The sequence below is a fragment of the Glycine soja genome, chromosome 7 (assembly GCF_004193775.1).
Source record: "Glycine soja cultivar W05 chromosome 7, ASM419377v2, whole genome shotgun sequence".
Classification (NCBI taxonomy): Eukaryota; Viridiplantae; Streptophyta; class Magnoliopsida; order Fabales; family Fabaceae; genus Glycine; species Glycine soja.
In genome coordinates, this window is record NC_041008.1 from 21,828,090 (window position 1) to 21,949,985 (window position 121,896).

At 35.7% G+C, this 121,896-nt stretch overlaps 5 protein-coding genes and 1 long non-coding RNA gene across 7 annotated transcripts; 3 read left to right on the plus strand and 3 right to left on the minus strand.

The window, feature by feature from the left end:
- Window positions 1-3,843: 3,843 nt before the first annotated feature.
- On the plus strand, window positions 3,844-13,437 carry LOC114419223. 2 transcript variants are annotated; one of them, XR_003668207.1, is made up of 4 exons: window positions 3,844-4,218; window positions 6,154-6,270; window positions 11,278-11,340; window positions 11,422-13,437. It is a non-coding gene; the product is annotated as an uncharacterized LOC114419223 (long non-coding RNA). The 2 variants fall into 2 exon arrangements; XR_003668206.1 differs by lacking the exons at window positions 11,278-11,340; window positions 11,422-13,437 and adding an exon at window positions 6,364-6,568.
- Window positions 13,438-20,660: 7,223 nt separating this feature from the next.
- Window positions 20,661-27,544, plus strand: LOC114419194 (extra-large guanine nucleotide-binding protein 1-like). The gene is made up of 8 exons (XM_028384842.1): window positions 20,661-22,116; window positions 22,521-22,658; window positions 22,757-22,861; window positions 22,952-23,122; window positions 23,787-23,964; window positions 24,499-24,743; window positions 25,291-25,454; window positions 26,197-27,544. Exons 1-8 carry the CDS (start codon window positions 21,046-21,048, stop codon window positions 26,792-26,794), a joined length of 2,670 nt encoding a protein of 889 aa, XP_028240643.1. The 5' UTR covers window positions 20,661-21,045; the 3' UTR covers window positions 26,795-27,544.
- Window positions 27,545-55,970: 28,426 nt separating this feature from the next.
- On the minus strand, window positions 55,971-57,009 carry LOC114419198. Its single transcript, XM_028384846.1, has 2 exons — window positions 56,708-57,009; window positions 55,971-56,548 (listed from the first exon to the last, which is right to left on the minus strand). The coding sequence occupies exon 2, from the start codon at window positions 56,540-56,542 to the stop codon at window positions 56,168-56,170; it is 375 nt and encodes a 124-aa protein (XP_028240647.1). The 5' UTR covers window positions 56,543-56,548; window positions 56,708-57,009; the 3' UTR covers window positions 55,971-56,167.
- A 7,347-nt stretch (window positions 57,010-64,356) lies between these two features.
- On the plus strand, window positions 64,357-89,355 carry LOC114420523. Its single transcript, XM_028386395.1, has 3 exons — window positions 64,357-64,924; window positions 85,863-86,482; window positions 89,239-89,355. Exons 1-3 carry the CDS (start codon window positions 64,357-64,359, stop codon window positions 89,353-89,355), a joined length of 1,305 nt encoding a protein of 434 aa, XP_028242196.1.
- Window positions 89,356-91,172: 1,817 nt separating this feature from the next.
- On the minus strand, window positions 91,173-96,665 carry LOC114419200 (B3 domain-containing transcription factor VRN1-like). The gene is made up of 4 exons (XM_028384847.1): window positions 96,399-96,665; window positions 92,193-92,877; window positions 91,900-92,099; window positions 91,173-91,812 (listed from the first exon to the last, which is right to left on the minus strand). The coding sequence occupies exons 1-4, from the start codon at window positions 96,456-96,458 to the stop codon at window positions 91,444-91,446; spliced, it is 1,314 nt and encodes a 437-aa protein (XP_028240648.1). The 5' UTR covers window positions 96,459-96,665; the 3' UTR covers window positions 91,173-91,443.
- Window positions 96,666-104,381: 7,716 nt separating this feature from the next.
- LOC114420524 lies at window positions 104,382-108,126 on the minus strand. Its single transcript, XM_028386396.1, has 3 exons — window positions 107,101-108,126; window positions 104,702-104,875; window positions 104,382-104,567 (listed from the first exon to the last, which is right to left on the minus strand). Exons 1-3 carry the CDS (start codon window positions 108,124-108,126, stop codon window positions 104,382-104,384), a joined length of 1,386 nt encoding a protein of 461 aa, XP_028242197.1.
- Window positions 108,127-121,896: the final 13,770 nt, after the last annotated feature.

Here is a 121,896-nt window from a genome sequence, read left to right on the forward strand (position 1 = left end):
TAATTAATTAATTAATCATCCCTTAAACCAAACAACACTTATCGAAACAACGATGTTTAATTTGTTAATAACTTCTTACCTCGCTTGCGCTCACGTGTGTGGCCGAAGGCGTGAACGACATTGTCGGAGGTATTGCCGATAGTTTCCAAAATTCAATTTTTTCAACACCTATGTGTGCCATGTCATCTCACAACACTGTAACAGACTTTGCAGACAAAAGGGGCAATCATGGACAAAGAAACAACCTTCTTGAGCTGATCTTGCTGCATCTTTTTCTTTCTTTCTTTGCTCCTTCCTTTATCGAAGACCGAGTTGCAACTTCAAAATTCAGGACAAAAACATAAAAAATTGAACTGGTTAAACCAATTCGAAAATGGAGATGAAACCCTATAGCAGAAGCAAAAAGACTCCATATGAGCTTAGAGGAGACGTAGAGACTATTTGGTGAGACAGAGAAAGAGGCTGAAACTATTTTTTTATTTATTTCGTGAGATAGAGAGAGACAGGTGTCAATAAAGGAAAGCTGGTACAAATTTTTTAAAATTCCCATTTTGCTAATATAGGAAGATAGGTGTCGAACAAAGGAATGAGAGTAAAAGTGTATTTACGATGCACTATTCTTTTATATAGATATTGTAAGTTCTATTCTATGATTTGTATCAACATTCGATTCAAAATGCCAGTGAAATTACACGGACGGAGAAATCCAACAAAACCACACCGTACCCGACCAGCAAACCTTCTTTCTCTTAAAGGCTGTCTTGGGAATATCTTTCTATGTCAGTCCCGCTGCGACAAGATTCTCATGCAGAAGTAGAAGGAAAGGAAGTGAAAGCATACTAAGAATCCAGTTAGAAAAGAGAAAGGCCTTCGAGTAAAGTCAAGAATGTTTTAGAGTGCTTCAAAAGGAGGTGCACGGGCTAAGGGAAAAGCTCCCAGAAATGACAGGAATTTACTTTACCATGAATGAAAGTTGGTTGCAATCTGTCAAAAAGGAATTTTATTTTGTGTTGAGTATTTAATAAAATAATAATTTTTTTATTTTGGTATTTTATTTTATTTTTTAATAAGTTCGTGAATTTTATTTCAACTAATAAAAAGTGAAAAAAAATTATTAAATAATAAATACAAATTTCACTAATTTATCAAGAATTAAAAAAACATCAAGAATAAATATAAAATTTTTGTTTTATTAGAAACACAATGTAAAATAAAAATTTACTAAGAAACAAATATAAAAATTAAATATTTACTAGAAATTAAAAATATATTTAAATTTTTTTTTAATCTATAGGACCTCATAGATTTATCCCAATAGCTATAATAATTACCAAAGGATATTGAGTCATTTTTTATTTGAAAATATAACGATAAAGAATCGGATAAATATTTATTTTTTTCATTTAATTTGTTAGACAACGACAATTATGTTTATAAATGATGAAAAATTAAAATTTTATCTCCAAATTTATAAAAAATTGTGACAAATAAGCTTTCTTCATTATCATTATTTTTGTAACTTTCACGTGATTAGAAATTCTAGATAAGGACCCATGAACGTATTTGAACATTCTAATATTGAAGGGATGGTCCCTATCGTGATTAGAAATTCTATATAAGGACCCATGAACCTATTTGAATATTCTAAAATTGTAGGGATGCTCCCAGCGTGGTGCGGCATGTCGTGCGCTGATAAAAATGATTTCAATGAACATATTAGGTTAAATTATAAAAACAGAAACGGTAAAGAAAATCTAACAACCCAACCAAAAGTAACTAAGCCAATCTAAATGACTTGAAGATGTGTAATATATATGGCCTTGAAGATTGAAAATTTGAAATCATGATGCCTTGAGTAGTGCGAAACAGAGCTGAGAGGAGAACCTAAATTGCCTTGAAAGTAAATTGAATTTGAAATGCAACCATAGATAAAATGACAGAAATGTAGAATGCTTCTGAAATATAAACTGAAATCAAATGCAAAACAATATAAAAATTGCATAAAAGTAAAGAATAATAAGCAAATAAGTTAAGAGTTCATAGAAGTAACGGTGATTGACAAAAGTTAAGAGTTTGGAGAAGAAATGTAAAAGGAAAAATTTTCATGAAACATAAATTGATCAAAGAAACAAAAGTGCAAAGATTGTAAATTGTACTAAAGCATGGGTTCGAACATACACTTTTTATTGGTAATTGATAGTCATTTTCTTGTGCGATGTGTTGGTGTAAAGGTGTTTGTGTGATCTTTGTAATGAAGAAATTGATAGATACAATCACACATTTATTATAATACAGACTCAATCCTTACTTCAAACACTCGGACCACTTGAAAAGTTTAGGGTCATGTTACAATCCCAAAATTGTGATTGTAGCAGATATCAGGCTAAACACTTACCATGTTCTCTCAGGTTGATCCCATGAACTATGTGTCGCCGCTGTTCACTTTACAAAATATTTTGCACGTCTACAACAACTCCTTTGGTTTACCATCACACAAATTAATGTGGCATGAGTATGAAGGAGATCAGTGAAGTCTTGATCCAAGGAGAATGAGGAGTGCAAATGGTTGTTCGGTTTCAACTAGCATTCCAACTGAGATACGAAACAAAATGAAACAATTGTCCCAACATGCCTTCATCTCTAGTTTTCCCTTAGAATGCATTTGGATAGAGAATTTTAACTCAGGAAAATAATTTATGAGAGAATTTAAATTTCCGTAATCTAAAATTCATTGTTTGAATATTCTTTTACGAAGAATTTAAATTTTAGAAATTTTAAAACAAAATTTTAAACAACTAAAAATGTGAAATTTGAGTGTGGGTGTAGGATGGACAAGTAAAACTGCACCCTCTAGTTAGGGGAGCAGCTGTCTCTATCCACCACGCGGCGGAGGTGCTCACCGGCACGAGGTTTATGGGTCATGCCTTGCGCCGTTGACGGAATGTTGTGGTTGGATGTGGTGGTGTATGCTGTCGTGTCTCGATTCCCATGCAACTTTCCACGCCGCATCAATATTCTTCTCTTTAGAAGCACACCAATCATATTTTCTCTTCTCTTTACATTCATTTCCTTTCACGCGGACAATTTTAATTTTTTTATCCAAACACAAAATTTTAAAAATAAAAGAATTTCAATTGAAGTATTTGAAATTCTTAGAATTTAAAATTTCTCACAATTTTAAATTCCTCTCATCCAAACATACAAATGTTATTGTTTAAGTATTTTATTTATAATGTAATGTTCTTCTATAAATAAATTATTAAACAAAAAATATTATCATTTAAAAATTAATGACATAAACAAAAAAAATTATATTTAATAAAATAATAAGATTAAAACTTTTACTTTTTTTATTAAAGCAAAAATATTATTAAAAAAATTCAATTTTTTTTTAAAAATTAAAATGTTAGCTTAATAATATTCTTGTATAAATTAAATATTATCAAATAAAGTATATTATCAATTAAATCTTGTATAAATTAAATAATATAAGAAAAATAATTATACTTAATAACGTCAATTTCTTAATCAAATTTAAATTATTTTAATAATTTAAATTAAAACATAAATTTAAAAATAAAAAAATTTAAATTTTAAAAGAAGTCAATGTTCAGAATGTTGGAAGTGATAAATTCTGGCTTCTCAAACAACCTCAAAAGTCATGTATTTTGAGAAATAAAATGTAAAGTAATGTATGTTGGGAATATTATGATGAGAGAAGATGTAAATGGATAAAAAAATTCTATAATGGTAACAATGAAAATGAATTTTATCTTTAATTACATTAAAGATATTCTCCTTATCTAATTTCAAAAAGAGAATTGTTTACTCTTTTCACGGTTCTCCATAAAATAAAACCTTCTTCCTTTTAACCTTTCACTGTTGCACTTAGAACTCAAGCTCTACAACTTTCAATCCCACTTCTCTATTTATCTCCTTTTTCTTAAAATTCCTTCCTTTTCCTTTCACCATGGTTGCTACTTCAAACTCTACCGAAGGAAGCAACCTTTCTAATGTTGTCACTGCTACTAAACTCTTGGAGTTTAATGGAAAGAGATTAGCTTATTTTCCAAGCCTACAACCAGAGACAAAGAAGCTCTGGGAGACTCAGTTAATCATCCCTTTCTCACTGGCTGAAAAGTCTTGGAGTTTAATGGAAAGAGATTTGCTCCTTCTCCAAGCCTAGAAGCAGAGACAAAGAAGCTCTAGGAGATTCAGGTAATCATCCCTTTCTTATTGGTTGAAAAGAAATTAGCTTTTGCAGGTCCAATTCGTACCAACCCACCAATAGAGTCCTTCTATTTCTTTCATAGTACTGAAGAAGAAATCCCTCCATTCATGATGATATAATCATAAGGATTTCATGAAAGAGCCTAAGAAAATTTTTCGTTCAAATTTGTCTTCTGATCAAACGAATTATATTGCATGGTTTGAAAGGCTCGAGACCGAGTATGATAATCACTGGAAAATGACAAGGATTTTCGATCTACTTCAACTCAGCAAGCTCAACATACAAATATTGACATTTCAATGGTGATGGATGCTGCTCTCTTTTGGAATCAAAACACTTTCCCTTTCGAACTACTATGTGGTCCTGTGGCTCCAACACTTCTTGATGTCGCATCAATTACTGTTTTAATGCCTATTGGTGAAAAGTACTTTGTAGGCTCTTTTGAAAAAAAAATTGACCCTAAGACTCTCAACTGGGAGAAAATATCTTTTAGAGGTTTTACAGAGAATCATAGAGGAGGTCTAGATGACTAGATCGAAGATCCAATCATTGAAGGAGAGAACTTAGTCTTCATGTTATATTGGGTTTTCATTAATTTCAATTGTACTAAGTCTATTCAGTTCCCTACCAGTTTTTATAATCTTGCCCAATTGCTTCGTACTGGAGTGCCTCGACTCTATCTTGCCAAACTCCTTTTGACAAATGTTTATCAAGCCTTTGCTAACGCTGCTAATGGTCTTCGTTGAAAGGAACCCATAACTGGCCTTTCTGGACCATTTTGGTTTATACAGTTATAGCACAATTTGATCTTCAAACAAAACTTGAGGCGAGATACCAGACTTTCACCTGCCCTGAAACTCGAAGGTGCAAGACTGATTTATTATACTCTATCAGGAAAACCTTTAGAACAAATTTTCAGAAAATACATTAAAGTGCTTCTGAAGACTATTGATTTTGTAGAAGATTGTGCACCCTTCATTCAAACATAAATCACAGGACCTGAATGTTTGAAGAACACTTTTCCTGCTGAGACTCTTGACCAACAAGCTGAATTGATCAAAATGTGGTCAGGTTTCTTGACTTGGGATATTCTAGTTGATTGTCTTAACATCAAGGATGTTTCCTTTTTCCCTCACCAACCACAACTATTTTCTTGTCAATTTGGTTTAATTCAATTAAAACCATATCCAATCATGAAGAAACTTCCAGACCCTGAAGACTTCGTAGTATCTGAGGAAACTTTGCCAAAAGAACTCAAAACTTTTTCCCAAGAGGAAAATGCAATTTCAACCAATACCCTTTGAAGAGAGCTTCTACCTGCACCAAAGAGTTCCATGAATGGTGGAACAATTTCTATTTGAAAAGGACCATTTCGCTTGAAAATACTACAAGAAGTTGATTTCATTTCCATCTCGAACACTACAAACAATTTACTAAATTCGAGAGCTTCAATAAGGAGTTTCATAGCCCAAATGATAGTTTTACAGATAAAGTAGCAACCTTGTCCCTTAGAAAGAAGATTAGACAAAATAGGCTTAATCAAAAAGTGATAAACCCCCAAGCCTCAAATGATTTTGATAATTTTGTCCAAATAATCTTCCTACTTTTCCTTCAGCCAAATATGGTCTTATAAAATCCCTTAGACAATCAAAATGGGTAAGTGAAAATTTGTCTTTTATTGCTCTAAACGAACTTGATCCCCTAGGCATGAAAGGATTTTTCCCACAAAACTCTTCTATGACCCTTACCTTTAGCTTGATGATGAAGATCTACCCCCTTAGCTTGTTAGTATTCATAAAGTAAAATTGCTTACTGAAACTCCCTGGGGTAAGGTTTATCAAATTTATCCATTCAACTCCCTTTGCCTTTTACTTTTTGATTATATTCTGATTTCATTAATTTCTTTCATTTTTTCATCTCAGCACTGCCTAAGAAAATTCCAGAGAACCATGATGCTTCGAATGATGCAAGTAGTGATGAAGAACCAAAACAAGGCAAAGAAGTCTTCTTCCAAACCAAAGAGCAATATTGCCATTAAGGTATGTTTAACATACTACTCACTTTCATGCTTCTAATTCTTCATTTTGAGGCCTTCATTTTAAATGCCTTTATATGTTTTTTGCCCTCCAAAGCAACTCCTTCGGATATAAGATCGAAAAAATGTGCATCGGTGATTAAGAGGAATATTGGAGCAAAGAAAACAACTTCTACCTCTGAATCGAAATGTAGTGCATCAGAATCTATTACCCAAATGGGTGAAGTATAGAAATCGAATGAAGTTGATTCTCCTTCAGAAAGAACAATAAGTTTCGTCTTAAGTCATTTATCATTACTTTACACATGGCTCAATAACTTATTCTAATTATGCATTATTAGGTAGTTGATGTTAAAAACTAAAATAAAAAATGAAAGAAAATAAATACGAAGAAGATGCACAATCTTAAATTAAATAACAAAATAACAGTAGTAAAATAAAATTAATTGACAGCACATGAATAATGCACTATAACATACAATAAGCACAAGGAAAAAATAAATTAGGGGAAGAAAAATATAGTCTGGGTTAAAGCGCGTAAACGCTATCCTTAGAGAGAAAACGCCCCACTGCACTAGTAGGAAAATTTGATTACGCTCCTCTCACAAGATACGACAACCCGTTGGTTCCGATCGTGTGCATCGAAAGGATCTCGAACCTTCTGAACACCAATGCTCTTGTTCTCATGAAAATAAATTTTTTATAAAAAAAGAAAGAGACAATTTGTTTTTTTGGAAGAAAGAAACTCTGTCGTTGCTTTCTTTTTTTAGAAAAGAGGAAAGATATATATATATATATATATATATATATATATATATATATATATATATATATATATATATATATATATATAGGCATTTTGCAACAACAAAATATGACCGTTGGAAACCAACCTACAATTGTCACAACAAACAGTAACAAACTAGTTGACTCATTAAAACAAAATCTTAAGAAAATCTAAAATAAATATTTTATTTTATAAAATAGAATTAATATATATTTATAAATTTTAAATTAAAACACAAATATTTACCAACATTCCCCCACATAATTTAAAATTTTAAAATATATTTTTTAAAAGATAATTTGTATAAAAACATAAGAGAAAGAGGATGTGATATTGTATTTCGGTATAAGGAACCTTCCGGGTTTGAGCCTTATACCTAGTGTTTATGAACTTCCATCCGAGAAAAATGTAGTGACTTGATTGTCTTGAACTACATATTCTTTAATCGGACTTTAGTACACAACCCCTACAATATTGGCGTTCAATTAGGTTCTAATCAGTGGTAGCGCGTTACACGGCCTTGCGCTTGTATCTTGTTTCGTGAGTGTCACTTAGAGATTAGTCCATATCTCACAGTGGCGGCCCCACCACCACACTCACTAGGTGAATCCTCAAAGAGTGAGTTGTGACTCTCACCCCTACAATAATTGTCATCGGACTCATTAAGAGGTATTTTTTTCCACCAAAAATACACATATATAAATACCTCAACCTTAATATTGCCACAATTTATAATACACCTCGTCATAGGAATGAGAAACGGAACAACTCCGTCAAATTTCATTTTGGTGTACTTTAGTCAACAAACAATTTCGTTGTTACCCGTTGAACTCCATTCATGGGATCACCAATCACACGGAGACGAGTGTCCATTGTTGTAACTAAATAATAGGCTTTAATCTCATTCCCCTCAACGACTCATATACTTGTTGACATGTCAACCCTTTTGTAAGCGGATCCGCAATATTATTTTCTGACCTGACAAAGTCAAGAGAAATGACACCATGAGAAATCAAATCTCTTATAGACTTATGTCTCACTCTTAAGTGTCTTCTTTTTTCATTAAAATTTTGCTTGTCACTTTAGATATAGCAATTTGACTATCACAATGCATTGAAATTGGAGGTATACGCTTATTTAACAATGACAAATCACATAATACATTTTTAAGAAATTCAGCCTCACTAGTAGCAGTATTTAAAGCAATAATTTTTGCTTTCATGTGAAATAATAATTTGTATAGTAGATTTTCATGATACTGCACAACTAGCTAAAACAAAGACATAACCACTTGTCATTTTTATTTCATCAAAATCAGAACTTCAATTTTATATCACTAAATCCCTCAATTACTTTCCAATCTACCAACTGCATGTGCAATATCAGACAGGCCTAGAGAAGTTTGTCAAATGCAACAAAGAACTGATACTTTGAGAATATTTATGTGAAGAAAATCCTTTACTCAAAATTTTCTTTAACTTGATGGATGAGTCATAAGGAGTAAAAGCATGTTTCGCATCAAAATAATTAAACTTCTTCAATAGCTTTTCAACATAATAAGATTGGGTAAAAGTCATGTCATCATTTTTCTTTATAAGCTTAATTCCCAAAATCACATCTACTTGACCAAAGTCTTTTATGCCAAAGTTTCTAAACAATAAGGACTTCACATAATTTATGAAATGCATATTACTATCAAATATCAATATGTCATCCAGATACAAACATAAAATGACACATCCATTATCATCAAATTGTTTCACATACACATATATATCACTATCATTAATTTGAAAATCATACAAAAGAATAACTTAATCAAACTTTTGTGTCATTGCGTTGGAGATTGTTTCAAAGCATATAAAGATTTAACAATTTATTTTTTAAGGAAAAAGATTTTCAAAGAAAGTGACATCTCTAAATTGCATAATAATAACATTAGAAATTTTAGTCACTTCTAAATTAACAACTAAAAATCTATAAGTAGTATTATGTAAAAAATATCCAACAAAATACAATTAACATTTTTTTTCCAATTTTCCTTTTCTTATTAATAAGGATGTTAACCTTTACTAAACTCCCTCACACTTTAAGATATTTCAGATTTGATTTTCTTTTTCTCCATATCTCATAAAGAATTTTTTAAAAAAAATATATAAGATACCATATCAAAAAAGTGACATACAAAATATAAAGTTTCACTCAAGTGTTCATTTTATTGCTTTGTGTGTTGTATTTTCACATGTTTATTATTATTATAGCAAGAAGCTACATATATAGAGGCAACCAGTCATTAACGTGTAACAACAAAATATTTACAACAATAACGTTAAAAAACAACATAAAAATCAAACAAACTTCCTAACATTAAATATTTGTAACGTTCACAAAGGAAATTGACCAAGTAAAACATTGCTTCCTAACATATAGGAATGAAAATTAGTGGGATGCTTTTAGTTTTTCACATAAACTAATTCTAAAAGCATTTTATCTTAAACAAAAATACAATTGATAAAGAAAATATTTTTCAACAATCTCATACTAATTTAAAATTTCAGGAAATAAATAATATAATAAAAACATTTTTAATGGAACATAATACATTGTGTTTTCATCCATTAATTTTTCATGCTTACTAGAAAGGAACTCAGTCATATCCATTATAGATATTTTGATACAACATCATGCTACTGCAGAAAAGACTATGCAAGAAGAAAATATAAAACATTTTCTCTCTAAAATAATTTTCTCTCTAAGACTGTTAAAAAAATAAAATAAAAAATGAAAGAAAATAAATACGAAGAAGATGCACAGTTTTGAATTAAATAACAAAATAACAGTAGAAAAAAAAAATTTAATTGACAACACATGAATAATGCACTATAACATACAATAAGCACAAGGAAAAAATAAATTAGGGGAAGAAAAATATAGTCTGGGTTGAAGCGCGTAAACGCTATCCTTAGAGAGAAAATGCCCCACTGTACTGGTAGGAAAATTTGATTACGCTCCTCTCCCAAGATACAACAACCCGCTGGTTCCGATCGTGTGCAGCGAAAGGATCCCCGAACCTTTTGAACACCAATGCTCTTGCTCTCATAAAAATAAGTTTTTTATAAAAAAAGTAAGAGACAGTTTGTTTTTTTGGAAGAAAGAAACTCTGTCGTTGCTTTCTTTTTTTAGAAAAGAGGAAAAAGATATATATAGGCATTTTGCAACAACAAAATATGACCGTTGGACATATGACCATTGGAAATCAACCTACAGTTGTCACAACAAACAGTAACAAACTAGTTGACTCATTAAAACAAAATCTTAAGAAAATCTAAAATAAATATTTTATTTTATAAAATAGAATTAATATATATTTATAAATTTTAAATTAAAACACAAATATTTACCAACAGTTGATCCACTTTTGAAACCTAATGGAGGGAAGAAATGAAAAGTTGAGGGCACTGAGACTTCTAAAGAAATTTTTTTCTAGATTCTATTAGCATTCCCAAGGCTCAGATTTTGAAAAAGAAATAGGTAAATTTTCTCCATTACTCCTCATAGATTTACTGAAATACTTAGGGGGTGTTTGGTTTAGTTGTTTTCTATTTTCATTTCCACTGAAAACAGAAAACGGTGATGAAAATGTGTTTGGTTTGATTTCTGAAAACATTTTCAATGAAAATGAAAACAGTAAACAACTAGAAAATGAAAACAAAAAATTTTCGTTTTCAGTATTTTCAGTTGAGAACAGAAACCTCATTTTGGTTAAAATGAAATTGGGATGACAATGAATGTAGTTTTAAGCAAATCTAAAAATACAAAAAGACAATAAGTCAACATATCATAAATTTTCAGTATTTTCATTTCATGAAAACAGAAAACAAGAAATCAAACCAATCATGTTTTCAGAATTCAAATCTTTTGAAAATGAAAACAGTTTTCAGAAAATGAAAATAGGAAATGAAAACAGAAAATGAAAATGCAAACCAAACACACCCTTAGTTTCCCAAATTAGTATTTTCGATGTGTCAGTATATTCCCACTAGGAAGTATGCTACTCGTTCCCAATTTCTGTGTCAGTATATTCCCACTAGGAAGTATGCTACTCGTTCCCAATTTCCTAAGCAGTCATCGAATCTTCAACCATCACATGTACATCGAATGACTCGTTGTCTTAGTAAGTTTTATTTTTCAATTGTCATTTTTTAATTATGTTCTGTATTTTAGGATGGAAGTGTGGTGAACATATCTTCCTCTCAAGATCAAGAAGCTAATAGTGATCAAGATTAGGTATGAGTTAACTTCATGGAATAATCACTCCTTCTTCATCCATACTTTTTCTCTCATACTTAAATTTCCATGTTAATCTAGGAGCTCAATGTTGCTTCCAAGAATCTCATGGATCCCATACCTGAAGATATTATGGTAAATGTGGTCGAAATGGAAATAAAGACAGTAGGGAATGTGGATCCACCTTCAAAACCACCAACCGAATTAGATGAAGGTAGCAAGAACGAATTACTCATATTCATATGCTTTTTAAGAGCTCAATGTTATGTCATTCGAAAAGTCTTTGGTTCTAAAAAGTTTTATTTCATCCCAAGATTCTGAGGAAAGAAGAAGAGAAATAAGCAACTGCTAAAGAAGACAAAGAAGAAGCAAATAATGAACCAGAGTCTTCGAAGAGCCCAACACCTTCCTAAGAAGCACAAGAAAAGGAACAAGCTACCCGTGAAAGTGAATCTTCTCCTAACAAGACCATGCATGAAGAGGGTTATGTTAACATGCAAGCTCAATCTAATCCTTCATCCATTCTTCAAAAATGCACTCCTACTCATGTCACTTCAACAATTCAATCAAACCCAATGGAAAAAGAACCTTCGAGCATTGCTCATACCAATAACAAAGCAACAGTTAGAGTTCAAGAGGTCACCAAAAACCCATTTTTGCTCCTCAAACTTATTTCGAGTGATTCGACCATCTCCAAAGGATCTGACACCAGTGTGCCAAAGCCTACCTCCAACCAAATCTTTGAGCAAGCAATCACATATTTTTGAAGGCTAGCATATTCTCAATCTCTTAGGTTAATCTTGATATTCTATCTTTTTGAGGTTAATCTTGATATTCTTTTCTACATTGAGGTGATTAAACTAGTTGAGGAAATTAAAAAAATGGATTTAAATATTTTTATGGTTTTGGTTTATAGAAGAAAAAAAATAAACTAATGCAAAGAGAGATTTGAGTGATGATAAGAGTGACAATGGGTTATGATTCACTAGTACCAATTTTCTCCTAATCCCAATACCAATGAAATTCCTTTCCCAGTTAGTTATTGATTCTCAAAATCAACCAAAGCCTATAATGAAGGTCAGAGGATATTCTTTCCCCTAAATCAATACTCCAATGATCATGACTCTATCAATTTAAGTCATATGATATAACTAATTCTAGGGATGATTAATTAAATATTAACTAATCTATCGAAGATTACTCAAATAGTTTGATCATATAATTTGGTGTAAAATATTCTCTACCTAGATTTATCAATTACATGTAGATGATCAATTACATTCTAGGGCATTCTAGATTGGCTATGACCCTCATGGTAGACCATGACCCTCATGAATTAACCAAGATCATGGTGAATTTATCATGGCCTTTGTCGGATTATCAACGTTATTTTGGAGGGTTGCTATCATCTTATTGTAGTTGTGGTAAATGTACCATGATTGCGATCAAGTGCAGAGTCTTCAAACCTTCATAAAATCATAAAATTTCCAACTTTTTTTCACTCAAGTGAGCAATTTTACTTATGCAACACAAAACCAATGTCTAAACATGAGTTATGCTAAGAAAATGAATGCAAAATGATAAAAAAAAAAACTCACAAAATATCATTCAAAAAGTGGTTTATCAACCTCTTCACACTTGAGCATTGCGTGTCCTCAAGCAATTATTCCAATTCCCAGTCAAAAAAAATTCTCCTTAGTCAAAACTCATTCAACAAAAATTCACATTTATTCAACAAGTAAAAAACTCACACATTAGGCCATCAAAAACTTTGGAATCCATTAGGCATATAATTAACATGCAAATTGTCATAAAGAGCTTGAATTCCTCTCTTCTCACCATGTCTTAGTATTTTATAGTGTTATATAGATAAACAGTTACACTTAAGATCACAATTGAAAGAAATGACAAGTTCACAACTTTGTAGATCAATCAACTCAACTCAAATAAATCCAAAAATTCCAAATAAGTGAGACATCTTAGGTTGTAATGGGTTAGACATTTAATGTAAGGTAGGCATTCAAAGAAACAGGCTAATAAAGGGTGCCACTCAATCATATGAAAAAACTCAGGAATTAGGTTAGCTTCTACCTGTTTTTGCACCTTTATTTTTCATTTAAATTTTGATCCATTTTTCCTTCTCTCTTTTTATTTGCTTTGGGTACAATAATATATATATATATATATATATATATATATATATATATATATATATATATATATATATATATATATATATATATATATATATATATATATATATATATATATATCTTTTCTTTCTTTCTTTTCTCATTTTTGTTTTTGTTTTCTCTTTTCTTCTCTTTTTATCAACCTCTTTTTGTCTTTTATTTCACTTGAGAGAAAGACTTATGATTTATTCACTGGCATAACCTACAATGTGTATTACTTCCCCCTTTTTTCCGCACATCAACAATTTACACAATATAGTGCAAGGACCAAAAAGGAAATAATCATTCAATCTCAAAGTAGTCAACTAGGGGAAAAACTAGTCAAAACAATTCATTGGTCTCAAGAAAGCCTATCAAAGTCTCATGTTTTCATAAAACACAAAATTCATTCAAGTATATGCATGTCAAAATAAAGAATAGAACAATGTTAATGAAATGATCAATTCACCCACATTAAAATAATCAAAGCTTAATACTCACATTTCTAAGCTCTAAGAATAGTCCACAATCAAGCATGTTAATGTTCCTTTCTGAAGTAAACTCCAATTACTCTCTCACTCTCACAGACACACAATTACTCACACACAAATAATTTGTTTTAATCAAGGGAATAACCAAAAGTACAAAATAAGAACAAAATAGAAGACTAAAATAAAATTGTCTAAACTAATGCACTTGAGTAACAACTAAACTAAAATGTCGAATCTGAAAAACTAATTGTACTTGACACCTATGCTAACTGCCTGGGCCGTGGTCAGATGACCATGGTTGTACTCGATGCCTGATGTTGAATGCCTAGGCCATGGTAAAATGACCATGACTATAGTATTGGCAGGAAGACTGTCTTAGAAACTAAATTATAAATGCAATAAAATGTAAATTAAATGGATACAAATCATAGGTTGCTTCTCAAAAAACACTAGTTTAACATCACGAGCCTAACGTGTAATGATATAGTTGCTCAGAGGTCAGAGGGGTGTGCAATGGTTTGCACCTGTTAGAATCCCTCATGATATGCCTTCATCTAGATAATGGGTTTAGCATCCTCTCCTTTGACAACTTCCATCATATTAAGTTTCCTTTGGGATGACCATTTGGGCAGGCACCCCTATTTAGTGTTGATCTTGTGAGTGCTGAGCGTGGGGTTTGAACCATTCATGTCATGAATGTTCCACCCAAAGGTTTCCTTCTTGTCCCTAAAAACCCGCAACAGTTTATCCTCTTTAGTTTCATGTAAACCTGCAGAAATCATAATCGGAAGAGAAGATGGTTGGTTAATAAAAACATATTTGAAGTTGGAAGGAAGAGGCTTCAACTCCAATTCGGTAGGTTCATCAATAGGAGGCTTTAGCTTTGGAACATTGCCACATTCCAACTTGTCACAACTGGGTGGTCAGGGACCACGTTGAGGTTGAAGAAACGTCAATATTTTCTCTACTTCAAGATTCAACTCCCAATCAAGGTCCTCATTAGTGAGAACTGTCTTTAGAGGGTTAGGCATCCCCACACTTGGGAATGCCCCTTTTATCAGTGCATCAACTATATCAACAGACTCAATAAATCAAAAGGAAGCAAATGAGGAAGGTTGTTTCAAAGAATAAGATAAATTAAATACCACTCTCTCATCCCTTAATCTAAGGGTGAGTCTACCAAGCCTAACTTCAATAAGTAAATCACAAGTACTAAGGAAAGGACATCCCAAAATGATAAGGACATCTTCATCATTCTCCATATCTAAACTAACAAAATTAGCTGAAATGATGAACTTGTCCACCTTAACCAACACATCCTCAATCACCCTTCTAAGATAGACAACTGAACGATCAGCAAGGTGAAGAGTGATGTTAGTAGGTTCTAAGTCTGTTATGCCCAACTTCTTAAATACAAAATAAGACATCAAATTTACACTAGCCCCCAAATCACATAGACACTTATCAAAGTTAGACCCTCCTATTGAACAAGGAATAGTAAATTTATCGGGGTCTTTCATCTTATGGAGAAGTTTTCTAAGGACCACAACGAAACACTCCTTATTGAAACTCACAGTGCAAAAATTTGTCACTTTTCTTTTGTTTGATAAAATTTATTTTTAATGATTTTCATAAGATGACATTTGTGCTAAAACCTCAATGAAAGGGAGGTTGATTTGAAATTTACTCATAACCTCAAGAAATTTTCTAGCTTGCACATCCTACTAGTCATTCTTAACTGTGTGAGAAAAGGATAGACTTACCTAAGGAGATGTTAGTATCTCCTTTTTTTCATCCCCTTCCTTCTTTAGCACTAGATTCCCATTAGTAGGAACCTCAACTTTCTTAGGTGCTTAGTCCTTCTCAATAAGGACGTCATCCGGAGTTGGGAAAAAACCTTCCTTCTCCTCGAAGTCCTCTTGAATCCTCTAGTTTCTAATCATCACAACATTGGCATCCCCCTTCTTAGGATTTGGTTCAGGTTATGAAGAGAGGTTGCCTGATTGCCTTTGTGAAAAGAGAGATTGTATGCTGGTTAGTTGAGACTCCACTTGCTTCATTCTCTGATCATTTTGGGCCATATATATTAAAGAATGGTTTCTTGAAGAGTGGGTTGTCTCCCATCTTGTCTAGGACTCTGATTTTGCATGGGTTGAGACCTATACATTTCTTGATTTTGCTTGAAGTCCTATTCTTGATTGAATTTGTGGGGGCATTGATTATAAGAACTGTTTTCTCCCCTAACAAAGTTGATCTCATCCATGGTTGTAGCTAGCTTGCCATCAATAATGCATTCTCTTAGCCCATGCACAATCCCACATCTATGACAAGTTGGGAATAGAGATGTAGTGATGGGGACTTGAGCTTGAGCTCTCATGAGTGTCTCAATATTCAGTGTTAGAGTTTGTATTTGTTTTCCCAATTCAGTTTGAGAATCATCTTTCTTCACCTAGTTGATGCGTCTCTTCATAATCTTTTTATCCCCTGAGTTGTTATAGAGGTTAGAGCACATATCATCAATGATCCTGATGGCATCAACAGGGGGTTTTAACATAAGGTTACCCACACAAGAAGCATCTAAACTTGTCCTATTTTGCGAGGACACTCCACCATAGAAAATATGAACTAGCCTTTGTTAAGAAAAGCCATGATGTGGACACCTTCTAATCACCTCTTGCAATTTTTCCCAAGCTTTAGGTATGCTCGCTTGTTCCCTTTGAACAAAGTTTCCAATGTCCCAAATGTATTGCTTCGTCTTCATGGAGAGGAATACCTCCTTAAAAACATACTTAGCACTAGTTGCATGTAGTGATACTATTCTCTAACAGTGAACACAACCAATCCTATGCCTTCTCGTTAAGAGAGAAGGGAAAGGCATAGAGTCTGATGTATTCTATTGATGTATAGTTCTGTCTCACTATGTTTTTGAACTTGATGAACTTCCTCAAGTATTGCATTAGATCTTCATGGGCAACACCACTAAACATGTTATTCTCCAACATCTGTAAGAACCCATGTTATTCTCCTTAAAGTGTGTGTGTGAACCAAGAATCCTTTTGTAGTAATGAATTTAATTTAGAGTATGTTTGGATGAGGGAATTTAAAATTCTGAGAAATTTTAAATTCTAAGAATTTCAAATACTTCAATTGAAATTCTTTTATTTTCAAAATTTTTGTGTTTGGATAAGAAAAAATTAAAAGTGTGATGGTGAAATAAAATGAATGCAAAAAGAAGAGAAGATATGATTGATGTGCTTCCAAAGAGAAAAATACTGATACGACATGGGAAGTCGCAAGGGAATCGAACACGGCGGTGTACACCACCACACCCGACCACAACATTCAGTCAACGGCGCAAGGCATGATCCAGACCTTCCGCACTAGTGAGCACCTCCATCGCATGATGGGTAGCGACGACTGCTCCCCTGACTGGCGGGTATAGTTCTACGTGTCCCCCTACGCCCACACCCGACGATGCTCCATGAGCTCAAACGATGTTTCTTGAAGAAGAGGATCATCGACGTGAGGGAAGAGTCGTGAGTTCGAGAATGAGATTTTGAGAACTTTCTGGTGGAAGAGAGGATGAATGTTATAAAGAAAATATGCGAACATTTTGGAAGGTTCTTCTATCAAGAAGAGAATTTCAATTTCTCACCTTTTAGAAGGAAATTGAAATTCCACATTTTTAGTTGTTTAAAATTCTGTTTTAAAATTTCAAAAATTTAAATTCTTCATAAAAAATATTCAAACAATGAATTTTAGATTACAGAAATTTAAATTCTCTAATAAATTATTTTCTTCAGTTAAAATTATCTATCCAAACACAATCTTAAGGCTATTGAAATAACTTACCATTCAATTTAAAAATAATTTATTTCTCACCTCTCACAAGCATTAAATTTTTAAACTCTCTCATCTCTCACCTTTCACTTGCATTAAACATAGAATGTTAGTATTCTTTAAAATAAAACATAAATTGTTACTACCTTTAGACCTTAATATAAACAAAATTAAATAACTTTAAATTAATTAAGAAAATTGGTTAATTTCATTAAAAAAATACTTTCTCATCCTTAATTATAGGACATAGTTTACTAATTTGTGCTTATTAAAAAAATTAATTAATTAATTTCTTAATATTGAATTTCTCTATAATATAATATTTTTCCAAATTTATTATTAACTTTATAGGAAACTTATTCATTTTCTTCAATCTTCATAAGATAGACAAAGAAGCAATTCAAGGTATTTTAGTCATAAAATAATTAATGCACAAGACAATTGAAATGAAGTCTTATAAAATGGACTATTTTTTTTTAAACCATGTCTTATAAATAGAGACAAATGGAGTAATCTCTTTTTTTTTTCCTAAAATGTTTTTCATTGGAATTTGATATTAAGAATAAAAAGTAGTCAATGGAACTAGAATCACTATTAATTGAAGGATAGTTTTGGAATAATATCATTAAATAGAGTCGATGTAGGGAAAATTTACTTATATTTGAGGCCAAAATATTTTTATTTTGTTGTTTATATTTAGATTCAAAGTTAGTATATATCAAATAAATATTACACAAATAAATACTTTCATTACATATATAGAACTATACATAAAATATAAATTCTAGTGATGATATTTATAGTTTATGATATGTTTAATTATATATCTAATTATATTTCCTTTTTATCAATTAGTTATATAAAAATAGGGACTGAGACGTGCAAGGAACTATTAGTTATGAAAATTTTGGTCTCTTAATTGATTCCTAACATTTTTCTTTTTACGTGATCATTTTTCCCATAAAAAAAAACTTTTTTCTTACTACGCAATTTTTTTCGAGGCTAAACACTGATAATGTGGATCGATACTGTGAAACAGCTAATTAAGTGGTTACATAAAAATTATAGCAAGTGTTAACTAATGAAAAGCACATTTATAAGGTAAACAATGTTAAGCGTTGCTCACCGCTTTTTTGGAGTTTTGGATGTGGTTCAATACTTCAATAATTTCGAGTAAGAATATAGGGAAGTCTTGAAGAATGTTTTTCAAGTTGAAGTGAAAGTGGAGTTTTCTTGGACGGCGATGGAATGCGCCAACATGCTCTCCTATTAAAGTAGTTTTCTTCTAAAAAAGGTGAATAATCTTTAGAAGAAAAAAAAATCATTAATTGATTTTCTTAAATAATTTCGTTATTTCTCTCCCTCCCTTTCACCTCTCACACAAATATGTATATATTTTATACTTTAAATTATTATGTATTTTTTTATTATTAAAGATTATGCTAATTCTTCATTGTTTTTCTAGGGACACTATCTGAGGTGAAATTCTAAAAAAAAATATTGCAGAAATCTATGGGTCTTGTCCAAAATTAGGAAAACATTAGTATTTTGGTCAAAATCGAAAAACGTGGTTCTTTAGCGCCCGAAAGGAAACTTGTTGCATTCCGACCAAACTCAATCCAAAAAGATGCCATCAATGCGTAACATGCCATGAAAATTTTAAGTCAACTTTGTCTTTGTTTCTATTTTATTAATGAATTTTCATTACATTGGTCATTCCCAACAACCCATATGAAATACCGAAAACGTCACCATCTGTTCATCTCATTGGCTAGTGCATACATTTTATGACACACTTCAGCACACAAATTTTCACCTTACTTTAGAATTTGACTAATAATTTATTTGGGAATGATATTTGATATATGTATGCAATATCTTTATTCTTAACTTTTATATTTTGACGAATGGCTATCATTTTTCATAATCCACTGCATACCAACTGCTCTGGGCCCGTCCTTTGTGTCTCTTCCTGCGTGTAAATCAACGCGGTTAGCAAGACTTGTTTTTCGTTAACCCTAAATAAGAAAACCATGCTTTTGGTAATAAATAACGAGAAAATTATTGATCACTGAAACAAAAAGTTCAAAGATACGTACTACTCCATTCCATTGTAAGATTAGAAACATCGTATAATAGGAAATCAGTTTGTATTTATATTGTTACAGGTCTAGTCACGAGGTGATTTCTAAAATATCCGGTTAGTAATTGTGTTTTGTTTTGTTTAATATGAACGTGTTTATACGTAGAAGAGTGTCATTAATTCATTAAGCGCAATTAAAAATTTATTGACAAGAATTAAAGCACAATAATATGAATTATTTTAATGAGTAGCATAATATATGAATTAAGTACTCAGAAAAAATGATAACGTAAATGTTAAAATTAAAGATGGATAATTTTTTTGGACATAAAGTTGGATAATAAAATAAGTGCATGCTTGAATTAAAGTTGGGAGTACTAAAAAGTACTTTTATTTTAGAAATAACAATTTTTTTCCTTCTCAATTCATGTATTGAAACGCTTAATTTTACATTTAAATTTGCGAAAATATTTTATGCAACTTTAAATCAAAGATAAGGCTAAATAGTTAGCTAGGAGAGTTATAATATAACATATATAAATAGAAATAAGATAGTAGCGTGAGTAAAATTTAAATCTTCAAAAACATGATAAAAAAAATAATACTTTGATCAAAGAGTTTTAACCTGAAGAAAAGGACATTAAGCAAAAGTAACACACACGGTGAAGTAGCACTAGCACGTGACTCCCTAAGGCACTTAGTAGTTTGAATAACACGGTACTTTGATTTTGAAGCAGTCTGAGTAGTGCATTTTCCTTAGTAATTTCCCTTCAGACGTTTGGAAAACGTCCACTACTTAAGTTTCTCTCACTCTTTCCACTTCGGTCAACCATTGTTTGTTTACTTCTCACACCTCCTTCCTTCCAAAGCCACCATTCTCCCTTCTTCCATTTTTTGTTTCTCTTTTCTCACTGCCCAATTCTCTCTTTCCCAATATATCTGCAGCCTTTGTATTCAAGTTCTGAGGCTTTGTTTCCATGTTTTTCCTTCATGGGGTGCTGATATTTCTCCGTTTTTTGCATCATGGGTTTTTCCCTCAAAATGGATTCTTTTGAGATGATGAGTTGGTGAGTACTGTGGTATTTATTTTGGGTTTTGGCTTCAATTTGGACTGCATGAAATGGCTTCTCTTGTGAGAAAGTTAAGGCCTTCTTCTGTGCCTACTGTTACTGTGGAAACTGAAGATAGCTTAAGCAGCTATGAGTACTCCCTTGCTGTGGTGTATAATGGCCCTCCTCTCAGTTACTCCATTCCTGAAATCCCTGCTTTCAAAATTGACCAAATCCCAATTGCAACCATTGCTTCTCTCTCTCATGATGACGTCTCAGTCCCAGTTATCCAACCTCTTGGCAAAAGTCTTCACAAAAGGAAGCAGAATCACTGGGTGACAGATTCTGTTGTCCTTTCAAGCTTGGACTCTTGTGCAGTAGATTCACCACCAGCACCAGACGGTGTTGATGGTGATATGCACAAGAGTAGTCCAGACACTTTGGAATTTCCTGATGATAGAGATGGCACTTTTCTTCACACAACTTCTGACACCACAGAATCAGGTCCAGGTTCGGTTACAACCTCTCTATTTGCCCCTTCTGATGAGATTTGTTCCTTCAGAGAGGAAGAGCAAACACCAAGTCCAACTCCAAAGCATGTGAAGCGTGTTTCTGCGGTGACCTTCTGTGATCCTGAGTCAAACTACATGGTGGAGACAGATAGTGATGAGTTTGGTGACTCTCAGGTTGAGAGTGTTCCAGTGATGGAACGTGCTGTGAGGCCTGGGAAGAAGGGTTCTTGCTATAGGTGCCTCAAGGGGAACCGTCTTACGCCAAAGGAGGTTTGCATTGTTTGTAGTGCAAAGTATTGTCGCAGCTGTGTGGTGAGGGCTATGGGGTCCATGCCAGAGGGAAGAAAATGTGTGACTTGCATTGGCTACAGAATTTATGAGAGAAATAGAAGCAAGCTGGGGAAGTGTTCTCGTATGATGAAATTGTTGCTGTCTGAGTTGACTGTGACTCAAGTCATGGATGATGAAAGGTCTTGTGAAGCAAATCAAATACCACCGGAGCTTGTTTGTGTCAACTTGCAACCTCTGAATAGGGAACAGCTTAAATTGCTCCTCAACTGTCGAAACCCACCAAAACAACTGAAGCCAGGATCCTATTGGTATGATAAAGCATCTGGATTTTGGGGAAAGGTGAAAACTTAATTTCAACAACTACTTACTTTAATTTAGTCTATTTAGGGTGTGTTTAGGTAAAAAGCTTAATTAAGTTCTTATTCAACAAGCTGTTTTAATTTATGTGGTAGGTTATGCCATACATTTGATCATATAACTTACTGAAATAAACTAAGATGAGGTTAGTTTGAAAGATTCATGAAGAAGCTTAGTGAAATAAACTAAAAAGAGCTTGTCAACCTTTTTGTGGATATATATCTCAGATTAGTTTAGTGTACCTTAAAAAATGGCACTTAGAACTCCAGGAATGTGCCTTCAACGTGGTTTCATTTTACTTACAAAATTTAATTCATGAATCTTTCAACCCCATTTAATGTTTTTCCAAGTGAAGTTCTAATCTATTGCATTGCTTGATTTTACAGGATGGCCAACCGCCTAGCCAGATAATCAGCCCCCAGCTTGATGTTGGGGGTCGCCTGCACAAAAATGCAAGCAATGGAAACACTAATGTGATTATAAATGATCGCGAGATTACGCAAAAAGAGCGATTGATACTGCAGGTTTTTTGTCTTGAACACTATTATATTTTATTGCCTATACATAAATATATATTTTAAGGATGTTAAACCAAAATGTTGCATTGCATTGATTGTTGCAGTTGGCTGGAGTGCCGTGTGAGGGAACACCTAACTTTTGGGTGAATGCTGATGGATCATACAGGGAAGAGGGGCAGAGGAATGATAGGGGCTGTATATGGGATAAGGTGATCATTGTTGAGATGCATGCTTCCTTTCCTTGTTTGGTTTTTATAGAAATAACAGCTCATCAATAGTTTTGGATTTCCCTTTTGCAGCGTGTAGCAAGGTTGGCTTGTGCAATTTTGTCTTTGCCAGTCCCTTCAAAGTCTGTAGCTCTTTCTTGTGAAGGTGAAACAGCTAACACAGACAGCGTTCATCGAAAAATACTTCACAAATTTCTCCTTGTTGGTTCTGTCAATTCTGGTGCATGTACTATATTTAAACAGGTAGGTTTCTCCTTGGGAGAACTCAGTTTTTCAGGCGCCTTATGTTGTATTCATATGCATGCATGCTTAATGAATTGGCAAAGTACATGTGTACATTTAATGACTGTGCTGTGATTTTAAATGCTGAAAGGATAGTCCAATTCATTTTCAGCTCTTCAATTTACTTTTCAGTCTCATAATTTGGGTGATGCTTTGTCATATCAATATGGAGTTGGATATAGAAGAACTACATATGGACTTGACACACCCTAAGTCTTATTAGCTTTTACTTTTGAGTTTACAGTGAAATGCACTAACAACAGCTTATAAGGTCCCTGCCTATTATTTTCTTTAAAGCTGTCCTGTTCTCTATAATACCTTCTAGAAAGTAGGGATGCTCAATTTATGAGGGCATTTATGTGTGTGATATGAATGTTAGGGTCATAAGAGCTCAAGTTGTTGATTCTTATCAGTCACATTGCTAGTTGTCATGAGGTTCAGATAAGTTTTGAGTGCTTAATCTATATCTTGAAAATTTCTGGCTAATGTAAATTGTAATTTGTCAAATTTTGGAGTTTACTTTCCTCTTCTGGTGTGTATGAGACTGCAGTTCTGAATACTTCTTTATACTTTTAATTAAAACCTTGATTTTGAGTGACACTAATGACTGAACCTTTTATCTTAGGCCAAGCTTCTGTATAATGATCCTTTCTCTGAAAATGAGCTCCAAAATATCAAGTCGGTGATCCAAAGTAACCTGTTTACCTACCTTGGTATACTGCTGGAGGGACGTGCACATTTCGAAGAAGAGAGTTTGTTGGAGAATAGGAAAAGAAGGTCTGTTGATGAATCTACATCATCAGGTAATTCTTATTTCCTTGTATAAAAGGTTGACCAGAAGGCTATTTCTTTTTGGACTTTGGATGAAGTAGGGGGCAGCAATTTTTTTAACATTTTCCCTTTTCAAAATTTTCTGGATAGTGTAAACTGTAAAGGAAGTTGTCTTCCATAGAACCTTCCTTTAACAATGTTGAATATAGCAGAAGGAGTATTGTCAACTTTGCGATGACATCCTTCTTTTCTCAACTAAGAAAGGTTAACTATGTTAGTCTCTTACAAATTGCAACAGATGCATAGCTTTCGTTTTTGGAAACTGTGCAGTTTATCTGGTTTTGTATCAGTAGAAGACTAATGCTTCAGACTATTTCATTATTTTCTTGTCTCTAATGTGATTTCAGTTTTAATAGAAATCTTTTTACCTTCAGTTTTGTGCTTATCCTTTCACATTGATCCTAAAAGATGGTAGACACTTATTAATTAGCTGATAGAAGAAGCTTGTCTGCCATTAGTTGGAGATATGTGTTATGGAGAGAAGTCACTGATTTTAGTTTGTACAGGGAATATCGGCAGTGATGATGTTGAAACAACACTCTATTCCATTGGCTCACGATTGAAAGCTTTCTCAGATTGGCTACTCAAATACATGGTGTCAGGTAACCTGGATACAATATTTCCAGCTGCTACACGTGAATATGGACCAATGGTGGAGGGTTTGTGGAAGGATAAAGCCATTCAAGCAACATATGATAGGCGAAATGAACTAAAAATGCTACCCAGAAGTGCAAACTATTTTCTGGATCGTGTGAGTTAATGCTTGGTTGTCTATCTGCTCATCCTCACATGCATATTCAAGATCATTCATACTATTTTTTTAATATTAATGAAGCCAATATGATTTTTAATTTGTTCAATTTTTTGTCTGATGTCATATCCTCTATTTCCATCTGTTTCAGCATGGCGTTTGGATCATTGATCATTTGACACATAATCTGAAGCAGAAATTAGACAATAAATTTACAGAATTTGAATGTAGCTTTTCCCTTGTATTAGTTGTCTTACAGTTTTGTTCTTTTCTTTCTCTCTTTCAAACCCTTTTGGATACCATGTGTTTCAACAAGGTTCATGACTATCTAAATCACTTCAGTGGGTTACTAGACATTTTGTGAATCTAGGCAGTGGTAAAAGTTTCTTGAACTGATTAAATTTATTTATAACGATCTGATGAACAATTTATTGTCTCCACTTAACAGTGGATGTCTAAATCCTTTTGACTGTGAAATTATTTGGCCATGCATCACATCAATAAACAATAGATTTTCATCAAAGTCTAATTTATCTCTCACATGCAGGCTGTTGAAATTTCCAAGACTGACTATGAGCCATCTGATACGGACATCTTGTACGCTGAGGGTATATCGTTATCCAACAGCCTCACTTCAATGGAATTTTGTTTTCCCAAGTCAAACAGTGAGGATTCTTTGTTTCCTGAGTATCAACATGAATCTTCTCTCAGGTTAGCTCCATCATTTTGTGCAGTTCGTCACACAAGAACTTGTTACTTCTGAATTAAGCTCACATCAGTGTGCATCCACTAGTAATGTTCAGTTTCTTGATGATGAGTTAAATCTTAGTTGTGTTCCAAACTGATGAGTTAGACACATAATAAAGGAACAATTTGGCAAGAGTAGTGTGCATGCATGTTTTGCCGTAGCTCACTTACACGTGCTCACATTTTAAATGCCAACATTTTATTCAACTACATACGTCTCTAGAAAAGAAATACTCTATAAGAATGTTTAGATTTGAGTAGGCTTGTTTCAACAAACAGTGTTGTGTGTTATTTCACTTTATCTATTTTCATGACTGTAAAAACATATGGATCCTGAAATATTTTAATTTGGAGTGAACCACCACATAGGTCACCGAGATTGTAAGCATCAATTACTTTAGTCCATAACTCAGTAAAACTCTTGTTTTTTTTCCCAAATTTTGCAAAATGTCATTCACTTCAATCTTTTCTGACTGCATTTTTAATTGTCATTAAGTACTAAAGTGAATGGCATTTCACAAAGTCAGGGACTAAGGTTACATTTTTATAAATTCAGGGACTAAAGTAATCGACACTTACAATCTTACGACCAATGTGGGGGGTTTACTAAATTTATATAAACATCTTTAGCTATGATGGATCTATTATGTGTACTTGCTCTCAGTTATCAACAGCTTTCTTACTCCACTTTATGTTCCATTAATAGATACCAACTGATCAGAGTACATCCTAAAAGCCTTGGAGAAAACTGCAAGTGGTTGGAGATGTTTGAAGAGACCGATGTTGTAATGTTCTCAGTTGCCTTATCTGACTATGATGAGTACACTACAGACAGTAAAGGAGTTTCTACCAACAAAATGTTGGTAGCTAAGAATCTCTTTGAAAACATAATTTCTCATCGAAGCTTCCATAACAAAAAATTTCTCCTAGTATTGACTAAATTTGATCTGCTTGAGGAGAAGATTGAACACATTCCTCTAGCACAATGTGAATGGTTTAGCGACTTCCAACCATTTATCAGTCCCAATCAGAAGAAAGGCTGTAGCAATGGCAATAATAACTCTTCATTAGCACAATGTGCTTTTCAATACATTGCTGTCAAGTTTAAGAGATTGTTCCTTTCCATCACTGGCCGAATTCTCTTTGTTTCACTGGTTAATGGATTGGAACCTGATACTATTGATGAAGCTCTCAGATATGGAAGGGAGGTTATGGAGTGGGAAAAATGGGATCCCTCTATTGTAACTGATCCAAAGTCCGAGAATACTTCAACAAGCATTGATGAGCAAAGTTACTTATGTTAATTTGTATGGTTTAATTACTTATTTGATTTTTATAGTTACAAACTTTTTCTTTTAGTCTTTATACTTAAAAACATCCTTTATTAGTCTCTATACATACAATGTTTGATATCTTTTAGTTCTCATGAACTAAAAGGAATTAAAAATGATATATGTAGGGGTCACTGTACTTAAAAACATCTTTAATCCCTACATATATCATTTTTAAGTATAGTAACTAAAAGGAAGAGTATTTGTAACTATAGTTACCAAGTGATTAATTAAACTCATCTGTATAGAGAAACTTAATTCTGTAAAGGGGCTTAAAAGAGTTCATGATTTTCCATACAGGGATGAAAAAGTGATACTTAAGGTGAGGGATTCATAAAATTTTGAATATAGATTCATTAGGCTGGACCCCAATATTTAATTTTGATCTTGTTCACAATGGGTCTTAGTCTTGCGAAATTGTCTATGTACAGATATACTTGTACACCACGAAACATAAAGGGGAAGAACAGAGAAAAGGGTTGGCCATTTTGTCATCTTGAATATGAAATTGAAGATTAATTTGTCCTCTACTTTTGTTACGAGAAGAAAATAATGTTCACTTGTTTGCCAAAAATATCCATTAGTACGAAAGATTTTGTTTATTCTTTCCTATAGGCCAATTTAGTCCTTGTCTGCATGAAGATATTATAGCTATTTGGTAATGTACGAGTATCACTTTTCATGTCTCCGACCAATCCTTGATATTTTTAGGTTTTCCAAATATCTTGATGAGAGCAGAATGCTTTACCCCTAATATCTTGTAACTTCAAAGATTTCGAGCTAAGGACATGCATACTAAATTTGATAGAAAGGTGTAAGAGATTTCTCTATCACTTTTTTTAGAGTTTTTTTTTTTTTAAAGATTGTTCTTTGTCTAAAGTGTTGTGTAATGGAGGAGATTAAATATCGAAAAAATTTTCATCAATATATTACGAGCACTCCACACAAGTAAGGTGTAAGAGATTTCTCTATCACTTTTTTTAAATTTTTTTTAAAGATTGTTCTTTGCCTAAAGTGTTGTGCATCGGAAGAGACTAAATATCGGGAAGTTCTTTATCAATATATTACAAGCACACCACACATGTAAGCTGGATATCACACACTAAGTCAAAATCTTAAGGTAATAAAACTCTTTATTGATCACTTAGGTTTATTTTCATGAGACACATGTCTTCTTTATAAAAAAAAAGTCTTGTTGAAACCTAACTTTATTTTGACTTTCTAATTAATGTTGTTTTCTTGTTTGAATTATTTAATATAACTCTACTTGTATACATGCATCTCAAGAATATTCTTTCAAGACTAATTAAACAATGAAAATTCATAAATTGTGATAACATTAATTATTAAAAGAGAATAAGTTTCAAAAATTTTAGTAGGCTAAAATATATTTTTAATTCTTAATATATTTCCAAATTTTATGTTTGCTCCTTAATAATATTTATTTTTGCATTTTTATTAAAACAATAATTTTGTTTTTGGTCCTTATCACTTTTTTCAGTCCTTGATAAATTAATGAATTAAAAACCTAATAATAAATATTTTTTTAGAAAATAAATACAAAATCACTAATTTATCAAGAACTAAAAAATGCTAAAGATTAAAAATATTTTTTTTGTTTTATGGAGAAATAAAAACAAAGAAACTTTTTATAAAGGAATAAACACAAATTTTAGATATTTATAATAAATCATAGACATATTTTAACCATTTTAATACATCCATCATAAATTGCGTTGGTTTACGTAATAAAGGAAATTTTTAAAGCTGACACTATATGCTAATTAAAAAATTTGGATATAATTTTAATCATTACAACCTGAGTGAAAGGTTTCTTTTCATGCCTTTTGTAATTGAGTCTTAGTAGGAAACATTGGTAGGCCAAAAGTTACATATCATCAAGGTTTGATTATGGTTAAGGGACAGATATTACTAATCAAAAAATTGATAATCCAAAAATATTAATTTAGTATGGTTGTAGCTAAAAAAAGTCATAAAAACAAATACAATCAATCGATGTTATCATGGTGTTAAATTGTGGTTCAATACCGTAATTATGGCCACAACCTAAAGGTTGTTTTGAATTACTGTAACTGTATCACGACCGCAATTGTGACAGTCACATTTTTCATAATTCCCCATAACGTAAAGATTTTTCAACTCACGCAACCGTAAATTAAAATAATGGATGCACCTAATATTAGGATCGTATTATATGCTTGCAAGCAAAAACTTGATGTTATAGTCGAAGTAACAGACTATTTTCTAAAGACCTTGGTAATAATTCATGATTATGGTACAATTTTATTTGATAAAAGATTCTTGGAATAGTATTTAATTTAAGAAGGTACATACACCCTTTGTAGTTGTTGGCACCAAATAAAATCAATAGGTTCCATCCAAATTTTAGCATTGGCACAAAAAACCAGCAACTAGACCAACCAAAATTCTTAATTTGCACATTTCCAATAGTTAACACTTAACACATCATTTCCATTACAAACCTCCTTCTCTTAATTATCAACTAAATCGTACACAATATATAATAAACAACACATTTTGAGCACCTAGCACACACATGCACATGCGTCAGCATGGCACAAATCTATCCATAAGCAAACACACTGTTGCCTCTGACATGGTTTCATGAGTGCTGTCTCTCTGAACAGCCATGATAGCCTTGTGAGCCTCCTTCTCCACGACTCTTTCTTCTTCTTCTGACCCCTCTTTGCCTTTGGAAAAGAGGCTCTTCCGGGCCATGACAACTTTCTCTCTGAGCTTTGTCAGCTCCCCCTTCCACCCCTCTACCATGGCAGACATTTTTTTTCCTCAGCACTCAATTCGTTATATTTGTATATAAAAAAAAAAAAACTATCACTCACTCTCACAAAAACTATGTAATCTAAGAACCCCTTTTGTTTCTTGATCTCTCTCCAATTTTTGTTTTAATTGGTACGTGGTTAGAGTGAAACTGTTCATGTTTATATAGAAACTAGAAAGGGGAATGAACCTCGAAAGTGGGTGTAGGTTTATAAAAGGGATGTTTTGGCGCTTTTTTTGATACAATGGCGCATAAGGAAGGATACCAATGGGATATACTGCCAGTTTGGGATATTTTTTTGGAAGATTTATATCTTGGCTGCTGAATTCCATGAGTAGTGGTGCATATTCATTCACTTTCATAATGGTCTCCTTTGGTTACTTTGACTCCGCGTGTATCAAGGCATTATCACATATTAAATTTATTTTCATGTATAATATTTCAGTTTATTTTTAAGAATAACGGGTACTTTTAGGTTTTAATTTTAAAATTTTAAATTCAATTCTTTTGAATTAATCATATTTTATTTATTTATTTATACTTGTAGAATTTAATTAAATTAGTAATATTTTTTTGTAGTTTTAAATGTTTTTATTTATATTTTAAATAAATTTAAAGATGTGCAATATTTGCAAATTGAAATTTAAGTGTGAAAAAAAACTTAAAATCATTTAATTGATTAAGAGCATTTTCAGGACCATTTTAAGAACATTTAATTCCAGTATTAAAAAAAGACCATTTGAGAACCTTTCAGGATAGTTCATTCCCTATTCCGTTGTGGACAGAGAGAAGAGAATTCAGTTATGCACAACCAAAATGCCAAATTGGTTTTTCCTATTCGATTGTAGGGAGAGAAGAAAAGACAATTCAGTCATGGGCAACCATTTGAGAGCATTTCAAGACAGTTAATTTTTTCTTCGTTATTGCTGTTGTTTAATGAGATTATATTTAAGTTGTCATATTTACTTTCTTATTCTACTTACCTTGAATTAATTAAACCTTTTAGAAATGAATTTCCAAACCAAAGTAAATTCTTATTAAAAATTACCTACGAATTTTGTAGGTATCCCAAGAAATGAGTTTCAAAATTAGAGTAAGCTCTTCAAAACAATTTATGCAAAACTATCTACGCACGAAAGCATACCTAGGCAATAAAGGAAAACAAATTGGACAGAGAAATATAAAAGGCTCAAAGCCAACATACAAAGCAAACAACAAAGTATAGTCGAAAAAAGTTCTCTTATTTAATTTATTCAACATTGATAATATTACATTGATTTTGGATCAAATCCTACAATAAAGATGACAAAACCACCTCCCTAGTGCATAGTATACAAAGATAACACTTAGAAAAATCCACAAAGGGAAAGGAGAATATAGAGACAACAAAGACCATTCCAAAAGCAATCGACGGCCCAAAAGAGCTTTCCAAATGGGAGAAGGCCAAAATAGAAAAGCCAACACCACCTTCTTGAAAAAAATACAATGCTCACAGCAACATCTAGATCATTCGAGCGGGCTAGAAGAAGAAAGTATACTAATGCCTTGGGACTCTTCCTCAACCTAGGCGGAGCGACTGCAAAAGAAGGCCAAAAAGGAACGGTTTGACCTTGTAGGAGAGCTCTTGGGATGATTTTTAGACACTAAAACTAGGCAAAAAAACTTGTTGGTGTCTAAACCTTTAATCACTCAAGCCATGTTGAGAAAGATTAAGGGTGCTCCAAGCAACCTCCAAACTTACATTAGCCACTCTAGCATTTTGGAGACAATGAGCATGTTCATCAAAATGACTAGACTGACTAATAAAAGGAAAAAGAGGTTGAGCATCAAAGTGAAAGAAAAATTGTGAGTTTTTGAATGGAAAGAAACCAAGAGAAAAAAGTACTAGCGAAAAGGAAGAAAAGTTCATATTTATAAGTAGAAGAGAAAACACTATTAAAAAAAAGGCTTTCTACATCGGTCAATTAACATCGGTTATTGCAAAAACCAATGTTAACGAAAGCGCGGTGGCATTTTTGTAAATAAATGGAGTTACTTAACATCGGTTTTATAAAAACCGATGTTAAGTACTTAATGTTAACATCGGTTATTTAAATAACCGATGTTAACATGATGTTAAGATGAATATGTTAACATCGGTTTTGTAAAAACTAATGTTAACTTCATAGTGTTAACATTGGTTTTGACAAAATCGATGTTAAGGAGTTGAACTAAACATCGATTTTTTGAGAAACCGATGTTACCTTGTTGATGTTAACATCGGTTTTTAGAAAACCGATGTTAACAGATTCATCCTAACATTGGTTATCCTTAAAAAACCGATGTTGATGTTGTTATGTTAATAAGTTAAAACGTGTTGAAATTTCACAACTTGCGCGCTCGAAAACCCTGCTGCACTCTCTCTTCTCTTTCTCCTCCCACCTGAAATCTGTCGGAAACCGCTCGGTCGACACCCACATTGCCCCACATTCATTTCAATACTGTCGGAAACTGCTTGCTGGAACCCACAAAACCTCCTATCGAAGAAAAGTCGAAGAAAACCCTACACTGCTCTTGGAACAGTCGTGGGTGCTCAAAGCTCAAAGCTTTCTATGCTGCCAGTTAACAAGGTATGAGCTCTACCTTAGTTTGTTGCTCTTCTTAGTAAGTTCTTAATCAGTGCGGTGGCATTGTCCGAAGGTTCTTATCAAATTATTGGGTCATATTGTCCACTTGGCTAACCATATAAAAGTATCAATAAGAATTGTAATGTGGAGTTTCATTTTGTTGTGGCAGTTGATTGTGCTTTACGTGGTTTTCAAGCTTGACAAGAGTTACACGCCGAGCAAAGTTTCCATCCGTGCCGGTGATGGTTTTCACAACTTGAAGGTAAATTTTTATTTTATTGGTTTGGGTTTGATTGGGATGATTATGCTTAATTATTTGGTGTTCACTTTGGGAACATTTTTAGGAGATTAAGACCGTGGAACTCGTGAAGCCAACTGGGTGGGTTTATCTATCCTTGTCTGGAGCTGATCCTAGGTAAGTACAGTGTTCTTTCTGTATCCAGCTTTTGTTGGTTTAAGTTTGTATCTAGTTTTTGTTGTTTGGAGGCCTGGATTTTTTTTTCAACCAAATTTTGTGTGCATGTTTTGGTAGATTTCTAGCATAGTGTGAAAATGAATTAGTATACTTTTCTTCATTTTTTTCTATAAAAATTTAGTGATGTTCATATTAATTGAATGATTTGCTTTCATTGGAAAAGATTGTCATATCTTTTTCTTCCAGTGTCTAAAATTAAGTGGTTACAGGTATTATAGAATACCCCTGCCATCCCTAATACTTTATTTGTAATTTGTAACAACACAATGCTTGAAAAAACTTTTTGGTCCATGCTAGAAATTAATGCCATGAGGACCTGGGCTCTTGTCATTGCCACATTCCCAAACAACATTCTGAATTTCAATCTCCTGAAAAGGGGCCACAAGCATGGAATTCTGCTATTGATCTATGGTTTTGAAACTAATACCATCAATCTTAGGTCTCTAAAAATCTGCTTCTTGGAATCTGTTGGAGAAGAAGGTTCTGATTTCTTCCTTCACCTTATTAGGTTCATCTGCCCATTCACCTTCAATGAGTAGTCCTTTGATGCAATTTGTATTTCTATTTGCATTCACCCTGATATGGAAAAATCTAGTGTTGCAGTCTCCCTTCTTTAACCATCTTGATCTAGATTTGTGCCTTAGCAATGCTTCATGGGCCTGGGCAGCCACCCACAAATCTTCCTGCAGCTTCTTTCTTCTTGAAATTTCCAAATCAGTCATCTGTCTATGCAATGTGTCCTCCTCTAATTTATTAAGCTCCACTTCCAAGTGCTGGACTTTTTTAAAGCTATCCCCATATTCTTCCTTGTTCCATATCTTTAATCTGCACTTCAACCTTTTGATTTTTTTCTTTTAGTACATATGCAGCTCTGTCGCAACCTACCCTTCGACGGGAGGGCGACGCTTGACTCGCGGGTGCGTGTTGCAAGAAAGGAATACGCGCAGAGTCGCCACCAACGTTTATTTGAGGAAAACGTCAGAAAAACCAGAAAAGACGTGATCTACGAATTTTAAGTGAAAGGTTCGGGAGTTGTATTTACACACGGGGAAGGTATTAGCACCCCACGCGTTCGTCACAAGAGACGGCAGCCTTTAATCAAATGTGCAAATATGACTTCAATTCTTTTCCCTTTTTACGTTCTTATGTCTTTTTTATGCCTTTTTATGTTTTTATCTTTTTGTGGTCGACAAGGGCGTTTCCCTTTGCTCCTACGTATTCCTCAATTGTGATGAGAAAATCAGACCTACGTAGTTCTTTTGTGAACAAAGCGTTTTGGTTAAGTTATTTTTTATCCTTTTTTGCAAGATGTGTTTTTTATTGAATGAAATGTCATTTAAGGCGTTGGACCATTAGACAATCTTTCGATTCTTTTGAAAAGTGAGAAAACATTAAGGCATTGGACCATTAATGATTTCTTTATTTTTGAAAGAGGTAACAAAGTTACATATTGATTTTAGGCTTTTTAGAAATCTACCCTTAACCAATAAAAGTAGAAAAGATCATTTCAAGGCGTTGGACCTTTGAAAATGGCTTTTTTAGGTGATGACAAAAGTTTGGTTTATGAATTGATTTTAGCCTTAGTTTCACTTTGGTTATTAGTCGATTCGATTTAAGAAAGAGAAATCCCAAAGAAAAACGTCCGATTGATTTTTTTTTTTTTATTTCGCTAAAAGATATTTTTGATTATTATATTATTATTTTACCTCTTTTTGGTTTCCAACGTGATTATGGCATGACCGAACGGTCGAATTTCATTTTAACAGAAATTAACGGATGTTACAATTCAAATGATCGGTGGAAATTTATTTTATTTTTAATTAGGGGAGAAAATGACTTAAGTAAATGACTAAAGCACGTCAAAAGGGGGTACGGAAAGTAAATGAAATGAAAATAAAAGCACGTGAAAACAAATGAGGACCACTAAGGGTACATAGAATGAATTGAAAAGTTCGATTTCGGGAACTTACCGGTTGAAGACCAAAGAACGACGAAGAACGAACGACGAACGACGAAGAACGGTTGAAAATCTTCGCGAAATCACCCACGAAAACGTTACGGAAGCGCCTCGACTTGGATTTTCTTCATGGAAATAATTTTTTTCACTAAGTTCAAGTGATCTCGAAATACCAGAAGGGCTGAACATTTTTCTCCTTCACTCCTCCCTCTATTTATAGGAAAATAGGGGAGGAGCTTGCCACCCAGCTCGCCGCTAGGTTGCTTCCTCCAGAAGCAACCGCCTTCTGGAGGAACATCCTGGAAGGCCCAAGTGGGCCTGGTTTCTATTTGCACCCCCATTTTTACTAAGTATACCCCCTTGCCTTTTTTTGGTGATTCTTTTTTCGTAACGTTACGAAACTTTACGAATTTCATAACGACACTTATTTTCTTTCCATAAGGTTACGGAACCTTACGGGCCATGTAATTACTCCTTTTTTAGCTTTCGGAATGTTACGGAAACTCATGAATTGCGTAACAATACTTATTTTTGATTTTCGGCATGTTACGAAATTTCACAGATTGCGTAACAATGCTTTCTTTTTATTTCCGGCATGTCTCGGAACTTCACGAATTTCCTAACGATGGGTGCCAAGTACCTCGAAGTGGTCAAACGAAAGTTGCATGCCACCAAAAAATGGTCCCCGGACGAAATTAGGGTATGACAAACTCTATTGATGTTCTTTAATTCCCCTCTCAGCTGCCATCATATCATCTCTATTTTCCATATCCAATATAAGCCCCTTAACCTTATTGGCATCTTCCCCATAAGTCAAGCCCATTTCCTTTAAAAGAGCACATTGCAGCTCTATTGGGTCCTGTTGTATTAAAGGCATGGAATCGGTTTTAGAAACTGAGTTTGAGTCCACAACTGGTTCCTTAAACTGTTGGGCCTTTCCATTACTTCTCAACACCTCATTTCTTCTCACATAAACCTTTGTGGCAGAATGAGTTGGGCCACTTATCCGCTGGCCCACTTCCTCACTTGCTACCTTTAAGTCTTATTAACCAAAGGGAACATTGACCCTGCTTTTCTTCTTTATATTCGAATTGCTGCTGTGAGGCAGAATTACCTCAAGAGGCAAATCCTTCTCCTTATCCCCCTCTATGGCTATTTCTTTTTTTTTTTTTGAACGGCCAAAATTATATTAAATATATAATAGAAGTTACATAGTACCAGAAGTACTACAAGAAGCCACAGGAGGTAAGATCTCCTGGAACAGAAAGGCAATTAAAACTATCCATCAACCCAACAGAAACAATACATCCCAGCCCAACAACACAAACACTACTTAAAAGCCAAAGCCATAGATGAGGACCATTGGTGAAAAGGAACATTAAAATCCTTTTCCCACCCCTTCATCCAGGACCAAGAGAGGAAAATTGTATTATCCACTAGGTTTGAGATGACAAAAGGATGATTGTTGAAGATAATGTCATTTCTGAGCTTCCATATTGATGTTGTAGCTGCTATCCACCAAATTTTCCTCCTTGTGTTGGTATCCTTTAATCCTGCCATGGGAGAGTGCTGAAGGAAATTATCCATAGGCCTACAATGGAACACTCTAGGTTCCTTAACCCACGAATTAAATTCCCACCATAGAGGCATAACTTTATGACACAAGAAGAACAAATGAGAGGCAGATTCAGCTTTGTTTTGACAAAAGGGGCAAAGATCATTTTCAATGGTAACATGCCTCCTAATTAAATTATCCTTAGTGGGCAATCTGTCCCACAGAAGTCTCCAAGCAAAAACTAGAGCTCTAGGAGGGATTTTGATGTTCCATAGGTGCTGGAAACCAAGACACAGATCTTCATCAAGATGTTCAGCTTTGACACAAAGATAGGCAGAATTGGTAGAGAAAATTCCTTTAGGGTCAGCTCCCCACACCCAAGAGTCTTTCAAACTTGCAGATGGACTAATTGCAGCAGTTTGATCAATAAACTTTGAGGTTCTTCCCATTTCATTATCAAACAGATTGCGCCTCCAAGAAAAGCTCCATTCCCACCCAGATTCACAAAAGGATCCCATGCTTGCCACTGTCTGAAATTTTTTAGATGAGAGGATAAAGCCCATATCCATGTTTGGATGTTAGAATTCGAGCCCATAGTTGGTTTTGATTAGAGGATAAAGCCCATATCCATGTTCCCAACAAAGCTGCATTAAATCTAGTAATATCCTTAATCCCAAGTCCCCCAACCTCCTTAGGGAGGCAAATGCCCTCCCACTTCACCCACGCAATTTTCTTGAGATCTTGAGAACCCCCCCCCCCCCCCCACAGAAAATTCCTTTGTAAAGAGATCACTTTCTGAACTACTTTTTGAGGAATTTTAAAAAAACACAGGAGATATATTGGTAGAGCAATTAGTACTGAATTTATCAAAGTAACCTTCCCTGCCATTGATAGGAATTTCTGGTTCCACTTAGATAGTTTTGCTTCAAATTTTTTAATCAGTGGTTCCCACACCAAGCAGCTAGAAGCCTTAGCCCCTATAGGAATCCCCAAATAATGAAAAGGAGTCTCCATCTGCCTACACTTGAGAAAATCAGCTGCATCATGTACCCAGTTAATATCATCTCCAAATATCCCTACATTACTTTTTGAAAACTTAATCTTCAACCCAGATGCCATTTCGAAGCCCCTAAGCATGGCCTTCAGCACAATCACATTATCCCATAAGGCTTCTCCCACAAAGACAGTATCATCTGCATATTGTAGAATGTTTACTGGCACCTTTTGCTTTCCTACTAGATAACTTATGTATAAAGCTTTGATTAAAGCTGTCCTCATCATACCAGTCAAGCCTTCTGCCACAATATTAAAAAGTAAAGGGGCTAAGGGGTCCCCTTGCCTCAAACCTCTAGTGGGAACAAATTCCTTTGTGGGGTTGTCATTTATTAAGATTGATATAGTGGCTGATTGAAAGGTGGTCCGTGGTTCTGCAGGGCAAAACAGTTGGTGTTAATGTAGAAGATGATGATTCATACATGGACACCTATGTTAGTCCTTTGACCGCTCAAATCATCGTAACGTTGTCGGAGAAGAAGAAGCTGACGACGTTCATGCTAATCGAAATGATCATGATGAAGGAGAATTGATTAACATCGTCTAATGTAATTTTCTGCAGAGACAGAGGTCACCAAAGCTAGTAAGTGACAGCTACATTTTTCTCTGATTGAGGCATCGGTTTTTTGTTTCAATTTGCCTCCTTAGGACTTCATCCAGCTGATGTTTGTCGCCAGTTTCATCATCCACCACCCTTTTCTTCTCTGTCTTCTCACGTTTATTGTTGTTAAACCCATATTTATGCTTTCTTCCCTTCATGTCTTGTTTTATCACAACTTTAGCTGAATCTCCCATCTTCAGCATAGTTGAATCTCCTATCTTATTCTCCAATGACACACTTTGATGGCCTGTATCTCTTTTCTTCGTATGTTCTAGTGCTTCAGCTTCAGAATGCATAGAGCAATTAGAATTTTCCAGTGATCACCAAAGGCTTCTGCATCAACATTGACACTCTCCACCCTCTTTGCTTTATGCTTTTGTGCTGCATTCTGTGCTTCCTCCTTATAAATCTCACATTTATTAGAGGTTGCACTAGAACGATCAGCACCAATCTGTGCTTCTTCCTCGTCTACCAGCTCAATATCTTTCCTTTCAACTTTTGTTTTGTAAATTACAGTGTAGTTTACAAAAGCAAAGGTGAAACAAAAGATATTGAGCTGGTAGAGGATGCTGATTCTTCTAGTGAGACCTCTAATAAATCTGAGAATTATAAGGAGGAAGCACGGAATGCAACACAAAAGCATAAACCAAAGAGGGTAGAGAGTGTCAATGCTGATGTAGAAGCCTTTGGTGATGACTGGAAAGTTTAGATTACTCTATGCATTCTGAAGCTGAAGCACTAGAACATATGAAGAAAAAAGATACAGGCCATCAAAGTATGTCATTGTAGAATAAGACAGGAGATTCAATTGTGTTGAAGATAGGAGATTCGACTAAAGTTGTGATAAAACAAGACATGAAGGGAATAAGGCATAAATATGGGTTTAACAACAATAAATGTGAGAAGGCAGAGAAGGTAAGGGTGGTGGATGATGAAACTGGCGACAAACATCAGCTGGATGAAGTCCTAAGGATGCCATGTACATGTGTATTTCTGAAGATATAGTATTTATATTCCATCAAGCATACATTGACTATTGATTACATGTAATAGACTTTTTATAACATGGTTGCTCCAAATCACAATTAAAAAGCACATCTAAATCACTTTCAGGGCACCCCTTTTGACCCTCCCAAAGTCATGGATGATGTTTTATTTCTTGCTTGGTCTTGGTTAAAAGCTAGTGAGAAAGGTTTCAATACTTTATTTAACCATTGGTCTACCAATCTTTCGGAGTCCTTTGGTTAATTTGTCTTGTCTCCTTCTGTGGTGGGGTTTTGTTGGCTTTTTTGTTTTTGGAAGGTGGCACCTTGGGTGTCTTGTATCTGATCTCCTCAGTACCTCTGGTACTGTTATGTTTTATTAATAATATTATACTTTTTCCTTCCAAAAAAAAAATTATGACTGATCATCTTTTGATTAATCCTATTTTGTATGTTGTTGTATGTTATTGTATAAAAGATCATGGGTTCTCCACCTGCCTCCCCTCCTTCTCCTCCTCCTCCTTCGGACGCATCGACTTCGCCGTCTGCCGTGAATCGGACACGCAAAGCCTCACGTCTATGATCGTTGTCCACTAGACCACCTGGTGCTGAGATACTAGTGGTGCATGTTGATCCTGCTACCGGGAAGGCTGACGGTCCCCACAGGAAGAAACTAAGAACATATTTGGGGATTGTGGCGCGTGATAAGGTGGACGTCACCTACGAGAACTGGAAGGAGGTCCCTACTGCTTAGAAGGACCTGATTTGGAAGGATATTCAGGTATTTTTCTTTTCTTATTTGATTTTGTTTAATTAATAGCCAAAAAATACATTATTGTAACAAATAAACTTTATTTCATGTTGTCAGGCGGAATTTGATATCCCAGAGGCTTCTGAAAGTAGGACGAAAAAGAAGTTACTACAGACCGCGAGGGAGAGATGGAGGCAGTTTAAATCTGACCTCACGAGGAAATGGGCCCTTGTAGCCGATCAGGACGGTGTCAAGGACACTGTCTGTGAGAAATACGGCTTCAGCAAGGAAAAGTGGGCCCGGTTTTGCCAGACTCATAGAGACCCTTCTTGGGAGGTATGTTCCTTGCCATTTAAGTTGTTTTTCAAAAAAGATGATGTTGTTATACTTCATTCTACCAATTTCAAACATTATTGTTTAATTTTTTTAAGATGTGTGCAAGAAGGCACAGGCCATCCAGAAGCATAATACTGCCCCCCACGTTTTGTCTCGTGGGGGTTATGATTATTTGGAGCAGAAGCTCCTGGCTGAGAAGACGAAGAAGAAGCTGGAGGAAGCTGCACAGTCAGGAAGCGTTGATGATTATTTGGAGCAGAAGCTCCTGGCTGACAGGTGCGGCTTGTACATAGAAGCAGATCCTGCCCGCCTGGTTGCCATGGGGAGAGTTTATGGGGGATCCACTGTTGTTCATAACACTCCTTTGTTGCCTGGCCAAGTAAAGGTGAGTGTGGAGGAGGTTACAGACGCATTTGCTCTAGTTCCTGCACTTCACACCTTCCTTGCTTGGCCGACACATCTGGTCAAGTCTTTATCACAACAGGTACTTATTGTCCTTACTATATGTTTCTTTTTTTAAAATTAATTCATTAAGCGTGCCTCAAATTAGGCTATTTAACTTTGTTTCATGAACAGGTAGCTGTGTCTCTGGCAAAACCACCTCCAAAGCCCGATCCAGTGGTCGATGATCCGCTTTATCTGATGACATTGACCATCCCAGAGCTTTTCTTGAGGCCTTATCAGGTTAGATGGGATGCCACCCTGTTCGGGGTCTTTAATCCAGATTTCCCCCTCTATATAAAGCACGAAGACCTCTCCGAAATCGCACACGGTGGTCAATGTCTCAGCATATCAGTGTTACAGTTGTGGATTTTGTAAGTCATTTTATATTACTTTTAATTACCTGAGTTATTGCTTTCAATTCATAAATATTTAACTTTGACTTAACATAAACAGGCATCTCATTGAAACATGTATGCGAGTGGGGAATTCTTATATCTATGGATTCCTCGAGCCACAGTCCATTCAGAGGTCTGAGCAATCGCAGTTTGAGTCTGAAAGTTACATAAAGAGTTGGATGCAGAGTTCATAACGCGATGTCTATCTTGGAGCCTACCTAAATGGGTAAGTCACAAAATAACTAAATTTAATTAATGTTTACTAATTTACTAACCCATTTTAGGTTCCACTGCAGCGGACACTGGCAGATGGTGGTCATCCTGCCCAAGGAACACTTAGTTGTCTGGTTTTCTTCTTTGCATAACAGGCCAGACAACTACCTTAAAGAGATTATTAATAGGTTAGTGTTCTTTTCAATAAATTTGCATTGTAATACCTTAACGTACAACACCGGTTTTTAATTGTTACACATCTGGAACAGTGCTTTAAAAGGTCTTAATGATGCTCCACAGCCTAAATCAAAGGCTTCTGCTAGGTGGATTGTCGTCAAGGTACGTCATTTACATAAAACTTCCACTTATATATATTTCTTTATGTGTCTGTACACTAGTTGTTTAATTAATATCCAAATTTCATTATGTATTTAGTGTAATAGACAAAAAGGAAGTACTGAGTGCGGCTACTATGTGATGCACTAGATGTCCACCATCATTTTAGGAACTTTTAGGAATAATTGGGAAGCGGTAAGTTTATTTCAAACAAAATCGATTTATTTATAATTTGTATTACATTATTAACTTATTATGATTTATTTCATCATGCAGTATTTTAACGATCCTAGACCATTGGAGCCAGAGAGATTAAAGGCATTGCGAATCCAGTGGGCACAATTTTATCTCCGAGTTAGAGATCAGGCCTAGGATTTAGGGACATTATCTTTAGCTTTAGTTTACTTTAGTTTAACATTTTTGACATTTTCTATTTAATATGAACATTGAATTCATTTGATGATTGTTCTTTATGATAAATCAATTATTTGATGTTTATTATCATTAAAACTGCTTAAAAGCATAATAAAATGTTTATTTGCTGTGAATTGAGCTTGAAATTGCATTTGACAAGTATAATTTTGGGTTTACTGTAAAAATAGAAAGTATATATAAAAAAAAACTTGAAAACAACATCGGTTATTAACAAAAACCGATGTTAATATGATAAACAACATCGGCTATTTACAAAAACCGATGTCGACATGAACCTTAACATCGGTTGTAGTAGAAAACTGATGTTAACGTTTGTATATTAATATCGGTTATTTGTGTATAACCGATGTCAGCGTTTGTATTTTAACATCGGTCATCTGTAGATAACCGATGTCAACTCTTGTATATTAACATCGGTTATTTATAAATAACCGATGTGAACATTTGAATATTAACATCGGTTATCTACACATAACCGATGTTATACACAAAGAACTACACCAAATAAGTGTATGCATCATCAACGTTGACATCGGTTTTCTAGAAAAACCGATGTTAATGGAATATATTAACATCGGTTATCGTAGGAAACCGATGTTAATATGTTATATTAACATCGGTTTTCTATAAAACCGATGTTAATATAACATATTGACATTGGTTTTACTGCAAAACCGATGTCAACGTTCATCATGCGTACACTTTTTTGTTGTTGTTCATTGTGTTTAACATTAGGTATTCAGAGAACCGATGTTGTCATATATATGTTAACGATGTTAACATTGATACATTCAACATCGGCACTTTCAACATCGGTTTTAGAACCGATGTAGAATGTTCTAAATAACCGATGTTGAAAGTGTATTTTCTAATAGTGAAAACAAAGCATAAAAACAATAAAGAAACCTCTCACAGGGAATCGTGTCAATTATAAAAACAAAAGAAAATGTAGGAAGTGTTGAGCAACACGTTAGCGCAATAAATGATGTGAAAGTTCAAAAGATAAAGTAGCATGTGTTTTCAAAAATAGATCTGACATGAAATACTTAATAAAGGAACATGACAAGTTAGCCTAGGAAAGGATCAAATACAAAGTCTGACAAAATTGCAAAACAAAAACCAACATATTCTCAAACAAGGATGCATTGTATTAACAGTTCAACATAACATAAATACCAACTTGAGAATCCGATGTCTAACCAAATGTCAAAGGTAAAAGGCGTATCAAAACCAAGGTGTGACAAAAATTTATTATGATGAAAGTTACTCATTATATAAACAAATTTGCAAAAGGTAAGTCAAAATTAAGATACGAACAACATCCCTGCAAAGCAAGTCGAATAATATGACTAAGAAAGTAATATATTGATAGAATTCCATTTAATTTCACAGTTGTCACATTTAAAGGAACAATTTTTACAATGATCACAAGATACGACGGAGATTCCAATCCCAATGAAAATAAAACAAAAAATCAAGCAACATCGGTCATCGTCAACAAAACTTTGGTACAACTTGAATAGATCTCTGAAAGCTTCCACTTTGACAGCAAAATTAATTACAACCGCTCTAAGCTATATCCTATGTTGGGCTGCAAGGAAAAGGCCAAAATAGAAACCAACAAATGTCAATCAACCCTGATAAGAAGATCACATCACCAAGAAAAGATGAGTGTAGATGATGGTGCCCCATGGCAACAGTGATTCCACATCCCAGGGAAGGCATCTCAAAACACTAAATCTACAACATTGACACAAGCCAACATCAAGACGGACTTTCCATGAAAGGCTCCCAATAGTACGCTATAGGAGGTGCACTAAACCAGTCCACCATAATTCCACACTGTCCAAGACTGATAGAAAAGTGAGAAAGTTTAACAGAATAAATAAATGCAAAAATGAGTATCCCCTGAAACTTCTCACATTCACTTTTAATCATGCAAAATATGTTGAAAAAAGAAGACAACAAAAATGGTTCTCAACATAATAAAAAAGTGGAAGAGAAGACTAAAAAGTTAATTCAACATTGTCATTAGTCACCAAAATACCCTCAACTTGAAAATGAAAATGTAGGAAGTTCAAGATATTTTGGATGACTAATACAGAAAAAAAAGACTAAAGAAGAAGCAAAAAGAGCTTGAGATATTTATAGGAAAATAAGATAGGAGAAGTAGCCAATAAGAAAAAGAAACATTAATCAATAAAGATAAATATGAAATCCATTTTGCCTCAACAAAAATCTGGGAAGAGTTCTCGGAAGAAGTGAAAGTTACATATATTCAATAAAGTATTAATGAAGTATAGAGTCAGTTACACCAAACCAACATTCAAGAGAATCTCGAAGAAATAAAGATGACAGAATAACATAGGTATTACAAAGAAAACCTAGAGATGCCAACAGAAGTCATATATAATTAACAAAAGATGAAACAAAGACATAAAGAACGAATAAAAATGAACACCAAAATTGGCAACAACATAAAGAAACTGTAGAAGCAAATATGTCATGAAGTTTTGATGATGCCAAAGAAACACGCTTCTTATGTTTCATCCAAAACAAGACTCCAAGAAATCCAAGATAAATGATAAATCTAGTCTCTAGAGTCTTAGAAAGAGTTTCTAAATTGATGATGCACAAGTTATGGCAAAAGGATTTTTTTTTAAAGTTTTTAAGAATTCATGAAAGTGGTATTTACTCTCTGGTAATCGATTACCAAAGGCTGTAATCGATTACCAGTGGGCAAAATGCTTTATAAAATGTTTTTAAAATATTTTAAAATATTTTTGAAAGCTTGTAATGGATTACACAAGGCTTATAATTGATTACCAGAATTTTTGAACGTTTAAAATAGCCTTTAGAAATTTGAATATAGATTTCGAAGTCTGTAATCGATTACAGAGTGTATGTAATCGATTACCAGAGTTAAAATTCAAATTTCAAATGTGAAGAGTCACAACTCTTCAGAAAACAACTGTGTAATCGATTACACCATTTTGGTAATCCATTACCAGTGAGGAATTTTCGAAAATAACTCCCAACAGTCACATCTTTTCTAATGTTTTTGAATGACCATCAAAGACCTATATATAGGTGACTTGGGACACTCCTCAGAGTTTTTACTGAACAAAAAAGTTTTATCCTCTCAAAAATCAAATTGTCTTATTCTCTAAAATATTCTTTGGTCAAAACACTTGCAAATTCAATAAGGAATCATTAAGTGATCTTCATTGTATTATCTTTCTCTTAAAAGAGAGAAATCTTCTTCTTCCTCTTCTTATTCAAAGAGATCTGGTTAAGGGACCGAGGGTCTGTTGTTGTAAGGTTATCTGAACACAAATGAAGGGTTGTCCTTGTGTGGTTAGACATTGTAAAAGGAATTTTTACAAGATAGTGGAAATCTCAAGCGGATTGCTTGGGGACTGGATGTAGGCACAGGACGTGGCCGAACCAGTATAAACTAAGTTTGCACTTTCTCTTCCCTTAAACTTCTTTTAGTTATTGTTATTTGTTTTTGCATTAAAGAAGTTTATTTTGAATTGTCTTGTTAGTAATTCATAATAAGGGTACATTGAAAATTTTAAAAAAGGAAAGTTAAAATTTTAATTGAGGAAATAGTCTTTGATATCTTAATTCAACCCCTCTCTCTTAAGATATATGAGGCCACTTGTCTAACAGAAACGAGCCAGAAAGGGAAGTAGACAAAGAAGATCACACAATTCAAGAAAGTCGGAAAGGGAAAAAGTAGGGTAAATGTGAATGTGATGATTAGTTTTACATATAACTAATGTAAATGTGATATTTTATACTATAATCGATATAAAATGTGATGTTTTTTACATCGATTATGCATATAGCCGATGTAAAAAAGTCATGCACGTAGGTTCAATTGAACCTTGTTTCGAGAAACAAAAAAATAATACATTTTAATTTTGTGAGGACAAAAAATATACTAAAAATTTTGCAAAACGGATTATGAACATTTTAATATTTATGAGGACAAAAAATATATTTTATCACACAATTATTCAAGATAAGCTTTAGATCAAATTCATTAACAATGATATGTAATTAATTCACTTATTTTATTGCTTAAATATGCTTTTGGTCCTTATAAGTTAGCGTTTTTTATTTTTTGTTCTTGTAAGTTTATTTTTCTAATTTTAATCCTTGTAAGCACAAACTTATGGAGACTATAAATGAAAAATAAGAATTTTACAGGACCAAAATTGAAAAAATATCAACTTACAGGAACTAAAATTAGAAAATGAACTTATAGGGATCAAGAATAAAAAAAATATTAACTTATATGGATAAAAAATATAATAGACCATTTTCTAATTTAAAAAAAATATTTTTAAATTTAATTTAATTTAATAAATTTTAATAACCATATGAAACAAATTCTTATTTGACCAAGAAAGGTTAGTTCAATTGATAAGAAATGAGCTCATATCTTATGAGGTGAGTTTAATTTTTGCTACTAATACAAGAATTTTGTTGGTAGGTAATTTATAAAATATCTTTAAGTATTTTTTGAGGGTCGAGACCTATGTGATTATGATGAAACTTGAGTTACTGAACTTTCTGTAAAAAAAAAATAAAAAAAATCTTATCTATTTTGCCGTGGTATATAGTTTTTGCTGTAACATACAATCACATTCCATACATCATATTTTCGTTACATTTATTTGATCAGCATAAGCATATACATATAGTTTATTTTCATCACCTCCTAGGTAGAAAACTTGATCACATAGTAATAAGTACAAGAGTAGTAAAGTTAAAGACACTTATTCTTTTTTTCCTTCAAGCACTGAAGCATTCAACAAGCATGGAAACCGAAGCCTCGGAATACATCAACCTAGGTGTGTGAACTTGCATATGTTGTTGGCCAGCAACCACAGCCAACCCAGTTGAACTCTTTTCCTTTTCTTGAATTCCCTGGCTAGGTTCAAGGTGAGAGGGGTTCCAGCCAGCACTAGAGAAAATGGTCTCACTCTTTTCCTTCAGCTTGGTCCACATGTTGCTTGGTTCAAACATGACTAAAGGCTTAAACAGATGTATAAAGAGTGATCAGCAAAATATGAAATGAAATCAAGACTTATAATAGTAAGGACACTTAGGATATTTTGGTTTAATTGAATCTATTGGTGGGGGTGGTAATTGGCAGTATAGATGGTTTGAAACGTTAAGTATCCAGGTACAAATAATGAATGAGATGAGGTTCTTTTAAATAATGAGACGGTGAATTGATGAAATCATTTGGATAAGTGAATGGAAGTGGCTCCCACCTTTCTTTCAATGTGTGTGCTTTTATGTGAAATAAAGATGGAAAACAGGAGGCCAGGTGGGCCTAGCTTTGGGATATGAAATCGATGTCTTAACTACGTTTAGAAAATTGAAAGATATACAAAACCGATGGATTGAAAGAGATGCTGGAATTTTCTACCAACACGTTGACACAAGTTAGGTTTGTGTCTCTTAACAAGTAGTTTAAAATTTAAATTTTGATCTTAAATATAAAATAAATTATATTAAAAGAATATTTATTTTATGTGTTTTTAGATATGACACCGACACATGAATAAGTATTGTTTTTTTAATCTTTGATTTCGACTCTTCAATTTCAACACCGGTTGAAATGTGTTATTTTATCTTCATATATGTTGGGTATCGAGTAACTCTCTTATCCCGTCCTCTATTGGATTTGTAAAATATATTTTTTTAAAAAAAATTATATTAAAAATTTGATTTTAGAAAAAATAAATCAATTGTTACATATTATTTTTAATTTCTTGTATATCAATAAATTCATTGTAACACATTTGTTTATAACAATCGTCAAGAAAAAAAATCTTAAATTATATAAAAATTTTAAAATAAAATTAACAAATAATAAATAAAATTTTACTAATTTCATGATTGAGACGGATACGGGACAAATATGGGTATGGATATGAGATGGGTAATGACATCTCCATCTCCGATTCTGATTAAAAAAGTCGGACAATCCTCGAATCCAATCCCTTATATGATCAACTCAGATATTCCTATTAAAATTGAGACATATTTAGACGGATAACCACCGGTGCAACTCTCTTTGCCATGCTATGTATTTTTATCAATTCCAACGTATTAACTAAATATTTCATATTAAGTCATGATTAGAAAAATAAATCTGAAATTTTCTTCGGGTATAGCTAATAATTCTAAAGGAAGTGAATTATTTTATCGCATGGACCCTAGGCGTTGGAAAAAATTAAGGTTTACATAAGACTTTTTTCGTTATAAATATTTTAAGATTGGATTTATAGTCTTTGTAAAATAAATGTTAGTATTCGGTACCTAAGTTTTCAATCATAAACAAAATTAGTTTTGACTAATAACTTTTTTTCTTCTGGAAATAAGGTGATATCGTGTCCTGAAAGATGGTTTCCCTCGAGATTGGTTATTTTTAGCCAAGAATAAGAACTCTGATATCATTATAGTCATAATAGAAAATAAAAGTTGAATGGAATGCACAAACGACAACAATATGAAAAAGTGAGCCATCGATCTATTTCTCCTATGCTACCAAATGGAAAATTACAAAGAATAAAAATATAGCCTGTAAATATTGTAAAATGCTGAGTGTTGCTCCAGCACCAACTGTCTTGTATACGGTCTCCCTTCATCACGTTTTATGGATTTGAAAGTTAAATTCCACAATTATCACATCATAATTTAAGAATACATTTAGCAATAGAAACTAAACACATAAACAGATTGAAACATCAAAAACTAAAATCAGTTAAAATTCTATTTAAATACTAAAAATGAAAACCTAAAAAACTTCAGAAATTAAAATCATAGTTTACCTTTTTGAAAATTACTTTTCAGAATATGTATATGCTTCTAGAAACTAAGTTTTGGTACTTTTATTTTATTACAATTTTTTTCTTTATAAGCACTTATACCCAATCTAGCATAGCATGTGTGCATGACTTGTAACGTTAAAAGAAAGATTTCAAATTAAATAACACTGGACTTTGAACACGGTTTTTTTTTTAAAATTATATATATATATATATATATATATATATATATATATATATATATATATATATCATTTTATGTTTATTTATTTATATAAATAAAAACGATAATTTTTAACTATTTTATACTATGTCAAACATGATTATATTATCAATGATAAAGTTGATTAATTATATTTTTAATTGAGTTAATTTTATCTTAAAAATTAAGTATATTAAAATTTATTGTAATTTTTTGTTTATTCAATTAATAATAAAGATGCAATATCTTTTGAAAAATAAATCTACGTAAAAAAAATTATACATTTTAAATATTTTTAGTAGTGAAACAAATAGATAAATATTAAAATTTAAAAATAATATTAAATATTATATTTGTAATGAAGACATGTTTTCTTTAAACTTATTAAATATATTGAATTTTACTATAATTTATTTTTTCTCAAAGTAATAATATTAATACAATACCAATATGAAACATAAAAGTTAAAGAATAATAAATAATATGTATATAATTAACAATATTTATTTAAATTTGAGTGTACATTTATGACAAAAATTTAAATATTTTTAAAATTCGTTAAAATAATATGAATTTTATTAAATAGATATAGTCATTAATTATTTTTAAAACTATAATTTTATTTATTTTGAATATATTAGTTTTAAAGTTTGAATTAATTAACCTCATTATGACATAATATAAATTGAATAATCTCAATTTAATAATAATAATAATAATTTTTATTATTTATTTTCCATTAGTTTTAGTTTTATTTTCATTGCTTACTAATTTTCAAAAGTTATTTATAAAAAAATTGTATGTTTCAAAATTTAAATATTATTGTTTACATATTTATTAACTTATTAAAGATGTCATCAATTATTTGTATTTATTATTAATCTTTAATATGTTATTAACTATTACATTCTATTGTTTCTTTGTAATAATAATTATATTATTACATACGTTTGCTATTTCAAATTAATGATATTTAATTGACCCGATAAAATATGATCTCCAATTTTTAAATGTCATTTCTCACATAATGTATTGGATAAATGATTCATATAAGAATTTTTTAATAAAAATATGATATTAATTCAAATGTTTATTCAATATCACAAAAATTATTCAAAGAAACAGTTAGACTTAAAATAAAAATATAAATATAAATAACATTGAAAATAAAAATTTAAACAGATGAATTTTTTTATCAATTATGAATATAGATCCACCTTATACATTACCAATTTAAAATAGTTAAATTCTCAATTTTGACAACGATCAATAACATATTAAAGTATCATTTTTCATACCTAAAAATAAAAATAAAAATAAAGAATGAAAGGAATGATATTATAATAATATAAGAAAGAAGAAGAAGATAGAAAACAAATGGAAAAGAAATTGGATGGATATTTACAATCTTTTGAAGTAGAGTTTATATAGAAAATAAAACCATCAATTTAATAATGAACGTGAAAATAATAATACAAATTTAACTATAATCAATGATTATAAATATTATTAATTTCAAAAATAATTTCATTATTAAAAGCTTTAAATAATAATAAATTTTTATAAAGAATCGAGTGAAAAAAGAAAGAATCAAATAATATATTATACTATAATAATAATAATAATAATAATAATAATAATAATAATAATAATGTCTATTATTTTTTATATAGAATAATAATAATGTCTTAGATAATTTTAATATATATTATTGTACAGTATATAATATTATAAATATTTTCAGTTGTTTTGTGAAATATATACTTTAATGTACCATATTTTTTTTTTAAAAATAAAACTAAGCATAGTTAAATATTATTTAATTTATTATTAATGTGGAAATTATAATTTAAAATAGTATCAAATAATATAATTAGGATTAATACATTTAATTAGATGAACTTAATTGAAAATTATATTTCACAAATAAGTTAATTTAGAGTTCATATTTATTTATTTATTTATTTTACATAAAATTCAATCTTAAAACTTATTCATGTATATATAACAGTTTTCTATTAATCTTGTTTAATATGATTCAATAATATTTTAGTACATATAACCATTAAATCTTAAAGGTATTCATTATATTACTTCAATGTGATATTAAAATGATCTAAAATATAATTAATTTTTTTATTATTAACAAAGAGTTATTTTAGAAAACATAATTTAAAATTAAAAAATATTGTTAACTTTATCATAGGATAAAATTTGTAACATATACTTTTACGTATAGCTATTTTTATACAAAACTGAAGCGAATAATATTTATTATTTGATTATTACATTTTTAGTAAATGGGTAGGTGTTTATAGCAACAACCTTAAATCAGATATCCCATCTTATATTTTCAAACTTAATGTACCGAATCAAATTTAAGTTACCTTAATTAGGTAACTTTTTTATTATTTGAATTTTATTTTAATTTTAAATTAATATTTTTAAAGTATATATATAATTTTTTAATGAAAAATGTTAATATCCACGTGTGCATTAGTATTCAACACAAAAAAATTAGACTAAAAGATTGTTTTTCAAAATTTAATTTAAGAATATTATCTTATTTAATCATTTAACTTAAAAAATAAATAAAAATTCATATTTATAGGAGAGAAACATGAAAAAAAGATGAGAGTGAAAAATAATATTTTATTTTTAAATTAAATGATAATATTCTTAAATTAAATTTTGAAAACAAAAGAATAAATGAATATTTAGTCCAAATTTTTTGTGTTGAATGCTAATATACATCAATTAGGGTGAATATTAGCATTTCCCTTTATATATATATATATATATATATATATATATATATATATATATATATATATATATATATAAACGTATAAGCTGGATGAATGGATCTAATTATCCACCCAAAGTTGACCAAAAAGCTGGCTCAGACAGAAAAACTACACTACATACAAAGACACATTACTGCACTTTGCAATGATCAAAGCATAATTAAATAACTCAAACAACAAAGTGTAGACTAGAAGGGTTATTAAGTCAGTTATGAGTTAGGAGTAGTTATATTCCTTTAGAAATTCATTAGTTAGTTAGAAGTGTAGTTATCAGTTAGGAGTAGTTATAAATAACTCTTCTCTATTTGCATTACTATGAGTAACGATCAATTTCAGTAGTTCATTGAATCTCTTCACTCTCATTCCCACACCTTCTTCTTCTTCTTCTCAATCTGCTACAATGGATCCAATCTCAATCAAACTGGATGATGACAATTTCCCAGCATGGAAGGCTGAAGTCTTAGGAAAAATCAAAGAACGCAACCTTGAAAAGTTCATGACAATGAAAGATTTGGGAGGAAGGCCACCCAAGTCCAGTGAAGAATACAAAAGCTGGAAGGAGCAGGATCAGGTTCTTTATAGGTGGCTTCTTGCATCCTTGTCTACAAAGATTCTTCACGGAATTGCAAGATGTGAATATGCTTTGGAATTATGGAAGGTGATAGAGGTTTATTTCTTAGATGTAAGTAATATCCTGAACCCACTTGAAGATTTAGAACAAAATTATAATTAGTTTAGTTGGTTCTTTATAAAGATTGTTAATTTATTTGTGGTACACCCTTTGATATATTTCTGAGTCTGAGCATATACATGTGATGAATAACATGCAATGATTGTTTTAGTTTACACGTAGGGGTGGGTAAACGGACCCAAGTCCATAGACTGGCCTGCGGGGCCTACAGTCCGCGTGAGTAATGAACCAATTTTTTTAAACGATCCATGGTTATGTCATATTTTTGGACCCGCCCCGCTTAATCCGTGGACCATGCGGGTTTGGCCTGCGGGGTCTGTGGGTTACCCGTATTAGGATTTTATTGCTTTAAATATGGAATCATTTGTTATTGGAGATGTTTAAGTTTCATATTTTAGATTTATTGCTTGAATTTTTTTTTGTTAAGACATTATTTATTTTATTGATGTAATTGACTAATTGTTAAGCTTTTATTTACATTTGTATTGAACTTAATTTGATTGTATTGTATTTTTATTGAAATTGAAATTCGTTTAAAACTAGATCTGTTTGACCCGCGAGGTCCGTAGGGCGGAGACAGACCAATTTATTTGGTCCATGTAAAAATGCGGGATAGGCTGGTCCAGTCTGCTGTTAATGTAGGCTTATGCAGGTGGGCCTTACACGGGGCAGATCAATCCGCTTACCCACCCTCGTGTTATTTCCCACTTAACATTTTATCATGCAATAGCGTTTACTTGGTTATAGGAAAGGAATCATGAACACCCTTTCAAACTGGAGTGACAAAATTACAAAAAAGAACCACATGACTACACAAGATTCATAGACTATTATCTAATTATACAACCACCCACTTATCAAAAAACTATTTCTAAGTCGTACCATTGTATTTTATGGACATATTGTAGTGTAGATATATATGTGACACATTGCTTTAAGGGCATGTATATAGAAAACAGTTGTATTCTGATTGCTCTGCTTCTGTTATAATGTTGCTACTTTTATGTGTTTTAGAGCACATAATTGATCAAAAGGACACCTAAAAAGTTGCCTTCATTCATAATTAGTCTCATAGGATATGCTTATACTTCTAACTGTAGCAATGAAAATTTGTTAACATAAATGCAAGGTATATTTTTTCTGAAAAAGTAAGCTAATAAATTCATTGTGATAAATAGTATATTCTTAAAACAACCTATATATACCTTGTTCTGTAACACACGAACATGGCTTGCGTAAAAGCCAAATTCATCTCTTTGATACTGAAGTAGAAAATGTTTACTTCTGCTTCTCACTGACTTCTATTAGATCTCTTGTGAATTTGGTTTGGTTTCTTTCTGGAAATAACTGACAGATGGTGAAAACCTTTATATATAGTTGTGTTTCTTAAAGATTGTATTTCATATGATATTTTCACCTTTTGTTTCTTGGCAGCTAGAAATTGAAGATCTACGCAAACAATATAAAAGTAATTTGGAAGAAACTATCATTCTTCAACTGATGCGTGGCAAGATTCATGCTAATGCTGTGGAGTGTCCGGAAACTAGCAATGAAAACGAAGCCATAGAGGTCCATCATTTGAACTCCATCACCTATTTGTTGAATCATTCAATTGAAGTGCTTAGGTTCTTGCTAAATGGTAGTATGGCCTTTGTGTAGTTGGAATATCCAAAAGCCAATGAGATTGGCCTAACATATCACTACATCCTAACTCAATTTAAGGGAATGAATATTTTTAGTACTTTTCACTTAGAATAATATATAGTTTTTGCACAAACCTAAGCAGCAACCATCATCTCTAATATCACTTAAAAGATGTCCGTCAATGGGCTAAGAGAGAAACCACAATATCTTGTACTCTTGTGTGTTTTTATCTTACTCACATGGTTCTCACCTTTATAAAAGTTTGCAATTTGGTTAAGAAAGCTATTACCACTCCATGCTATAATTAAACTCGCTATCTTGCACTTGCTATTTTCTACTTTCAATTTTATAAAAACAATAATAGTTTTATCCCACTAGATGAGATTAAACTACATGACACCATTACTCTTTGTCAGAAATCAATTTCTCTGAAATATTATTTACTATGAATTTCTCTTAATAATTTCCTCCAATGGCTTTAATACATTTGGATTTTTATTTTAAAAAATGCCCTTAACTTTTCAGTTTTTCCTATTTTTTGACAGAAACCCCTTAGTTTAGTTCAAACTTTGATTAATCATATTCTAGCTAGTGTGCCTACTTGCATTTTGAGGATAATTTTTAAACAACTTCAATTACAGTAATTTATTAATTAAGAGAACGAATAGAAAACTGAAAGTAAGAATTGCATTATGAGTCCAGCTCTTTCAAATGACACGGCTGAATTTTTATGTATGATGCCCAGTTCAGGTAGTTTCTTGGATAATAGGTTATTTATTCACCAGCCTTTGAAGATGGTTAATTAATTATGAACCTTGACTTGATGAATGATGCTGAAATGTTGTTGGTGGTCTTATTATTTACTGTGGTTTCTTTTCTAAGCAAGAATAATTAGTACTAATTTGAATGTGATTTTGGTGGGGCGACAGGAAGTGCGTGGACCAGAATCAGCGGCAGATATATTGTCCATGAAGCCTGGCACCTCTGGCTCTGCTTAAGGAATGAGTCATCTTACAACTGAATGAATGATCACAATATGTTGCTTTAGTTTTTCTTTTTTGTTAGAGCAGAACTTGTTAATATGAATTGGCTCAGTTCTTTTAGGTTAAGGGAGGAAATGCAATGCAAGCTTCCGAAACATAGGAATTGTTATAATAAAGGACATACGACAGAAAATTACTGTTAATCATGAAAGGCTCAGTTGATCAACTTTCGAGAATGCTATCCGAAAACTTCACTTGCTTGGATTTGACCCCCTTTAATGGGGAAAATAATTAGTAAGTTATAAAGATGAATAGACCTAGGAGTGTAACACCAGTGCCTTTTTGTATTTTATTTAAATATAAATAAATAAATAAAATTAGTTCTATCATTTTTCTCATTATATAAATAAATTTTTAACTCCAGAGTAGTAAAATTAGGTCATCAGTGCCTTTTGATTTATAAATTTTTAATTGATGAACTCTTTCTAATTGAATATTTGATATGTTAAATTGAGTGTAATATTTATTATCCTAAACATCTAAGATTTTGTTTACTGTATATTGACATATTATTTTTATTGAAGCCGCCTGATACTATCAGGATTTATGTTTGGTTTCTGTATTATCAAATTTTTATCACTCAATTTTTTGTGTATATTAACGTTTACGATATTTTGTGTTTTATGCTTGTACATGCCACTGTTTTCGAATTGTCAGTCAATTCCTATCACTCGAACTAAATGTTTGGCACAAACAATTGTATTCATGTGGCTTGCAATCAAAATTTTATGTTCCAAGTATTGTACGGGTTTGTTGAAATAGAATATATAACCACAATTGTTGCTGCATCGGCTACATTTGTCTACAATTTTCCACAATTTCAAGAAATGTGATGAAATCGCAACCACGACCAAAATTTAAAACCATGTTTCTAATCTTCCAAAAGGGGTGTTATGTTCTTTTTTATGCCAATACCCAAGTCCATATTAAACATAGATCCCACCAAGTTTTCATGTCACAAGCCAGATCACTTTGTGTGCAATTTTTCTCTCCAAATTAAAATTCACATGGTACTATTCAGATACCCCAAAAATAATGTAGTTCTACATCATATCAAGAATTAAAGAAAGATACAACTTTTCCCCCTTTTTTTTCTTTATAAAAATACATATATATGAAAACTGATTAAAAGTTTATGCAATTCTCACTCAGACTCTTCCACAAACGCTTCAACTCGAAGAAGGACAAATCCAATTGCTACCCCAACAAGCACAAGACCATTCATGATGGCTGCAATCTGGAAAATCTCACCAGCAGCATTGCATGTTGAAGAGGCAGCACCTCCACCTCTGCCCTTAGATGATGATTGATATTTCAATGAGCTCACCACCTTTGCAAAACACTGTTCAGTGCACACAGGAAGACCTAGTGATGTCACACTGTTCTGAGCCTTCAACCCTCCAAAGGAATTCAAACCTCTGATGAAGTGCACATTCCTCTCCCTTCTTTTTGTGCTGGCAACACTGGAGATGGCCACAACAGTGATTGTGGCTGGAGTTGTTGCACTGGCCATTGCCATTATTTTCTGAAATGAGATAACATCATCAAAATGAAGGATTAGTTAGTTAGACTCAGACACACTTGATGTTACTGAAGATTGTTTGAAAAATTTCTAAACAGAAAAAGTGAGACAAGTGTGTGATAATGATAGTGCTGGTGAGAGTTATGTTATGAGTAAATTAACCTTTTTGGTGGTGAAGATGGAATGGCTTTTCTAGATCCTGTGGTGTTGTTCTTGGAGTAGAGGTTACAGTGGTGTGGAAGCTAGGGACTTTGTATTTGGATCCACAGGAACCAAAGGATAAGGTAGGAAGTGTATGGTTGGTTGATAAGAAAATGTGATAATTTTGTGGTGTACAATTTTACTTGGATGCTGATCAACGGAACAATTGGAAACCCATCAATTCATTTTGTTAGTTGAGTTAACTCTTTTTGATAACCTTATTCCGCTAATTACTTCTTGGCTTTGAGAGTTCCACCTCGTCTGAATGAAATAAAATGAGTTCAAGTAAATTTAGAGTTCAAGAATTGGAATTCGGCAAGTTAGGGTGTAGGGTTATTTTAATTTTTGACAAATTATTACTTTTTTTAATAAGTTAATCTATTCTGTAAAAAAAAAAAAGTTAATCCAAAAGACACCCTTAATTTTAATTTCCAGGTTTTGTTTTTCTATAAAAAAAATGATAAGCATAATTTCATATATATAATAAATTTATGAATTTACAAAAGAATTAGCCTGAATATATTTTAACCTTAATTGAAACTATTTTTTTAAGAATCATTTTATATCATTTCATTTGTAATAAGAGATTAAATAAAAGTGAAAATACAATCAAAAACTTAGTTACTATCCTAAAATCTAGAAGTTCTAATGTGAGCTACTTAATTAGTTTATGTAAAAGTGTTGATGGGTTGGGTTGAGTTAAACACATGATTGGAATTAGAATGGGATGGATATTTTTTTATAAAAAAAAGTTATAATACTTAATTCAAACAAACTTGTTGACAAATAAATTGGATCAACGAGTCAAAGTATTACTTAAATTTATTTATTATTTGTAAGACTCATTATTTTCTTATAAGTTAAAATTTTATTAGAATGAACTTAAATTCAGCACAAAACCAGTACTGTGCAACAGGATGGAGGTATACATCATTTACCCAAATTTATATAAGTTAATTTAAATAGGATAAATCAAAAGCAAACACATAAAACTCAACTCGAAAAAATGGATAAATTATTTTTCTTAGAAAGACATTTGTTACCACAAAAAGGATAGCTAGGATTCACTTAAAATATATTTTAATCCTGCAAATAGGAAAATGCTTGTTTATAGTCTCTAAAAAAATCATTTTTTGTACTAAAATATGTCCGCGTGTGATCCTGATTACTAACACTCATTAACTGGACTGAAAGGGAATAATAAGGTCGATAGTTTTTGGCAATTGCTTCATGCACCCAACATTTTTCTTGTGCACTCAACTAATTATTGTAAATTCCAAAAATACCTCTGCTATTAAACATATGAATTCGTAATCCGTAAGAGTAAGTTTACAGATTCGTAAGAGACTTATAGATTCATAATCCGTATACAAATTGACAATCTGTATGTTCTTACAGATTGCAGTAATAAGTTTTTGGCCTTATTACAATTAATTTTAATCTAACAATGTATTTTTTAAATCAAAATCATAGGTTTCATAAAAATTTATATATGCAAACAAATTAATTATTAGATCAAAATTAATTGTCACAATTTATTATGTAAATTTACATGTGCATTAAATATGCATTAGAAATTTTAGTGTTATAAATAGTGATATTGATTATTTTATAACATAATTGGCCTATTAACTAAGATGATTAGAACCTTTCAAAGGATTTATGCCTGCGGATAGGGGTGTCCGCGTACCGGTTCGCATCGATTTTGATTAAATTTAAGACCCAACTCAATCAAATTTGATCGGTTCGGTTTGGTTCGATTTTCACAATTTTTTTAACCCTGCCCATTCATGAATAGTTTGGTTTGGTTCGAGCTAATGGATTATCCATTTTAATTTGGTCTTTTTTTCTTAGAACTATTATTTTATATTATGATTTTTTCAAATATCCAATACAATTAATAAAATATTATCAAATGTCTGAAAGCAATAAAATTGATTCATTTAATACCATCAACATAATATTCTAAAATAGACAAATACAAATTAAAACACAATATTCTTCAACAACATTTACTATAATAGTATGAAATACAATTATTTCCTACAAATTAATTTCTTGCAACCAAATTTGCTACAACCACATTTGTTGCAACCAGATTTGTTAAAACAAATGAACAAAATATGATTCGTTAATATTATAGACATGATAAAAAAAATATGAAAAGAGGTGAAACAAATAATAATTTACCTGAAAGTAATACTTTAAGAAGTTTCAACACTAGTAGTTCCAACATTTCGAGTCTCAATACTCGTAGTATTTAAATTTAAATCAAACAACTCTTAAAATTTAAGCAAAACCTTGTTAACACAAAAATTAATTGATATTTTATATAAATATAAAAAAATGAAATAAAAGATTACACACCTGATTCAATCTTTTTCGCTTCATTTATTTCAACTTGCAAGTCATTAACATTTTGCTTAGTAGATCTAAGCCAATTTTGGGCACAAATGAGAGCTTCAACAGTAGTAGGACTCAAGGAACTACAAAATGAATCTAGAATTCTACCTCATGTACTAAATGCAGACTCAGATGATACAGTAGATACAAAAATAATCAATATTTCTCTAGCCATACAGGAAACAATATAATATATGGATGATTTCAATTTCCACCAATTCAAAATGTCAACCTCAGCATGATCATCTTTAACATCATCCTCCGAATAGCTATCTAATTCATTTTTTTTTGCACCTCACTCTGTTTTTTCTTCATTTTCATTCTAAATTCATCATCCCAATCACCATCCTTATCACCTTTGTCATCATTATGTTGTGAGACCATGATTGAAGCCAATGTACTAGAATTGGCTAAATTACTACTAGAATGAGAAATGGGATGTTCTAGTACATATTGTTTAATCAGTTTGTGAATGAGGTATTTTAATTTTTTCATCATGTTAATGCTCTTCTCAACACCATACAAACGATTAAAAAAAATTGAATGTACTCACATTTATAACAAGGATAAAGAAAAACAACAACAAGCAAAAGGTAGTTAATTCCAGCACTTTCGCAATATTTGTTAAACTTTAAGTGCATATTTGTTGTCATCCTTTGTATCACTAAGTCATCACTATGCCTCCACTTATTTAGTGATTTTTTAATACTAACTAGCTTCTTAAAAAAGTTTTAAGAGTAACATGCAATGACCCAGGAAAAGAAAGATTTGCATTCAAAAAGCTAATAAAAACATGACCATGTTGCCAATCAATCTCTTTGGGACATCGTTCCCCTTCACTAGATATGAGATTTAACACATATGCAACCTCAACATACTCATAGCGATAAAATGCATGCTCATATTTTTTAGCAACATCTAACATCGAATAAGTAGAGTTTTACCTAGTTGGTACATCAAGTATTAACATGGCCTTAGTGGATACATTTACTTCTTTGACACACCTCTTAAAACTTGCAAATCTACTTGGAGAAGACTTCGAAAACTTATGTGCAGCTCTTATTTTTCTAATGGATAGGTCAATTTCTTTCAATCCATCGTTAACAATTAAATTCAAAATATGAGTAGAACATCGCATATGCATAAACTATCCATTCAACAAAGTATGCCCATTCCAAACACTCAATGTTCTAGCTAAATATGAAATAACCAAGTTATTAGCGCTTGCATTATCCACTCTTACACAACAAACTTTTGAAATCCTCAATTCTTTTAAATAATTCTCTAGGGTTATCCCTATGGTTTCACCTTTATGGTCAGAAATCAAACAAAATTTCAATATTATTTTACTCAACTCCCACGCTTCATCAATGTAAAGAGCTGTCACACACATATAATTTGTGACGCCCTCTACCCCTCACATATATGTACTAATAATAAAAGGAATAAGAAATAAGAATTAATTAAAAGTTTTTAAAATACATTTAAATACAAGCCTTTCAAAAGGGTAAAAGACTCACATTCACTTTTCTAACATCATAATAAAACTTGTCCAAATAAATAATAAATCATCTCGACTCAAAACAAGGTTGTCCAAGACTTCAAGCAATTAATATAGAAACCTACACACCAATGTCACATCCTATTAAAGCATTTTGTTCTTGTGTCCTCTAGCATGAGGTTCTTCATACTCATCCACCTAACCATCTGCTCCCACGAACACAAAGTTCGAAATCATCACAGGATCAAAACACAAATAGCACACGAAGAGTGAATTATCACATTCCTAACTAATAGAGAGAAATAAGACAACACGTGTATAAAAATAAGCGTAAGGGGTTAAAAATAAAAAAGGGTTGTTAAAGTTTAAGCGGGTCCCATTGCTTTCACTTGTATAAATAGCAGTATCCTATTGTAATAAGATTGATTCAGAAAAATTAATAACACTCAATCCCTTGGGACTGTTCTTCCTCGTGTGAGTTCCACGAGTGAGTTTTCATTCTTCCTCAATATTATGAGTTCTTGTGTGAGGTCTTGGTTCTATGTTTTGAGAGTAGTAAGGAATCATAGATTGATAATCTTCAACCTAACAATTGGTATCAGTTGATGGGCAACGATGGGAGGCAATACAACCAATAAGGATTTGGAGCATCGGATCGAAGGTCTGGAAAAGATCTTGGAGAATTCACAGCGAGACAACTACAAGATTCATCAAGAAACTCAAGCGGCCATTGCAAAATAAAAAAAAAAAACCATCAGTTAGTGATGGGTTCTATGAATTCCATGATGGAGAAACTCTTCAAACAAGTTCAGTTGTTTCGGAGCCAAATCAAATTCAGAAGAAGAAGAAGAGGTGGGCAGCGAGGCAGGTTCCGACAAGATTTTGGACAGAGCATAGATTTCATTCCCTACTTTTGATGGCACGAATTATCGCGAATGAAGAGCCAAAGCTGAACAGCTCTTTGAATTGGAGAATACGCCACAAGCTCAATGGGGAAAGCTTTGGTTATTGTCAATGGAAGGGAAAGCATTTGTTTGGCAAAGGCATTACACGACTCATAACAACAATAAGATGAAATCTTGGCAGCAGATTCTTCAGGATGTGGCTTTAAGATTTGACATGGGGAATTATGATGATCCCGTATCAGAATTATCTAAACTACGCCAAGAAGGTACCTTGTTTGATTATTTTGAAAAGTTTGATCAATTATTAGCTAGGGTAGATGTTACTAAAGAAATGGCTATCAGCTTTTTCTTGGGAGGATTACATGCTTCATTAGAAAAATCAGTTTGTATTCATAACCCTAGTTCTCTACAAGATGCAATGCGATTAGCTAGATTGTAAGATGAGGTCATACAAGAATTAGAAAAGAAATTGGCAGGTACAAAGCAGAAGCAATTTGAGGGTACCTGAAGCTATTACAGAAGCTGGAATTCTACAACAGTTAACTCAAGACCATCACCAATCACCAATACACAAAGTCCATCAACTCAGTCTTCTACAAATCCATCTACAAAGGAAATGTCTACAGTAAAACCTTCTTCAAATAGCAGAAGAGAAATAAGTGCAAGGATAGCAAAAGGTCTCTGCAGGTTTTGTGGTGAGCTATGGGATAAGAATCACAAAGAAAAATGTGTCGTTTGGGGGAAATTAAGTGCCATATTTGCTGCTCGGGGTGAGGCATCAAAAGAATCTGAAGAGGAGGAAGAACAAGAGAATGTTATAGCCTTAGGAAAAGAACAGTTAGCCACTGATGCAGTTCAAATTTCACTAAATCCCCTTAAAGGGATAGCTAGTGGCCAGACCTTACAGTTGAAAGGAATTATTAACAATACAGAGTTACCATTCTTAATGGACACTGGAAGTACACATAATTTTGTGATAGATGGATGAAGAAATTGGGGTTAACAACTCAGTGTATCAAAGAATTTCCTATGGTGGTAGCCAACGATAAACCAGTAATTATAGACAAGAAGTGTAAGCAATTAAGTTGGAAATTTAAAGACCATGAATTTGTGGGGGATTTTTTTGTGTTACCTGGATCTCACTTTGGGGTAATTCTTGGAATGCAGAGGCTGAAAACACTTGGAGAAATAAGGTGGAACTGTAAATCTCTTACTATGGAATTTGAACATGCTGGGAAAATAGTGAAGCTCGTGGGAGAACAACAATGTCGACAGCACCAAGGAGTGTCTACAGCTATGAATTTCATTTTACCAGAAGCTATGATGTTATCTATTTCGATTGTTGAGACCCAACACGAGACTTCACATCAGGAAACAACGAGAACAACAGCAGCAAGACTTAACTGAAATATTATTGCAATTTGAAGATCTATTCAGAATTCCTACTCAGTTGCCTCCTCATAGGAAATATGATCATCAGATTCATTTGAAAAACAATACCCCCTTATCTTCTAAACCGTACAGATATCCACATGCCCAAAAGACAGAAATTGAAAAGATGGTGCAAGAGCTGCTACAAACATGATTTATCAAAGAGAGTGTGAGTGCATTTGCATCACCAGTGGTGCTCATCAAGAAGAAGGATGGAGGGTGGAGACTTTGCATCGACTACAGGAAGTTAAATTTAGTCACAATTAAAAATGAATTTCCTATTCCATTGATTGAAGACTTGTTGTATGAGTTGGAAGGTGCCACTTATTTTTCTAAGTTGGATTTGAGGAGTGGTTATAATTAAATTCGAATTTGGGAGCGTGACATTCCTAAAACTGCATTTAGGATAATGGACACTATGAATGGGTGGTTCTTCCATTTGGATTAACCAATGCACCAGTTACCTTCCAGAATTTGATGAATGATGTTTTTCGGCCTCATTTAAGGAATTTCATCTTAGTCTTCTTTGATGATATTTTGATTTATTCTAAAACATGGAGGGAGCACATGGAGCATCTTTCCTTGGCCTTAAAACTCCTAAAAGATAACACATTGGTTCTGAACAGAAAAAAGTGAAGCTTCCCTAAACATCAAGTTGAATACTTGGGCCATGTAATTTCCAAGTTAGGAGTAGCTCATGATGCAGACGAGATATAAGCAGTCCAGAAGTGGCCAAGACCGACAACAATCAAACAGCTGAGAGGGTTTTTGGGTCTATGGGGATATTATAGAAGGTTTATCATGAATTATGGTAAGCTGGCACAACCTCTGACATCACTTCTTAAGAAGGAAGCAACATTTCAGTGGAATGAAGCAGCTGAGGAAGCATTTTTACTGCATTAAAGATGGCATTAATAAGGGCTCCAGTGCTAGCTCTACCTAATTTTGCATAACAGTTTGTAATTGAAACTATGCTTCAGGTATAGGGGCAATTTTGATACAAAGAGGTCATCCTATCACGTATATAAGCATGGCAATGGGGAAGAAATATCATATGTTATTCACTTATGAAAAGGAGTTTTATGCTATTTTATTTGCAGTGCAGAAGTGGCAACACTATTTTCTCGGCAATCATTTTATCAGCAAGACAGATCAGAAGGCTTTAAAGCATCTATTGGAACAGCCACCAACATCCTTGATGCAGAATTGGGGCTTAGAAAAACTGATAGGGCTGCAATTCACAATTGAATATAAGAAAGGCAGAGAGAATACAGTTGCAGATGTGTTTTCAAGGAAGTGTACAAATGGAAGTGTTGTTGCAATTTACCAGATAGGATCAGATTTACTACAAACAGTGAAAGACACTTACAATGAAGATGCTAAAATACAAAAAAAAAAGTGATAAGATCCGACTGTTACAACAACCCTATAAGCAATATGAGTGGCAAGGAGAGGTGTTGAAGAGGAAAGGAAGAATAGTAGTAGGGAAACAACAGGAGGTGCGAAGCAAGTTGCTTGCTTATTTCCATGAATTTGTCCTTGGTGGTCACTCAGGAGCATCACATACATATAAGAGGTTGAAGCAAATTTTCTATTGGAAAAGGATGCATCAAGAGGTTAAGGATTGGGTGCATAAGTGTACAGTTTGCCAAAGGAATAAACCTGTTTTGACTAAGCCAATTGGTTTGTTACAACCACTTCCTGTCCCTACTCAGGCTTGGCAGTGCTTAGCCATGGATTTTATTGTGGGCTTGCCAAAATCTAATGGGAAGACAATCATTCTGGTGGTAATTGATAGGTACACCAAATATGCTCATTTTGTAGCATTACGGCATCCAATCAATGCTGCTAAGATCGCTCAGGTGTTCATTGATACAATAGTGAAGTTGCATGGATGGCCCAGTGAGATAGTGTCAGATAAAGACCCAATTTTTATGAGTAAATTTTGGTTAGAACTCTTCAAGTTGCATGGATTCTGCCATACCCTAATTTCGTCCGGGAACCTTTGCTCGATGACGTGCGACCATTCTTTGGTCCTCGTGAGGTGCTTGGCACCCATCATTAGGCAATTTGTGAAATTTCAGGACATGCCGGAAAACCAAAAAAAATATTGATGCACAATCCGTAAGTTTCCGTGACACACCGGAAATCAAAAGGAAGCGTCGTTGCATAATTAAGTGAGGTTCCGTAACATTCCGTAAGTCAAAAAGGGGATGATTATGTAATCCGCAAGGTTCCGTAACAATTACGGAAAGAAAACAAGTATCGTTACGAAATTCGTAAGTTTCCGTAACTTTACGAAAAAAAGAATCACCAAAAAAACAGCAGAGGGGGTGAACTTAGTAAAAATGGGGGTGCAAATAGCACCCAGGCCCATTTGGGCCCTCCAGAAGGTTCCTCCAGAAGGCGGTTGCTTCTGGAGGAAGCAACCCTGCTCGCCTGGGCGAGCTGAGCTCGCCTGGGCGAGCTGGGCGGCAAGCATCTCCCCTATTTTGCTATAAATAGGGGAGAAAATGAAGAAGAAAGGGATCCCAGCCCTTTAGGCACTTCTCTCTCTTTCAAATTTGCTTGGAAAAATTGTTTCCGTGAAGAAGATCTAAGCCGAGGCGCTTCCGAAACGTTTCCGTAACGTTTTCCGTGAGGAATCTCGCAAAGGTTTCAACCGTTCTTCGACGTTCTTCATTCGTTCTTCATCGTTCTTCGATCTTCAACGGGTAAGTACCTCGAACCAAGCTTTTCGATTCATTCTATGCACCCATAGTGGTCCACATTGTGTTTCGTGCATTTTTATTCTCGTTTTTGTTTACTTTTTATACCCCCTGTTGACGTGCTTAAGCCATTTTACTTAAGTCGTTTCTCGCTTAACTTAAAAATAAAATAAATTTCCACCGAACGTTTGAATTGTATTATCCATTAACTTTGGTTAAAATCAATTCCGACCGTTCGGTCGTGCCGTAACCACGTTGGAAATCAAAAAGAGGTAAAAAATAATATAATAATCAAAAAATATCTTTTTAGTAAAATAAAGCGGAAAATCAATCGGACGTTTTCTCTTTGGGATTCCTCATTCTTAATCGAATTGATTAATAACTAAAGTGAAACTAAGGCTAAAATCAACTCGCCTAGTCAAGCTCGTCCACAAAAATAGGCTTTTGAAGTTTGTCATTTCAATTTCTCACTAAGTAAAATGGATCATTTTTAAAGGTCCAACGCCTTAAAATGGTCACCACTTAAGTAAAAAAGGATCATTTGATAAGCAAGAACTACGTAGGTCTGAATTCCTCATTGAGGATACGTAGGAGCAAAAGCCCCGCTTTTGTCGACCACCCCAAGAGATCGTTAATGGTCCAATGCCTTAACGTTTCTCTCCTTTCAAAAAAACAAGAGATCGTTAATGGTCCAACGCCTTAACGTTTCTCCCCTTTCAAAATCAAAAGACCGTTTAAATGGTTCAACACCTTAAATGACCTTTTGTTCAATAAAAACATATTTTGCAAAAAAGACAAAAACAACTTAACCAAACACTTTGTTCTAAAAGAACTACGTAGGTCTGATTTTCTCATCCCAAATTGAGGAATACGTAGGAGCAAAGGGAAACACCCTTGTCGACCACAAAAGAGAAAAAATATAAAAAGGGTATAAAGGATATAAGAACATAAAAGGGAACATAAAAATCAAAGTCATGTTTGCACATTCGAAAAGGCTGCCGTCCCTTGGGACGGGCGTATGGGGTGCTAATACCTTCCCCGTGCGTAAATACAACTCCCGAACCTTTCACTAAAAAGTTCGTAGATCGCGTCTTTTCCGGTTTTTCCGACGTTTTCCTCAAATAAACGTTGGTGGCGACTCCGCGCGTATTCCTTTCGTGGAACACGCATCCCGCGAGTCTCGCGTCGCCCTCCCTGTGTAGGGTAGGTTGCGACAGTTGGCGACTCCACTGGGGACTTGTTTTTAGAGAGTTAGGCCATTTAATTTTGTGCAATGTTTTACCGTGACTTACCCCTTTGTTGGTTTCCTTTCATTATGTTCTTGTGTATATAAACTATTTGTTGCTTTTAGGGTGTTTTAGAATGTACGCATGAGGTAAATATTTATTCATTTGATGCACACAAACACTAACACTATTTGCACACACTGTGAGTGAAAAAGGGCCCTATACCCGGGTTCATGGGAGCATAAGGAGTGGAGGTGAATCTGTGATCATGCTAGGTCTCCGACTTGCTTGATTACAGTGAACCCTCATCTAGAGCTTCTCTCTTTGAAAACCTATTGTTGCTAGTAGTCCCTACTGCTACAATATGTTCTTCAAAGGGGATGATACCTCTAGAAACCATCAAGAGAGATATAACTACCTTGGGGATTATTGCTAAAAGCCTAATTAGTTCTCTCCCTTATAGGTCCCTTAAATAGGGGCACGAAGCAAACACGCTGCGTGCCATTTTTCACACTGCCATGCATAAGTATCATATACCCTTTTGCTTATATTTGTTTGTGAATATTGTCGTACTATGTACATCCCCGTGTTGTGCCTTTTGCATATGCATCATGCGTGGGTTTCGTCTTTGATCCCCTACTGTAAACAAACCAACGGAGGGTCCGTGTCGCCTTCTTAAAAACGTGCGTTGGGGCATTTCGCTACCCCTAGACGTCGTATCTAAGAAGGGGACAAATTCCCCGGACCCCCGTATTCCTAGATTACATCTGTGTCATATGCATTCCATCATGCATTCATCCATTCCACCCATGAGATATCGGAGTTTTGATTTGCACCAGCTTTTATCTCACTTTAGTAAGCATGGGAACAAATCAAACCGGCAAGAGGTTCTACCAAGTCAAGGTCAAAAGCCCAGATACCACCAGCATCAAGGAATTAGGGCGGTTGATGGAACCCCTCCAAATGCAAGCCTTCCGCAAGACTTACGGAAAGATCTTAGAGTTGACCATAGCAGAGGTGTCCATAGAAGCCATTGCATCACTTACCCAATACTACGACCAGCCCTTGAGATGCTTCACATTCGGGGACTTCCAATTAGTACCAACCATTGAAGAATTTGAGGAAATTCTGGGATGTCCTCTCGGGGGAAGGAAACCATATCTTTCCTCCGGGTGTCTCCCCTCTTTGAGCAGAATTGCAACTGTGGTCAAGGATTCAGCCAGAGGTTTGGACCGCATAAAACAGACTCGGAACGGTATAGCGGGCCTGCCACAGAAGTACCTAGAAGACAAGGCGAGGGGTATGGCCAATCAAGGAGACTGGGTCCCGTTTATGGATGTGTTAGCTTTGCTAATTTTTGGGGTCGTCCTCTTTCCAAACGTGGATGGTTTGATAGACCTAGCAGCAATCGACGCTTTCCTTGCCTACCACCATAGCAAGGAAAGTCCGGTGGTAGCTGTCTTGGCAGATCTATTTGATACATTTGACCGAAGGTGCGAAAAGAGTAGCGCACGGATCATCTGTTGCTTACCCGCCCTCTGTGTTTGGTTGGTTTCACACTTGTTCCAACAAGACACAAGACATCCATGTCCGCTCTTGAGCCATCGCTCATGTACTGAAAAGAGGAGAATAGATTGGGACCAGCTCTTGGCCGGGATAGGAGGTAGAACAATCAGTTGGTTCCCCCGATGGAAGGAAGGAAAAGAAGGAGTCCTTTTCTCATGTGGAAGATACCCAAACATTCCGCTGGTAGGAACGAGGGGTTGTATTAATTACAATCCCACGCTCGCTATAAGACAACTAGGGTACCCCATGAGGGGAGCACCGACGGAAGGAAGCATGTCTCCTTTCCTTGTGAGGGATCTCGGCGCACAAAATTCCAAGACTATACAAAGAATCCATAAGGCATGGGAAACCCCGTTAAGGAAAGATCAAGAGCTTAGAGGCATTCGTAATGGCATCATTGGTGGGTACCACGAATGGCTGAAAGTTCGCATACGAGGTTTAGATTGGCTCGCCAAGTTAAAAGTCGTCAGTGAAGAGAATTTTGAAGCACCGGAAGAGGACGAGGAAGTCCAAGCTCTCAAAAGCGAGTTAGGAAAGGCAAAACTCGCCAAGGAGAAGTTCAAGTTGGCTGCTACACACATTCGGAAGGAGTGCGCCGGGTTACGGGAAGAGAATGCAATTACCGCAAAAACCCTTGAACAAGAGACCAAGAGGGCTCGCAAGGAAGAGTATGGCCGGAACAAATTTCGCGGAGCTCTATGGGGTAGCAATAATGAACTCAAGTTGCGAAGGGAAGAAAGGGACCAGTCGCGAACACATAGCATGGCTCTGAAAGAGGAGTTGATGGCTTGTTCAAGGTCCAAAAGAAGCTTGTCTCAGTGTTTATGCGAGACAGAGACCAACATGTTAGCTATCATCGCCAAGTACCAAGAAGAGTTAGGTCTAGCCACGGCCCACGAGCATAGAATCGCGGATGAGTATGCCCAAGTGTATGCGGAAAAAGAGGCTAGAGGAAGGGTGATCGACTCTTTACACCAAGAGGTAACCATGTGGATGGATCGGTTTGCTCTTACCTTGAACGGGAGTCAAGAACTTCCCCGATTGTTAGCCAAGGCCAAGGCAATGGCAGACACCTACTCCGCCCCCGAAGAGATTCATGGGCTTCTCGGCTATTGTCAGCATATGATAGACTTAATGGCCCACATAATTAGAAATCGTTAGGAAACTTGTATGGTCTCTAAGAACTTGACTAGATATGACTTCCTTTTTGAAATAAAATGAGTTGGTCCCATGTTTCTACTCCAAAAAGCTTGTGCAAATCAAATCACTCCTACATCTCATCTCTAGCATGCATTTTTCTTTCTTTACCCACTCCTCACGTTTGGTTTTTTAGGGAAAACACCATAACTAAACGCGCCGCAAGGGATCCCTATCGCACCAGATCCAAATCTAGAACGATGGGTGATCAAGAGGAGACACAGGAACAGATGAAAGCCGACATGTCGGCTCTGAAAGAACAAATGGCCTCCATGATGGAGGCCATGTTAGGTATGAAGCAGCTCATGGAGAAGAACGCGGCCACTGCCGCCGCTGTCAGTTCGGCTGCCGAAGCAGACCCGACTCTCTTGGCAACTACGCACCATCCTCCCTCAAACATAGTAGGACGGGGAAGGGACGCACTGGGGCACGATGGCAGCCCTCACCTGGGGTACAACCGAGCGGCTTACCCTTATGGATTGCCGCCCAACTATTCACCACCCGTCTTGCAAGAAGATGCGGGCCACATTGCTTCTCCCGTCCATGAAAGAGAGCCTCCTCAGCAGCCCGACGAAGTCCACAAAGACCCTCAAGATTATGCTCGAAGGGATGTCGAGTTCTATCCCCCGATCCCCGAAGGGCCGGCACCAGGCACATTGCCTCAACCCAACATCGCAGCACCGCCAATAGTTTTGTCTATGGAAGGGCCGCCCCCGGCAACTGAAGAAAGGAGGAAGCTCGATCTCCTTGAGGAAAGATTGAGGGCTGTGGAAGGATTCGGGGACTATCCGTTTGCAGACATGACGGATCTTTGCTTAGTACCCGATGTTGTTATTCCCCCGAAGTTCAAAGTGCCGGACTTCGACAAGTATAAAGGGACGACTTGTCCCAAAAACCACCTCAAAATGTACTGCCGTAAGATGGGCGCTCATTCTAAAGATGAAAAGCTGTTAATACACTTCTTTCAGGATAGCTTGGCCGGAGCTGCGGTAGTGTGGTACACTAATTTGGAAGCTTCCCGTATCCGTACTTGGAAGGATTTGATTACCGCCTTCCTAAGACAGTATCAGTACAATTCTGACATGGCTCCGGATCGTACTCAACTGCAGAATATGTTCAAGAAAGAGGGTGAAACCTTTAAAGAATATGCGCAGCGATGGAGGGATTTGGCGGCACAAGTAGCTCCTCCCATGGTTGAGAGGGAGATGATCACCATGATGGTAGACACTCTGCCAGTGTTCTACTATAAGAAGCTAGTGGGTTACATGCCGTCCAGCTTTGCGGATCTGGTGTTTGCCGGGGAAAGAATTGAGGTGGGATTGAAGAGAGGAAAGTTTGATTACGTTTCCTCCACAAACGTGAACGCCAAAAGAATCGGGGCAACAGGGGCAAAAAGGAAGGAAGGAGATGCCCATGCCGTCTCTTCAACACCCGCATGGGTCAAACCCCAGCAAACACCTCATGGTACCCATCAGTACGCGTAACATCACCCAAGCTTCTCGGCTCATGCTGGGAACGCCTCTAGCTCAACACCCGTGCAGCCTAAGGCACCCACCCAGAGGGAAGCTCCCCAAGTTCCAACTCCAAACGCGACTCGACCGGCCGGTAATTCCAACACGACAAGGAACTTCCCTCCGAGACCGTTGCCGGAATTCACCCCGCTCCCAATGACGTACGAAGATCTTCTACCATCCCTCATCACCAATCATTTGGCCGTGGTAACTCCCGGAAGGGTCTTCGAACCCCCTTTCCCGAAGTGGTATGACCCTAATGCAACTTGCAAGTACCATGGGGGTGCCCCGGGGCATTCCATCGAAAAATGCATGGCCCTTAAATACAAGGTCCAACATCTAATGGATGCCGGATGGCTGACTTTCCAAGAGGATCGGCCCAATGTGAGAACCAACCCGCTCGCCAATCATGGAGGGGGAGCAGTTAATGCAGTTGAATCCGATGGGCCCCACAGGTCCAAACCTTTAAGAGATGTGGCAACCCCTAGGAGGTTCATCTTTGAGGCCCTACAAGAGGGAGGTGTAATTCCCCATAGTGGGTGTAAGGAGGATTCCTGTCTGCTACATCCCGGCGAGATGCATGACATGGAGACGTGTTTGGAAGTAGAGGAATTGTTACAACGGATGATAGACCAAGGTCGACTAGAAGTCGGCATTAAAGGAAAAGAAGAGCCGCATATATGCATGCAATCTACGGAGGGGAGCGGTATTGCGAAGCCCAAACCCTTGGTGATATACTTTACTAAAAGTGCAGCCTCGCAAAAGCCTGGGCATCCCTTAATGGTCAAACCTGTTCCTTTCCCGTACCAGAATAGTCACGCGGTCCCGTGGAGATATACACCTCCGGAGAAGAAGGAAGAAGAGGTCACAGACGTCAGCTCGCTGTCGGCTAAAGTAACAAATATCACGGGACTGAGTGGTGTGACCCGTAGTGGTCGTGTGTTCGCACCTCCGGACCTACCGGTCCAACCCGCCGACGTCAAGGGAAAAGGAAAGGTGGTGGAGGAACAAGATGGCGAAGCACCCCACGCTTCGAATAAAGATATTCCAGCAAAGGGGCCCCCAGAGAAAAGGGATGGTAGAAAGGAGGTGTCGCTAGAGGAAGCCAGCGAGTTCCTTCGGATAATTCAGCAGAGCGAATTCAAGGTTATCGAACAGCTCAACAAAACCCCGGCTAGGGTCTCGCTGCTAGAGTTACTTATGAGCTCCGAGCCTCATCGGGCTCTGCTAGTAAAAGTGCTGAACGAGGCTCACGTGGCCCAAGATATTTCGGTAGAAGGTTTCGGAGGGCTGGTCAACAATATCACTGCCAATAACTATCTTGCCTTCGCCGAAGAAGAAATCCCCGCCGAGGGGAGAGGGCATAATAAGGCTTTACACGTATCAGTCAAGTGTATGGACCATATCGTGGCCAAGGTACTTATCGATAATGGTTCCAGTTTAAACGTGATGCCTAAGAGCACTTTGGACAAGTTACCATTCAATGCTTCCCATTTAAAACCAAGTTCGATGGTGGTTCGGGCCTTCGACGGCACTCGCCGAGAGGTTAGGGGAGAGATCGATCTCCCAGTACAGATAGGCCCTCACACCTGTCAAGTCACCTTCCAAATAATGGACATTAACCCACCCTACAGTTGCCTGTTGGGGCGCCCGTGGATCCACTCAGTGGGTGTTGTGCCTTCTACACTCCACCAAAAGCTGAAATTCGTAGCGGAGGGGCACTTGGTCATCGTGTCAGGCGAGGAAGATATCTTGGTAAGCTGCCCATCCTCCATGCCTTATGTGGAAGCCGCAGAAGAATCGTTAGAAACCGCTTTCCAGTCTTTTGAGGTGGTCAGCATTTCCTCCGTGGACTCCCTCTTTGGGCAACCTTGTCTGTCCGATGCGGCGGTAATGATGGCCCGAGTTATGTTGGGGAACGGTTATGAACCCGGGATGGGTTTAGGCAAAGACAATGGCGGCATAACTAGCCTGATAAAAACCCAAGGAAATCGTGGGAAGTATGGTTTAGGCTATAAGCCCACTCAGGCAGACATGAAAAGAAGCATCGCGGGAAGGAAGAACAGTGGTCAGAGCTCGCGTTGGAGGCAAGAAAGTGAAGGAAGCCCGCCCTGCCACATAAGTAGAAGTTTTATAAGTGCGGGTCTGGGAGACGAAGGTCAAGTGGTCGCGATATGTGAAGATGATGTTCCAAGTACTTTGGATTTGGTCCGACCATGCCCTCCTGATTTCCAACTGGGAAATTGGCGGGTGGAGGAACGCCCCGACATTTACGCAACAAGCATAATGTAAACCTTTACGGTTTTAAAAGCTCTATAGTTGGGCCTAGGCTTTAGAGTTTTCATTTTGTTAAGGCTTTGCGTCTTTTGTCTTTGAATTTATAATACAAGGATCTTTCTTCATCTGTTCCTGGTCTCTACCCATTCTCATTCATTTGCATGTTTACTTCTTTTTCTGAAACGGCAGATCCGATGACGAGTCCCCCGAAGGTACTAATACCTGGGACCCGTCTATCAACTTCGAGCAAGAAATGAACCAAACGGAAGATGAAGGAGATGAGGAGGTGGGACTTCCTTCGGAACTAGAAAGAATGGTTGCCCATGAGGACCAAGAAATGGGGCCTCATCAAGAAGAAACAGAGCTAGTGGACTTAGGAATTGGCAGTGGAAAGAAGGAAGTAAAGATAGGTACAGGCATTACCGCACCTATCCGTGAAGAATTAATAACCCTGCTAAAAGACTACCAAGACATCTTTGCTTGGTCATACCAAGATATGCCCGGTTTGAGTTCTGACATTGTGCAGCACCGATTGCCTCTAAATCCCGGGTGTTCCCCAGTAAAACAGAAATTGAGGAGGATGAAACCCGAAACGTCCTTGAAGATAAAAGAAGAAGTGAAGAAGCAGTTTGACGCTGGATTTCTGGCCGTCGCTCGGTATCCAGAATGGGTTGCCAACATCGTACCAGTTCCTAAAAAGGGTGGGAAAGTACGAATGTGTGTAGATTACCGGGACCTGAATCGGGCCAGTCCCAAGGACAATTTTCCGTTACCACACATCGATATCCTCGTAGATAACACGGCCAATTTCGCTTTATTTTCCTTCATGGATGGTTTCTCTGGTTACAATCAGATAAAGATGGCGCCCGAGGATATGGAAAAGACTACCTTCGTCACCCTGTGGGGAACGTTCTGTTACAAGGTGATGTCCTTTGGACTCAAGAACGCCGGGGCAACTTATCAACGGGCCATGGTAGCTTTGTTCCATGATATGATGCATCAAGAGATCGAGGTCTACGTGGACGACATAATCGCTAAATCTAACTCTGAGGAAGAACACCTTGTCAACCTGCGGAAGTTGTTCGAAAGGCTTAAGAAATATCAATTAAGGTTGAACCCCGCTAAGTGTACCTTTGGGGTCAAATCAGGGAAATTGCTTGGTTTCGTTGTAAGCCAGAAAGGGATAGAGGTAGACCCCGAAAAAGTGAAGGCTATCCTTGAGATGCCAGAACCCCGTACGGAGAGGCAAGTCCGAGGTTTCCTGGGGCGCTTGAATTATATTGCCAGATTCATATCACAGCTCACCGCCATTTGTGAGCCGTTGTTTAAACTCTTGCGCAAAAACCAAACTGATCGGTGGAATAAGGATTGCCAAGAGGCTTTTGGAAGGATCAAAAAGTGCCTAATGAATCCTCCCGTGCTTATGCCACCAGTACCTGGAAGGCCTCTCATTTTGTACATGACAATCTTGGACGAGTCAATGGGGTGTATGCTGGGGCAACATGACGAATCCGGGAAGAAAGAGCGCGCTGTTTACTACCTAAGCAAGAAGTTCACGACCTGTGAGATGAATTACTCCTTGCTCGAAAGAACGTGTTGTGCTTTAGTATGGGCATCCCATCGCCTAAGGCAGTATATGCTGAGTCATACTACCTGGTTGATATCCAAAATGGACCCGGTTAAGTACATCTTTGAAAAGCCAGCTCTCACAGGACGAATCGCCCGGTGGCAAGTCTTGCTATCTGAGTTTGATATAGTCTACGTCACCCAAAAGGCGATAAAAGGAAGCGCTTTGGCAGATTATTTGGCTCAGCAGCCTCTTAACGACTACCAGCCCATGCATCCGGAATTCCCGGATGAGGACATCATGGCCTTGTTCGAGGAAAGGTTGGACGAAGATCGGGACAAATGGACTGTATGGTTTGACGGAGCGTCAAACATTCTAGGTCATGGCGTTGGGGCAGTGTTGATCTCTCCGGACAATCAATGTGTACCTTTCACAGCCAGGCTAGGATTCGACTGCACCAACAACATGGCCGAATATGAGGCATGTGCCCTAGCCGTCCAGGCAGCAATTGACTCCAATGTCAAACTACTCAAGGTGTACGGCGACTCGGCATTGGTAATCCATCAGCTGAGAGGGGAATGGGAAACTAGAGATCCCAAGCTGATACCCTACAAAGCCTATATCAAGGAATTGGCTAAGACCTTCGATGAGATCTCCTTCCATCATGTTCCCCGCGAGGAAAATCAAATGGCGGATGCACTTGCTACATTGGCATCTATGTTCCAGCTAACACCGCACGGGGACCTACCCTACATTGAATTTCAGTGTCGTGGCAAACCCGCACATTGTTGCCAAGTGGAAGAGGAACGAGACGGAAAGCCCTGGTATTACGACATCAAGCGATATGTCGAAAGCAAAGAATACCCGCCAGAGATTGCCGACAGCGATAAAAGGACATTGAGGAGGTTGGCAGCCAGTTTCTTCATGAGCGGAGGCACACTGTATAAGAGAAATCACGACATGACACTCCTGCGATGTGTGGATGCCAAGGAGGCAAATCACATGATCGAGGAAGTCCATGAGGGCTCGTTTGGAACGCACGCCAACGGGCATGCTATGGCCAGGAAGATCTTAAGAGCAGGTTATTACTGGCTTACCATGGAAAGTGATTGTTGTGTCCATGTGAGGAAGTGCCACAAATGTCAAGCGTTCGCAGATAATGTCAATGCCCCACCACATCCTCTGAATGTCATGTCCGCCCCTTGGCCTTTCTCCATGTGGGGAATAGATGTCATCGGGGCCATTGAGCCCAAGGCCTCGAATGGTCATCGCTTCATCCTCGTAGCGATAGATTATTTCACCAAATGGGTCGAGGCGGCTTCATATACCAATGTCACGAGGAATGTGGTGGTCAGGTTCATTAAGAAAGAGATCATTTGCCGATATGGTTTGCCAAGGAAGATTATCACGGACAACGGCACCAACCTGAATAATAAGATGATGGCAGAAATGTGCGAGGAGTTTAAAATCCAGCATCACAATTCCACGCCCTACCGGCCAAAGATGAATGGAGCCGTGGAAGCGGCCAATAAGAATATCAAAAAGATTATCCAAAAGATGACCGTGTCATACAAGGATTGGCACGAGATGCTCCCATTCGCGTTACACGGTTACCGGACTTCAGTGCGAACGTCAACTGGGGCAACGCCGTTCTCATTGGTATATGGGATGGAGGCGGTGTTACCGTTTGAGGTGGAAGTCCCGTCGTTAAGGATCTTGGCGGAATCCGGGTTAAAGGAATCAGAGTGGGCTCAAACACGCTACGATCAGCTCAACCTCATTGAGGGCAAGCGCTTAACAGCCATGAGTCATGGGCGCTTATACCAGCAGAGAATGAAGAGTGCATTCGACAAGAAAGTACGCTTACGCAAGTTCCATGAGGGAGACCTTGTGCTAAAGAAAATGTCCCATGCTGTCAAGGACCATCGAGGGAAATGGGCCCCGAACTACGAAGGGCCTTTTGTTGTGAAGAGGGCTTTTTCCGGAGGAGCCCTGGTGCTTACCAACATGGATGGCGAAGAGCTACCTTCACCCGTGAACTCTGATGTCGTCAAACAATATTATGCTTAGAAGCTGGGGCAATTAAGGATGTTGCTGCATGTTCTCTATCTTTATGCGTTTTCTAGATTCCCCCCCGGGGATTTCCGGTCCGTTGTATCTCTTGTTACGATCTTTCAAAGAAATGAACATGGATTTGAGGCTTTTAGTCCTCGCGTTAGTTTCACACCTTGCGTTAATTTGTGATCGCCTGAGCCCTTCCGCTCAGTTCATGGGATCCCCCAAGCGCTTAATTAGAATTGAACCTGAACCAACTTTCCCTAAATTTTCTGCGTTTGAAAACATTCATGCATACGCATACGCATACGCATGTGTATTGTTGTGGTAAAACAGGGGCAGGATCGCCTTGGGCTACCTTTTGGGAGTGAAGACAAAACATGAATGGTAGAAACCAGTCAAGGTAGGGTAATGATGCGGCCAAGATTGGCCATACCTGGTTGTTTATTACTTACAGGTACTTAAGGATGAACGCAAGCGGGGATGGGGTCACGACCGACCGATCGTTGCTCTTCTCTGTGCGAAACAAGCAGGGAATGTCGCTGCAAGGCAGCCCCGTATCCTTTCTATTTTGTAGCTTTCTCTTACTATTTGTTTGTTTTAAAAAGGAAAAGAGTAATAATAAGATAAGTAATCAACGCCTGATTCTAACCTAAGTAAGTTCAAGTTAGGCAAAATGCTAATCCATGAGAAGGGAGGGGACATGGTCAATGTTCCCCTCAAAAAAAAAAAAAAAAAAAAAAAAGTGCAGGTTAGCTCGCCTGGGCGAGCTGGGCTCGCCTGGGCGAGCCACCTCTGCACCAAAATATAAAAACGACGAAGGGGGGGGCGTTTTTTCATTCAAAAACTTCCCCCTCATTCAAAAAAAGAAAGCTCACGGGACTCACGGATTTTGCAGCCCTTAGGTCACCATTTTTTGCGTTTTTGATTCCGTTTTGCACTATTATTCGTCTCCAACAAGTAAGTACCTCATTCTTGGGCTTTCTAGCTTTCCATTGATGTATTTTGGTGTTCTAAATTGCATGTGTTTGCTAAGAAACGTGAGGGATTTATCCTCAAATTGTTGCTTGTTTTTGTTAAATTGAGGGGTTGTAAGGGATGGCCTTGGCCTAGGGTGTATTCTGAAGTGATGGCGCATGCCACATTGTCCCCATTCTCTTGATATTCGTGCCTAAACATGCGCCCACCAAGTGCTCGGTGAAATGCCTCAATGAGATATGAGCATGGTTTTGTGAGCTTTGGGTTGTGGGACTGTTTTATATGTATAGGGACAGCATGAATGATTTAAAATGAGTGCCCGAATGCAATTCTAGGCCTAGGAACCCAAGCTTTTAATTTCAATACAAGAAAGCATGACTTACGCCTAGGAATCTAAGTTTTGGTTTTGAATGAAAAAAGGCATGAATATTAGGACATGTTTGAGAGGTTGTTATTAGAATTTAAATTTGGCTGCCCCATGAGGAATACCTTGCACCTAGGTAGCATGGAAAATACCTTTCAACGGTATGTATATATGTGAATATATATAGCATGGAAATGCCTTGCAAAATGTTGAATAAAATGCCTTGCATAATATGAATATATATAGCATGAAGTGCCTTACAAAGTGTTGGATGGGTAGCGTAAAAGTGTTTTTCAAAATATGTGTATTTGTGAGTAGGTAACAAAAGAAGCCTTCCAAAAAAAAATGTGTGTATATATATAGGATGTAGCATGAAAAGGTTTGTCAAAAAATATGTACATGGATAGGTGTCGTAAAATGCTTCATACAAATTTTTTTTATGTGTGCAAATACGTATGTGTCATAAAATAGCACGACCCCAATATGATTATTTTATAAAGTGCATGTTGACACTCGTGCCATGAGAAGTGTTGTTTGGCCCTTGTTTGTAATGATTGTTATATTTCTTGTAAACTAACTTTCCAAATGTTTGCCTTCGCAGGAATGGCCCCGAGGAAGCTTGCCTCAAAGAGGTCCAGGAAGGACAAGGCGGCCGAAGGAACTAGTTCCGCCCCGGAGTATGACAGTCACCGCTTTAGGAGCGTTGTACACCAGCAGCGCTTCGAAGCCATCAAGGGATGGTCGTTTCTCCGGGAGCGACGCGTCCAGCTCAGGGACGACGAGTATACTGATTTTCAGGAGGAAATAGGGCGCCGGCGGTGGGCACCACTGGTTACTCCTATGGCCAAGTTTGATCCAGAAATAGTCCTTGAATTTTATGCCAATGCTTGGCCAACAGAGGAGGGCGTGCGTGACATGAGATCCTGGGTTAGGGGTCAGTGGATCCCGTTCGATGCCGACGCTATCAGCCAGCTCCTGGGATATCCGATGGTGTTGGAAGAGGGCCAGGAATGCGAGTATGGCCAGAGGAGGAACCGGTCTGATGGGTTCGATGAGGAGGCCATCGCCCAGCTGCTATGTATACCGGGGCAAGATTTTGCCCGGACTGCTGCAGGGAGGCGAGTGCGAATCATGCGCACCAATATGACCACCCTGACCCAGATATGGATGACGTTGCTCCTCAGCAACATCCTGCCCACCGATCATAATTCCGACCTCCCCATGCCTAAGTGCCAGCTGGTGTACGCCATCCTGACACGGATGAGCATCCATGTGGCTCGGTTGATCGCTGATGCCATATATATTTTTGCAGGTATGGCGCCCACTAGGCACCCTTTGGACCCAGATAAGTCCAACAGGGCCCTGGGATTCCCCGCACTGATCACCGGACTCTGCCAGTCGTTCGGAGTCCCCGTTGCACCTACCAAGGTGATTCGGCCGCCCATCACCCGGGCTTTTATTGAGAAGTACTGTACCCAGAGACAGGCTCAGGGTGATGCTCCACAGGCCGCAGGCGCGCCCCCACCACCTCATCAGGCGGGCCAGGCTGGGGCATTTGACATGGAGCAGTATTTACGGCATTTGGTTCGCCAGCAGGCAGCCAACCACCGAGCACATGTACGGACCCATGATTGTCTGTACCAGATGAGCCTTAGCATGCAGAGCCAGGGCTTCGCTCCTTTTTCATGCCCTACTCCAGACCAGTTCAGGGCAGAGGTTGCATGGCCCGGAGATTGGCCCGAGGCCCAAGCAGGAGAGGCACCCCCAGAGGCTCCCGGCGATGGAGAAGAAGCCCACGAGGATGAGGAGATGGCTGATTTGCTTGACTTCTTGGGAGGGAGTGGAGACACGTGACTGGGAGATCCCCAGATTCATGTTTTCTTTCATATTTCTTTTGTCATTATTTCTATGTTATTGTTTTGACTTGAGAGACTAATGTTTGTTTTCGTTGTTTCGATTGTCATTTGTACAGCGCATGCATTTTTGTTTAGATTGGTGCGTTAGTATTTATATATCATTACTATCGATGATGTTTGAAATTTTGGAATCGTGTAGAGTTCTTCGTTTAGGAACATCGTCCAAAGTATATATGTAAAATAAACAAAAAATCATGATAAAAATAAAAATAGGGAAGGAAAGAAAATGAAATAGAAAAGGAAAGAAAATGAAATAGAAAAGAAAAGAAAATGAAATAGAAAAGAAAAGAAAGTGAAAAGAAAAAGAGGGCAAATAGGGGGATAAGGGCAAGTAAGGAAAAAGGTAGAAAAAAAAGGAAAAAATAGGTTGTCTAGCTAAAAAACAGCATGCTTTTGAAAAGAGACGATTTCCAACTTTTCTTTGAAAAAGTTCATTGATCATAACCAATTTTTGGAAAATGTGTCTACACCTGAAGGGTGAATGCTGTGAAATTTCCCCGGACGCCCGAAATGGACTCGGATGAATGCACAAATTGATAAAAGAACATATTTTGGAAACATTGGGTTGATTAAAATAGAGGAAACGAATCCTGAGCCCTAGCATCCCATGACCATAAAAATTTGACACTTGAGTGTCCGCATAGGTGCATGCATGACCAGTTTTGCATAAAATTTCCAAATCATCATTGTTGCATTTGTGTCATGGAAATAGTGTGGGGCATCCCTTTTATCCTTGAACCAAACCAAACCCCGACATGTATCATGTCTAGCCATTCTACAAACCTTGAGCCAAAATCCTAACTCACCATAAACCTTGACCCGGGGTGAGGATGTCAATCCTTACCCTCGGAAGCAAAAGAAAGAAAATTCCCAATCAAAAGAAAGGAAATTCCCAATCAAAGAGTGGGAGAAAGCAAAAAGAAAGGAAATTCCCAATCAAAGAGTGGGAGAAAGCAAAAAGAAAAGAAAGAAAATTCCCAATCAAAGAATGGGAGAAAGAAAAAAGAGAAGAAGGAGGAAAGAAAGCCCCTGATCGGGGGTCTAAGGAAAAACAGAAGAAATATGCAGAGAGGTCTTTGGACCGGGCAATATCTGAACAATACAGAATTGTCACCAAATGAACGAAAAAAGAAGGAAAAAGAACCACAACCTAAAATAGTCTTCCCCCTTTGATTACCAACCAGAATCCCGTGCGCTAGCGACCTTTTTCTCGCCCCGCACTAAACAAAAACAGAAAAAAAAAAAAAAAAAAAAAAAAAAAAAAAAAAAAAAAAAAAAAAAGAAAAAGCCAGAAAAATCAGAAGCCAAAAACACACAAAAGCCGAAAGAAAAACTCCCCAAAAGAACCCATTCCCAAGGGAAGTCCTATTTGATCCATGATCACGCATGTAATTTTTGATTTGATAGGAAATAATTTGCAAAGTCAAGTCATGACATATCTATGGTTCGGAATTAGGATGAAACACTTACCTGTGCAAGATTGATACACTTTGAGTGGATTTCTTCTATTTTTGTCGAACCCAGTGTTTCCTCTAAATGGTCATTTAGAAACAAAATGCTAACATCCAAAATCTCATTTATGGTTATGGGAGATTTCATCAGCAGACTCTCCTTCCCCGGTAGACGCATTGTTTTTCACTCAAAAAATCATATGCTGCTCTAAATCAGTTGGAATATTTGTCTCTTTGCTAAAGCATGTTTGCATTTTAGTGGGGAAAACACCGAGACTTTTTCAAGTCTCACAAGTTATCCAGAACTACGTAGGTCTGAGTTCCTCATTGGAGGATACGTAGGAGCAAGAGCTTTGCTTTTGTCGGCCGCCCCATAATCTTTGTCATACTGACCCTGAGGTCATGTGACATGCACCCTTTTGTCATCCAGAGGCGGCGGGCCCGATGACAAGCAGAGACCAAGTTTGGTCATTCTGCACCCAAGATACGCGGAGATACCTTACGGTTATCTGCACCCCTTTGCTAGGCAGACACAGTTGTGTCCGATGGCAAGCAGAGACCAAGTTTGGTCATTCTGCACCCAAGATACGCGGAGATACCTTACGGTTATCCGCACCCTTTTGTCATCCAGAGGCGGCGGGCCCGATGACAAGCAGAGACCAAGTTTGGTCATTCTGCACCCAAGATACGCGGAGATACCTTACGGTTATCTGCACCCCTTTGCTAGGCAGACACAGTTGTGTCCGATGGCAAGCAGAGACCAAGTTTGGTCATTCTGCACCCAAGATACGCGGAGATACCTTACGGTTATCTGCACCCCTTTGCTAGGCAGACACAGTTGTGTCCGATGGCAAGCAGAGACCAAGTTTGGTCATTCTGCACCCAAGATACGCGGAGATACCTTACGGTTATCCGCACCCTTTTGTCATCCAGAGGCGGCGGGCCCGATGACAAGCAGAGACCAAGTTTGGTCATTCTGCACCCAAGATACGCGGAGATACCTTACGGTTATCTGCACCCCTTTGCTAGGCAGACACAGTTGTGTCCGATGGCAAGCAGAGACCAAGTTTGGTCATTCTGCACCCAAGATACGCGGAGATACCTTACGGTTATCTGCACCCCTTTGCTAGGCAGACACAGTTGTGTCCGATGGCAAGCAGAGACCAAGTTTGGTCATTCTGCACCCAAGATACGCGGAGATACCTTACGGTTATCCGCACCCTTTTGTCATCCAGAGGCGGCGGGCCCGATGACAAGCAGAGACCAAGTTTGGTCATTCTGCACCCAAGATACGCGGAGATACCTTATGGTTATTCGCACCCATTCTTTTGCTATCTGTAAGACAGAACGCTTGATAGCATGCAGAGGCTGACACAGTCTTCTGCACCTTTTGTTCCTCCGGGGACAACAAAGTCATTTACATGTGGAAATTTCATGGTCACCCGCGACTCTCGTCAGCCGAGAGGAGCGAAATTAGTGTCATACACTGATTTTCGGGGACCTTTGCTTGATGACATGCGACCATTCTTTGGTCCTTGTGAGGTGCTTGGCATCCATCATCAGGCAATTTGTGAAATCCTAGGAACGACAAATCACGGTCACCCGCGACTCTCGTCAACCGAGAGGAGCGAAATTAGTGTCATACACTGATTTTCGGGTACCTTTGCTTGATGACATGCGACCATTCTTTGGTCCTTGTGAGGTGCTTGGCGCCCATCATTAGGCAATTTGTGAAATTTTGGGAACAACAAGTCATTGGCATGTGGAGATTTTATGGTCACCCGCGACTCTCGCCAAGTCGAGAGGAGCGAAATTAGTGTCTTATCTTTACTTTTCTTTTATCTCCAATAAAAGACAAGTAAAGAGGGGCAACTGTCATACCCTAATTTCGTCCGGGAACCTTTGCTCGATGACGTGCGACCATTCTTTGGTCCTCGTGAGGTGCTTGGCACCCATCATTAGGCAATTTGTGAAATTTCAGGACATGCCGGAAAACCAAAAAAAATATTGATGCACAATCCGTAAGTTTCCGTGACACACCGGAAATCAAAAGGAAGCGTCGTTGCATAATTAAGTGAGGTTCCGTAACATTCCGTAAGTCAAAAAGGGGATGATTATGTAATCCGCAAGGTTCCGTAACAATTACGGAAAGAAAACAAGTATCGTTACGAAATTCGTAAGTTTCCGTAACTTTACGAAAAAAAGAATCACCAAAAAAACAGCAGAGGGGGTGAACTTAGTAAAAATGGGGGTGCAAATAGCACCCAGGCCCATTTGGGCCCTCCAGAAGGTTCCTCCAGAAGGCGGTTGCTTCTGGAGGAAGCAACCCTGCTCGCCTGGGCGAGCTGAGCTCGCCTGGGCGAGCTGGGCGGCAAGCATCTCCCCTATTTTGCTATAAATAGGGGAGAAAATGAAGAAGAAAGGGATCCCAGCCCTTTAGGCACTTCTCTCTCTTTCAAATTTGCTTGGAAAAATTGTTTCCGTGAAGAAGATCTAAGCCGAGGCGCTTCCGAAACGTTTCCGTAACGTTTTCCGTGAGGAATCTCGCAAAGGTTTCAACCGTTCTTCGACGTTCTTCATTCGTTCTTCATCGTTCTTCGATCTTCAACGGGTAAGTACCTCGAACCAAGCTTTTCGATTCATTCTATGCACCCATAGTGGTCCACATTGTGTTTCGTGCATTTTTATTCTCGTTTTTGTTTACTTTTTATACCCCCTGTTGACGTGCTTAAGCCATTTTACTTAAGTCGTTTCTCGCTTAACTTAAAAATAAAATAAATTTCCACCGAACGTTTGAATTGTATTATCCATTAACTTTGGTTAAAATCAATTCCGACCGTTCGGTCGTGCCGTAACCACGTTGGAAATCAAAAAGAGGTAAAAAATAATATAATAATCAAAAAATATCTTTTTAGTAAAATAAAGCGGAAAATCAATCGGACGTTTTCTCTTTGGGATTCCTCATTCTTAATCGAATTGATTAATAACTAAAGTGAAACTAAGGCTAAAATCAACTCGCCTAGTCAAGCTCGTCCACAAAAATAGGCTTTTGAAGTTTGTCATTTCAATTTCTCACTAAGTAAAATGGATCATTTTTAAAGGTCCAACGCCTTAAAATGGTCACCACTTAAGTAAAAAAGGATCATTTGATAAGCAAGAACTACGTAGGTCTGAATTCCTCATTGAGGATACGTAGGAGCAAAAGCCCCGCTTTTGTCGACCACCCCAAGAGATCGTTAATGGTCCAATGCCTTAACGTTTCTCTCCTTTCAAAAAAACAAGAGATCGTTAATGGTCCAACGCCTTAACGTTTCTCCCCTTTCAAAATCAAAAGACCGTTTAAATGGTTCAACACCTTAAATGACCTTTTGTTCAATAAAAACATATTTTGCAAAAAAGACAAAAACAACTTAACCAAACACTTTGTTCTAAAAGAACTACGTAGGTCTGATTTTCTCATCCCAAATTGAGGAATACGTAGGAGCAAAGGGAAACACCCTTGTCGACCACAAAAGAGAAAAAATATAAAAAGGGTATAAAGGATATAAGAACATAAAAGGGAACATAAAAATCAAAGTCATGTTTGCACATTCGAAAAGGCTGCCGTCCCTTGGGACGGGCGTATGGGGTGCTAATACCTTCCCCGTGCGTAAATACAACTCCCGAACCTTTCACTAAAAAGTTCGTAGATCGCGTCTTTTCCGGTTTTTCCGACGTTTTCCTCAAATAAACGTTGGTGGCGACTCCGCGCGTATTCCTTTCGTGGAACACGCATCCCGCGAGTCTCGCGTCGCCCTCCCTGTGTAGGGTAGGTTGCGACAGATTCAAATTGCTAAAGTCCACTGCATTCCATCCACAAAATAATGGGCAGTCAGAGCTTTAAACAAAGTATTAGAAAGATATTTCAGGTGTGCAACAAGAGAGATGCCCTCTAAGTGGAGTGAATTCTTAAGTTATGCTGAATTTTGGTACAACACTAAGTTTCATTTAGCAACAGAAATGACCCCGTTTGAAGCTTTATATGGTTATAGACCAATCAGTAACAATCCCTTGATGGCAGGTGATACAACAATTGAAGCAATAGACTACATCATCAGGACTCGAGAGGAAATTGCAACAATTTTACACAAGAATCTCAGGAAAGCACAGGAAAGGATGCAGTTGTATGCTAACAAGAATAGGACAGACAAAGAATTTGCAGTGGGAGATTGGGTATATTTGAAGTTACAGCCATTTAAACAACAATCAATACCTAACTCAGCGTTTCACATATTAGTTGCTCACTTTTATGGTCCTTACAAAATTGTGGAGAGAGTGGGGAAGGTGGCATACAAGCTAGAATTACTAGCTCAAGCTCGCATACATAATGTATTCCGTATTTCCTTGCTAAAAAGACATCATGGAGATTGTCTAGTTTCTACAGCACTGCCAAGTTTTGATTTCAATGATCAATTGGAGTTGAAGCCAATTGACATTCTACCTAGAAGAATAAAGAAAAGACGCAACAGGCCGATTACAAAAGTGCTAATACATTGGCAACATACAACACCAAAAGAAGCTACATGGCATGAGGTGCACAAGTTGAAGCAACAGTTTCCTCAAGTGGATTGGAACTCTTTATTAATGAGGCCAGTGGATGAAAGGGCCTTGGAGGCAAAGCCTTCAGATGGAGGGGAAATTGTAATACTCAATTTATAAAAATAACCGTAAGGGGTTAAAAATAAAAATGGTTGTTAGAGTTTAAGCGGGTCTCATTGCTTTCACTTGTATAAATAGCAGTATCCTATTGTAATAAGATTGATTCAGAAAAATTAATAACACTCAGTCCATTCGGACTGTTCTTCCTTGTGTGAGTTCCACAAGTGAGTTTCCCTTCTTCCTCTGTATTCTGAGTTCTTGTGTGAGGTCTTGGTTCTATGTTCTGAGAGTAGTAAGGAATCATAGATTGATAATCTTCAACCTAACAAGTACATGACAAGACAAACCACACACTAGCAAGTCAGGTCACTCTCACTAGGTAAAATCATAGGGAGACCAGTTAGGGTCACGTTATTTTGTGAGAATGCTCCAACCATATGAGATCAACATAGGCTTAAAAGGAACACTCAAACCGGGTGTATTTACCCCTAAGACCTACACTCTGAAGAGTCTGTCAGGGTCTCTCCCTCCTGATTCAGGTCCAACCCAAAAAACATTTTAACACACAAACTCTATCTATGAATTGTACAAAACACATGACTCCTCAATTGTTCTGAAAATAATTTTATCTCGTCATGCTTGTGATTAAACTCGTCGGGTTTCCACAATGGTTTCCATCACAATACTCGTCGCGCATTAACTCGTCACCCTTAAAGGGTCTTAGCATTAACTCGTCGCCCTTAAAGGGTCTTATAGTCGTGTGATTGTACAATTCATAGCTCATAACTCAATGCACACAACATCTCAATGCACATATATATTATAAGTCAATACATACTCAATTTATCACATACACTCGGTCTCAATCACAATGGTATAATCCCAATTTAACATGTTATCACACCTCATGAATCATATACACTTTATGTATGAACTATGCAATACACCCGACTCTTCAATTGTTTTCAAAATAATTTTATCTCGTTGCGCTTGTGATTAAACTCATCGGGTCCGCACAGTGGATCCTTTCACAATTAATAGCTCACATCTCAATACACATGTATTTCACCATTTATCACAGGTTCAATTTATCACATACTCTCAATTTGAATCACCATTTCATAATCTCAATATAACAATCTATACAAAAGGTTTATCACAATATGGAGAGTAAAACCCCTTAAATAATTTCACACAATTATATCAAAATCATAGGTATAAAAAATGAAAATACCGAGAGCACTCTATTTTATCAACCAATTTGCATCAAAACATCAATATTGTATTTATAATCATAAAGGAAAAATTGCAATTTAATAAATATCCCAAAATAAACTCAATTTAATCCTTTAAGAATCCCTATACATGTTCATTCTAACCCCAATTGCGATAAACTCATCCCTTACCTCTAAAAAGGCTCACGTGTGTATTGTGACAGCAATAACGACATCTGTAGCGGTTTCCTGAGATTCCTCAAATTTTTCCTCTGATTACTTTGATAGGATTCCTAAATGTTAAAGAAAAAAAGGGATTGAAACCTTCATTCCACTGTCTACATGTGATGAGTATTTCTCCCTCCACATACATTATTATACAAATTCCAACGGTGCAAATACTAGAATTTGAATTTCAAACCTGGTGTCCAAATTTAATGACAATCCAACGGTTAACAAGACCATGATCATAGTTTTACTAAGATAGTTTTGGGTTTCTGCGGGAAAAGCAAAAGCTACAATGTGAAGGGTATTTCTCTCAACTCAGACACCTTTGCATCATTTCCAACGGTGATAATGCTATTAATTGAGTTGCGAACCTGGTTCTGAAATATCATGATGATCCAACGGTTAACGAGTACGAGATCGTCATTTTACTAAGACAGGTTTGAGTATATACAGGAAAAAGAGAAGGTTTTGGGAGATGAAAGAGAAAACGAAATTGGGAGGAAGAGGAGGTTAGAAGCTATCGTTAGTATGAAACTAACCTAGCATGTTTCTATTTATCACTTGGGTACTCACAACCTATTATTTAGTCTATTTATTTATTTTTATTATTTTATAAAAAAGAAACTCTATTTTATTCTCTATCAAATGAATAAATAAAATATCATTTTTATTTTCTCTTAAACCATTATTTTAATTAATAAAGTTATTTCTCTTTATTTAGTTAATTATAAAAATCTCATCATTTTTCTAAAACTCTATTTATTTTTAAATAACAATCCTTTTTGAATTATTTTATGAAAAATGGGATGTTACATAACTCATATTTTAAATTTACGGCCAAGTATCAGTAGTTAGTGAAACCATTTGTTTATTTGCAAACAACACATGCTTCAACTTCTCCTTTTCATCATTAAACACATTCATGCAATATCTAGCAATAGTGACACGAGAAGGAATTTTAAATTTAGGTTGGGTATCTTCCATGAACTTCCTAAACCCTTCATTTTCAACAAACTTAAAGGCAAATTCGTCAATAATTATCATCTTTGCAAGTGTTATTAGAATCTGCTCTCGATTAAAATCAACAAGTTTCATACTAACTTTATTAGGATCACTCTCACTATCACTTCCAAAAACAATTGTCTTTTGCTTTTTATCAACCTACCTGTGTGGGTTTTTCTCACATTATTGGAACACATGTCTTCTCAGGTTAGAGGTTCCATAGATAGAACTAGCTGATGCATATGATGCATTACACTACTTACAATAAGCCCTACTATTTTCCTTCTTAATAAAATGTTCCCAAACATCAGAAGGGGGTCAAGCAGCTTTTTTTCCTTGCCTCTGCTTGTGCAGATTCAAGTTGTTGTCCTTGCCCTTGTTGTGGTGGAGTTTCATGTTCTTGTGGTTGTGAATGAGCTTTTGTCCCTTACTTTGATGGACTTTGAGTATGACATTGAGAGGGAGTGCTAATTGGTGGAATTGGAGATGAATTAACAGTCTCTGTAGAGTTTTAATAATATTTATAAAAAAAATAAGTGACGCACACAACACAATCAAAAAATAAGTGACATATAAAAAGAGTTGTTAGTTATGTTTGTTGGTGAAGAAAATTCGAGAATTGGAAGTGAATGTAAAGAAGCATGAAACATGGTTTGTTGTGAAGTGAAGAGATTGTTATCTGTTGACTAAGAAACAAAGCAGCAAGGCACATCAAAACAGAGTGTGGGTTCTCCTTTCACTCTGGTTTTAGATTTTTATAACTATTAAAAAATGAGGTTAAATTCAAATTTTAGTCCTATACAAGAAAAAAAGAGTTTTTGATTTTATCCCAACACGAGAAAATATTTTAAAATTAGATAATGTTATATATATATATATATAAATAGGATAATAATTAGACCAATTTTATGAGTTATCTTTTAACGAAAGTATTTTTATTTTAAAAAAATCTTCAACTAACTTTTTTATGGATTTTTCTTATCTCTTTCTATCTTTTTCATTTTTTTAAAGTTTAATTTCAATATTTTTGTAAAAAAATTATCAATTGTTAAAATTAATCTTATATCACAATATAAGTTATTTATCATAAATTTTAATTATATAAAAAAAACATTTATCACAAAGTGTTCTTGGTTTGTTGCAGATTTATTCCTCAACTTATTAAATTGTTACTATTTTATTAAAAGCACTAAAGGAAATAATGCATTATCACACCTTCCTTGATTGTCAAATTATTTTTTGTTTTTAATATATATATATATATATATATATATATATATATATATATATATATATATATATATATATATATATATATATATATATATATATATATATATATAATAAAATTTATATTTTAATTATGGGTTCACGGATCGGTTCAATTGATCAACGAATCTAGAAATCTAAACTCATGACTCAACCCATACATAAATGGTTTTGATCGGTTCAGTTTTGACCGAAATACATAAATGATTAAATCACAAACTGTTTGGATCAGTTTATATCAGTTCGGGTTCATGCGTGACCCATACCCGTGAACACCCCTACCTGCGAATAGTTCCTCAGTCATTGACAACCACTCAAGCCCAAAATTAATATATCTATCAAAAAATATATTATTAGATAAAAATTAATTGTTACAAAATTTATTATGTAGACTTCTGTGTATTAAATATAAATTAAAAATTTTAATGTTATATATAACAACATTAATTATTTTTTAATATAATTAACTTATTAACTCAATTAATTTGAGTGTTGTCATAATAATATAAAAGTCACAAGTTTGATACCTGTGTAAATCATTAATTTTAAATTATTTTGTAAAACATTTTTAACAATTCATAGATGTATAGACCCTTTTGGATTGACAATCCGTATGGATTAATGGTAAGGATAATGTTGGAATTGTCAAAAATCTGCTGGGTGTAAAAATAAAAGGATGGGTGCAAGAAGAAAACGCCTGAATGTAGATGTCTAAGGCCACTTAGAAAACAGAACAAGAAATATAAGGATGAACCACTTTTTTCTTGCACAAAGATTAAAAAAAAATGAAAATTAGGGATGTTAATTTCAGTTGAGAATAAAAAAAAAATGCTCATCTACATCATGTTTCAAGATCTATTGTTACAGATGAAAAATATGAACATAAAATGAAGAAAGCTATCATCCATGTTACCTAATAATATCCATATCATATTACAATTCTCCCCAAACATAATATTAAATGTCAGATCAGATTAAAAAAATTCAGCAATCAGAAGAAACCATCATACTCATGCAGGTGAAGCTACAAACAAATATAACTTATTAAACCAAAACACAGCAATGGCACAAACATTTCGACTCAGTTTATGATCAGCTGATTTAACAATCTATTTACAACCCAAGTCAAAAACAAAAGAAATTTGTATCAAAACTACAATAACTAAGTTCATATGTTTATGAACATGTAAAGCATCAAAGTTCCAAGTGAAGAAATTAGATGAACAACAGATCACTCAGAATCCAGGGCTAAATGGACACAGTTTTGCTATCAGAAATTAAATCTCCTTGCTAATTTCTAATCAATTTGGTTGTACTGATGCGATGCTGCAAGTGAGGGTTCAAGAGTTTAGTGTGGCTGATGTTTGGGCTCTGCTGCTGCTGTTGCATAGGAAGCTGGTTCAACAACCCTGCATCCTCGGTTACGCGAAACACCGTAACTTGCAGCACAACTTCCTTCATTCTAAGGAGCTCAAACACACAGACATCACCTTCTCCTAAATTGTTCTCCACTGTGAATTCAAACCATCCTTGGCTTAACTTGGCTCGACCTCCCCTATAGAGGCAGCGAACGGACCACTGTCTACCATTGGACAGCTGAAGTTTGATGAATCCCGAAACCCCATTCAAATTCTTTTCAGCAAAGGTGGAAGGCAGATACTGGAAAACAGAGAAACATGAGTTAAGTATGCAAGATGACATGTTGAAGAAGAATGATGATAAATATCAAATTGAAAAACATTTCACCATTATGCATCCCCTATACAAATAGGAGGGTCGCAGGACAACTCGGCAGAAAGGATTAGTCGGTTCAAATGTTTTTGATGCATTAATTGCCCTTTCTCTTTCTTCTGCCGTCACGGTTCGTTTCCTTGCAGATGCACTTTCATAAAACCTATAGCGCATTTCTGCCTCCTCTTCATTTTCACCAGAAGGTTCCTCGCCATCTATAGTTCCACACATTGTATTAGTAATAAGAAGGAAAATGTCATCTTTTACATTTCCAGACAGAGAAAACTTGAATAAAAATAAGAACTTACAGGGTTCTGATTTCCGCTTCTTTTTTGCGGTTTTATTAACTGCTTCCTCGTTAGAATTAGAATAACGCAATTTCAATTCTTCAGTGGACCTTTTAAACTCAACAGCATTAAACTGAACACCTATGTCTCTGGTTGACTGATTGCCTTGTGAATTCGCATCCTTCAAAGAAAAAGCACTCCCACCATCACCCCAGTTTACGCGATTGAGTTTTGATCCACCATTGAACAAATTCTGCAAAGCTGGAGTATGACTCTTCCCAGGTGTCAGTTGATCCACAGATCCAGCAAAACCCTTGCTTTGCAATGCACCGGGAGTAAGGTACTGAGGTGACAAATCCGACAAACCAAGGGAGTCTACATCTTCCATTTCATCAAAAATATGATGATAATTGGCAAAGCAAGACCCTTCATTATGGTTTCTCATGGCCGATTGATAGTTTACCTCAGACGTACTCAAATTAAAAATATGAACAATGAAAGATGAATTCCCTTCATACATGAACACCAAAAAGTATCCAACACCAATGGAGTAGCGTTGAACAAAATCTTGCCAACCATCAACAAACCAAATTCTGTTGTCTGCTTTCTTCAATCCTATGGGCCAAACACTACCATCAGGAACAGTGAGGGTAGCAATTGTAGAAAGCTGGGTCCCATATTTTCTCAGAAAATTATCCGGAATCCTCTGAAATTCAAAATACAGGTTAGGTTACAAATATGAGTAAATACTCAAAATACAAGACTAAAAAAGGAGATTTCATTTCCACCAACTTTATGATATTGTTATTAACTATAAGATTGGGACATTTAATAATGAAAATGAATGGGCAGACCATCCCTTCCATCACCTAAAAAAGGCCTCATCATCCCTACCTTCACGAAGTGTGGTGGAAGGAATATCCTATTTAGGGAGACTATCATCTACCTAAGAGCTGTACTATTCTGATCTTATTTGTATAGCTGTCCTATTCTGTGTTTCATCATTTTCTTAATTTCCTATTATTACTGATTATACATCTTTTATATAATGGAGTATGCTGAATTGCTGAAGCCTTTTATCTCAAGCAATCAGTGTTATCAATGGCGGATGGCGGAACCGGAACATGGCAGAAGGCCAAAATTCCACCATATAAACACGCCATTGCGCCTTATGGCGCCGCCATGGTGGGCCTTCCTTCACAAATTGCCTATGGTGATTGGCAAAAAATCTGCCACGTCATTCTGCCATAGCGGTGCCATGGCCGCTATTTAACAACACTGCAAGCAATTCAGTAAACCTTTGTTATACCAATAATCTTATGAGTAAACGAGACTTTAAAGTGTATGCAAAGTTATTAATAGCAGATGGAAGCAAGCTAAAAGTCCACCAGAAAAATATGAAGGATGGCATGTTGTATTATAGTAGAACTGTAGAAGCATGACAGCTATGATAAATATATATTCATATGAAAAAAGTATATAAAAAATGCAAAATATAATAAATATAGAAAAACTGATAAATAGATGAACAATAAACTAGAAACATATAAAATTCACCAAAAGTAACCCAATTTACAAATTAATGGGATAATATTGGAAGTATCATAGCACAAAAAGAATAGAATTTATGGATTTATTTGTCTCTATTTATTTGTAAATAAAAAGCATAACTTATGAAAACTTAAAAAGAGGAATATAGTAAGATTGGAAAATAGCCGAGAACACAAGACTAGAGAATTTGGTTAAAAGAACAGTATCTGAATTTTTTTGGTTCGTTTTTCATTTATATTATTGTTTAGTTTATTATAGTATATGATATACTTTAAATAAAAAAATTAAAAAATAGAGAAGCTAAACTGTAACTAAATTGAGGCCCAACAAACCAAAACAAAAATGTTTGGGACACATGGACCAATTCCCCTGAAATCCTAACTCCCTAGGACCCAACAGATGCTAGATATGTGTCAGCCCGTCTATTAAACCCTAACTCCCTATGGCAAAGATTGCAGATAGAGTGGGAGTTCAGTGGCAGTAAGAGGGAGGGGCTACAGGCTGTCTGGCAACAGCACAGATTGTAAAGCCTTTGTTGGACTTGGAGCAGCCAAATCATCGCATCTATCCTTCCACCCCCATCAATAATGTCTGTGAAACACCACCTGCACTGAAACACCTAGAGTGGCTGCTATTTGTCACAAGAGGCACAATTCGCTTTGCGATTTGGGCCTCTGATAGCAAACTGCAATGCGACAACATTAGGAGAAGGAAGGGGTGCCCACAACAATGCCATAGCGGTGTGTTCGCACATGATTGACAACTACGGTCTAGAGGACAACCACACTAGAATGGAAGAGGAGGTGCTTGATTTCCTGAGAATGGAAGAACCTTACTGACATGAAAATGGATGTGTATTTTAAAAAATGACTACTCATTTCTAAATTGTCAGCAACAAGCACACCACTGAGAAACTAGCAAATGCAATCCAAAATTTGTATCTCACTAGAGAAAGAATCAGTAACTATGCTAGCGAAACTTCTAGTATAATTGCATGACATAAATATCTAAGGTTCAACCAGAAGTGGTTCAACCTCCCTTCAAAACACAATCACATAAATATTGTATCAAAACCAAATTGAGTGGATATATATGAAAACAAATAAAGAAAAAGAAAAAAACTCTGCACAGTCATATTGTTCTTTCCTTTCTTCCAGAACAAGTGACAAAGGAAAAGTACAAGTGTTCAATGAAGAAACTAGAATTCTAAAGCAACAAACCAACTTTATTTATATTTATCAAGTAGACATTTCAAAAATCATAGTTATTAATAGCACACTTTGGCAGCAGAGCATGGCCACCAACCACTACAAAACTTCCATCAAGGGACATGTTTCTGTCGTGGACATTGCAGCCGCTTTCGCATCCCAAAAAGTGGGATTCCATGGCCCTATAGTGCTGCTACCGTGTTGGACCAAACCCCCTTTTGGCCCTTGAAACCACATGTTGAGGGTTTTTTAGGGCAAAGTTGACTTTTTTCACTTTTACAGAAGGTTAAAAAACCCTAAACCCTTGTTTTTTCCAACACTTTTCTTCTCTACTAATGTTCAAGACCTTTTCTCTTCTCTCTGTTGAGTCTGTTCTGTGGCTACCTCTGTTTCTGACTAGAGCCACCCATCTATGGCAATTTCCAGCATCACCCACCCTTCACTCCTCTTTGTTATGCCTCTGATTAGGGATTTTATTAAATGTTTGAAACTTTAATGATTATGATATATTATTTTCTTCACTTTTTTTTGTTATTTACTTGTATGTTTTGGTTTAGACCTATGACTTTCTATTGTCAATTATGAATATATCATAAAATCATGAACTTTGAGTAGTTCATTTAATTTTGAACTTTTATACGTATATGGCATAAACATAAATTATACAATTATAAAATCAGAGCATAAAATAAATATCACAATAGTAGCCATCCTGCTATGTGCTACGCCGTTATAGCAGTTTTGGCGTCAGCCACTATGCGCCAAGATTGATGACTAAGCTTAAAATTTCCTTCAGTTGAAACCTTACTTTTTCCACTAAACAACCAAAGTGGGGCAAAGCAATATAAATGTAAATGACCAACAAGTTCTCTAATTTACAGAGAGGAATACACCCAAGAGCATAAATTTCATCATGAAATCAATCTGAAAGCACATCCTCAATGTCTGTGCCACAAGTTATGTCAAATTCATGTATCACTCCGAGAGTGCGTAATCAGCAATAACTCCCCATCCAACACAGTTCAATTCCAAAGCAAAAAGCCAACAGAGCAATTATACGGGAGATTGTTCAATTAAGTACACCAAACCAAGAAAATTGCAACAATTATATCTAATGCATGCAGTGTTAAGATAAACTAGAAAACTAACCAAACCCACTTTTAATTCTAGGACCAACATTCAGTCCAACCCTACTTTTTGAAGAAATTATAAAACCTTAACAGAAAATCCATGAACAACGCCCCCCCCCCCCCCCCCCCCCCCCAAATAAAAACAAATTCAAATGGTCAAAAAATCAAAACATGGGGGGTGTCAGAAAAAGTGGCAAAGACCCAGAAAGCCTTTTCCCTTGCAACCATCACAAACAACCCCAAATAAAAAAAAATCAAGAGCAAAACATAGCCAATTCCACACACAAAAAATGAAAAAAGAAACACTTGAACGAGAGAGAGAGAGAGAAATGGCGTACCAGTTGTCTGGATTGAAGAGTGGTGGGGAGAACAAGCTTGTCGAAACAAGGGCGAGGCATTGTGTGAGAGTGATTGGGGACTTAGAAAAGAAGGAAAAGAAGATAACGACGGTTCAGAGCATTCTTTGAGGACCCTTTGATTGAAAGATGAAAACTTCGGGATGGTTTTTGCTTCACACTCAGATCTACTCAACTCCTCCCTTCACCTTCTTCTCCACCCTTCCCAGCTTTTGAGTCAAACAAGGATTTTTAAACCTTAAAAAAACCCCAACCCTGTGTGACCTAATTAAAAAGCAAACGAGTGCACCACTCGCCCGAGTCAACTCAATTCTTATTTCCCCAATATATCTTCTTAATCAGTATTTCCCCAATATATAAATGTTCCTTATAATAATTATCAAATGACTAAAATCCAAACTTTCCATTTTCTGGTTTTTATGTGTGTGTACAAAACTAATTTAGGAACATAAATAGCTAAATTTTGAGATAAAAAAATTAGTATAGAAACTTTTAAAGTAACAAAAATTTTTAAAAAAAGTTAATATAAAAGGAAATTTTTTTAATTTTTAATATATATAAATGAGATTTTTTGTGTGAACATATATATAATATAAATATAGAGGTTAATTTATCTACGTGAAAGAAGGAAAATAATACTATTGTCAAAAAATAAGTCCTACATCATAATATATAAATGCATTCCATTTTAATTAAATTTAATATTTTTTTTTTGTAAAAATTATATGTACTATTAAAAGACACCAATTATGATTAACACAACTAATAATAATAATTTGTGTTTCTTAATGAAATGATAACAAGAGACAATTAATTTCGTCCCAATAGTATGGTGTAAGAAAAACTAATTATTGATGATTATTTTTTCTTTTTTAGAGAAATTAGTTATGATTAGTATTATATATTGACTGTTGTTAATAACATTTAATGAAAATTAAAATTTATTATTGAAACATTAGTTAATAAATATTTAAAATTTTACTTTTGCTATATTTTTATTTGAAAAAGTTTTTTTATATAAAGAAATAGTTACAACAAGATTTGAAAAAAAATTATGATTAACAAAATTTGAACCATTCATACAAATTATCCAACTCCCCTCCAATAAGCCAATAAGCGTGAGTCTAGTTCGACAATTAGTTAAAAAAACATTATTTATCATATAAAAAATTACTTAATATATATATATATATATATATATATATATATATATATATTCATTCTCTTGTCATAAAAAGTTAAAATAAAATCTTTTAAGTTGTGATTGCATAAGAATTTTTTTAATGATATAGTAATTAAAATTGAATGATGTAATTAACAATCATGTGATTATCATCAAATCAAGTGTAAGAATGAACTAGTGCAAACAAAGACGAAATTAAATACATTCCAACAACTATCCACTACAAAAATGGAAACCCCTTACCACCTACATCTAAAGAATAAATGTCTCCCTCCTTAATCCTAATATTCATCATTGAGCAACTAAACATGGTCAACTCACTAATTGAAGGACTTGGAAGTGTTATACACTTAAATTTATTGTTACATTTTTTCTTTTGATATCTATTACTAATTTTGCACTCCTTTAACTTTATATCTACATACAGAAATTTCAACTTTTTACTTTTAACGTTTTAACTTTAATGTTACGGCAGCATGCCTCTTTTAAATATCATGTGTTAATTTTTTCCCCCTTAACTATTGAAAACTGATTTGAGAAGTATGAAAGTGGATTTATTTCCTACTAATTAACTTATGATATCCAAACCAAAAACTTCAGAAAAAAAATTCTAGCTTTTATTTGTGTGATCATAATTAGGCATGAAAATAAAAAAAATAAAAAGTAAATTTGTGGATTCCTATGTTTGATTTTGTCCATACTTTGAGACGAGAAAAATCTATTTTAATGGAGGTTGGAGTCGGGTTCAAATTTACCGCAATTTGAAAAAATGAATTTAGGTTTGCCTATGTCACTCTTTGTCCCGCTATGTATATATTTATAATTATTAGTTATATAATTATACATTTATACATAATTCTATTATTATATATATTATATGTAATAATTAATTATCTAATTATTTTCATATTTTATTTATCATTGTTAAAAATATAGAATAATTATTTTAATATTTAGATAAACAATATTATAATACTAATTAAATTAAAAATTAAAAATTATACATTTAACTTAAAAATATAATTTAATTCTTAAATATTCTTATGTTATTTATTCTTTATTAATTTTTATGTATTGTTTGAATTAAAATATAGTTAATAATCATGATTTATTTAAAATATATGAATAAATAAATTTATAAAAAAACATGAGATGGGTTCTCATGGATTTTTCCAAACATGATAAAATTCAATGGGAATAAGGCTAAATTTCCTTTTTTTTCCTCGTCTTTTATATACCCGAATCAACCCCGCCCTGACGATGATAGTTAATCTTGTCATAGACCCGTCTTGTCGTCATGCTTAGTCATAGTTAATCAAGTGTCATTATTCAACCTCTTTCTATTGACCTTGTGAACCACTTCAATTTTTAAATAAGAAATCTTGCCAATGCAACTAGAATGAAATTGTTGTTCTTATATTGAAATGAGTCTATACATGAAACTTTTTGATACAAGTATTCTCGTGGATATCTAAACTGAATAATTAAATCGGGATTTAAACTAAGAAGTTGAAACCTAATTTAGTAAATATGAAGAGATTTATGGAATAAGATTAGTAAAGATAAGATCAAAATAATATTTTAAAGAATAACAAAATGGGAGTGTAAAAATACTGTTTAAAAGGGTATATTTGGTGATAAAAATATAAAAGGCTTAAAATGAATTTAGTTGTCGTTGGTTTGTGCTTTTTCAACATTGACACTTACAAGTTATTTTGCTCATTTTTTGTCTATATAAGTTTGTGTTTTTTTTTTTTATTCTTGCAGTTTTTTTTCATTGTTAGTCCTTTAAGTTTGTACTTTTTCAACTTTAGTCCATTTAAAATTACAATTATTATTTTCATACTGGAGTAAATACGCACTGTTCTTAGTAAATAGCAAAATCCTTACTTTAGTTAGTTGCTTTTGGGCCTTTGGGCCTTAGGCTAGCCTATTCGACCTCGGGTCTAATTGGTCAGTAGAAATATAAATAGGAGTTGTTTTAACTTTCTGTACTCTCCTTTTGCTTCTTGTACCTCTCAAAAAAGACTTTAACAGACAAAAATATCCCTTTTTAGGCACCCCTATTCCAGAAGAATATCTTGTTCAAGAATAGCTATGGTTGGATTCAAATCGCGGGGCTTTGGCCAATTGTTGTCACATGGCTTGGGATTTTCTTTCTTTTATTTTTTGTTCATTGTAGTTGTTGTGTTGGTGATGGTGATTGAGGGTTTAGTGTTAGTGATGGTGATTGGAGTTTCGAGATTTAGGGTTTGCTATCATAGCCCTCGAACGCAGCGGCAACGGAACAGGCATAGTGAAGCTTCTCTGGCATGGGGGTGTTGGTGAAGAAGGTAAATGGTAGTTTTATTCATTGGTGGTGTAGGAAGCAAAAAGGAAGGTGCAGGAAGTAAAATCCAAGCAGGAGTTGTGTTAACTCATTGTAAGGACAGGGAGATTTAGATAAAATTTGTGTTAGCTTATTTTGGTTAAGTGAGAGCATTGTTGTCTCTTAGCTTTTGTGAGAAATCTTATATTCTTATAAAAAAATTTCTCATCTTTTTTATGAATCGTCTTGAACTTATTAATTTCTAGAGATTATGGTGTTGTTTTCTTTCATTTCTTGGACCAATCAACTTTTTCCTTTCTTCTACAATTTTTCTTTGAATTTTCCATCTTTTTGGGATACCAAATTTTGATCCATGAAAGGGGTTTGTATTGATTAGTTAAAAAATTGTATATGAAGTTATTATAAATAAATTCAAAATATCATTGTGCAGTAAATATATTAACAAATTAGATTTAAGTTAATTTTTAGTATAAAATTTCAACATCATAATCTGAATATTAATTAACAGAATATTTATTTATGAAATTATATATAATGATTTTATATGATTTCTAGGCAAAAATAATTTCATAGGATTTTTAAGTAAAAATAGATTTAGTTGATTAACTTATAATTAGTTTTAATAAGTATTCAGTAAAACTAAAAGTTTTAATATGTAATAAGTAATCATATAACTATCATTTTTTAAATGGAAAAATATTATGGTGCGAAATAATCTTTTATATTTTCTTACCTTTATATTTTTTCTGTAAAAATGTTTTATACTATTTTTTAATGTAATATAGACTTCTATAAAACTATTAATTACACTAAAAGTTATGTTTTTGATAAAAAAATATAATCGCAAATTTATTCGAATATTTATGTGAAATATTAATGAATAATAATATTATTAAAAATAGTTAATATTTTCTTAATTTTGTAACAAAATTATTATTTAAAATATAATATAAAACAAATTTTTATTACCCAAAAAAAATTAATACCATTATTGTATTTTGTTATGAGTATAGGCTAAATATGAGCAGGACTCTTAATTGAAAAAATGTTAACGGTTAGAAATAACATTTTTTTAATATTTTGTTAACTTTATATTCATTCTTTTTGTGTCTAAATTTAACTGATTTTCTTACTTCATAAAAACATATTATTATATTTTTTTATTATGAGGAAAACGAAAACGAAAACTACAACGCACAAACGAAACACCTCTAGCTTCGTCCTCAATGATCAAACGAAGTGAGGGGGGAAACTCGAGAATAGTGGGGAAGAAATCCCAGAATGACCCAAGTTAGCAAGGTGGTTTGCACTACGGTTGGCCTCCATGTAGGCATGAACAAGAGAAGGGTGCCAATCGTCCATCTTAAGCATTCTACGGATATCCAGCAGGAGAGGTTGGAGAATATATAGCAGACTTGGATGAACCATTGTTTGTTATTCATGTGAACTACTTCTATCGAGTCCATTTAAAAAATGACCAAAAATTGATTAAGGTTTCTGGCAACTTGAATAACGATTTTGAGAGGCCATAACTCCACCCAAATAGCATTACAGGTACCAAAAAGCTTAATATGAAAAAGAGCCACATGTCTTCCATCAAACCCCTTGACAATCCCCCCACACGCAGCTTGGCTAGACTCGGAATAGTAGGAACTTAACCATTGACATTCACTTTGAAGGTTCCTTCAGCAGGTGGCTTCTAGGCAAATTGGAGGGCACCATCAATGAGGGACACTTAAGCTAGAGGACCCCTGATTGGTATTGAGAGTAGTAGAGTACCATCAATGAGGGACACTTAAGCTTTAACTTTGAGTGAGGTTAAGAGGCAAATTGGAGAGCCTTGGAACACAAGGGATCAGTTCATATATTAAACTTTTCCTTTTGCATTTATTGCAACAGTTAAGTTTAACAAAGTACAAAATAGCTTTGTTCATTCTTCTCTTAGCTTAAATCAAACTTAGCCCCAAGTAAAAATAAAAAAAAAAACTAATCTTGTCTCTATCCTCATGATATGATACTAGATTTAGTTCTTGTCTGTCACCTTCAAAATACATCAACAACATATAAACATTCATTAATTTTTGTCCCTATTTCGCAAGAATTTGAGGCTCCAAAACCCATACTCCCACATTTGTAGTGTACCTCCGTTTTTTTTAATCATCATTACGGAAAAGTGCAATATATATGCATATTCCTTTTGTGATGTCAAATAAATTCAGCATCTAGTCACTAAATAGTTAAGACAATCTGGTGGGGTCAATGTGAGGGGGAGGAAATGTTGTCTGGAATAATCTCTTTGAAGTTTCCTTTCCATGATGCTTATTTGCTTACTCTATTCATCTTCTCTTTAAACTAGAGCAAGCAACTGTTCTTCGATTTTTTTTTTTTTTTGCAAAGCACTGTTCTTCACTTAAATCCTTTAACACTTAAAATCCTTGACACAACTTTTTAGGCCTTTGAGAACCATCAAAATTAAAAATCTTTATCTCGATCTTCTTCCGCCTTTTAACTTCCTCTTCCTCAAGTATTTGCTTGATTGGCAAAGATTCTGTAGATTTAGTGGACACAAATGTGTTATTAAGGAGGGATTTGTAGAGCATTGAAGGAAAACTAATTTAAAATTTAGAACTTGCCTTTTGGATTGACTTTCTTCATTAGCCATGCAAGCTAGTATTGGGTCAACCATGCCTCTTAGGTTCTAACAAGGTTTTTCTTGATCAATCTTTACTCCTTACAAAAATCGTGTATGTTCTGTTCTCATTGCATTTAAGCTGAGAATATTTTATAGTGAAAAGCTCCATCCTCTAACCACCATGTGCTTTTTTTTTTTGACGTTAAAATCTTTCATCAATTAACCACAGGCAAAAAGGTTACATCCGAAAGGATTAGTCCTCTTGAACCCAAACATTTTCAATGGAAGATAAAGCTAGATGGGCTAAGGCATCATCTACATGATTACCTTGCCTTTTTACAAAGAGAACATCAAAGTGACCAATATCCCTAGAGAGGGATCTGCACTCACGCAGAACATTAACAAAATAGCTAAAAAAGCCTTTGACGGGGGTAGGGGGGACCAGGCTTGGGCTAACTGAAGGCGATCAGTTTCCACTACAAAATCCAATAACAAGTCCTTAGCAGTTTTCAAGGCCTATTTCATACAAAGAATATCTGCCATCTTAGGAGATATGCATTGAGGTATGAGCTTTAAAGCTGAGGCAAGAACATGACCCTCACAGTCTCTAAATACCATGCCAAAGCAAGTTGGCCTACCCTGATCAAAGCAAGCATCAAAATTGACTTTAAATCTCTGCTGGGCAGAAGGAGGGGTCCATTGAATGGGATGGGTCATGTTGTCATGCCCTTGTCTCTCTTGAGAAACGGGAATAACCCAAAACGATCTGTCTATGGCTATTAGGATAGGGGTCTGCTTTTGTTCAAAAGTCCAAAAATTATGCTTCTTCCAAAATAGACCATAAGAGGCCATATACTTGTTGCAACTTGCAAGAATCTATCATCTCCAACCTCAAAACACTTAGTTAAGCATTGATCGAATGAGCATTGGCTAATCCACCACTCTTTCACCCAATTGGCAAGTAAACTAGACTTCCTTAACCTATTGGCATATGAGGAAGCAGTGCTCAATGATTTCCTCCTCCTCCCTATAACATGGGCAAATTCAATCCACAAGATGCATCTTTATCTGCGTATTTTTTCGAACAGGCACTATATTCTTGCAAATTCTCCATATTAGATTTGAGCATTTGGGGGAATCTCTAACAGACCACAACTTCCAAAAATCTCCCCAAATGGCACTTGTGGAGGAAGCATTTACCAGTGGGACTTCATGGCCAGGTGGTATCCTGACTTGATAGAGTATCGACCATCTTCAGAAAAACTCTAGATCGAGGTGTCTTGATGAGGCCCCCAAGTAAGAGGAATAACCAGGAAGCATTTTGAAGTTGCCTTGACACTTTGAGATCAAATTAATCTATTAAGCATCCACCTATCATACCAAGCCTTGATGTTCATACCATTTCCAACCTTCCACATTAAACCCCTTTCAACAATGGTTCAAGTAGAACATAAGCTAGCCCACGCATAGCTAGGTTGTGGCCCCTATTAGCTTCCATGGCTGTAGGGACCAATGTTGTTAATGGCGGATGGCGGTTCATGGCAGAAAGCCAAAAATCCGCCATAAAAATATGGCGGATGATGTAACGGAAAATGGCAGACAAATACACACACACACACACACATAAATATTAACAAAACAATAGATAAAAATAAATATAAATAAAAAATTAAAAAAACAATGGATTGCATTCAAATAAACTAAAAAAGTTTCATGAGTTCACACAATAACCAAGTACCAACACCAAATAAACTCATTCAAGAGTTCAAAATTACAAAAGGATAAAAGCATAATGCAAAGTGCAAAGTAAAGGTTGAGGCTCTAATCATCTTCTCCAATCCCAACATAATTATCTTCGTTGTTGTCATAAGGTAGTGGAGCATCTCCCTCTCCCTCTTCTCCATCAGACGCCTCAAAATTAACCATGATTTCTTCTTCTTCAGATTCAAGTTCAATATCCTCCTCAAACTCTAGATCCTCATCATTTTCTTGGACTATTTTTCCTACCTTGATGAAGATCCAACAACCATTGCCCGCTTTTTAGAAGTGTGGGCAGCAATAGTAGTAGGACTAATAGCAGCACTTGTTGGTTGCTTTCTTTCCCTTTTTTTCCACCTAGTATACATCCTACACTCTCCAACCCCCGAAGCCTCATACATAGTTGCCCAATTTAGTGCATCATCATCTTCAAATACCAAATCATTTACAACATCATTATCATCATCTTCATCCATCTCTCCCACGAGCCATTCATTGCACACATCAATATCATTAAGAGAAATTGGATCAATTTCATCTCTTGCATTATATCTTTGCTTCAATTGTTGGTTGTATTTGACAAACACCAAATCATGCAACCTCTTGTGCTCAAGCCTATTTCTTTTTTTGGAATGAATCTACAACATAACAAATAAATGTTGATCTCAATCTCAAATACACTCCAAATAAAACATGACCATCAAAATTAAATAAAAATTAAAAAGCATAGTTAGAGTTTTGTCACAATTACTTGCTCAAATACACTCCAATTTCTTTCACATCCTGAAGCACTGCAAGTCAAACTCAAAATTTTAATAGCTAGCTTCTGCAAATTTGGAGTTTGTGACCCAAACATTCGTCACCAATATGCTACAATACCAACCAAGAGCATAACTTAGAATTCTGAATTATAACATTAATACATAAAAAATAGTATAGTATTTGTATTTTTCATTTGGTAAAAGTTTCTTAGTAGGAGAATGGGTTTTCTTTTGAGCCATTGCAAAGTCAGAACCAGAGTGTTCAGCAACAATCTTGTAAAGATGCAACTCAGTTAGAATTTTCTATTGCACATCAAATTTGTTGGATCGAGTGGCCTCAGAATAATTAAGAAGGGGGGGGGTTGAATTAATTATTCCTAAACCTTTACCAATTAAAAAATTACTCTTTTAAGACTTTTACTAAATTGTTAAGAGAATGAGGAGTAGAAGAGAATCTTAACAGAAAGTAAAAGCGGAAATTAAATGCACAATGGAAAGTAAAAGAGTAGGGAAGAAGGAAACAAACACACAAGAGTTTTTATATTGGTTCGGCAACAACCCGTGCCTATATCTAGTTCCCAAGCGACCTGCGGTCCTTGAGATTTCTTTCAACCTTGTAAAAATCCATTTACAAGCAAAGATCCACAAGGGATGTACCCTCCCTTGTTCTCTTTGAACCTAGTGGATGTACCCTCCACTAGAACTGATCCACAAGAGATGTACCCTCTCTTGTTCTCAGTCAAACCCAAGTAGATGTACCCTCTACTTGTACCACAAAGGATGTACCCTCCAATGTGTTGAGACAAAGATCTCAGGCTGTTAAACCTTTGATACTTTGTGAATGGGGATACAAAAGAATTCTCAGGCGGTTAGTCCTTTGAACACTTTTGTATTAGGGACTAGGAAGAATCAAAAGAATTCTCAGACTGTGTCGTTTTGAATTCTTTGACAAGGGAGAAAGGAGACACAAAAGAATTCAGGCGGTTAGTTTTTCGTTCTTTTGGAAAAGGGAGAAGAGAGACAAAAAAAAGAACTCAGGCGGTTAGTCCTTTGTTCTTTTGGAAAAGGGAGAAGAGAGACACAAAAAGAATTCAGGCGGTTAGTCCTTGGCGAATTCTTTTTGGCAAAGGGAGAAGGGAATGAAAAAGATGAATAACACAAGTTTTTGAACAACGAACTTTTCTTGGAAGAGAAAGTTTTGAACAAAAACTTTTAGAAAGATGAAGAGAAGATGAAACAGAACAATTGTTGAAAGAGATGAAAGAAAATATTGAAAGATGATTGAAAGAAATGATTGAGATGAATTGATAGAAAGATTGCTTAGAAAGATTGATTGAAAATACAAAACAAAGCCTTGCTTTTATAGACTCTTCATGTCTGGTCAAGAGAACCATTTTGAAGAGTTATAACTTTTAGAAAAACTTAAAACCAATTTGAAAAAGTCAAAAACCATTTGAAGAGTTACATCTTTTGATTTATTCAGAAACAACCACTGGTAATCGATTACCAAATCAGTGTAATCGATTACAAAAAGCTTTTAGTGAAAGGATGTGACTATTCACATTTGAATTTGAATTTCAACGTTCAAAGGTACTGGTAATCGATTACCAAAACATTGTAATCGATTACAACTTTTTTGAAATCAATTGGAACGTTGTAAATTCATTTGAAAACTTTTTCAAATCCATTTTGCTACTGGTAATCGATTACAACAATCTGGTAATCGATTACCAGAGAGTAAAAACTCTTTGGTAAACATGTTTTGAGAAAAATCCATGTGCTACTCAGTTTTTGAAAAAACCTTTTCATACTTATCTTGATTAAGTCTTCTCTTGATTCTTGAATCTTGTTCTTGATTATTCTTGATTCTTGATTCTTGAAAACTTGAAACTTGAAACGTCTCTTGAATCTTTCTCTTGATTCTTGAATTCTTTGGCATCATCAAAATAACTTTTAAAGGCATTGCTTCCACAAAATTGTGGAGCCATCTTCTTAATGCAATCAAATAATCCATTGGTGACCTCAAAATCAAACTCCAAATCAGTGTTGCCATAAAAGAACTCTGGATTTAAGAAGTAGGCAACTGCATGTAATGGCCTATGAAGCTGACAATTCCATCTTTTATCAATGATTGCAAACACATCTTTGTACTTGCTTTCATTGTTGTTGAAAGACTTGATAATTGTTTCTTTTGCCTTGTCCATTGCTTCATAAGTATAGCCCATGGCTGGTTTCCTTTCACCATCCACAAGACGAAGCACTTTGACAAGTGGAGCCATGACTTTAAGAGTGTAAACCACACTATTCCAAAAAGAAGGCATAGGCACTACCTTTGCAGCTTCATTCCCCTTAGGCTCCTTAGATAACTTGTTTAAGATCCATTCATCAGAAGTAAACATCTTTCTAATATTGGCTTTCTCTTTGTGGAGCCTTTCCAAGGTTAGATAAGAAGTGGCAAATCTAGTAATAGCATGTCTCACAAATCCCCTCTTGTTAGAAAAATTTCTCAACAAGCTCAAGGTACTAGAATGGGCATAGATAAACCCAACTAGATTAATTGACCTTCTAATTGTCTTCCTTGTCAAGGGAAGCTTCCCAATATCTTCAAGCATCAAATCAATACAATGAGCTGCACAAGGAGTCCAATAAATATGTTTCCTTTTTTCCTCCAACAACTTACTCGCTAAAACATAGTTGCTCCCAGTATCATTTACAACTTGAACAACATTCTTTTCTCCAACTTCCTCCACAATAGCATCAAGTAACTCAAAAAGCTTTTCACCTGTCTTTACAAAATTAGAGCCATCATCAGACTTCAAAAACATGATACCAGCTTGAGAGTTAATAAAAAAATTAATGATGCATCTTTGTTTTCGATCAGTCCATGCATCAGACATAATAGTACAACCATACTTGACCCATTTCTCCCTGTGGCCTTTCATCAAATTTTCAGTGTATTCAACTTCCTTCTTCAGGAGTGGAACTTTTATGTCATGATAGCTTGGAATGGGAAAATGTGGCCCATATTGACCAATGGCTGCAACCATATTCTCAAAACTTTTCAATTTAATGAGGTTGAATGACAAACCTGCTTGGTACCAAAAGCGGGCAATATATTAATGCACCTTCAATACTTCATTCTTATCCATTGACTCTCTTATGTTCATTTGCCTCAACATCTCCATTTTTCTCCGATTGATTGCATTTTCTGGATTCTTACAAAATCTGTCCATTGGTCCTTTTTTAGTCCCACACTTTGTCTTTGCAGTAGCATTACAAAGAGTCCACAAACTCATCTTCACTTCAATCACATCCAATTAGTTCACCAAATTCAAATTCTTTTATATTTGCCACATTACCACTGCCAGAACTACTGTAAGTGGTCCCACTTTTTTTGTTAGCCATATATTCCTTCAGCTCTTTGACTACATTTGGTGGAGTTTTCTTGCAAGATGCAACGTTATCCGACTTCCCAATCAAGTGTTCTTTGGCTCTAGTTATTCCTCCCTTTGTGATTTTTCTGCAGTAATTACAAACAATTGTGTTTGTATCCCCTTCCACAAGTGGATGACAATATCTCCAACCAGGGTCTGTCCTATTTTTCCTTGTTGCAGTTGCAGTTGCAGCATTAGATGATGGTTCAGCCATTTAGAAGAAGGTTGAACAGAAAAAAAAAAAGCAAAACCAAAAATAAAAAATAGGTGTCAAACAGAAAAAAAAGTAGAACCAAATATAAAAAATGGGTGTCAAATAGAAAAAAAAATAGAACAAAAAAAAAAAAACAAAAAAAACCAAAACCATGTCGCATACTTTCGCAGTTGCCGCCGTAGCCGTCGTCGCCATCGCCATCCGTTCGTCGTGTGCGAGGTGCGTCGTGCTCGCATGCGTGGTGCGCTGGTGCGCTGGTGCAGGGTGCCGTGTCGCTGGTGCGTCATCCTGCTGCTGTCGTTGCACTAGAGGCTGGAGTTCTCCGTCACCGTCATCAAACATGCCGTCGTTGCACTGAAGCTTTGCTGTCGCTGGAGTAAGCCTGTTGCTATTCGTGGCTTTGTGCTTGCGCTCCTCGTCTCCTTTTGCATGCGAAATTTGGGTAGGGTTGGGTCAGGTCAGCCTAACACGACGTGTTGCGAAGGTTAAAAAAAAAAAACAAAAAAGCACTCTTCCGCCATAACCTCCATTTGACAACGACCTCTATGGCTATGGCGGCCTCCATACGAAACCCACAACACTACCGCTATTTGATGGCATTTATTCGAAAACCCGCAATGCCATACTGCCATGGTGTCACCATAACCACTTTTTAACAACACTGGTAGGGACATAATTTTTCTTCAGTACTTTTAACAAGAGAGATTTTGGATGTTGAAGAATCCTTCACCACTGCTTTGCTAATAGGGCTTGGTTGAAGCTTGTCACCATTATAAAGCCCAAACCTCCACTCCTTTTTGGGAAAGCTATCTTATCCCAACACTGTTAGTGAATTTTCCTATTCTCTACATCCCCACTCTAGCAAAATTTAGCTATTAAAGCTTCAATCTCATTACAAATAGAAAGAGGCAGTTTGACACACAGCATAGCATATGATGGAATGGTCTGCACCAATACCTTGATTTGAATTTCTCGACCTACCTAAGATAAACACTTCTCCTTCCACCCTTTTAGTTTCTTCCAGACCCTATCCCTCACTGCTTGAAACACTTAAAACTTTGACTTACCAATAATAGTTTGCAGTCCTAAGCATGTCATGTTTCTTTCCATTGCCTTAACACCAAGGAGCATTTGGCTTAGCTGCAAGAGAGCTGAGACTTTTTAAGGTCCACCTTCTGGCCCGAGGCATGCTCATGCATCCTCAACAGGTAGGTGAAATTGGTAGGAAGCTTCCTCTAAAGTAGCTTTGGAGAAGATGATATTATCATATGAAAAAATGAGGTGAGATATCATAGAAGCCCTAGGAGAAATTTTAATACCATGTATATGGTTACATTCTACCTCCCTTTTTATTAGGCCTGACAAGGTTTCATCACAAATAGTGAAAAGATAGAGAGACAAGGGATCTCCCTGTCTAAGGCCTCTATTCAGATGAAAAACCTTATGAGGTTGAACATTCACCATGACTTGTTAGGAAACTGAGGTAACACACCTCTCCAGGAAGCCCATACTTTTCATGACTTTTTGGAGAAATGACCACTCAATCCTGTCGTATGCTTTCGACATACCAGCCTTGAGAGCCATGATGCCTCTCCTCTCTTTACTGATATTCTCCACACAATGGAAAGCTTAAAAAACTAGCACTCCATTACTAGTGATTTGTCTATTTTCCACAAAAGTTGCTTGAGTTTCATTAATGAGGCTCAACATGAAGGGTTTAAGCCTATTCGCAATTGTCTTGATATAATTTTGTATACCACATTACATAGACTTATGGGCCAAAATTGAGACGCATGGTTTGGTCTCTTGCACTTAGGGATTAAAGCAATGTGGGTGCCATTAAGACCAACCAAATCCTGCTGACCATTAAGGGAACTAATGGACAAACAAGAAACATCCCCACCAACTATCTCCCAATAGTTCTAATAAAACATAGCTGGAGTTCCATCGAGCCCAAGGGATTTTGAGGGTTGCATTTGGAAGAGTGTCGCCTTAATGATAAACTACTTTTTGAGTGGCATTTTGTGCCATTATGCATGCATTTTCTTGGTGGAACTCACATTTAGATGCTAGTTTTGTATTGCAGAAGTACAACCTCTCAATTGACTAAAAGAGTTGAACATTGCACAAATTTATGAAGATTTAAAGACTCTACACTTGTTATAGGTTGTAGTACATTGACCAAAATCGTGGTAATCAGCACAACCACAATAAAGTGATAAAAATCCTCCAAAACAACGCCAAGATCCAAAAATGATTATGCTCAAATCATGAGGGTCATGGTCAACTCATGAGGGTCGTGGTCAATCAAGAGGGTCGTAGTCAACCAAGAGGACCATAGTCAATCTATAATGGCCCAAGGCTTCAACGTCACTTTCGACCACAACCGTAGTACCCCTTTTCGTGCATTTATCTTTTGAAAGCTATATATAGAGGTCTCTGTCTTTGTAAAAATTATTATTCAATTTTATTCTTTTCTTTTAGAAATTTGAGAGAACCTTAAGGACTTTTAAGAGATGAAGAGCGTGGACAACACTGCTAGGACCGATCGTGATCATTGTTCTTGCCTATTGGTATGCCTATATTTATTCTTTATAGGATTGCTAGTTTTGTTCTGACCATGAGTGGCTAGTCCCCTTAGTCCGGTGTTATGATGTAATTTTCCATTTGTACTCCTTTCCTTGTTCTTAATGGAATTCCTCATGTTAATTAATGATCTTTCTTATTTTAATGTTTATTTAAAACCAACCATTCTAATACTCAATCAATTGCATAGTAGTGATCATCTACAAGTAATTGGTAGATCTAAGTGGATAATATTTTATACCAAATTTCATGATCAAACTGTTTGGGTAATTTGTGATATAACTATAATTAATCATTCCTAGAATTAATTTTATCCTTTGACTTAAATTGATAGATCCATGATCATTGGGGTATTGATTTAAGGCAAAGAGCATCTTCTGACCTTGATCATAGACTTTAGTTGATTTTGGGAATCAATAATTAATTGTGGGAGGAATTTCATTAGGACTAGGATTGGGATAAAATTTGTACTAGTGAATCATAACCCCTGACCACTTTTATCATAACTCAAAACCTCTCTTTATATTCGTTCATTTGTTTTCTTATAAAAAACCAAAACCATAAAAATATTTAAATCCTCTTTTAATAATCTCTATTGTTAGTTTAATATACTTAACTAATTGGGAATACAACTACTCCTTTGGGTTTGATATTCAAACTTTCAAGTCCATTGCTACTATTGCGTAGGGTACACTTGCCCTTATGCGAGTCTAACACATTTTACCCATCAAGTTTCTTACGTCGTTGGAGATTAGTTGTGGATTTCCCTACTAGTTTAATTTTGTTAAACCAAATAGTTTTATTTATAGAAATTCTTTTATTATTTATTTAAGTTTTTGCAATTTATTTCTATTTTTATTTCTCATTGCACTTGATATTCTCCTCTGTTTTTTTGTGTATGCAAACCAAGTCCCAAATCCCACCACCGTAATATGAACCTGATATTGACAAGTTAATCCGAAGACTTCGTGCAAAAGTTTGTGAAGAGATAGAAAAAGCATTGGCAGCTAATCAGGGTCAGATCCTGATGGACTACCTCACTCCTACCTTGGGGGACACCAATCCTATTTTACCACTTGAACTGCCAAAATGAGTCACTTTTGACTTCAAACATGGGCTCCTACAAATGCTGAAGAATAACCTGTTCAGTGGTGTTGCCCATGAAGATCCTATGCAACACCTATGGAAGTTCATCAAGCTTACCAACATAGTGAGACATAATCGAATATCAGCAGAATACATCAAACTCTATGCATTTCCTTTCTCTCTAAATTGGATGGCACGAGAATGGTTACGTGCATTGCTAGAAAATAGTATCACCACATGGAAACAATGTACAAGTAGCTTCTTAAAGAGGTATTTCTCTCCCATAAAGATGGACCAATAATACATTAGGGACATTGGAATTTTGTGTAAAGAAAGCTAGAGAGTCTACCTAAAGCATGAGAGAGATTGCAAGAGATGATTAGAAGCTTTCCGCATCAAGGTTTCTCCCCATAGAGGCTAGTCCACATTTTCTATGGTGAAGTGTTGTCACACAACAGGACAAGTTTAGATGCTGCTTATGGGGGCAACCTCATGTTAAAACCCCCTAGTGACGCCATCAAGATCATTATAGATATGTGCTCCAACCCCTATAACAACTCAGGGGATAGGAGGATTGTGAGGAGACGCATTAGTCAAGTGGAGAAAGATGATTCCCAAACTAAATTGGGAAAATAGATGAAAGCTCTAACATTGAAGATTGAGACACTCATGGGAGCTCAAGCCCAAGTCCACACCACTACACCTTTATTCCTAAACTATGATAGATGTGGGATTGTGCATGGGTCAGAAGAATGCACCATTGATGGCATGCTAGCGACAACCATGGATGCAATCAACTTTGTCAAGGGAGGAAACATTTCTTACAATCAATAACCCAACAATTTCAATCAAGGACAAGGATTTAGGAAGAATCAAGGGATGTGTAGGCCTCAATCCATGCAAGATCAAAGGCCTAGACAAGAGGAGAGACAATCCACTCTTCAAGAGACCATGTTTCAATACATGACCCAAAATGACCAAAGAATGAAGTTGGTGGAGTCTCAAATGACTAACATATAATCCCTCTTGTCACAAAGACAACTAGGCAACCTCCCTTCACAGCCTAAACCAAATCCTAAAAGGAAGGATGTCAATGCTGTGATGACTAGAAGTAAGAGGACTCAATAGGACTCTGAGGATAAGGAAGGTTCTTTCCCAAAAGCTACAAATGAAATCCTTACTAAGAAGGACCAAGCACCTACAAAAGTTAAGGTCCCTATTGATAGGAATCTAGTGGCAAGAAAGAAGGGTGAGAAGGAATTATTGACACCTCCTCAGGTAAATATTCTCTTCCTTCAAAGATTGAAAGACAAAAGTGAGGATCGACAATTTGCTAGATTTGTTTAGATGCTTAAAAATGGTACATATTAATATCCACTTCGCTGAGGTAATTATTCAAATGCCAAAGTATGCCAAATATTTAAAAGAAATTATTTAAAATAAAGGAAAGTTGGTAGACTTTGCTATAATTGGTCTCAATGATGAATGCTCTGCATATAGGGGTTTTGATTGATCTCTGCAAAGGGAAAATAATTTGGAGGTTGGATGATGATGAGGATGTGTTTAAAGTGTTTGATTTGGAAATTAATTCCTTTTCCTCCCCTACATGTAATTTTGTGCAAGCCACCCATAAGATGAAGACTATAATGGTTAAACCTCACCCAAGTGTGGGGAAGGAAGACCCTCAAAGGAAGAAAGTTTTTCCAAAAGACCTTGGATGGAGTAAGAAAAAGATAGATAACATCACCATTCAAGCTCTTGGATATAGAGTGGATGATTATACTTGAGAATTAGTGCAAAAAGGGAAAATCACCTTGTTTGAGGGTGGTCGATTTTCAACTCCATTATCACACGTTAGGCTCGTGATGTTAAACAAACACTTTCTAGGAGGCAACCCATGACTGACATTCATTTAATTATGCTTTGTCGCATGTTTTCTTTTTCATTAATAAGACAATTTGCCTGCCACTACAACGGTTGTGGTCAATTGACCATGACCTAGACAGTTTTTGTCAGTGCCGATAACGGCTATGGTCATGCCACCACGACCGTGGTCATTTAAAAAAATTAGTTTTAGTTTGAGTTTATTTGTATTTTATTTTAGTTTCAGCCTTTTTATTTTCAATTGTATTTCAATACTTAGTTTATTTTAATTCAATCCTTCATTTTGTCTTTATTTTGTTCTTATTTAGATGCATTAAGGACACTGGATGTTTTATATGTGGGAGGGATATCATTGCTCCCCCAACTTTGAGCTGTTTGTGATATATGTGAATTCTAGCATTATTCTTGTTCCATTATTGTGATAAAAATTTCTTGTTCTTGGGTTTAGAATTTTGTGTTTTAAATTATTTCCTTGATATTTTTTTTTGTGTATTGGGGTTATTGGACTTTTCTTCGGGATGAAACATTAGTATGCATGATTATGTGTATTGAACTTTGATTCTTTTAGTGTGGGTGAATTAATCCTTTCATTAGCATTGTTCTAATATCTATTTTGACATGCTAATCCTTGAATGAATTCTAAATTTTCTGAAAAGATGGGGCTTTGATAGACTTTCTTAAGACCTACAAATTATTTTGATTAGGTTTTCCATTAGTTGACTACTTTGAGCCTGAATGATTATTCTTTGTTGGTCCTTGAACTATATTGTATGAATGTTATTGATGTGAAGAAAAAAGGGAACTAATATACATTTCAAGTTGTGCTAGTAAATAAATCCCAACTCCTTCTCTCAAGTGAAATCAAAGACAAAAATAGGTTGATGAAAATAATAATAATAATAAAAAAGTAGAAAAGAGAAAACAAAAATGAGAGAAGAAAGAAAGAAAAGTATATATGAATGATTGTACCCCAAGGTAAATATAAAGAGAGAAAAAGGGACCAAAAGTTAAATAAAACATAAATGTGCAAAAACAGGTAAAAGTTCCCCTAATTTCTGAGTGTTTTCATATAATTGAATGAAACCCTTTGATTAGTTTGTTTCTTTCAGTACCTACCTTACATTACATGCTTGGCCCTAGTACAAGATAACATGTCTAACTTATTTACAATTTTTAGATTTATTTGAGTTAAATTGATTGATTTATAGAGTTGTGAACTTGCTCATTGAATTGTGTCATACCCTAATTTCGTCTGGGGACTATCGTTTGTTGATCTTTTGATTCTTGCTAATCGACTTGCAGCGTTAAACACCAGTTACAGTGCGAAGCAGATGATCATTCAATGTTTTGATCAAGGATGCAAAAATAACCAAAGGGGAGTGCAAAAGGGTCATTTTAAGGCTTTTTCTGAACACTAGCTCACCCAGGCTAGCCTCTGGCTCGCCTAGGCCACCATATAACTTCATGATGAAGTAACCAGCTCGTCTGGGCGAGTTGTCATGACTCCAAATGCCTTGTTTTGCTATAAATAAGCATGAAAAGGGGCTGAGAGGAAGGTTTTGAGGTCCAGAGCTGAAGGATTGAAGAGAAAGAAGAGAAAGAAAGAAGAGAAAAGAAGCTAAATTGCTGCTGAAGCGCGACTGCAATTGTTCTTCGTTCGTCATTCGATTAGTGCTTGTCTTTAAGGATTTGAACATGATTCATAGACCCTTAGTGGTCCTCTTTATTGTTTTGTGCATCTTCATCTCCTTCTCCTACCATCAGTAATCTCATTTCTTCATATAAAGTGATTTCAACCGATTGTTTGTGTCGTAATCTCATTTTATCATTGTAAAATAAAGTTTCAACCGATCGTTTGTGCTGTAATCTCACTTTATCCTTGAAAATAAAGTTTCAACTGATCGTTTGTGCCATAAGTTATCTTTTAAAAAAAATTGAAGGTTAATAAGCAAAACCAAAATAAAACAAACTCATAAACTTCTTCATTTCATCAAATATCGTGTGAAATTGTTTCAAGGTCCAACACCATAACGACTCTTTCCTCTTTTCAGAAATCAAAAGATCGTTTCAAGGTTCAATGCCTTAAACGAATTTTGTTCTTAATTAAAATCAATCTTTCGAAAAAAACATAAAATTAATGTAATGCACAAACTTTCAGACTTAAAGAACTACGTAGGTCTAATTTCCTCATCGCACCTGAGGATACATACGAGCAAAGGCAACACCCTTGTCGACCCCAAAAAATAAAAAATATAAAAAGGGAAAATACATAAAAAAATATAAAAAAAGGAGAATACATAATTTTGAAGTCATGTTTTGCACACTTGATTAAAGGCTATCGTCCCTTGTGACGAGCGTGTGGGGTGCTAATACGTTTCCCGTGTGTAGACAACTCATGAACCCTTATTTTCAAAATCCACAGACCTTCGTCTTTTTGGTTTTTCTAGAGTTTTCCTCGAATAAACGTTGGTGGCGACTCTGCTCATTTTCTCCCTTGGAGACAAACGCTTTGACCTATTACTTTGGCCTTTTCGCACCCCCACCGAAGGGTAGATTACGATAGTTGGCGACTCCATTGGGGACGCTGTTAGAGGGTTCGGCCATTCCATCAGTGTGCAATGTTTTTATCATGACATCTTTATTTATTTTCCATTTCCCCTTTTATCTTTTGTTTTGTCCATTTTTGTATATAACCTTTGCTATGTTGTTGTGTTTGGTGTGTGTTTGGCTATCGATTACATTCATAGTTAGAAATATTTTTTCTATGCAGATATGGCACCTACACTGCGCACACACGTTGAGATATTAGGCCATATACCCAGGTCTATGTGAGCCTTAAGGAGTGGAGGTCGATCTGTGGTCATGTTGGATAACAATGAAGCCTCATCTAGAGTTTTCCTCTTTTAGTGATGCATTGTCGCTGATAGTCCCTATTGCCACAATGTATTACCTAAGAGGATGATATCTCTAGAAGCCAGTAAAGTTACATGAAACCACCCTTGGGAACTATCACTAGAAGTGGAGTTTTGGATCCTTTCCGTTAGGTTCCTGAATTAGGGGGCACATAGAAAACTTACTCTAGCTTGTTCCTTGATCGCATCATGCATCTCTTCATGGCATGTAATGGACATATCATTCCTGCGCTTGTCATTTATCATATTCATGCATTGCATTTACGTAAATCATTACATTACCATACATCTGCATTTAGCATGCTTTTTTTGTTCTACCAACTGCATACATTCTATTTTCATCGTTCGCATGTCATGTTCACTTATGCATGATCCTTGCATTTTCCAAAAAAAAAAAAACAAAAAAAAGAACAAAAAGAACAAGAAGAAAGTCAAAATGAAGGATGAAAGTTTACACCATATTCTTGGTTACATGTATTGGGTACCATGATGATGGCTATAAACCAACCATGTTGGGATTATACACCCACTTCTCTTGGAAGATGATTGAAAATCATGTGAACATGGTACCTAATGCATGGTTAACTAGGAAATGGTGGTTCTTTGGGCATCTCATGTCAATCTCATAATTACATGTGTCATGCATAGCATAAGCATGCCTAAGTCATTCATCTCTATGATATGTTGTCGAAGTATTGGCAATCAAAATTTATGTTCCTTAGATTATGGTGTTGAACCAAGCACATGTTTTTAAGGAAAGGTTCGTCAAGTCAAGGTCAAGTATGGAAATAACCAGCTTGCAAAAGTTGGGGAAGAAGATGGATCGAGTTACATCGCTTCTTTGTCTACTGCCAACACATGATTGAGCTAAATGATTTACAAAAAAATCAAGGACTGTTGATGTCCATGTTTTATTTCCAGTTTCACTTTGACAATATGTGATGAACCATGTTGTTTTAATGAAAATCTAAATTGATTCAACCCTATGTCCTATGTAAAATTCACAATACTTAAACAATGCATCAATCACATACATCCATGCTTATTTTTCTTTTCACATTGGTGGCATTGCTTATTGCATTCTTTCTATGAAATCAGAATTGTAATTATTGTTATCAAAAGGAAAAAATGCGCTTTACGGCGCCCTTACCGAATGTGTGCTAGAGTTAGAGTAATGAGTGAAATAGAGGAGGTGCAAGAGCAGATGAAGGCCAACATGGAGGCCATGAAAGACTAAATGGCCACCATGATGGAGGCCATGTTGAGCATGAAGAAAATCATGGAGGGCAACATGGCTATTGTCACCACTACGAGTGCTGCCACTGAGGTAAACCCGACTCACCCATCAGGCCTCAATCAAGTAAATCCTCCAATCTCAGATATGGTAGGGCAGAGAGGCGAAGCATTAGAAAGTACGGGCGACCCCCATTTTGTGCAGGTTCAAAACAAGCATTCATCCCCACAATACGGCTTGCCTCCCAACTATATGCCACCCGATGTGGCACACACTCCTAATGAGGATGTCAACAACTTTGCACTCATGCCCATTGAGAGCCAACAACCTCAATATGATCATGCATATGTCTCTCAACCCATGGGGGAGACGCATGAGGCACCCCGAGACCATATTCTAGCCAACTTTGAGCCTCACCTTGGATATGCCGCTGAGGGGCAGGCATTTTGCGATGTACCCTTGCTAAACACTTTGGGGGGGCCTCAGTATCACCAACAACTACAACCCTTGCATTTCAAGATGGGAATAGTCCTTCCTGCTATGGTGGAAAGGGGAAAATTTGATCATATAGAGGAAAGGCTAAGGGCCATTGAAGGAGGCAGAGATTATGATTTTGCTGACATGGCAAAATTGTGCCTAGTACCCGACGTGGTCATTCCTCTGAAGTTCAAGATGCCAGATTTCGATAAGTACAAGGGGACTACTTGCCCCAAGAATCACTTGAAAATGTACTGTCGGAAGATGGGGGCGTACGCGAAAGATGAGAAACTGTTGATGAATTTCTTCCAAGAAAGTCTTACTGGGGCAACCGTCACTAGGTATACTAACTTGGAACCTTCTCAAGTCCATTCTTGGAAGGACCTAATGGGTTCCTTCGTTAGGTAGTATCAGTAAAATTTTGATATGGTTCCGGATAGGATGCAACTACAGAACATGTGTAAAAAGGAGCCCGAATCTTTCAAAGAATACGCCCAAAGGTGGAGGGATCTGGCAGCTCAAGTAATGCCCCCAATGATGGAGAAGGAGATGATAACAATGATAGTGGACACGTTACCGGTGTTCTACTATGAGAAGATGGTGGGTTGCACACCTTCAAGCTTTGCTGATTTAGTTTTCGCCGGTGAAAGGATCGAAGTGGGTCTGAGAAGAAACAAATTTCATTATCCTGCTTTAATGAATAGGAAGCCTGGGGCAAATGGAGAGAGTAAGAATGGGGGAGGAACCTATGTTGTGGCTGTCATTCCTACATGGCCAAATTTCCCACCAGCTCAACAATGTCATTACTTAGCCAACATCGACCCTTCTCATTACCCACCACCCTATCAACCAAGAGCACTCAATCATCCGCAAAGGCCACCTCTAAATCAGCCACAAAGCTCGCCTGCCGCACATCAAATACCAAACACCACCCTGAACACAAATCAAAACACCAACCAAGGAAGGAGTTTTCCAGCAAAGAAGCCTATAGAATTCACCCCAATTCTAGTGTCATATGCTAACTTACTCCCATATCTACTGAATAATGCAATGGTAGCCATAACCCCAGCCAAGGTTCCTCAACCTCCATTTTTTCGAGGATACAACTTTAATACAATATGTGTTTATCATGGAGGAGTCTCGGGGCATTCCATTGAGCATTGTATGACCTTGAAACATAAGGTGCAAAATCTGATTGATGCGGGCTGGCTAAAATTTGAAGAGGATAATCGCTTATGAATTCTGACATTGGCAAGCGACACTATGCATGGGGCAATTTGAAGGTTGTTGTTAGATGTCTCCAATGACTCATTTGGATTTTCAAGTTTATGCCATTACTGTAAACAACAGTCACAATGCTAATAATATGGATAAATTTGATGTCCTTGTCTCTCATTCTCTCACAAATTACATCTTTGTTTATTTTAACTTTCATTGGAATGTGAATGTAAGCCAATGGTTTGGTTGCCCAAGTGACTTGCGCTCCTGAGTTTGACTTCCAAGTCTGTTCAATCAGAAATTGCTCGTTCTATGCGTTTGGTGAGGGTGTCGTAAATGACGTGTAAAGTAAAAAGTTCAAAAATAAAATGTTTGATTGACTGTGTTTCAAATAAAAGTACAGATATTCATGTGACCTCATTTTATCATTCCTAAAAGTTGTCTTTTTGAGAGAAAAGTGAGTTTATCAAAGAACAGGAGTCGTTTGACTTAATCTGTCAATTGAAAATCCTTTAAATGTTTCTCATCCTTGAAAATTCATTTTCAAGAATCTGCACAGTTTCTTTCATTTTTCTTTGCTACAAGGTCGTGACAAAAGACAATAATAGATACCTCAGAGTCCTACACTGGGGCAATGAGAGGCATCGTGCATGAGCCTCAAGTGAACCTAGGGGCAGATCAGAAGTTCTCACCTGGTAGGTTGAAAACCCAAAAAGGCGGCCTAGGCAAAAATTAGGGTGATATAAAAAAAAAACAATCAGGGGTGTGTTATTGAGGTTTTGTCCTAAAATCGAAACTACAAAAGCATCTAAGTCAAGATTTGAAATGATGCATGGCCATGTTTCAATATCCCAAACACTATTTTATCCTTTGATACCTCCTCCGAGCCAAAGCATATTTTTTTTCTAAAAACAACACAGAAAAAATAGCAAAAGCAAAATAGAAACCCTAAGTAGGAACCACCGCTAAACCAGGGGGAAGATTAAGGTTTCATTATTTTTGGGCCTTGTATTTAGGGCTCCATAATATAGGTAAGGTACCCTAGAAATGTAGGATTTTTCAGTCCTTGTACTTTAGGGCACATAGACTAGTTTATGTATTAGGGGTAGTTTTGTAATTTCATATGCATTAAGTGAATATTTGATGTGTGTGGTTGGAAATAAATTTAATTTAATTAGGAGAAGCTCAATCCAATTAAATTTTAGAGGGGGAGGTGAGCATTTGCTTGCTACACCCCATTGCCATATCATATAATCACACTTTGTGCATGTCCTTCATGCTTTACATGCCTTATGACACCTAAGCACACTTAGGGGAGAATCTTGGACTTGATCTTGGATTAGTGGGCTGAACCATAGCTAAAATTCACTAATCATAATTAGTGAAATTTTGGCTCCAAAATTTGGCTCCACAAATTCAATTTCAAATTCAAGTGAAATTTGAACAAAAATTCAAATTTCCCTCCAATTTTGTGTGACACTTAGGCTATAAATAGAGGCCATGTGTGTGTATTTTTTTGAACTTTGATAATTTGAGAATTAAACTTCAAAGTTAAGACTTCTTTAGAGGCACTAAATTTTGTGCTCTTCTCTTCCTCTTCCTTCATTCATCTTCTTCTACCTTCAAGCTCCTATCCATGGCTTCCTTTGGTGGTGAGCTTGTTCTAGACTCATCTTCTACTTGAAGTGGCATTTCCATTCATCTTTCTCCTTCTCCATTCCGCTGCAATCGGACCTCGAGAAGCAAAGGAATCCATTGATGAAGAAGATCCA

What these genes read in the sequence shown, in the direction of transcription:
- LOC114419194 (XM_028384842.1), top strand. Translation starts at nt 21,046, where the DNA reads ATGGCTTCTCTTGTGAGAAAGTTAAGGCCTTCTTCTGTGCCTACTGTT. An exon ending in AAGAGCGATTGATACTGCAG is followed by an intron (nt 22,659 to 22,756) that starts GTTTTTTGTCTT and finishes TGATTGTTGCAG; the next exon opens with TTGGCTGGAGTGCCGTGTGA. An exon ending in CAACATGAATCTTCTCTCAG is followed by an intron (nt 25,455 to 26,196) that starts GTTAGCTCCATC and finishes TTCCATTAATAG; the next exon opens with ATACCAACTGATCAGAGTAC.
- LOC114420524 (XM_028386396.1), bottom strand. Translation starts at nt 108,126, where the DNA reads ATGGTTGCAGCCATTGGTCAATATGGGCCACATTTTCCCATTCCAAGC. An exon ending in ATTTGGAGTTTGATTTTGAG is followed by an intron (nt 104,876 to 107,100) that starts GTCACCAATGGA and finishes CAACAATTGAAG; the next exon opens with CAAAGATATAATGCAAGAGA. An exon ending in CTATGTATGAGGCTTCGGGG is followed by an intron (nt 104,568 to 104,701) that starts GTTGGAGAGTGT and finishes ATCTTCATCAAG; the next exon opens with GTAGGAAAAATAGTCCAAGA.
- LOC114420523 (XM_028386395.1), top strand. Translation starts at nt 64,357, where the DNA reads ATGAAGATGCTAAAATACAAAAAAAAAAGTGATAAGATCCGACTGTTA. An exon ending in TAAAGACCCAATTTTTATGA is followed by an intron (nt 64,925 to 85,862) that starts GTAAATTTTGGT and finishes CCTTGATGGCAG; the next exon opens with GTGATACAACAATTGAAGCA. An exon ending in CTTCAGATGGAGGGGAAATT is followed by an intron (nt 86,483 to 89,238) that starts GTAATACTCAAT and finishes CTGCTTGTGCAG; the next exon opens with ATTCAAGTTGTTGTCCTTGC.
- LOC114419200 (XM_028384847.1), bottom strand. Translation starts at nt 96,458, where the DNA reads ATGCCTCGCCCTTGTTTCGACAAGCTTGTTCTCCCCACCACTCTTCAA. An exon ending in CTCTTCAATCCAGACAACTG is followed by an intron (nt 92,878 to 96,398) that starts GTACGCCATTTC and finishes TTTGAATTTCAG; the next exon opens with AGGATTCCGGATAATTTTCT. An exon ending in GAAGCGGAAATCAGAACCCT is followed by an intron (nt 92,100 to 92,192) that starts GTAAGTTCTTAT and finishes GTGGAACTATAG; the next exon opens with ATGGCGAGGAACCTTCTGGT.
- LOC114419198 (XM_028384846.1), bottom strand. Translation starts at nt 56,542, where the DNA reads ATGGCAATGGCCAGTGCAACAACTCCAGCCACAATCACTGTTGTGGCC.